Source organism: Pipistrellus hanaki, assembly GCF_964339955.1.
Source record: "Pipistrellus hanaki genome assembly, chromosome: 3".
Lineage (NCBI taxonomy): Eukaryota > Metazoa > Chordata > Mammalia > Chiroptera > Vespertilionidae > Pipistrellus > Pipistrellus hanaki.
Genome location: NC_140505.1, coordinates 165,004,501 through 165,148,679, shown reverse-complemented (window position 1 = coordinate 165,148,679; position 144,179 = coordinate 165,004,501). Strand labels below are relative to the sequence as shown.

Genomic DNA, 144,179 nt, shown 5'->3' with positions numbered 1-144,179 from the left:
TACACTATTGTCTGTGTCCATGGGTTATGCATCTATGCATATAAATTCTTTGGTTAATCTCTTCCTCCCCCTTCTCCCCATTTCCTCCGAGATTCATCAGTCTGTTCCATGCTTCTATGACTCTGAAGCTACTTTGTTCATCAGCTTATTTTGTCATTAGATACCACATATAAGTGAGATCATGTCATACTTGTCTTTCTATGACTGGCTTATTTCACTTAGCATAATACTCTTCAGGTCCATCCATCCTGTCTTAAGGGTAATGTTAGGGCCGCTGAAGGAGGAACCCATGAGGCCAAAAGGGGTGAAACATGAATTTATTAGGCCTACCTGGTGATCAGGGCCGATCAGGGCCTTCTAGCTGCCAGCTGGGGCCTTCCTTTGCTCCACACCTCACCTGGTGGTCAGTGCACGTCATAGTGAGTGATCAAACTCCTGCAGGGACACTTTGCATATTATATATATATATATATATATATATATATATATATATATGACTTATGAAATTGATGTAAGACAGATTAACTTTTTATTAGGATAATATTTTAAACTTACAAAAACATGGCAAATTCGGTACAAGGAACTTCACATAGCACTATCCACATTCATTGATTGCTTACTAGTATATTTTCCCCACACTCTTTTTTTCTAAGCCACTTGACAATAAGTTGCAGACACCAAACCCCTTGATAAAAAATAAACGGAGGCCTTTTAAGAGTTTATTTGAACAAAAAGCAATTCAAATTGGGCAGTGAATTGATATTCATCAAATTCATGCAGTGATAATGAAGAAACAACAATATGATTGCTTTGTGGTAGCTTCGAATAACTGATATGATTGCTTCATGGTATTAAGAAGTCTCCAAAAAATGTTCCAATATACTTATTGAAAAAAATCTGCATGTAAGTGGACCCATGCAGTTCAAATTTGTGTTGTTCAAGGGTCAATTATATTTGATGAACTGTAGATTAAACATTTGCTTTATTTAAAAAAACAAGTTTAGCCTGGCTGGCATAGCTGAACAGTTGAGCATCAAACCTATGAACCAAGACATTGAATTTCGATTCGTGGTCAGGGCATATACTTTGATTGCAGGCTTGATCTCCAGTGGGGGGCATGCAGAAGGCAGCCAATCAATGATTCTCTCTCATCATTGATGTTTCTATCTCTCTCTCCCTCTCTGAAATAAATTTAAAAAATATAAAAAAAGCCTAGTTGGTTGATTGTGATTGGTTGGCCTTAGGTTTTGATTTCTTAAGGCCTTTACAGGCTTAAATTTGGTTTGCTTTTATAGGCTAATAAATAGGCAGTAGAATCATTTCAGCCCAATGGCCTCCCATTTAATTAATTTAACACTGGTAGGGTGGAAATTTTTTTTCTTCTCTTTTAGGTGTTTTAGCTGGCTTAATAATGAAATTGATGTAAGACAGATTAACAGAAGAAACCAAATTTTGTATATACAGGAGCTCCATAAAAATGTGAAGCCCAAAGGCAGTTAGGCAACTGAGGCTTATATACCATCCTGAACTAAGGAATGGGATAGAGGTCTGGGATTTAAAGGGGGAGAACAGCCATTTACAGGAAGAAGAGAAGAGAAAATGTTTGTCCTGACATGCAGGTAAGTCTTTCAGATAAAAATGTTATTTCTGGTAATAGCTCTTTCTAGACAGTTTCCCTATCTAAATCCTCAGGCAGTTAAGGGAGAAGTGAGAGTTCTTTCTGAGTCTGCTGGGTCTTGTTTGACTTCAACTCAAAATAATCCCTTTGTCAAAGTGGCACATTTGAGATTTCTTTTGGGGGAGAGGGAGGCGATGTATGCCGCTGCCCTTGATACCTTTTACTCTTCTATTCCTCAGGAATTATTTTCTAAAAACAAAGACATGTTCTTACACAACCACAATGCAATTACCAATATCAAAAGTTTAACATTTATACAATACTATGGTTTGACCCATAGTCGATATGCAAATGTCAGCAACTGTTCCTGTAATGTCCGTTATGGCTTTTTTCTGAGATCACGATTTGCATTTAGTTATCACGTATCTTTAGTCTTTTAAGTAGGAACATTTCCTCAGGAGTTATTTTGCTTTTAGACCTTGACATTTGTGGAAATTATCGACTGGTGATTTTATAGGATAGTTGGGATTTGTCTATTATTTCCTGATAATTGGATTCAGGTTGTGCAGTTTCAGCAGGGAAATCATAGAAGCGATGCTGTTCCATTCTCAGATGGGAGGCATTTTGCCTCCATTGCTTCAAGATGAAACGTGTTACCCTCCTTTCCTTTCTTTTTTTCTTAGCGCAGAGCTGTAGCACTGGGAAAGAGCTTTGCTTTCATCATCTTCCATCCTCTGGGAAACTCCTCCTCAACATTCTTGACAGAGCAACTTCTGCTGTGTGTGTTTCTGTGAGATTGTGACTTATAATAAGTATATTTTTGGTCTTGTCCATGGTTCCTTACACAAAACTAAAACTGTGTAATTTCCTGAGTGATAAAAACTATAGGAGCATTTTTTGTTCTTAGTTCCTCAAATAGCATCAGAGCCACTGTTACAGAAAACTGAAGAAGAACAAAGCAATACTTAGAGAAATGGAGTTAACATTTATTACGTGAGGGTTCAGAGGAAAATGTATCTCAAATTCTGGGCCCTAACATGCAGGAATTCTCCCTATTTATATGATTTAACCTTCGTTGTCCCCCAAATATGGAGTGTTTCATGACCCCTTTTGCAAGTTCTTAAAGAGCCAGTGTGTACTGGGGCCTTGAGACCTCAAACAAAGGCCTGGCCTGGTGCCAGCACTGACGACCTTGTCTGGGGAAGTTCAATAGCTTAGCTGAAGTGGGAGTAGTCTTAGCAAGTAAGAATTTACAGAAGCCAATTAGCAGGGTTAAAATTTCAAACAGCAGTTTTCATATAAGATGGATGCCTCACCACGAAGGTGAAATGGATGTCTTCTGTTATTTATAACAAACCTCTTTCAACCAGACCCGAGTTAATGTTAATGTGGTGACATTTGGATGCTCCTAAAGATGGTTACAGGGGAAACGAGCCAGAATTAGAAGATCGGAACTTTCAGTCCCACCACATCCAGGGAGGGTAGAGGTGCTGAAGGTTGAATCAATCACCAATGGCCAATGGTTTAATAAATCATGCCAGTGTAATGAAACCTCCATACACTCCACCAGGACAGAGTTTGGAGAGCTTCCGAGTTGGAGTACACATCCACATGTCATTACAGGAGCTCCTGCATTCAGGACCCTATGGACCTTGATCTACCTATCTCTTTGGCTGCTTACCTTTAGCTTTTATAATAAACTGGTAAATGTAAGAAAAATGCTTCTCTGAATTGTGTGAGCCACTCCAGCAAATTAATCAAACCCAAAGAAGGGGTTGTAGGAACATTTGATTTATATAGCCAGTTATTAGTTAGAGGCACAGGAAATAAATAACCTGGAGGTCTGATTGGCATCTGAAGTGGGGGGAGTCAGTCTAGTAGGACTGACTCTTACCCTGTTTGATCAGACACTGTCTCCAAGTAGAGACTTCAGGTGAATTGAGCTAAATTGTAGGACATCCCGCTTGTGTTGTGGAATTGCTTGAAGTGCAGAAAACCAGGAACCTGGTGTCAGGAGAGAAGTTGAAGCACAGTATTGAGAGTAAGAAGATGCACAAGAGGAGTGCTTTCCTTTATGGTCCCCACACAATGGTGGGCACTCAGTAAGTGCTTGTTGAATGAATAAATGAATGAATGCTTTCAAACTTTCAATAATTGGGTGTTCTCCACCACCCCAGGAAGTTAACATTTTCATTGGAAATGCAGATGAGAAGAGCTGACATTTCCAACGAACTTCTAGTCATCTGTTCAAGTTCATTTATCTCAAGGAGCATGGAAAAATAAAAAAATGAATAAATAAAAATAAATAAGAAAGGAAGAAAGAAGGAAGCAAAGAAAGAAAGGAGGAAGGAAGAAAAGTAACAGAAAAGAACAGAAACAAATGAACAAAAGATAACTTTTAAATATTTACTGAGACAATGTTTTATTAAGACATTGCTATAATCTTACCCACTTTTTTCTTTGCCAATATATGTACCTGCTTTGATTGGGACAAGAGTGTCTTTGAGAATGAAACAATGGATGGAAGACTGATGACTAGAAAACGTAGAGCAGGAAGAGAAGGCAGAAGGGGCCTGGGCTGGACAGAATTCCTAGTGGTTTAGAAGAGGATTGGAGACCCAGGCTCACATGTAAGATATAGGTCCAAGAGCTATGGTTGAGTCTGTCTGTAGTTTTGGGTACATAATAGGAAGCAGGAGATCCAACATAACTCTGGGACCATTTCAACACTTCAGTGGATCAGAATGATTGATTTATATATATAAATCAATATATATTGATTTCAGAGAGGAAGGGAGAGGGAGAGAGAGATTGAAATATTAATGATGAGAATCATTGATCGGCTGCACACCCCCTACTGGGAATTGAGCTGGAAACCCAGGCATGTGCTCTGACCAGGAATTGAAGGTAGTCCGGACAGTCCTTCTACTGTTTGGTCTAATTAGTATATTAGCTCTTTATTATATAGGATTATTATTTAGGAGGAAGTTGGCTAAATCCAAATTGATATCTTTATTGTGCTTAGCACTATAGGCTAATCATCAGATCAAGCCAGTCAAAATCATCTATATGCACAAAACTGATCAATGGATCTCAGTTTTTATTTGTATTTAATTAATTGACTGCTTAGCAAAGACCTTAAGATAGAGGCAAAAGAGATTTAAGTATCAGATAGGAGGTCCTTTAGGCTTCTTTTTAATGTTAAATGATATAATTTTTTAAAATATCCTCACTTGAAGATATGTTTTTATTGATTTTACAGAGAAAAAGGAAGAGAGAGCAGGAGAGAGGGAGGAGAGAGAAACATTGATTGGTTGACTACCATATGTGCCCTGTCTGGGGATCAAATCCACAACCTAGGTATGTGGCCTGACCAGGAATTAAACCCACAACCTTATTGATGTATGGGATGCTGTTCCAACCAACTTAGCTACCCGGCCATGTCTAAGTTATGTAATTTTTATGTTGCAACTGCTCAACATCTTATTATTGTTCACATTTCCTTTTTTTTTTTTTTTTTTTTAAAGCAATTACAAATGTTTTTAGGATTATTATTTTTCTCTTATAGAAGAAAATACCTGTACATTTTGCAAATCAATGTTTTGTAATTTCAATGTATATTTAATATGGTTATTTATAAAACTGTTAGTTGATAAACACCTCATTATTGTTTAAGTGTAGAGCATAATAAAAATATTTTAATTGAGATATAACACAGGTTTTCTGGACCTGTATATAGTTTCATTGCTTAATTCAGTGTTTCCCAACCTTCTCTCATGATGAGAATCACCTGGTGGAGTTGTTAAAACACAGATTCCTGAATCCCAACTAAGAAGTGCTAAACTAGGATTTTTGGGAACATATAGGTAAAATTGTATACTTAACTAGTGCTCTAAGACAGATGTTATATACAGAGCACTAAGTTAGGTATGCAATTTTACCTATATGTTCTCAAAAATTCTAGTTTAGCACTTCTTAGTTGGGATTCAGGAATCTGTGTTTTAACAACTCCACCAGGTGATTCTTATCATGAGAGAAGTTTGGGAAACACTGGCTTAATTAGCCGTATTTTTTCCCCTTAATTTTAAAAAATGCACCTTTAAATATTGTTTCAGGCTGGAAGATCTTAGGTAAAACCTTAATTGCTGTCAAGGAAAACATAATTTTCTGGCCAGCTTAATATAACCACACAGTCTTACATTCATGTACTAGTAAATTGTGTACTCAAACAGAACTGTACTGTAATATTGAGAAGGAAAGTTTTGGTCAAACTGGTACCTCTGGATTTTGACTGTAGTTACGTAAACATTGACATTTTGTGATTAATCACCAGGAAAACAGCTAGTCACACCAAAAGTTCAGGTTAGTGTTGTTCTCTTATTGGCCTAGTTAGAACAGCTTAGTAAGATTCTCTTAGAGCCCTAGCCAGTCTAGCTCAGCAGATAAAGTGTCGACCTGTGGACCAAAAGGGTCCCAGGTTCAATTCTGGTCAAGGGCACATACCTTGGTTGCAGGGCCCTGGTCAGGACTTGTGCAGGAGGTAGCCAATCGATGTGATTCTCTCATATTGTTGTTTCTCTCTCTGTCTTTCTCGCTCTCTTTCACTTTTCCTAAAAATTAACTGGAAAATATCCTCGGGTGAAGATTAACAAAAGATTCTCTTACAGATTTGAATTGTGAGTATCTAGAGCCAACTGGGTAGGGGAGGGAAGTGGGCAACTAAGCACATGACCTTGCTCACTTATACCTCATCTTCTTTAAGTTAAATGGTGGTTAGGCTGGCGCTATATCTGGGGATAAAAACATTGACTTTTTTTCATGGAGTAGGGTACACAGGAATGACTGCAGATTTCTTTTTAAGGGGAGATTTTGGGTTGGGGTACGGGTTGAAAAGGCTGACATAGGGTCACTCTTTGACCCAGAAGGAAGAGGTGGTGGTGGAAGGAAGGTCAAACAAAAGAGAGATGAGTAACACTGGAGAAAAACAAACTTATTTTAGGATTTTCCCTTGAGTTTGTTCTTTATATAATGAAGTGTCTTCTATTTTCAGATTTAGGTTAGAAGTATTAAGTTATAGGAAAACACAGGTGTACATAAATTATTCTTACATTTCTCTGTATACTGGTAGCTTATAGGAAGCCCCTACTTTAAAAATTATTGATAGAATTAGTTATTTACTTATTAAATTGATTGGGATGACATTGGTCAACATGAACATACAAGTTTCAGATGTGGGTTTCTATGTTACAAGATCTGTATAATGCACCCTGTGCTCGCCACCCAAAGTCAAAACTTCTCCTGTCACCTTATATTATGTTCCCCCTATAACTGTTTTTTTAAAAAGTGGTTGACTAGGGTATATTTTTACAAGTTCTATATATAGAAGTATGTAATACTGTAGATAAAAATATCTCACCTGAGTCAAAATTCTTTTTATGTATGTTTTCTCTCCTTACGTGCTAAATAAGCACTTAGCAGTTCAAAATTTCTCATTTTCCAACTTAATTCCCATAATAATCCAAAAGGTAGATAGAACAGATATTTACTTTATTTTCTAAGTGAGGGAAACTATTGGGTCGAATAGGCTAAGTGACATTGTTAAGTAACACAAAACTAGTATGTTAGGACAAGGTATAAAACCCACATCTACTGTCTACTGTTTTAAAGCCCCACATCACTTATTTATACGATATCACATGGATCATAGCAGAATAAATGAGTAATACATGCTTATATTAGTTTAATTATATTTGAGATGATAAGGCATGAACTACTTAGAGGGTAATGAAAATTTTTTATTTTCTTCCTTCCTTGTGGAGTTCTTCATTTAATTCACAACCCAGGGCTATGGTTACAATAAGAACTAAAGAATTATATCAGTTGTCCAAAAAGTTAAATCCAAGCTCCAAATATTGTCACCTTAAATATGTTATCTGTACATGTTAATGAAGAGCCAAGTTTTGAGCCTAAAATGTTTACTAAACTTAATTTTGTGACTGTTCACCAAATCTAATAGATCAGTTATAATCTGACACTTAGTTACCTATCCTGGTATGCTCATTCTATTTGTCAGTTTATTCAGCATGTTTTTTGTTTCTGTTTTTGAATTTTATACTGTACTAGAGGCCCAGTGTGAAAAATTTGTACATGAGGGAAGGTGTGGTCCCTCAGCCCAGCCTACACTCTCTCACAATCCAGGACATCCCTCTCAAAATGTAGGACCACTGGCTCTTAACCGCTGACTTGCCTGCCTGCCTGACTGCTCCTAACCACTTGCCTGCCTGATCGCCCCTAATAAGTCACCTACCTCCTGATTGTACCTAACTGTCTCTGCCTGCCTGCCTGATTGCCCCTAATTGCTCACCTGCCTTCCTGATTGCCCCTAACCTCCTCTGCCTTCATCCCCACTGCTGTGGTTTCATCCAGAAGGTTGTCCGGAATGATGTCGAGAAGGTCGTTCAACTGTCCAGTCTAATTAGCATATTATGTTTTTATTATTATAGATAATCTTCTCCCCATTCTGAATGAAAGTGGGGCTAGTAGCTGGTGTTTTGGATTTAAGTTCTGGTTTCATATATCTCCCACCTTTGAGCATAGATACAAACATAGACTATTAAGGTCTGAAGTTTCATCTGGCCTGACAATCCATTCCAGGGATCCCCTTTTCTTTGTCCCTGTCAAGCAGAGTATCCCAGGTTTAAAAAAGTCTCACGATGAAAAGTTACTCCACAGCCCTTTCCAAATTTGAACTTGTCTCTCAGATTTTGTATTCATTGAAACTGAAATTTCTCCCTGTGCTTCTTACCCTTTGCTCATAGTCCTACCCTTAGGATAACATATATGTCTTTTTCCTTACTCTCATGTTATATCATTGCATGTTCGTACCTGGATGCTACACGTACATCCCTGCTCCAAACCAAACTTCTCATTGGTTATATAGCTTCGTTTTAAGTCCCCTTCCTTATCATATTTATTCTCCTATAGGCAGAGTGCCCCTGATCTTCAGAGCCCATACATTGGCTAAAAAATAGAGCTGCAAAATGAACCAGGATAAAGATAGCCATTCTGGTTTAAGGGACACATACATCTGAGCTTTCTAAGGGGTGTGTCATGTGAGATTATGGCATGAGGAGAAGTCAAACAAATATGTTATCTGTACATATTAATGAAGAGCCAAGTTTTGAGCCTAAAATGTTTACTAAATTTAATTTTGTGACTGTTCACCAAATCTAAAAGATCAGTTATAATCTGACACTTAGTTGCCTATCCTAATTTTTGGCTGTTTGTTTCTAGATATTGGGACACAAAAAGACAGGGAGAAGGATACTGAAAATTGAGCTTAGGGAGTATAGGTGGGGAGAAGGTGATTTACATTTCATGCCCTCTCGTGAAGAAATAAGCTTTCTAACTCACCCTTCCTAAAGAGTCACCTGTCCAGTAAAACGCTGGCCAATGTTGGGTTGCAGAAACAAAGCAGTGTTGCCACTAAATGGGGAACATCCAAAAGCCTTCACGTTAGGGCATCCACCCATCTCTTGACTTATTTTGCATTTCATTTGGTAAGTTGAAGCCAGAAAAGAGGCATTTTGTCAATTCTCTTTGAAAGCCCAGATTTATGTTTACCAGTGTTAGCAAAGGTAGGAAAGTGTCTTTGGTAAATAAACTATACCACCGAGTGATCTCTCACAAAAGATCTTGGAAAACCAGTGGCTTATAAGTACAGATTCTGTAGTATACGTAAGGCTAGCTTTAGAACTTGAACATATAAATAAAAATATCTAGTTAATCTTGTCAAGATCTTATTTAGCCTCTTCAAGTCATATGTTTGTTTTTAATGTGAAGGAAATAAATCATGTTATTGTTTAAAATTGTAAGGTATGTGTACACTAAACAGGCACACAGACTTGAATTATGACTTTGAAGCTCTCTAATGGCAACATTTGCAAACCCGTTTCAGCTTGTGAAAAACCATGGACATATTTTGGTTTGGCTTGGAGCCTTCTTTTCATCTTCCAGGTCACTGAGTGCAAAGGAAAAAAAAATACCACTAAATATTTTTTGAAGCACAGGTCTATTTTTCCCTCTTGCAAAACTAAAATGGAATTATTTGACTTGGTCCAAGAGATCTAGCTTGTTCCAAGATAGCAGACCAACTCTCTTACACTTAAAAATGCTTTTTAGACTGATTTCAAACATACGGCTTTATGATTCCCAAAGAAGTCTTATCAGAAAGTGAAAGATGACTTCAAAGGAGTTTCTCATTTTCAACATTTCTTCTAGCATTAGGTTTGGGTCCTCACTCTTCTACACTGTTCAAAGTTTGGTCAGTTTGCAAAACATTCTCCAACCCTAGTTTTGCCTTTGTAGGAAGACTCCTGAACTTCTTAGCGGTAGTGGATAAGGGGATATTCAGATATTGAAAACTGAGTTCCAGGGCTGGTTTTGCCTTTATCTTACTCACGACTTTAACCTAGCTAACATCCAGCTTTCACATCTCTTGATTATGAATGATAATGTTTGCTTTACCTACAACCCATTGATCCTGTTAATATGAGTGGAAATATGTATGTATGTGAAAGCATTTAAAATAAACCCATTTATAAAAATGGAAAATTAATACCATCCACCCAGGGTTCCTAGGGCAGAAGTAAGCGCAGAGCTTCTGTGGAGAAGATCTTGAATTGGGTTTGCATTGAATTGGGTCAGAGAAGGGTTATTTGCAATGTGCTTGCCACTCCTCTTTCTCATTACACACACACACACACACACACACACACACACACACACACACACACACAGCTGACATTCTAGAGGTTAGGTCTAGCATGCTTTTTCTTCAAACCAAGCTTGACCTCTTATAGATATTGGGAACATGCAGGGCCTCCAGAAACCAGTCATTCCCAGGAGTTTGGATAAGCTTTAGCTTCCTTTTCATGTAGAGAATCTTTCTGGGATGAGGTTGGCTTGAGCCTCTTTTCCTTCACACTTGATTCACAGCTTGACAAACCTGTGGCAAAGAAGAGCCTCTTTCCTTGTTGTCAGACAAGGTTGCTACTTTATAATGTTATTTGAGAGATACTCTTGGAGCCATGCCACAAAAACATCTTGTTTCAGCAGCTTATCTTGCTTCCTGTAGGGTCACTGTTTGAGACTAATTTTTTTGGTCAACATGGTCTTCTCCAAATTCTATTTTTAAAATGCAGGCATCTCCTTGGAATGACAGGAGTGGAGAGGGAGTGGATAGAAAAAGAGAAATTGCAAGGGAAAAGTGTGGGTGCTGAAGACAATACTTACCTTCTTTGTCACAGTTCTGTCTCAGGCTGCCCTGGTCTCAGGATTTCCTATGCCAACAAGGCTCTTGTTGGTACCTGCCTAACATGGTCCAAAGCTCTGGAGTGGGGAGGAAGGTGACATGAGGATGGCCTGGCCTGGGGGATCCTCTAAATATCACTTCATCCAGGAGACTTTCATCTGATTCATTGTGAAATTTTTGATGAACTGTGTTTGCCTTCTGTCCTCTTGGCCCAGTTCACTGGGTTACACTGAATTAATTTTAGCTAATTATTATGTAGCACCTGCTAACTCAGTTAGGCATTTTGAATGATAAGGGAATAAAGCAAACAGGGCCAAGTTACTGCCCCTGGATAACTCATGTAATAAGCTTTTTGGCTCCCTAAACATGCATTGAGATCTCCAATATAGCAGGCCAGTCTAGTGGGGATGCATGCACTACAGTGGTGATACAATCAGCTTTGAAGTGAATTTAAATGCCAAGAACTCTTCTCATAGTGCTGTGCTTCTAGACCTTTCCTCACTCAGCCCCCTTTGTCTCTTTTCTCCTGATGAACCTATTTCTAATCCCTTTGGGCAACATATTTTATTCAAAGGCATAGATGAAGACATTCTCATTAAATTTCCAGATGAGTCAAATCTTCCAGAAAGAGCTAAATAAATAACAAAATTATCTGAACTATGGAATTCAACGAGAAGACATTTCAAAAGGAATAAGATATACTTACATGATAAAATGTGCTCACAAGGACAAGATGGGGGAAAATGTTGGAGTCCACAGGACAGATGTTCATGAACTAGAATATATTCAGAAAATGATGCATGGGGGAAGATGACATAAATGAGACAATGAAGTACAAAGCCCTGGCCTCTCCTTATCCCCACAAGCACATTAATTCAGCAATAATTTACAGACAAATTCCTCTCATGAGAAATCTAGAAACAAACTAAAAATTTCTTTTAAAAAATGACCCAACTCCATAGGTTCAGTTTTTCATGATTCTTAAGACAGCAAAACTATGCATTTATTTTTTCATTTAAAAATTTTTATTCTGTTAAGCACACTGAACATAAGATCTACCCTCCAAAATTTTTTAAAGTGTACAATACTGAGGGTTGTGGGCTCCTGGTCATCATGCCCTTCTCAGATCATGGCTGATATACCAGGCCCACCATGCACAAAAAGGAAAAGTTTATTTTACAAATAAATAAAATTTGTGTTTTTGTTTTCAGAGAGAGAGAGAGAGAGGGAGGGAGAAAGGAGAGAGAGAGAGAGAGAGAGAGAGAGAGAGAGAGAGAGAGAGAGAGAGAGAGAGAGAGAGAGAGAAGAGACACCTGGGTGTGTAAAGATGTCTGAGAAACATATCAAATGTGGAAGTTTTAAAAGAAGAGAAATAAGGCAATTGAGTGCATTAATTCTGTTTCTTCCCCCTCCCCAGATAAGAATTAAGGTTAGATGTTTAAACTGATTCAATATATGAAAAAATTCTATCCTAACAATTAGTTATCCAAATGAACTGAGAAATCATGTGACACAGAGAACTTCCTAACACTGGAGTATTAAGTGCAAACTGAATGATCATCTGCTACTGTGTGGCCATATTGTATGGTATAGAATAGGTACCTGATAAATATTTGTCAAATGTTAAATACATGGCAACTTTATTAAATATTGTTTTTATGAACTGTGGTATTAAACAACAGTGGATATATCCTACCTAATAAAAAAGGTAACCTCTTTTAATGTGAGTCCCCTTCTAAGATACTAAACCCTGAAAGTTTATTTTATTTTATTTTTTTGGGGGGGAAATCCACAACACTTTAAAGCTTCTATGACCTAGATTTCCATTTCTAGTTATATTTTTAACATCTGAATTCTGAGTGGGTCCATATGATTTTAAGAGCACTTTATTTATTTTTAAAATTATATTTTTATTGATTAAGGAGAGGAAGGGAGAAACATCAATGATGAGAGAGAAACATTGATTGGCTGTCTCCTGCATGCCCCCTACTGGGGACTGAGCCCACAACCTGGGCATGTGCCCTGACCAGGAATTGAACCATGAGCTCCTGGTTCCTAGGTTGATGCTCAACCAAGAATATTTCAATTCAAGGTCTTGGAAGCAAAAAAATTAGAAAATTCTAAAATAAGATTTATAACACATGCATGTATGTAATCAGAAAGCAGCAAAGAATTGAAGGTGTTTAATCTTTAACAACCATTTTGAGTTTCTGACCCTTGTTATTTTGTCACATTGATGGTTGGATTAAAAGTGAGGGATCTTGGTTACTTAATACTTAACACCACAAAAAACGTTTTAAAAGAAGATGAATGTTTTTCCTTGCCCCTGTGCTTCTATGAAACTTCGTAGGTCTAGTAACTTTTTCCTGGATATTGTGCTGTTTTATAGAAATGTATTTACAGTTTAGTGAAAATTTATCTCCTCTTTCTTAGCTCTACAATGTCTTTTTTGGAATACTTTCATGTTTGAGGTTTAATTCACTCCTAGGATTAAGTCATAGTACTTACGGTTTTCTTAGGACAATTTTATAATAAAAAAATCATTATACTTTAGGAATCTTTCCAAGACTCTGTAAAAAGAAAAATTCTCTCTCTCTAAGAATGTTTAACAGTAGGTATCCAAATGTATGCAGATTATTTTCCTACTTTATTATAGGGCTGTGGTCAAAAGCAATGGTTATTATCCTTAGATGGAATGAATAGAGACAAATTTTGTGTATTGCTCCCTCCAAAGTAAAGGAGTCAGAGTGTTTCTAGGCAAACATCATAAAAATCTCCTCTATTAACTGAGGAAAGAGTACAGTTCTTGAACAGTATTTTCAAAGCTTAACCTCATGTTTTAACAACCCCAGATGACTTATGTTCCTGGCTTTCTTTGTTGGTTAGCTTTCAATGCCTGAATTCAGAGAAATGAAACATGGAAAAAAACCCCAACAGGTCATCCAGTTCATTTCTCTAAAGAAGTGCACAGATGAATCTCATAATGTAGTTTCTAGAATTGACTTACTTGAGGATAGTTGGGGGTTGCATTTTTAAAAATATATATTTTATTGATTTTTCACAGAGAGGAAGAGAGAGGGATAGAGAGCTAGAAACATCAGTGGGAGAGTATCATCGATCAGCTGCCTCTTGCACACCCCCCACTGGGGATGTGCCTGCAACCAAGGTACATGACCTTGACCGGAATCAAACCAGGACTATTCAGTCCGCAGGGTGACGCTTTATCCACTGAGCCAAACCAGTTTCGGTGGGGGTTGTATTTTAAATGAGAAAAATTGAAACCAACTTAATTAAGCCCTAAGATAAATTTGGAGGCCACTGGCTCCCAATTCTACCTTCTACTCTGCTTCACGGGTGTGTGTGTGTGTGTGCGCGCGCGCGCGCGCATGTACATATACATATATTCACAAACTGTGCAATTAAGCCATGGCATATTCTGGCTTTTTAACTTTGTGCTACCAAGGGAAAGGGAAATAATAAAGAAGCAATCACAAGACTGACAAATGCCAGTGTCAGAAAAGAGAGCTAGGTTTTTATACATCTGCATTGACCAGTGTTCGGATGTAGGCTATTTCTGAAAAGGGATGTGATTTGGGTGCAAGTTGCTCTTTTCAGCTAAGAGCAATTTTAAGAGAGAAACTCAGCCAGTTGAAAGCTATCAGTGACCAGCATCCCAGGGAATGAGTGAAAGATGGGATCTGGACAAAGCACCACAACGTCAATTATCATGCACACTTGTACTGGGACATCCACTTACTTCATACAATATGTCAGGAGCAGCTTCTGCAGGATCGGATTGGTCTCTTTTCCAGGAAAATTGCAATATTAGATAGGTTCTGGTCACACTTTCCTGGATGTTGTGGCTGTTTTATAGAAATGTAATTTCCCAGTTTTATTGTAATGGCACTCTTTTCTTTCCTATAATCTCTCCTTTGGTATATTCTCCTGTTTGAAGTCTGCTCCTGGGGGCAGGTCCCAATAATGGTGAAAGTCAGTGGGACAAACTATAGCCCATGTTGCTGCAGCTGGTTGTGAGTCCACTACCTCATTGTCTTTTTTTCCAACAACCCATTCTAGGTTCTCTCACTCTTAGCACATCTTGGGGTCTAGGTGTCTAACTTGGTAAGTGAAATAGACTTTCATTCCTATGAGTTGTGAACTCCTTGTGACCACACCTTTCTCAGACTGTGGCCGATATGCTTGTCCATTCACTATCATGATTGGGCAGAGAAATATAAAGAGATATTCCAAATGGATAAGTGAATTTTTTCTTCCTTAGATTCAGAAATCCTACCTTCTCCTGGTTATTAGGTTTAATTTCCCCCCTTTAGGAAAGATGAGTTCTTTACTTATTAATTAGTTTCTTATGAAACTAAGTATGAAGAGCCTTGCTCTTTTGTCAACATTAAAAATTTTTGATAAAGAAGCATTAAAAGTAACTGGGCAGTATCTAGAACTTAAATGGGAGTCTTCCAATGTCCGATCGTGAAAGTGTTCTCTCTATATGAGCCAGGATTTCCAGGCCAACAGATGTTATACTTTTAGGAATGAAACCTATAAATTCTTCATGTGATTACAAACTATGATAAATAGAGGCACTCCTGCTTCCATGCCTTAGTTTTCAGACCCCTGTATTCTATTTACTGAGAATATACTACTGTATAATGCTTGATAATTTAAGGTGAGTAACACATCGTGGGTAGGTAACTATTCTTGTAGGAAAAGTAGAGTGGATTAATAGGTTTTTTTCCTAAATTAACATCAACTGCCAGGGATTCTTACTGGTAAAGGGGGCATGGCAGAAGGCATATCTGGCAATAGTCAGATGGGTAACAATGTCTGGGTTTCAGACAAGGGCCACCTAGAATATAGTAGAAACCTAATTCATGAATTAAAAAATAGAGGTAATGTAGATAAAGTTTCAGGGTTCCAAATCAAAATGAGTTCAGGATAGAGTTTACTCTCATGAGAGTTCTGTATTATGACAAAGAAGTGGGTCTAAAACATTAGGATTGAGAAATTGAGGGAAAAATTATTATCAAGTTACTAAAGAACTTGGACATAGAACAATAGATTACCTGAGATTTCCTTTATTGAAAAGGCAGAGGCAGAGCCCAGCTGGCATGGCCCAGTGGTTGAATGTTAACCTACGAACCTGGAAGATGCCTTGTAGTTTGATTCCCCATCAATGTTCATGCCCGCGTTGTGGACTAGATCTCCAGTGGGGTTTATGTGGGAGGCAGCCAAGCAATGGTTCTCTCTCATCACTGATGTTTATATCTCTCTCTCCCTCTCCCTTCCTCACTGAAATCACTAAAAATATATTAAAGAAAATGTGGGGGAGATAAGAGATCAACCAAAGGACTTGTATATATAAGCATAACCAATGAACGCATTTATTTAGTATTTACAACAATTCTAAGATCTGCACTAAGATCTAGTGAGATTAATTAACTTGTCCAAGAATGACAGTGTTCTAAGTGGTGTTACTGGGAGACCTATTTCCAAAGTCCTCAGTCTCAAACACTATGTTAAAATGCTAAATTCCTTTTATGAGAAGGGAGCAGAGCATTCTGCCTGTGAATAAACATGATTAAGTTCCTAAAATGTAATAGTCTGTGAAAGCCTTACCAAGATTATAAAATGGGAAGAAAATAAGATCTGTGACCTATCACTTCATGTGTCTTAGATTTGAAAAAAAAAAAAAAAGACAATATCACAAAATTAATAGAACTGAGCAGGTGGCTAGCCTAAAATTTTGACTAAGGTGGAAATTACATTAAACATTGTTTTATCAGATTGGAAATTATTCACAATGGTAAGTTGGTACAAATATAAAGACCATTTGTACATAACCCTTTTTAAAAGTTGGCTTAAAAATTTAGATTTAATGAGGTCAGTACAAGTGAATTTCTCAAGAGAATAAAATTATCTGCCTATAGAATAGTCATTTAGTCCCTAAACTCAAAAATTTCTAATGTAAAATGAGGGAGTTGAATTAGGTTACTGATAAACTCCTTGCCAGATCAAAACTATGAATCTATATAATAAAAGGCTAATATGCAAATCAACTGAACAGTAGAACTACCCGTAGCTATGACATGCACTGACCACCAGGGGGCAAATGCTCAACACAGGAGCTGCCCCCTGGTGGTCAATGTGCTCCCACAGGGGGAGCACCACTCAGCCAGAAGCTGGGCCCACGGCTGGTGAGTGCAGCAGCGGGTGTGGGAGCTACTCCCACCTCCATGGCAGTTGGATATCCCCTGAGGGCTCTTGAACTGAGAGAGGGTGAAGGGACTGAGCAAAAAAGAAAAAAAATGTTAAAAAACTCATGGATACGGACACCCATGTGGTGATTGTTGGAGGGCAGGGGTGTTGGAAAGATGTGAGGAGGGTATAGGGGGGATAAATGTTTTTGGAAGGAGACTTGACTTGGGGTAGTGAACACACAATATAGTATACAGGTGATATGTAGTGGAATTATGCACCTGAAACCTATATATTTTGTTAATCAGTGTAACCCCTATAAATTCATGAAAAGGAAAAGTAGGTGATACATATAAACAATGGAATATTACTCAGCTATAAAAATAATAAAATCTAACCACTCAAAACAGTATGAATGGTCCTAGAAGACATATGCTAAGCAAAATTAGAACAAAATAAGTATATAAAATAAACAGAAACAGAACCATAGATACAGAGAACAAACCCAGCGTTCTCATATGGGAGGCAGGTGGAGGAGCTGAGTAACAAAATGAAGGGATTAAGGAATATAAATTGGTAGTTACAAAATAGTTACCAGGATGTAAAGTTTAGTATAGGGAAGATAATAATATTGCAATAACCATGGATGATGCTAGGTGGGCACTTGAAGTACTGGGGGATCGCTTTGTAAATTATATAATTATCTAACTGCCATGTTTTATATCTGAGACTAATATAAGACAATATTGAATGTCAATTGTAAATAAAAAAGAAATTCTATATACAATAAAAATATTTTTCAAATATGAAATCATACTTTCAAAATGCAAGAAATCCAGTGGACCTGAACTACCAAAAATGTTCAGGGAAGTCCTTCAGGCATAAGGAAAATGACAGCAGTTGGCCATCTGGATGTACACTAAAGAATGAAGAGCTCTAGAAGTGGAAATTGCATAGGTAAATGTATGAGTTATTTTTTGTATTATCTAAACCTTCTAAAAAATAATAGAAGGTTTAAAGCAAAAATAATAAAAATGTACTGTAAAGTTTATAATATGTATAGAAGTAAAAAAAATTAAACTGTTTAGTTTATCTATGCTAATAAAAGGGTAATATGCTAATTAGACCAGAAGACCTTCCGGGAGAGCTTCCTGATGTCCTTCCAGACAAAGCCATGGTAGTGGGGCTGAAGCAGGAGCAGGTGGGCAGAGGGGGACAGCTGGGGGTGAGAAGGCTGGCAGGAAGGCAGTTGTGGGCAAGTAGGCCAGTTGGGGGCAAGCAGGCTAGCAGAGGGTGTAGTTGGGGGTGATAAGGCCATGGAGGGGGGGAGTTGGGGTAATCAGGGCAGCGGGGGTGGGGGCAGTTAGGGACGATCAGACTTGAAGGGGGGCAGTTTGGGTGATTAGGCTGGTGCGGGGGGCAGTTGGGGTTGATCAAGCTGGCAGGCAGAGTGGTTAGGGATGATCAGGCAGGCAGGAAGATGAGTGGTTAGGAGCCAGCGGTCCCAGATTGTGAGAAGGATGTCCAACTGCCTATGGGATTGGGCCTAAACCAGAAGTCGGACATTCCCCGAGGGGTCCCAGATTGGAGAGGGTGCAGGCCAGGCTGAGGAACACTCCCCATGCACAAATTTTGTGCACCAGGCCACTAGTAATAAAAAGTGTCAAAAGGGAATAAGAGTCAAGTAAGAGTCAAAACTGTGGCATCTTAGGAAATGATAACATTCAAGTGAAGGTGATGAGTCAAGAAAGAGAGTTAGAAATCACACACACAAGGAATTTAGAAGCCATTTAAAATCAGAAAGCAGGAAAATGATATGGTTAACCTCTTATGATGTTTGAACATCCTTGAAAATACCTAATAGGAAGCAATCATTCATTGACCGCCCCCCAACCCCCGTAGAGAGAGCCCAGACACATGATGGCTGAGTGAATGTCTTCCAAGGTTCATTCTTTCTTTCTTTTTTCTTTCTTTCTTTTTTTTTTTTTTAAGTATATTTTATTGATTTTTTACAGAGAGGAAGAGAGAGGGATAGAGAGTTAGAAACATCGATGAGAGAGAATCATGGATCAGCTGCCTCTTGCACACCCCCTACTGGGGATGTGCCCGCAACCAAGGTACATGCCCTTGACCGGAATCGAACCCGGGACCCTTCAGTCCCCAAGCCAACGCTCTATCCATTGAGTCAAACCGGTCTTGGCTCTTTTCTTTTTTTTTTAAAAGTATATTTTATTGATTTTTTACAGAGAGGAAGAGAGAGGGATAGAGAGTTAGAAACATCGATGAGAGAGAATCATGGATCAGCTGCCTCTTGCACACCCCCTACTGGGGATGTGCCCAGAACCAAGGTACATGCCCTTGACCAGAATCAACTTGGGACCTTTCAGTCGCAGGTAGATGCTCTACCACTGAGCCAAACCGGTTTCGGCCCAAGGTTCATTCTTTCTATGCAGTTGAGCTCATGGACGCTAGAATGTGAGGAACAGAATCGCCTATGCTGGGCTAAATGGGCCATGATTTATGTATCTCAGCATTGTCTCAGAAGAACTCAGACTCACAAAATGAAAGTATCCAACCAGAATTTTATTAATAATCATACATCACAGCTCCTCTCCCACCTTCACTACACGGTGCTTTCATTATATATCCCTGGGAGCAGGGAGGAAGGGCGCAGCCAGACAAGAACGTTTAAGAAACAAGCAATTTGTATATGTGTATATGGTTCAGTGCTGCTACTGCAAGGGAGTACAAAACCAGGCGCCAGGCACTGGAGGGAACACTGCTCTTTCTGGTCTCATTTGCGCCCTCTGAGCTGCCGGGCATAGCGGTTGTAGGCTGCATTGTATCCGTAAATCATGGCGTAGCGCTCGCAGAGCTTGTGGTCGTCACAGGCTTCCCGGTTGATCTCGTAGGCAGGCTTGGTGCGTTCTCGGACCCTAGGAAGTGGGAAGGGGTAGGGGTAAGAGTGGAAAAGAAGCCCAGATTGAGAAGTATAAAGAGAACGGAGAAATAAGAAAACGGAGAAAAGATTATCAGAAAATATTGGAGAGAGATCCCATTTATCACAACCACTTATCAAGAGACATTTGATGCTTTTGGTGTGGCTCAGTGGTTGCATGTTTGGCCCATGAACCAGGAGGTTATGATTGCTGGTCAGGGCACATGCCTGAGTTGCAGGCTTGATCCCCAGTAAGGGGCGTGCAGGAGGCAGCTGATCAATGATTCTCTCTCGTCATTGATGTTTCGATCTTTCTCCACCTTTCCCTTCCTCTCTGAATTAATAAAAATATATATTTAAAAAAAGATATTTGAATAACAGAAGGGAGAGGTGGAACAGGGGGCATTTTTCTTTTAGGGGGAATATATATTTTTTAAAGTAAAAACACAGAATTTTTCTTTCTGTCCTCTTTTTTTTATCCTCTCTTCCCCTTCTTTCTGAGTCATTCACAAAAGTCTTCTAGAAATTCAGTTGCTTTCTGCATATTGTTTTAAAATTCTTTGATTTAGGGATACAATTAAAAATATCTATTTTGTAAAGAACCTGTTTCTCACTCCATTCTGATCTGGGCTTCTACACTGGAAAAAATGACTTCCCCATCAAGTTTTGTTACCCACCTCTCTTGAGCTTTAGCTCTCCATCTCTGCTGCGAGGATATGAAGGTATTAGCATATCTCCTGTTAATGAAGGGACCTCAAAACAGAAATAAATAATTGCAGTTTTAGGAAAACAGTAGGTGAAAATATTTCCATATGTAATTGCTAACACAAATATGTTTGGGAGGTCAATAATTCATGCATTTCATGTAACTAAAGATATATAACAATCAAGTATATTTTATAAACTGCCTGAACCAAAGAAAGTAACCGCCCATACATGTGTCTTGAGACTTGTCACCTTGGCCACTGAAATTTTGCTTGTTTGTTTTGATCTTGGGCAAGAACTTGTTTTTCTTCAATGTTGATATTCCTATGTAAGTGTGTTTTTAAAATTCCTTTGAGGAGAAATTCTCCCTGTCCTGATAACTTGTAAAGCATGTCTTTAGATTACTAGTAAATGAAAGTTTAAACATGATAGGAATAGTAGACAAATTGAAAATGAGAGTGATATGTTATTTCCTCTTATACTCAGTCTTTATAAGTCTAGAAATTCAATGGCATGTAAGCAATGTTGACATTTGTGGTCTCTCAGCTGACTTGGCCTCCAATTCTGTACTTTGCCATTTGTCATTACTCCTTGTTTTCCATCTCTGTGGTTGACCTGGTGCCAATGTAAAATTTCCAAATGAGGTTTTATGGCTCCTAAGTTGGTTGAATGCAGTTTAAAGGCAATAGTACACTGCTTCAAGCTTAAAAAAAAATTGCTCATTTGGCGATTTTTACAGTGATGGGATTTAAAATGTTACTTCAGTTTTCCAAAAGAGGCTCTCTTTTCCCTCCCTGTGGTACATATTACAATTCTGTGTGACTAGGAACAGGGAGATATTCTAGAATACACGAAGTTTAAGTAAGGAAGTCAAATATTCACTTACTGATTTCATAGGATTCCATGCTTTCATGAGATTCTGGAATTAAAAAAAGAAGATTCATTTTATTATTATTTACCACACATTGAAATAGTCTAAACATAGTGAAGGAAGAAGTAGGAAGAGTCCCAAAGATGTGAGGAATATAGTTAACAGTATGGTTACTACACATTTCAGGCATTTCTGACCTGTGCATTGTTTCTCTATGTTCTTGCTGTGCATATATCTACACTTTAGTTTCTCTGATGCTGAAGAAGCTGGTGAATACAGTCTTGGCTAAAATTTCCCCCAGGATCTGAGGTTTTCATCCCAGCGAATTAAGACAATTTAAGTGCTTTTCACAAGCTCCAGAGAGCTGTCTTCTCTGATTAATCTGGGACGTGAGAGAAAGATTGAAGAGGGGACAGACGGGCTTAGGAGACAGCTAGGTTTCTCCAGGCGGGTTGGGCAGATGCTCTGTGGGGCTCTACCAAGACAGGCTTCTGGGAGGTTCCAAAGGCCTCTTAAGAACCTGTGTCCAATTGGCAGCCACAGAAACCACTGGCTCCAGCTCACAGCTCCCACTGGGCACAACGCCAGTTCTGAGAAAGAACTGAGATGATGTCAAAGCAGAAGCTCTCTTCTTTCTAACACTCACCCTTTTTCTACCTTCCCAGCAGGGAAATTTGGCAAGAAGAGTCTTAGATGTGCAAGCAAGTGAATTTGCTTGAAAATCTCAAAAAGAGACAGAGAAATCAAATCCTCTGACAACAGAGACCTTATGAATAATTTCAAGAGTCAGAAGCAAAACAAAAACCTCACACATGGTTATTAATAGAATTTAGGTTGAAGAACAGCTCAAATATCCAGATTATTGAAGCATAAGACTGAATAATCTAAATAATTTTGCTTCAGATTTCCTTTCATAAGCTTCGAACAGATATATTTAACAACATGCAGAAACCAGGCAAATTTTATCTTTTGACAATTGAAATGGTGAAATCTATTTTTTTTTCTGAGGTCTTTTAAATGTAAAACTTCGTTTTTTAGTGAATTCACCAAACCACATGTAGTAAATTCATGAGATTGCTCTGTCCCTCGAGAGGACTATACCTAACACATCAGGTGAAAATTGATGTTTTTAAAGGTAGGTGGTTCGACCAATATCCTTAACCAATTGTTACCAAAGTCTAAAGAAACATCCTTATAGGTGAGACTCTAGGACTGGGGATGTATATCTTCTTTTTAAAATAGCCAAGTTTCCACGTGTGCAGTGACTGACCATGAAAGGAATGGCCTGATACATAGCATATCGTCTGGGTATTTAGGATATAAAAAAGACTGGATGGAAGAGACATAGAGCTTGGAACTTGGGAAATGCTAAGTTAATGGCACTTGAAGATTAAGACAGAGAAAGGGGCGAGAAGAGGAGGAGGAAGAGGAAAAGTCGAAGTAACCTGAAGTCAGACACAGACAAGAGAACCCAGAGAAATGGCAGGAGAAGGATTTCTCACCATAACACAAAGCTGCCAGGGCCAAGGCAGCCAGAACGGAGAGAAGCAGCAGGCTCTTCATGGTCTCTCCGTGGTCCTGTGGCTGGCCTCACTCACTGTCCTGTGCTGCCCGGTGTGGAAGAGGCTCCTGCAGGCTGCTCCGGACAGGCTGCGTGGGGTTTTTATAAGAACTCGAGCAGCTGTAAGGGGAGGAACCAGTGGGAGGGGGCCGGAGAAGGTGGGGACTGGCTGGCACTAAAGTAGCTCTGGGACTTTTCCCAAATATTCATTCCTTCCAGATAGTATCTTCCCTGGGTGGGCAATTTTCCCTCGTTCCTGGATGTGACTGTGCTATGGCAGGAGGCTGCGCTGGGACAGAAGCTGTGGCCGCCCTAGGTTTGGGGCCAGATCTGGGCAACGGTCCACAGAGAAGGGAGTTGCCACAAACACGTGTTTGCCTTCCTAATTTCTTCTCTGATCACCCTCCTGGCCCTGACTGTGGGCCTTTCAGGTTTGGTCCCCAAACAGACCCACAGTGTTCTGCTCGTTCCCCTAGTGGGTGGCTGAGTGGTTCTGGGAAGAAAGGACTTCATTTTTACGCCGATTTAATTTAGAGTTGTGATTTTTTATTGATTTTTACAGAGAGAGGCAGGGAGAGGCAGAGAGAGATAGAAACACCAGTGAGTTATATTTCCAGTAAGGCTGAACTATCAGTCTGGACCAAACGATCGTTTGCCTGATGATGCGGACCTTTTGCTTTTTTTCATGTGCTCAGTAGGATAGTGATGTGCAAGTGACCATGTGAGTTCTGTTTCCTCAGTTGACTCCTCTATAACTTGCTCATCCAGTTTTGTGACTTGAGTCTAAACCTGTGCCCGAGTGTCCAATCAGGCTGGATATCGCTGATCTAGAGTGCAGCCAGGGTAAGAGGGTAACCATCTCTCACTTTCTGAAGGCATTGTCCTGACAATTAAATTCAGTATGCTTTTAGTGAATGACGGATGAGATGCAAAGTACTGTGCTAGGGCTTATGGGGAAATCTAGGGACAAACAAGACACGTCCCTAAGGAGGTAAGTAATAGCTACGTACTAGTCACTTTGCTCTACGGCTGTCATGTATCCTCAAAGACAGATTTTCACAAACACACATTTCTGCTGTATCTTTTCTTATAGGAAGAGGATTGTAAATTGGTTTTAAGCAATCCTCTGGACTGAGCCCTCCCTCCCTCCCTCCCTTCCTCCCTCCTTCCCTCCCTCCCTTTTTTCTCCTTCTTCTTCTTCTTCTTCTTCTTCTTCTTCTTCTTCTTCTTCTTCTTCTTCTTCTTCTTCTTCTTCTTCTCTCTCTCTCTCTCTCTCTCTCTCTCTCTCTCTCTCTCTCTCTCTCTCTCTTCTTGAAAGGTTAGTAAAACTTTTCCATCAGATGTGTCTCCATTGCCTGGGTACCCAAGTGTCTTCTTAGCCCACTCATAAGCTTGAGATACAGAGAAGCAGATTGTAGAAGAGCTAAAGCTGCAGGACCTCTGACTGGGACTGGAACAGCAAAAGGGCTGGGCTGGGGGTGGGTGGTATATTTTTCAGTGAAGATTTATTTCAAGGAGCAGCGATGAACAACTGGGTGAGACCTCGTTCTTGTCCTATTGGGATGGACTTTTCCTGCTAGCCTTCACTCTCTGAAAACTTTTAAAGACACAGAAGGATTCCCTGTTAAAAGAAATAATTCATTTGAAATCTGAAGGATTAGTGACATTGGAAGGACCAATAAAATTCAGGTATTCCTCCCAGATAATTTCATGTTGAGATGTATTCTTTGTGATACAGTCTTAAAGAAGACCTCAAAAGGAAGACAAAGTAAGTTCATTACTGATAAATTCAACTGTCACGACTTCTATTCACAAGGCTAGTGGTTGTTCCTTTCTTTAAACCACACACGTGCTTCTGTGCCCATTTTAAAGATAAATTATCAAATCACTATATCGTCAATAAATAGAGTGCAAGAGTCAGCTTACTACTTTGCATGGTTTTGGGGGATACAAGTTAGCCAAGGCTTGCTTATATAGCATTTTATATGCATTCAGTCAGTAATTCCCAATTAACATAATACAAAACAAGTTTAGTTCCAATGTTGCACCCCTAAAATGAGTAGGCTAATAACCTCCCCAACCTATCTTCACCATTAAAGGGAATTCCCTTTTCTCCAGGTACAAACACTTTGTAATGTCTATTCTAGCAGGATTACAGATGTCTCCTCCACTCCTAAGTTCAAATGAGCTCTCTCAGTCTTTTTACTCTCAGTTTATTTATACTCTGTGAATCCACACTTGGAAGTCTTACACTTCTCTTTCCGATGTAACCTTTGCCTTTTTTATAAGTCATTTTTAGTCACTGCTTCCTAAATTTTTAAGCATTTCTCTGTATCATCTTGTTCTTAGTAGGGCTAACACTTTCTGTTGAAAGGTGTCTCTCACCAGTCACTCTTCTTTTCTTTCCACTGTTTTCCATCTGTTCCTCAGTTCTTCTATGCTAAATCCCAACTTATATCTGATTCATAAAAATTATTGACATACTAGAGGCCCAGTGCACACGAAATTGTGGGCAAGTAGTTCGCTTCTGCTTGCCTCAGTGGGCCACCCCACCCATCGCTGCTTGCAGCTCGTGCCCTGCCTGCCACGAGAGCCTGTGCTCATTGGGTCATTATGGTGTCATGGCGTGATGGCCACGGGCCTTTTATAATATAGATGTGAGAATCCAGAGCCCTTGTTTTTCTCTCCTTCCTTAATATTCCCCATTTCAAAAACAATTTTGTGAGTGGCAGATCCAATTATGCCTTTATGAAGAGAGAAAAAATGGAAGTAAAAAAAGGAGGGGAAGAAATAAGAAGGACCTTGTATATTAGCTTTGCTGGATGGAGAGAATTTGGGTGGAGATTGAGTTGTAGAGAGAAAAACTTTGAGGCAGCTAGCTATAGGATGTGAGACAGATTAAAATTGAGAAATAGGAAAAGACCAATAAAGAGTTGCTTTGATTATAAGTAGGATTTTTGGAGGTAGTTAGACAGTATTTGAGCATCGACAGGAGATATTGACGTTGTTTTTAATTAATGTTTGCTGCTAGTTTGTATTTTCTTTTTTAAAAATCATTTAAACATTTTTCAATTATAGTTGACATACATTCATTATATTAGTTTTAGGTGTACATCCCAGTGATTAGACACTACATAACTTACTAAGTGATCATCCAGATAAATTCTGCACCCATATGACACCATACATAGTTATTACAATATTATCAACTATATTCCCAATGCTGTCCTTTATATCCCCATGACTATTCTGTAACAATCAATTTGTACTTCTTAATGCTTTCACCTTTTTCACCCATTTCTCCAAAGCCCCTCACATTTGGTCAAAATGTTCTCTGTATCTCTTCGTCTTTTTCTGTTCTACTTTTTTGTTTATTTTGTTTTTAGAGTCAATTATTAATAGATATGTATTTGTTACCATTTTATGGTTCATATTTTTAATCTTTTTTCTTCTTCTCAAAGAAGACTCTAAATTTCGTATAATACTGATCTGATGCTGATGAACTCCCTTACGTTTTTCTTGTCTGGGAAGATATTTATCAGGCCTTCAATTCTAAATGATAGCTTTGCTGGGTAGAGTAAGCTTGGTTGAACATCCTTGATTTTCATCACTTTGAATATTTCTTATCAATCCCTTCTGGCTGCAAAGTTTCTATTAAAAAATCAACTCACTGTCTTATGGGAGCTCCCTTGTAGGTAACTAAATACTTTTCTCTTGCTACTTTTAAGATTCTCTGTCATCAACCTTTTGCATTTTAATTACAATATGTGTTGGTATGGTTTTTTTTTTTTTTTTTTTTTTTTATTCATCTTGTTTGGGACTCTCTATGCTTCCTGGATTTGTATGCCTGCTTCCTTCACCAAGTTAGGAAACTTTTCTGTTATTTTTTCAAATAGGTTTTCAATTTTTTGCTCTCTCTTTTTATTCCAGCACCCCTATGATGCTAATGATTTGCTTGAGGTTGTCTCATAGGCTGCTTATATTATCCTCATATTTTTGGATTTTTTTCTTTTTGCTGTTTGGATTGGGTTTTTATTGTTTCCTTATATTACAAACTAGAGGCCTGGTGCACAAAATTCATGCATGAGGGGGGGGTCCCTCAGCTTAGCTGGAACTCTCTCCAATTGGGGACATCCCTCTTGGAATCTGGGACCCTGGCTCCTGACTGCTCACCTGCCTGCCTGCCTGATTGCCCCTACTGCTTCTGCCTGTTTGACTGATTACCCCTAACTACTCTCCCCTTCCATCCTTGTTGCCCTCAACTTCCCTCCCTACCAGCCTGATCCCATCCCCAACTGCCCTCCCCTGATGGCCTGATCTCACCCTCAATGTCCCTTCCCTGCCGGCCTGGTCTTGCCCCCAACTGCCCTCTTCTGCTGGCCAATTTGGTTCTGATTGTTTGGTTTCTATGCCAGTCAGCGTCAGAAGCTCTGCCTCTTAGGCAGCCATTGGCTCCCCACAGCACCCAGATTTGCTTCTGATTGGTCAGTTCCTATGCCCAATAACATCAAGAGCCCCATCTCCTGGACAGCCATTGGTTCTTTACACAGCCACATTTGGTTCTGATTGGTTGGTTCCTATGCCAGTCAGCATCTCTGGGTCTATCAACGGGGCCTGACAGAAAGGCAGGGCTGATCAGCAGCTCAAGGGGAGGCCTGGAGAGAAATGGAGGTAAGGCTGCTGGCCAGACTGGGAGAGAAAGAGAGAAGCAAGTATCTTAGTCAAGCCTTGGTCATTACTGCTCGTTATGACCCAGGATTTTTATATATTAGAATAGCTGATTTGATTCTTGGCTTCACCTACTCTACTGTCCTTCATTTCAATTAGAGTATCCTTTATTTCTGAATGTCCCTTTTTCATGCTGTTGAAGTTCTCACTAAGTTCATTGAGCATCCTTATAACTAGTGTTTTGAATTATGCATCGAATAGATTTATTGTCTCCATTTTGTTTTCTTTTCTGGAGTTTTGTTTTATTTTCTTATTTGTAACTTGTTTCTTTGTCTCCTCATTTTGGCTTCCTCCCTATATTTGTTTCTGTGTATTAGAAGACCTGTGATATCTCCCAGGCTTGGTAGAATGGCCTAATGTAGTAGAAAATTTTGTATTTCCTTAATTGGGGTATCTTGTAAAGACAAGACCACATGAAATGCTAACTTATATGTGAATTTTATATAATTATAGAAAACATTTACATAGATATCTCCACATAACTAAAGAGGAGAATATTTGAAGACCCTCCCAGAAGTGATAACAAAGGTATGAGATAATTATAGGATTGCCAATTGCTTTAAAAAAATTATACAGAATATCAGATGAGATTTATAATGTGGTATAACCTAGGCAACAGAAGCCTCAGAATAATATAAGATCACTTATTCCACCAGCCATTAATAGTAAAAGAGAAGCATAACTACTCCTTTCAGGGCCAAAAGTAGTCTCATGATTTTAGTTCTTCTTTATTCACTCATCCAATAAGTTCATTGAACATCTCTTTTGTGTCAATTATAAGTTGGGAATATAGTAAATAAAGGTATGGAACTTATTCTCATTAATCAAGTATATCTTTAGCTCACAAACTTAATTAGTGACTTCTCTTCCCCAAATGCAAGGCCATATGGACATCTTTGCCTCTTCTGCTTTAGAAGAAGGTTTGGGGGAGATCTGCTGAGTTCCCTTGTATTGATAGCAGTGTTGGGGGCTCCATAGTGGTCTGCATGATTAACCCAGTACTCTGTGTTACAGGAAACTAGTAGAAAGAAGGGTCACCACCAGCCACACTTGGCAAGATGGCCTTAACTCTTGAGTGCTAGCCATGGCGAGAAGAATAATGTGTGGAGAATAAATAGACATCATGACTCTTAAAAAATGTGTTTCAGCCCTCAATTGTTTTTAGAGAAGGCCAAATGATATGCATTCTCATTTGCCTAACTTTTTTATGGGCATTCAGTAATATCTTTGCAGAACATTGCAAAAAGCACTGAGGACAAGCTCAGATAATTTTGACTTCAGAGAGAGAGTGAAGAAGAGGAGATATTGGTAGAGCTGCCTGGAATTACCATGGGGAGAAGCTTCTCAGAAAAGCATATTTGAAGGAGCATATACCAAAAGAGTTATCCCTTTTTTATAGTATTTCTGTGACTAAAATAATAGTACTGTGGTAATAAAGTAAATATATTTCCCCACCAATTCTACATCCTCCTCTCTGGCCTTGCTTATTCTTTCTCTATTATTTTTCAGACTGATAGGCATTTTGTCTCTTTGAGGAACTTTCCTGGCTTCAGTCAGAAATTCATTGCTGTTCAATGAGATTCTTCTTTATTTACAGAATATTGATTTCATGGAGTTCATATTATTATTTTAATGGCAGCACTAAAACCCTTACTCTTACCAGTAAAGGAAAAAGGCAAAGAAGAAGAGTTAGGAAGCAGCTGCCTTGAAAATAAAAATAAAAATAAAAATAAAAATAAAAACAGAAATCACTTTCTAGGATATCAAAAGACAATAACACTCTAGCCAGTTTGGCTCAGTAGATTGAGTGTCATGTCAGCCTGCAGACTGAAGGGTCCTGGGTATGATTCCGATCGAGGGCACATATTCAAATTGTGACTTGATCCCCAGTGTGGGGTGTGCAGGAGGCAGCTGATCAATAATTCTTTCTCATCATTGATGTTTCTATATCTCTCTTGCCCTCTCCTTTCCTTTCTGAAATCAATAAAAATATATTTTAAAAAAGACAATCATATGAGAGACAGAAATCAGTCAACTTCATGGCATGGATAGACCTCTTAGTTCTGTTCTTTTAAGGAAAGCCCTTTGAATGGATTCTACATCTCATATATTTTTTTATTGACCTAGTTTCCCACACACCTAACCCCTCAGTCATTTTCTTAATTTGTCTTAGTTGAACTAAGTGAAGATAAGTGTTTATTAAATTCAAGTAAGGGAAGAGCATCTAGGGAACCATGGACAGAAACAGTTAGCTAAAATTAAGCTCAAAGAAGTTATATATTTTATCCAAGGCCTCACAGCAACAAATTTGGAAAAGCAGGATTCAAACACAGGGATGTTTTATTTCAAAGAATATAATTTTAACCATTGATATAATCATGCAATGCTTCCCAAGTTTTTGTCATCTGCTTAAATAATTCTGTAACTGTGTCTAGGGATTCTTGAGTTCTCGGTTTCAGAGCTAGAGTTAAATTATATAAAGATATACATATTTAAAATGCTAATTTCTTACATATATACATAATGGAATACTATTTACTAATAAGAAAAGATGAAATACTGACATATTCAACAACATGGATGGACCTTGAGAATATTGTGCTAAGTTAAATAAGTCAGTCAGAAAAAACCTTAGAACCATATGGTTTCATTCATATATAAGATATAAAATTGGAACTTGTGAACACAAATAGTAGTGTGGTGGTTGCCAGAGGAAGGAAGTGACAGGAGAAGATTTGACTTTGGTGGAGGGTATACGGTACAATATACAGATTTTATAACATAAAACCCACACCTAAAACTTATATGATCATATTAACCAATGTCACCCCAATGAATTTAATTAAAAAATAAAATGCTAATTTCTTCAATATCATTTAAAATAGGATAATAGGAATAAAATATTGGCATATTGTCATTTCAGCCCATGTGGTTAAATGACTTAAAAAAATCAGAAAAAGGGATGAACTTAGAGTTGGAACCCAAGTCCTCTTTTCTCTATCCAGAACTTTGCATACTAAATTACCTTTTAAACCAGGCTCCAACTCAGATAGATTGCCAAAACCTCTAAGTTTACTTCAGAACTCACCAAGTCTCATCTCAGTCTATGAGAAGTCATGTTTATTGACTGTCACTTGACACTAACTCTGGTTTGGTATAAAAATACAGGCTTGCCCTAGCTAGTTTGGTTCAGTGGATAGACAATCTGCCTGCGGACTGAGGGGTCCTGGGTTTGATTCTGGTCAAGGGCACATGCCCAGGTTGCAGGTTTATACCCCTGTAGGGGGCATGTAGGAGGCAGCAGATTAATGATTCTCTCTTATCACTGATGTTTCTCTCTATATATCCTTCTCCCTTCCTCTCTTAAATCAATCAATCAATCAATCAATCAATCAATAAAAATAAAGGCACTTCTATGTCTACAGTCAATTTCTATAGTTACTTATACCCCAAGCAAAACTGGAAATCAAGGTTCAATTTACAACATGCTCTTCAACTCAAAGCAAGTTTCTTCTCCTGACTGGCGATGAAGTGAGGAAAGGCTGGCCATTTACTCATCAGACCCTGGCTACTTATTCTGGGTGAGGTATGAAGTTAAACCCAACTCAGAACTGTTGGATGGGTTAAGTAAGACAATAAACGTAGAGTTCCTAGATTAATGGCTGACATAATTTTATGTAGTATACACAGACAAGAAATGTTATTTCAGAAAATATAATTTACCTCTATTGGTTTAGTGTTACTTACATTTTTCCTAGTAGCATAGGAATAGTAGATTGATGAGGATAATCTAAGCAGAGAGCAGAGGAAGAAAATACAAAAAGTGGGAGTGATTGGATCAACAAGATCTTGTACAATGGGAGACAATTGGAGACTTGAAAGAACTGTTTGGTTCTGACGTTGCCAGGCAATGCTTGTGTGACTTTTGAACAAATAATTTAATTCTCTTTTAAACATGAGTTTGAATAAACTTCTATAATTTTGTGCTTTTATATTATCTCATCCTTTAAATATATAAACAAGATAAGTCATTGTGTAATCCAGTGTTTGAAGGAACATTCTGTTTTTAATGCTATTTTGCAAGTGATACTTTTAGGGGTAGGGTTGTTGATTGATGTTTGGATGTCCGTCAGTGGCCCCATAGCAAGGCTCCATTCAAATAACTGCCTGATGAGTACTATCTGTTGTTTCCCAGTGTAGTCAGATAACTTCATTAAAGTTGGACGTTGATATGCTTTGAAATCCTTCGGACAATTACAGCAATCATTTTATCCAGGGTTTGGTCAGTGAGAGAACAATCTTGTGGAAGAGATCTGGAACTCCTCTCTTTGTTTCATCACCTAGTCATTGAAAACTCTGAAAATAGGAGGCCATTCAGGAAAAAAGGAAAACTTTTCAGGTTAATACTAGTATTAGGGAGAGTACAGTGCAAAATACACCTTTGCTGATCAAGCTACAAAGTGAACAGACTGTGAAATAGGTTATTTCCACATCTGATTTCTTTGGGATAGAACTGCAATGGAAAATGATACAGTGACATGTGGTTTGGAATGACCTGTGGAAATTTAACTCAGCCCTGCCTGATGGCAGTCACTTAAGCAGTCCTAACTCCAGTGCTTGTCTGAATCTTTGCGGTCTCCCCTCTGATCCTGATTCTTCCAATGTATCATTTTCTGTGTTTCTCATAATCCTAGATTATTTATTTCCTGCCACTATGGAATTTTGAAAAAGACTTTTATTTTGCTGATGGAATAAAAGGATTTTTTTTTAATTGGAGTTCTTTTGCTGACTTTTGATAGAAGATAAATGAGTGAGAGTAAGAATGGGATAAAAAGGCAGGGAGATAAACTGACTGGAATAAGATTTAATGAAAATTTTGCTTTGTTTGGAGAGAACAAGAGAAAGGCAGTTGAAATGGATGTGGGTGTGGGTATGGGGTTAGTAATGATGACATGAATGCTTGTCTATTTTATTCTTCCACCAGATAGAAGATCTTTGAGGTTAGTCTCTGGATTATATTCATTTTAAAAGCATACAATAACAACTCACTGTTTGAATTAAACCAATATACCTCTTATATGCATTCCCAATTCTCTGATGACATTACTGATAGTGAAAAAGAGCTTGAATTTTGAGTCAGCAGGACTGAATATGTACTCTGCTATGCTACTTATTGATCTATGCCATTTCCCTAATTCTCATTTTCTTTATTAAAAAAAGTGGGAGTTATGGTAGTTAAATGCAATACTTGCATCCTCCTATAACCACATCAAAATTGCAATGAAACTACAGAACAACTATCATTCAGAACTGCCCGAAATCTAGCTAGACAGAAGTCTACAAGTAAGGATATAAAGAAGGAGCCACATGGAGACTGATAGGAGGGGTGGAGACAAGGAATGGGCTGGTCCCACACCCATGAATGACTTGAAGGAATAGCTTCACTGCAGAGGTCCTCCCTGAGGACCCACAGCCCTAGGTTCCTGTGCTAGGAAGAGAAGTCTCCAGAACTTCTCTTTTAAAAACCAGCAGGGATTGTGGTGAATTAGATGGAGAGCTGCTGGAGTCCCAGGCAATTCCTCTTAAAGGGCCTACTTACAATCTTACTTGGACACATTCTCTCTGAGTCCCAGTACTGGGACAGCAACTCAAAAGGCACCAGAACTGAATTGTGTGGCATCATGGTGAGAACTGGAGTGGGGCAGCTTTCTCCCAGATAGAAGTGCTGGCAGAGGTCATTGTTGGATGTTGATATGTTTTTAAGTCCTTCTCCCACAGAGCTTGCAGGTGTGTGCCATATATATTAGTCTGCATAAACCTGGATATCACTGTTTGCCCTGAACTGGTGATTCCTTGAGAACCCACCCCACCAACTTTTGGGCCCACCCAAGTTGTTTCCAGTGGCTTTTCCACATGAATGGCCTATCTTGGCTCATGCTTCAGATTATCCTAAAATCTCTCAAACAAGCAGCATCTGGCCTAGTAGGCCTCATACCTCTCACTAAGTGGTCTCAGGCCCGAACCTAGAGGCAGTCAGCTTAGGTTCACAGTTTGGCCTCGCATTGGCACTTCCAAGCTCAGCACAAGTAGCAGCCACGTGCAGATCATTTTGTAGCTCATGCAAGGTGGCCCTAGGCAGAACACAGGTGACAGTTTACCTTGGCCTGTACATCCTGGGAAACTTCAGAGCCAGTGTTCTTATGGACAGCTTCAGAGAACATCAACACTACCCAACCACTTCCACAAGTGATGCAGTTAAGGGGCAGACTCAGTGGGCACCAGAGCCCTGCTGAAGTAACTCCTGCACTGTGGAGTAGGCCTTTGAACAACTGATATTTCAGACAGTCCCAGCAGGTCACTGCAGCTGATTAACCTGGGTGCAAATTCCTCCCATTGACATACCAAAAGCAATTAAGGCTCAATTACAAGAGGAGGGTGCACAAAGCCAACTCTAGGCATGCCCAGCTTGGGAAAATGGGGAGGCTGTGTGACTGAACCTTATACTATACCTACTACATGAGGCCACTCTACTAAGCTTTGGAGACATAGTAGCTCTACTTAATACACAGAAAGAAACACAGGGAGGCTGCCAAAATGAGGAAACAAAGAAACATGTCCTAAATGGAAGAAAAGAACAAAACTCACACCAAAACACACTATAATTAAGATGCAAAATGTTAAAAACAAGGAGAGAATATTAAAAGCAGCAAGAGAAAAGCAGTTAATTCCTTACAAAGGAGCTCCCATAAGACTGTGAGTTGATTTCTCAACAGAAACTTTGAAGGACAGAAAGGATTGGTAAGAAATAGTCAAAGTTATGAAAAGCAAGGCCTTATGACAAAGACTATTCTACCCAGCAGAGCTATCATTTAGAATCAAAGAACATAAAAGAGCTTCCCAGACTAGCCAAAGCTAGTTCATCACCATCAAACCAGTATTATGTGAAATGTCAAAAGGTCTTTTTTAAGAAGAAAAAAATTAAAAAAAAATGGTAATAAATAGGACTACATCAAAATAAAAAGCTTCTGCACAACAAAATAAGCCATTAACAAAACAATAGGAAAGACCATTGCATGAAAGAAAATATTTGCCAATGCTATTTCTGATAAGGGTTTTATCTCCAAAATTCACAGAAAACTCATATAACGTAATAAAAGGAAGATAAACAATCCAATAAAAAAATGGGCAAAGAACCTAAATAGAAACTTTTCAAAAGAGGACATATAGAAGACCAAGAGACATATGAAAACATGCTCAAAGTCCCTAATCATCCGAGAGATGCAAATCAAAAACAACAACGAGACACGATATCACACCTATCAGAATAGCTATCATCAACAAATCAATAAACTTGACAAGTGCTGGTGAGGATGTGGAGAAAAAGGAACCCTTGTGCACTGCTGATGGGAATGCAGACTGGTGCAGCCACTGTGGAAGACAGTATGGAGTTTCCTCAAAAAGTTAAAAATGGAACTCCCATTTGACCCAGTAATCCCACTTCTAGGAATATATCCCAAGAACTCAGAAATACCAATCAGAAAGAATATATGCACCTCCGTGTTCATAGCAGCACAATTTATAATAGCTAATATTTGGAAACAACCTAAGTGCCCATCAGCAGATGAGTGGATTAAAAATCTGAGGTACATCTACACAATAAAATACTATGCCACTATAAAAAAGAAGGAACTCTTACTATTTGCAATAGCATGGGTGGAACTGGATAGCATTATGCTAAGCAAAATAAGCCAGTTGGAGAAAAATAAATATCATACGATCTCACCCATATGTGGGATATACTATGATCAACATAATTTGATGAACAAAAATAGATCCAGAGACAAATGGCAGAGAGCAACCAAAGGGCTTGTATGCATGCATATTAGCATAACAAATGGACACAGACATTGTGGTGGTGGGGGCTTGCCCGAGGTGGGAATGGCTGGGAGAGGGGGGTCAATGAAGGAAAAAGGAGACATATGTAAAACTTTAGACAATAAAAAAATGGTAATAAATACACATCTATCAACAATTAACTCTAAAAAACACAAAAGAACAGCATTGAAAATATTGCAATAACTATGTATGATGTAGGATGGGTACAAGATTTATCAGGATTGAATACTTAGTAAGTTAAATAATGTCTACTCACTGGTGTGTACACCTGAAACTTACATAATATTGTAAGTCAAATGTAATAAAAAATAAAAAAAACATATGTAAAAGCAAAAAAATAATGGGGGTGATAGTGGAATGTAGCTTTTAGAGTTGTAATGAGAATTAAATGAGATAATGCATATGAACATCTAGGTGGCGCAGTGCTGGCACAGGGTAAAGGTTCCATAAAAGTAGTTACTATTATTATTTTAATAAGCTATATGACCTTGGATAAGTAATTTTCTCACTGTAGAATCTGAGTGATGACAATTGCTACATACATTGTTATAAAGATTTAATCAACTTTGAAAAATACCCAGTTTTTCTAAGATTATAGTTGCTCATTAAATGTTAGTTTCTGTCCCTATGTTCCCAGGTGTCTTTTGAATACTTTGCTGTCACTATTTTCCAGCATGTAACCAATACTTAAGCCAAACGGAGCAACTTTTCCCTACGTATTAAGCAAGTAAGCTTCCCAATGCGGTCATTTCTCAATCTTTTAAACATTCCCTTAACACTCTTAATTCTTTACTAGCACATATCTTCTTCCTTTTTGAATTACAGGCACTTCTGTTGTTCTCCATCTTGCCACACAATCTTTCCCCAGCTCTCACAATCAGTGGTATCTTCCACTTCCTTCATCCCAGACACATTTATTTACCAGAATCTGATTTATTATCTCGAAAATTGTTATGTCTAAGAAGATTGAATTGATGAAAGAAAAAAGAATTCTCTAGCTGAATTAACATATTGAATTAAATTTCTCTAGTGTGTTCTCAGAGTAACTCTAGGACATCCTTGCATAAATCTTACCTAATTTTATTACAGAATACTGAAATTGTTTACATGACTGGGTCATACACTGAATTTTAATTCAATGGAAGTCAGACTTGAATTCTATTCATAGTTGTAGCCCCAGTTCCATATAAGTTATCTTATCTGTAAACCTATTGTACTGCTTGAGAACCACAGAGATCAACGAAGTTGTCCTTTACAATGCACTCCAGCAGGGTCAAAACATGCTCAAAATATCACCAACCTTTAATTGAAGTATAAATTTAATTTCTTACAAAATTAGGAAATTATTGTAATTAGTTGAAAAACTAAATAATAAGTATGCTCAAAGAAGGGAAAAATGCTATTTCATTCAAAAAATTTTTTTCCACTTTTGGTTTATGTAGAAATCCAACTTTAAATTAACTTATTATTCTCTTAGTGAAATAGCAATATTCCCCCCAAAGTTTCTAGATAATAACATTGTAAAATTAAATTACAGTGTAAATACATGAAGAGATGTATTTTCTTTCCAAAGAAAACCACTTGAGTAGCAAGAATTCCTCTGGAATTATAAAACAAGAAATGTTCTCTTACTATGTGTGGGATGTAAATTCTCCCCCGATATAGTTGACTTTACTTCTAGAGTTTTATGCTAGTATTAGAGGCCTGGTGCATGAAAATTCATGCACTAGAGGTGGTGGTGGGGGGGATCTCTCAAGCCAGCCTGCCCCCATCACAGTCCGGGAGCCTTCATGGGTGGGAGGCAACCTGGCGATCAGGGGAAGGCAATGCCCCCATCACACCACTGCTGCTGCCACTGCCAGCAGCAGAAGCCTCAGCTGGCCCTGGTTACCTGTGCCTCGGGCAGTCCTGGGCGGCTGGGCAGCTGCCATCTGAGGCTTGCCTGCACCTCGGGCCATCCCTGGGTGGCTGGGGGGCTGCAGGGACTAGGGGACTCTGGAGGCAGGCATGTGGCAAGGCTGGGCCCACTTGGGGGCAGACCCAGTCTTGCTGTGTGCCTGTAGCCCCGGTGGGGCTGAGGGGACTGGGCAGCACCATCTTGTGTCTTGAGGACATGGCAGTCAATTAGCATATTCTCTCCTTATTGACTGTAGGCCCAGACATCTTTGCAATGATGTGAGGGTCAATTAGCATATTCCCTCTTTATTAGATAGGATACTGATCTACCAAAGTGGGCATGTGTATGCAACTGAGGTCATTTAAAGAAACTAACTCCATGTACAGCGCCAAATGTTTGAGAAAGAAACCAAGAGAATCTGAAAGGTAGCCAAAGGCCAGAACTAATTAATTATTTGTTAAATTAGGAATGAATAATTAATATTTATAATTAAGTTGTGTTCTATTTATTTATTTTCTCCACTTTTTTCCTGTTCTACCAAAAGTCATCTGTGCCAAATGGCTTTCACACAAAGCACATTTTTTTGTTTGAAAAGGCACATATGGCTGTATTACCTATAAGTAATGTACAGAAGTTAATTCATGAAAAAGAGAGAGTATGGCTATCCAAAAGCTTCTTCTTTCTCTCTACATGCAAAATTTTTACATTCATTGAACTAAAAGGAAGACAATTTTGTACCATTCTCTTTTCCCAGAAGCTGTTCTGTATTTGTTAGAATGAATTCCAGAACTTTCTTCCCATCTTCAAATAGTGAAGACATGAACTTTCTCACAAGGTCAGCAGCCAGAGCTGGGGGATTTGTGGGGATACATGTTTTAAAGCCAAATATTCTTGGGAAAGAGAAGACCTCGGATAGATATTGACTGTCTCTGTACCGTGGACACTTGAGAAATGCGGTGCTTAAATACTTAATGTTTTGGTGCCAGAAATAGATCAAATAGACAATGGTGAAAAAGCAAAAATGTTTCCGGAACAACCGGAGGTCAATTTTGACTTTAACTATTCCGGCAAGCTTAACCTGGATTTCTCAGTCCCCACATGTGGTCTTCATATTGTGTTTTGTACCTGGACTCACCCCTCCTAAGGCCAGGCTCAGGTCATCCGGCTGGGGTTTTTCCTGTGTATGCTAAAAGATAGTACAAAAGCTGACTCACTGCTCCTCTTGCCAGCGAGTCTTTCTGCTGCACAAAAGAAAGCAACAACATAGGCAGCCTTGAACAGATTTGGCAAGGCTGACTTGCAGGAATGACTTCCATATGGTGTAAGATTAGAATTAATTATTAAAACACATGGCAGTTAAAGAGCCCTGAGGCATTCTATGTCCTGACAGAAAAGAACAAGAATGAAAAAAATACTAAAAAACCTCAGTGATTTTGTAAATAACTTTATACAGTCCAGAGCATATAGCCTTATTTAAACTATTTGGGGCTTAAATAATACTTTAAGAACAATATCCCCACTGGCCATATGCACCAAAATTGAAAAAAAAAAAAAAAAAAAAAAAGGAATAAGAGAGGAAGAAAGGCACTTTTTAAAAAAATTGCTTTGCAAAGAGAACAAGGAAAAAAGATATGGAGACAGCTGAACAAATCTATAATAAAACTTACATATGTATATGAATATAAAATATGGCTTATTATATTGATATAGAGAATATACTTTATTTTTTATGAAGTTCTTACAGGCAAATGGAGGTTCAGAGCTGTCAACTCACTTATTCAAAGAGACACCAGGGGCTTACATGTTTTGGGTTTTACCTGACTTAGAACAGTTCTCTGTGTACATATTTATATGTTTGCTGCATATATATCATTTGTATTAGATTGTATATAATTTACATTAGGTTATAGATATTTAAAGAGTGAAGGTTGTGCTCAACTTCTATCTGTATTCTAATGTAACACATGGCACATTGTCTTGCAAAAAGTATTTGATAATTATTTGGTAAATAGAATTTATAAAAACAAGTTAACATTATTAATGACATGGACATTTTCAAGCACAATAATGATTCTCTCCCTCATTTATTTTATAAACACTTATAAACTGACTATTCTATTTCAGACACCATATTAAATAAAATTCATATTGGTCTTCAACAAAATTACAGCCTATAGAGTGATAGAAATATATGTAAACAAATAATTATAAATACTAAGAGAATTATTTAATTAGTTGTATTAAACATCATACTGTAGACAATAGTCCTTTATGTAGTGGTAATTCTAGGGACTATAAAAATGGGCCAAGCTCACCAATTAAATATAGACTATCAGAATATATTTTTAAAAAGAAATATAATAATTTATGATTAAAAGCACCTATCAATAGCACATTTAAGACAAAAGATATAGAAAGGTTTAAATAAAAGAATGAAAAAATTATTTCAAGCAAGTATGAGCCAAAGGAAAGCTGGAGTGTCAATTTTAATGTCCGACAAAATAGAGGTCAAGGAAAAATGCCAAAAACGACAATGGAGTACATTTCATAATGGAAAAAGCACCAATATAATAGGAAAATATAATCATTAACCATCATGAGGGGCACACTTAACATTTCAACACATGTGCATGCCACCTGCAATCTGAGAATAAATCAAGCAATAAGTTATTTGTAAAACTGGTTGTTTTAATATACCTTTATTTAAAACTCAGAAACTGCTTACCAAACAAAGAGTACTCATTTGCTACTATCATATCACAAAGGAGGGTTCAACAATTCTAAAGTATCAATGTAATACAGGCTACATTTTTAAGTCCTAATGCAACAAAATTAGAATTTACTGTGAAAAAGGTAACTAAAAGCCAAACATGTGGAAATTAAAAATATATTACCAAAGAATACCTAGGATAAAGTGAAATAACGGAAAAGAAAATAGAGGAATTCTTAGATCTGCATAATAATAAGAGCACTGCAGCCCTGGCTGGGAAGCTCAGTTGATTGGAGCCTCCTCCAGATGTGCTGAGGTTGCAGGATTTATCCTTATGGGGAGCACATGCAAGAGTAGATGAGAATGCATAAATGGGTGGAACAACTGGTCAATGTTTTTCTTCTTTAGATACCAGGGCCTCTGCTTGGGCATGGCTTGCCTGAAAATTACCACAGGCCCCTCACCCAGGTCACCCCATGTCCCAAAGGAACCCCCACCCTCATACAGGACACCCTTCAGGGCAAACCAGTTGGCCCCCACCCGTGCACCAGGCCTCTATTCTATCTAATAAAAGAGTAATATGCAAATTGACCATCACTCCAACGCACAAGATGGCTGCTCCCATGTGGACACAAGATGGCCATCACAAGATGGCCAGCAGGGAAGGGACCAGGTCTGCAAGGGAGGACAGTTGTGGGTGATCAGGCCAGCAGGGGAGGGCGGTTGGGAGGGACCAGGCCTATAAAGGAGGGCAGTTGGGGGCAATCAAGCCTACAGGGGAGGGCAGTTAGGGGTGACCAGGCCAGTAGAGGAGGGAAGTTGAGGGTGACTGAGCCGGCAGGGAAGGGCAGTTAGGGATGACCATCCTGCAAGGGAGGTCAGTTAGGGGAAAACAGGCTGGCAGGGGAGTAGTTAGGGGGTGATCAGGCTGGCAGGCAGAAGTGGTTAGGGGCAATCAGGAAAGCAGGCAAGCGAGCAGTTGTGAGCCAGCAGACCTGGATTGTGAGAGGGATGTCCAACTGCCGTTTAGGCCCGATCCTACTGGGGATCCTACTGGGGATCCCTCAACAGGTCCCAGATTGGAGATGGTACAGGCCGGGCTGAGGGACATTCCCCGCCCCGCGGCCCCCCCACCTTGCAAGAATTTTGTGCACTGGGTTTCTAGTAAATAAATCATTTTACATGAGATAGTAAATGCTAAGAGGAACCAAAAAGATTATGTGGCTCTGCACCTATTCCACATTACCTGCAGTTCATTCCTTTGGTTTAACTCATCCCCTAACACATGTTCATCCATGTGTTAAGCTATGCTAGTGAGTAAGATGGGTAGTTTATCCTTGTGGAACATGTAGTTGTGTTGGAATGAGATAATTATGAAAATGCATAATAAATTTTCATAACATGAAGAAAAATTACTGCCAGTTAAGAAAGTACATGATAAAGAATTTAGACTTTGTTTAGGGGTTTGTGAAGAAAGTGCTTGAAGAAGGTGTGATCTGAAATTTGAGGTAAAAGTTAGAGTTAAATGTATAAAGAGGGAAGTAAGAACAGGAAGAGAAAGAGTCTTACAGGCTGAAGGAAAGGTTAACTATATAAATTATAAGGTAGAATGAGGCTTTGTGTATTAAAAGGCACAATTATTGACTATGGCAATAATTTCACAATGTGTATTAAATCACCACATTGTATACCTTAAAAATTCATATTGTGCAATCTAAATATATACAACTATAGGCCCTTTGCAGGAAGATTCCTGCAATAGGGCTTCCTGCTTTGGTCTCTGACACCCTGCCTGCTTCCCTCCCTTCTTCACCTCCTTCCCTCTCTTCTCCGCAGCCCCGCTTGCTTGCTTCTTTGCACCTTTGCTCCCTTCTACAGTGCTTGGCTTCTTTCTATACTGTCTTTAGTCTTCACTCTGCCTGGATATGCAAATTAACCGCCATCTTGGTTGGGTTAATTTGCATACTTGCCCTGTTTGGCTGGTGGGCATGGCTTTTGGGCATAGCAAAGGTACAGTCAATTTGCATGTTTCTCTTTTATTAGATAGGATTATTATTTGTCAATCATACCTCAACAAAACTGGCAAGAAAAAACTTATGACAAAGTTGGGATATTGGGCAGAATCATATGGAAATGCCAATGATCTTTTTTTTTTTTTTTTTTTTTTTTTTTAATCATAAGGGTAACTGAAAACAATTGAAGAAAGAGAAGAGAGATATGTTTTTGAATAAATGACTGTGGATTCAACATAGAGAATAGATTAGAATGGGCAAGAGTTAATACAGAAAGGTCAGTTGAAGGAGCAGTAGTTCAGTGTTAGGTGGTGGTAGCTTAAACTAAGATGATGCTTAAAATGGGGAAAAGGAAGAGGAATATGAAAGTTACTTAGAAGGTAATGTTGAACCAATGAATGTAGAGGTAAAGGTGTGTTGTCAGAGATTGCACAATTGGTACCAACCTAGAGCAGTTCACAGTTTGCAAAGAGAAATAAAAATGGATATAATGAGTTGGTATGCTTTGTATTATCTAGATAGAAATATAGAGTAGGTGTTTGGATTGGGGTTCAGTGTCTGATCTAAACTGGCAATAATAAAATTTTTTCTTCTTTTTTTCCTTTTTCTTAACAGCTTTATTGATATATCATTGACATACAGTCAACTGCACAAATATAAATGTACAATTTGACAGTTTTAACATACATACATACATACATACATAAATATCCATGAAATCTCAAAATCAAGATAGTGAACACAGCAATCCACCGGAAATTGGGATTAGGGGTGTGGGGTGGATGTGTTCTCCCTGGGTTTTCACTTCTTGTTATCAGCTCACAAATTTGTACTCTGAGTCATGAGACAAAATGAATCATTCATAAAAAAAAATTGTACAAAAGTGGGAAAAAAGAAAAACAACTTCCTATCCACTTGGCAGGTAATCAGTATTTCATTAGCCTGAATCATATCACTGCACCCTTCCGTTCTCTTTCTTCATTACGCACAAGACTCAGCTGGAATGCAAAGCGCTGGGAAAGTGCCCAGCTGAGGTCTCAGGCCAGCTCCTGGCTGTCCTGTTTGGGGACTAGAGGGGATTTGGGCCCCCAGTTCCCTAACAGGCCTGCCTTCCTGAACTTCATTCCCACTGGCTACTCATTCAGCCTAGGGCTTCAAGCTTGAGTTCCTTCCCCACCTCTAACTCCTCAGTCTCCCCTGTGGTCTAAGAGAAAGAGATGATTATTTACTCTTGTTTCTAAAGCCAGCCTCTGCTAGACTTAATAATTCCTGCTCTTTTCCACTACTCAGCAATATTTTTTATATTCCTCCCAGGTGACAGATACTGTCCAAGGCTCCTGGAATGTAGCAGAAGTCAAAACAGACTGAAATCCCTTCCTTGGTTAGCTCACATCCTAGTGAGGCGGGGAAACTAAAAGCCAGACCCTAACTTCCACTGGTCTCCCTTTCTTCTCTATCGTCTTCAGTAAGTCGCCCTCTGAGTTACTTTCCTTTTGCCCTCAAAGATGCAGGCCAGCTCCTGGCTGTCCTGTATGGGGACAAGAGGGGATTTGGATTTTATCCTCATCCTCTTGCAACTTGTAGCCGCTCTATGATTTCTCTCCTTTCATTTCACTGTTGACTGTGTCAAGCAGTTTATACTTCATGGTTTTAAGTCCTCTTATCCCTCCTCTGCAGTTGAGCTCAGAAACTGAGGACCTTTCCCAGTGCTTCCTCCACTGAATGTCCTTTTCCCTCTGCACCTTTGTTTCTCACACTCTTTCTTCCTTGGGTTTCTATACCACTGCTTAGTCTATGATCTTCTCCAGCTCCAGGCCCTCCCTGTGTCCTCCATGGGCACATCTTCCCCTGTCCCTGACTGTGGACAAGGTTCTTTCTGCTGCCTTCTACATTTCTCCCTCATTCTCCTGCCACCTCCAACAGCAGACAACTCTCAAATCTCTATTTAGGCACTGGCCTCTCATTGCTGTACAAAAGGTATATTTCTAATTTTCTTTGGGACACATACAAGCCAGGTGCATTAACTTCCAGCTCTCCATCCCAACTTCCTTGTCTCAACAATAATAGCCCTCAATTCTTCAATACCAAAGGGAACTCCTTGTTTGGAATTGTGCTAGACACTCATTATCAAGAAAACCAGCCAGCTCCCTAATTAAAGGGAACATTTAATCCGTGAATCAATTTAGTTTAGGGGATAATCCCAGCCTCTGGCAAAGAAAGCTAGAAAGCAGGCTTTGTCTTCAAAGGAAGACTTACCATTGCTACCCTGTTTTCCTGAAAATAAGACAGTGTCTTATATTAATTTTTGCTCCCAAAGATGCGTTCGGTCTTATTTTCAGGGGATGTCTTATTTTTCCATGAAGAAGAATACGGTACACATTTATTGTTAAATGAAAATAAAGGAAATTTATTACCTGTATACGGTACGGTAGTACGGTAGTTGTCAACGCAAACCAGACAAACTGTATCAAGAATTTACTCATTTATTGAATGACAATCATGTCATCATCTTCTGGAACATCATCATAACAATCCAATCCCTGAATTTCCTGGTGAATTTCTTGTGACTCCATTTCTTTCAGAATCAGTGGACCAAATCTCTCATGTTTAGCCTAGGGGGGGCCTTATTTTTGGTGGGATGTCTTATATTTCACTCAGAAGGAAACCTGTAAGTAGGTCTTATTTTTGGAGGATGTCTTATTTTCTGGGAAACACGGTAGGTTGAATTCTGCAGAGCCCTGAGTGAACTGGGGGAAGAGAAGGGTGCTTGGAGCCTCAGAGAAAGGGGATTGGTGGTGGAGAGAAAGGGAGCTAGAATCAGCTATTTGCTGATTCTGTATCCTGGGCATGGCTACTTCCTTAGGGTTTTGCTCCTATCCCACAATGAACTGATGTGGAATGACAATGATAAAAAGCAGAAAACTCAACTGTCACAGATGACATTACTAATACATATTAAATGGTATTCTAGATGGGATCCTAGAACAAAAAAAGGACATAAGACTAATAATTAAGGAATTCTGAATAAAGTATGAACTTTAGTTAGTAATCAGGTATCAATATTGACTCATTAATTATGATAAATGTATACATTATGATAAGATGTTAATAATAGGAAAAACTGGATGTAGGATATATAAGAACCCTCTGTAGTTACTATCTTTGTAATTTTTCTGTAATTATGAAATTATTCCTAAATCATTCATTAAAAATAAAAGCACTAAACTCTAATGAATTTTTTTTCAAGAAAAATGATTTCAAATATAATAATGTTATATGCAATAAAAATTCATATTTCAAGAAAAAAGATTTTAAATATAATAATACTAGAGGCCAGTGCATGAAAATTCATGCACTGGAGTGGGGGACCCTCAGCCCGGCCTGCTCCCTCTCATAGTCAGGGAGCCCTCAGGGGTGGGAGGCGACTTGGTGTTCAGGGGAAGGCAATGTCCCCATCACACCTCTGCTGCTGCCACTGCGCAAGCTTTGACCGGCCCTGGTTACCTGAGCCTCGGGTGGCCCTGAGCAATAGGGCTGCCACTATCTGAGGCTTGCCTGTACTTCGGGCCAGCCCTGGGTGGCTGGGAGGCTGAGGGGACTGGGGGGCTCCAGAGGAAGGCACACGTGTGGCAGGGCCCACTTGAGGGTGGGCCTGGCTAGGCCGTGCACTTGCTGCCCCAGCAGGGCTGAGGGGACTGGGTGCTGCCATCTTGTGTCTATGGGTACCACCATCTTTGTGAGGGTGTGGTGGTCAATTAGCATATTCCCTCTTTATGACATAGGATTACCAAAACTGTACTAATATAGTACAGTATCACAAAGCTGTAGTAAATATTAAAAATCTACAAATAACAGGATTACTTCTATTATATTCTAAAATATTTTTTTCCTCTGGCTCTATTTTTGTTTGTCAGTTTAGTTGTTCATTATATTTCACAAATGAGTGGATTGTATGATATTTATCTTTCTCCAACTAACTAATTTCTCTTAGCATAATGCTCCCCAGGACCATCCATGCTGTTGAAAATTTTTTCTTTTTTACAGCAGCATAGCATTCCATTGTGTAGATGTACCAGTTTTCTGATCCAGTCATCTGCTGATGGGCACTTAGGTTGTTTCCACATCTTAGCTATTGTAAATTGTGCTACTATGAACATAGGGGTATATACATCCTTTCTGATTGGTGTTTCTGATTTCTTGAGATATATTCCTAGAAGTGAGATCACTAGGTCAAATGGGAGTTCCATTTTTAATTTTTTGAGGAAACTCTATACTGTTCTCCACAGTGGTTGCACCAGTCTGCATTCCCACCAGCAGTGCAGGAGAGTTCCTTTTTCTCCACATCCTTGCCAGCACTTGTTTGTTTTTGATTTGTTGATGATAGCCATTCTGACAGGTGTGAGGCGGTACCTCATTATCATTTTGATTTGCATCTCTTGGATGATTAGTGACTTCGAGCATGTTTTCATATGTCTCTTGGCCTTCAGTATGTCCTCTTTCAAAAAGGGTCTACCTAGGTTCTTTGGCAATAAAAATTTGAGAGTCTTCAGCCAGTGCTGAATAAAACGTTTGCATTTATTTTTCAAAATAAACAACAAGACTCATGTCCCTGTAGTACTCCATAGAATGAACTGCTTTGTACTCAGGGATGTATGAAGGAAATGAGTCCTTAGGAGTACCTGTCTGTCACTTTATTTTGCTTACTATTTTTTACTCCTTCAGGAGTAATAATAATAAAACCAAACAATATATTGCATAATCTCAACAAAATTAAGTTATATATAGGGAGGTTAAACCACATAAGTTTATTGGGATGGTTTGCTCAGAGTAGGCGATCGATACATATTTGTTGTTTCCAACTCACACTAAAAGTATTGCTAAATCACGTTTACAACTGAGTTTGTTGTAAGTAACATGACTGTTACCAAAGATACTTTTAGACTCCCCTTTACGGAGACAAGAGAAAGCCCTTCCCATTCTGGAGAGGCTGACTTTGGCTACATAGCTCAGTGACCTGGCATAACCTCACAACCAAAATTTCAGTCTGTCACTCAGCCTTTGGTGGGCCATGGGCCCTCTCAGCTAATATAATTTGGCAAACATGAAGTGTTTTATGAGACAGGCAATGTGGAAAGAACGCTGTAATTTTGAAAAAAGATTTTGCCAATGTTTTTAACCACTCACCTTCCCAAATACTCTGCCTCAGTAGAATTCATTTACAAATACCTTGTATTTTCCATGTCTTTTTCCATTCCCTCTCTAGGGACCCAGGACAGGATATGAATCTTAGCTCTTATAGCCACCTGGGATCAGGGTGAGTAATCAGCTGGAGGGATCAGGAAAGGGCCAACTTCAAATTATTATCAGGGAAAGGGAGTCAATGGCTAGAATCAGAGGAATCATGTTACATGTTGGATTCCAGGGTACAGTTTCAGATTGTACATGGGAAAATGCGGCAAGAAGACAAGGAATCAGTAATAGTTCTCTGAGCTAATGCCAGGAAGCAAGGATTAAAGAATATGGACACAGCCCTGACTGGTTTGGCTCAGTGGATAGAGCGTCTGCCTGCTGACTGAAAGGTCCCCGGTTCAATTCCGGTCAAAGGCATGTACCTTGGTTGCGGGCACATCCCCATTAGGGGCACATCTCCAGTGTGCAGGAGGCAGCTGATCAATGTTTCTCATCGATGTTTCTAACTCTCTACCCTTCTTCCTTCCTCTCTGTAAAAAATCAATAATATATATATATATATATATATATATATATATATATATATATATATATATTTTTTTTTTTTTTAAAAGAATATGGACACATTTCCAGAACATAGCACCGGATAAAGCAAGGGTGTCAGGAGTTTCTTTCAATGAGCTGGGATGGTGGGGCGTTTACAGGCTCAAGATCACCTCAGATACCTGTGTCCCTATGCCTCACATCACTCCCTTTTGGAATTCTTGCCTGTCCCTTTGTCTGTGTAAATTCTTTCTGTTTTTTGTGGACCAGCTCAAGTCCTACATCGTGTATGACCACTGATATGATATTTAATTGGTCTGGGAACAATTGGCTAAAGAGCCATTTCCTAATAAAAATGTCAAGTCATTGTAGTATGTTTGTTTTAGGAGGTAAATTTTGCAACTTTTATGTCCCTCTAAGTATACTGCTTTCTTTTCCAAGAACCTTGAGAGTTTTCTCCTCTTTTGCTTTAAAAAAATTTCTATTTACAGGAAATTTTGATGTTTTAGCCATACGTTTAAATTTAATGTATTATATACTTACTGTAGATAGGCCTGCTTGAGGTTAGGGCTCATGGTTTATTTGCATTGCTTTATATACTTGGTAATAATACATATTATTTATTAAGTATCAATTATATTTCAGACACTTCACTTATATTATTTCTAATTTTCATAAAAGTCCTTCCAGGTAAGCATGTTATCCCCATTTTGGCTTGGAAAGGTTAACTTGGTCAAAGATTTGAACCAGTTAATGCTTGAGATGGAAACTCAGGTTTGAGCTCTCTTCACTCCTCTAGGCAGCCTTGGGTAGCTGTTGATTTGATTGATGTGAATTTTTGGTTGGGTAGTTTATGTTCCTCATCTCCAAGAGATTCTGTAACCATCTCCAGAGCCAGTCTACACAGAAACCAGTGTGTGTGTGTGTGTGTGTGTGTGTGTGTATGTGTGTATGTGTGTGTGTGTGTTGGGGGAGGAGGGATGCATGTTTTTGTGCCTCCTAATTTCATATGAGAAAAGTTTCAGTATTTTTTTTCTTCCTTTTGGCTTCCATTTTTCTTCTCTTTTGCCTCCATTATTTTTTGTCCTTTTTCTTATTCTAAACTCATTTATTAAAAAAATGAGTTTTCTTATATCACACTTCAACCTTTCCTCCTGCCTCCCAGATATAATTTCCCCTCAGTAAATGCCAGGTCTAATCTATACTTGCAATTTTCCAAAGCCTCTTTAGGTAACTAGCTAAATTCCAAAAGGTTAATTGGTCCAGCAGTATAATTAGAGGGACATAAAAGTTGCAAAATTTACCTCCTAAAGCAAACATACTACAATGACTTGACATTTTTATTAGGAAATGGCTCTTTAGCCTTCAGTAGAAGGTGGGGGTGGGGGTCTTGTTACATATAGTTTCTTAGAGGAGAAAACCGTGTGGAGTTGCTTGAGCTATTTAGATCTGACCGTGAGGCTTAAGGCCCTGCTTGCTCTTCTCCAACTCTGAGCTCAAAAGCCTTCTCTGTGGTTCAGAAGGACCGGTCAGCCTTCTCTGGCTGGTCACTGCCAATGTGTTCATACATTTTCAGATCCATCAGGTGGAAAGAATCTACTAAATACAAGTGTTTTGATGCATCCCGGAGATATTTGAGTTATATGCTCTTAAAGTTATATATATGTGTATAAAATGTGATAATAGTGGCAATAAAATGTGATTAATGCTATATTAGATAAGGCCTGTATCATATGCGAGGAGAGCCCAGAGGCCTGAAGAAGGCAGAGACCCATTTCAGTGTGGTCCTTGATGGTTGACGAGGAACTGCCAGCTAGGGAAGGGAGGTGAATATTGTAGGCAGAATGAACAGCTAGTACCTTAGTGCAAAACCACGAGAAAAATAAAAACAAAGAAAGCTTGTGAAATGTGTGACATCTTGCCCACTTTGGGACACTCCTTAACTATAAGACGGATGCTTATTCTGTGCCATGTGATGCTCCAAGTCCTTAACCTGTGCCATTTCACTGAATCTTCATAACAAACCTAGCAGATTAGTTCTGTTATCCCCATTTACACAGTGAAGCAGTAGTAGAACGGGCTGTCTAACCCCAGTGCTTAGGTGCCTAACTGCTGTGGTAATTGCCTTCTATCAGGCTCTTCCACGTGTTTGCTCAAGAAACAGAAATAATTATTAATGGGGTTCCTTTTTCAGGTCACCTGCATACTTCGTTAATTAAGAAAAACCTTCAAAGGTATAAGGGAGATAATGCAACAAATTCCATCCTGGATTTAATCGTGAATCTGAAGATCCTGTTGGGACAGGAAGTGATAAAGGTCACCACCCTTAATTAAGCTTGAGGGGCAGCAAGTGCCAAAAAACATGGAATGCGGGATTCAGACAAAATCATGTTTCATTTCCTGGGATTCATGTGCCAACTTTTATAAAAGGAAAATAGAAGAACCTGTGAGGGTTCAGGTAGTTTATTTATTTATTTATTTATTTTTGTCGTGTTCAGCTTGTATTACTGTTAGCTGCCTTTAAGAACTCCTTGTATTCTTGGCTGTATCATTCACAAGGGGTCAGGTGTTCAACATGGATCTGAGGCAATAATCACATGTGGGGGCCCGGATTCCAAGGGCTTTTGGGAGCGGATTTGTGAGAAAAGAGTGGAAAGGAAGCAAGGAGGAGGATGTTTATTTTTAATAAAGAGACCCTGCCCTAAGTTCCTGAACTCAAACCAGTCTAGACTTGTTTTTTTCCATTTTACACAATGTCCGAAACAACAGAATAAATTTATTAAAACCAAACAAACTGGGGGTTGAGTTCTGGCACTGAAAGTCAGACAGAAATAGAATCAACTGCTTTTGAGTTGAGTCGAGTGGCTGATTTACAAAGCAGTGGTAGATTAAGGCTGCAATGGCCTTAACTGAACCAAAATCATTTTCACTAGGAGGAAACAATGGGGAGGCAACATGTCTGGCCTGGGGCCTAAGACATGAATTTGTCAGGTCTGCCCTCCCTTTCTTACAATTTTCAAAGTTCAAAGTGAAATGAACCCTTATAGTCATTTTTCCCATCACCTTATTTTGTGTGGAGGGGACTGAGACTCAGAGACGTTAGATGTTCCCCTCTTCCAGTCATAGCGTTAGAGCAAACACAGTATTGCTAAGTTGCCCGACAGTACCTACCAAAGGGCAGGTTCAGTTTTGGCCCTTCTGGGTTGGGAAAAATAACGTGGGAACAATTTATTTTACATACATTTGAGCATAGATTCACAGAGTCAACTCTAGTCATTGCTAGATTCTGTGTTTGAGGATTATCCAGTTTTCTTCCATTTAGGCTGCCTTGTATGGTGTTTTGGCATCTAGACAAGGGGTGCATATGTGTGTGTTTGGGGAGTGCTGGTTTATAGGAGTTTTTGAGCCTAGGCCAAAGTCAATGTGTATTTTTACATTTCAGAATGCTTTCCATCCCTCATTTCATTTTATTCCTACTATATACTTGTGAGGAGATAGAAAGTTAAAAGGAACTCTATTTCACATGTATGGAAAAACGAGACATAGTAATGTTCCCAAGACAACATGATTACTTGAATAGGGAAGTCCAGATTCAAACCCAAATATCCTCTCTTTTGTTTCAATTTTCCAAACAGCAGGCCACACTTTACCACCTCTTCTTCTATTAGTATGAATCAGAGAAGTTGTAAAATAAATGAATACTGGAAGGTAGATATGCTCCTATCTTTAAAAAATATTTTTGTTGATTTCAGAGAGGAAGAGAGAGAAACATCAATGATGAGAGAGAATCATTGATTGACCACTTCCTGCACGCCCCCTACTGGGGATCGAGTCCACAACTTGGGTATGTGCCCTTACCGAGAATCAAACCAGTGACCTCCTGGTTCATAGGTTGATGTTCAACTACTGAGCCACACTGGCCAGTTCATATCTTCATTTTTACAAAAGATGCTTCTAGTTAATTTATTTGGGTTAATTTTGAAGAGATGTATGGCATTTGGAATCATAAGAGTCGCTTCTTTTCTGGATACCATTATTTTAAAACTAGAGACCAGGTGCACAAAATTTGTGCCCTGGGGAAGGGAGGTTCCTCAGCCTGGCCTGCACCCTCTCTCAGTTCAGGACATCCCTCTTACAGCCTGAGACCCCTCTCTTCTTAATGCCCACCTGCTCACTGCTCCTTACTGCTCAACTCATTGCTCCTTAGCACTGCCACTGTGCTTGCCAGCCATGAGCTCAGTTTCTGGCTGAATGGCGCTCCCCCTGTGGTAGTGCACTGACCACCAGCTTCTGTGTTGAGCGTCTGCCCCCTGATGGTCAGTGCGATCATAGCAACTGGTCATTCTGGTCATTCCACTGTTAGGGTTGCTTAGGCTTTTATTATATAGAGTTAGTTCTCCATACCTAAAGAGACAGAACCTTTCCTGGCCTTTTTGTGATGAACAGTACTCCATGCCCGACTCTTCTAATGTTCAATCATTTTATTAGGACACTGTAAAAGACAAGATGTCTTGAACAAATGAAACTCTATGGCAGTCTTTTATGTGCTAAGCAGAGAAATAATTCTAATGGAAGGAATAGCTGCTTGGAGACGTGACTTTTTCCTTAGGAGATTCCCTAGTCCCTTCAAGTGTTTCCCTTTGTACAACTGCGACCACTTTGCTCAGATCTAAGTGGCTTGATATCTTTACAGAAAGAAAACACACAAACCTTTTATCTTGATGGATTTTTGAGTGCCTGTTTATTCAAGGGGTATGCCCCTTAGAGAAACATGGTCAAGAATTTGTGGAGGTGCATGAGAAATTAAAATTGGGTCCAAAATCAACAAAGCATTTGCTATGGTTTAGGTTCTATTTTATTTTTATTTTTTGGTGACTAATAACTGTAACTTATAAAGTTCCTCTACCAAATGCATCCCTTTTAAGGTCCTGCTTGATGGTTATCACAGCTTTCCCTCATTCATTCATTAGTTATGTGGCCACAAAGTCCTTTTTAAGTTTATTGTTAAAACTTCTCTCTCTACTTGGATCTTGAAAACCTTGTGCTTAAAACTAGACATTTCTAGAACTATATGGAAATTGTGTATTGTGACTTGGGCTGTTTGGAAATGGCTGGGCTAAGATACTAAGATGTAATTAGAATCACACAGATCGGAAAATGGTGACTTTCTCCTTGAGGAAACCCTGATAAACTTGAGTATTCTATAATTTAGCAAATTGGAAAATGAGGAGGTGGAGAGGGTCATAAGCTGATGGCAGTTCTAAAACTGCAGTCCTTAGGAACTCTCCATTTTAGTACTTGCTCTGGCTCCCATAATTATGTTCAGCCCGAAACTCACTGGCTACCATTCTTTCCCAAACAGCAGCTGGCCCCAGCTGAGCAATGATTCTCTGCCCTTTAGTCCTCACCTTACAAATCAACATCACATTATTAGCCATAACCATTCTTGCATTTCACAATCGTGTAAATACCTTACCACAAACCACATGCCTGCAGGAACACCTAACATTTCCACTTGTTGACTGACCTAGGGCTAGGCCCTTCCCGTCTCCGCCCCGGCATATCATTAGTGGCGTGGAGGGAAAAAGAGCACGTGGAGTGCCCAGGATGAGTCAGTCCCAGAGAGGCTGCAGGTGTGAGCTAAATCACAAGCAAACATTTCCCATTTTCATTCTGTGGCATGTTTGCCAACGTGTGGTGAAGTGCCCTTTGGAACTAGGAAGATTCTCATGGTCACGGAGGAAAAATTAGAGTTTGCAGGTCAAGGCCAGGACTTTCAATGTAGTGTTCAGTATGTATTCAGTTCCCTTCAGCTACTTCTTTCCCTGACCGTGTCCCTTGGTGCTCAGCCTTCATACTATAACTCAACCCGCTTCAACCTCTGCCCCAAGTAGTAACCTGGAGCAACATCCTAGGAAGAGGTGAAGATGGGGGAAGAAGCAGAGACAGAGGCCATGAGTTGGCAGGAAAGTATAAAAGATGGACCACAGGGTGGGTAATTATTAGCAGAAGGTGAATATGCCAGAAAGAGTGAAGAGCAGCAGGAAGTGGTAACAGGAAGGTAAGTCACTATTCACTCTGGATATAAAAGGAAATGATATTTAATAAGAAATATGATAGGGTCCATGAAATTTAGTCAGTATAAATAAGCATTATGGTCAGAATTTAAAGTTAAATCTAATATCTGTTTTTATTCACTCATAAATTACTGTTCAAGTCTTTGCTTTCTCTTTATTGAATATACATCATTATTATCATTAAAATACTTGACTACCTACTAAGAACATTAGAAATTCAGGCCATGTTGGAAGAGGTCACTGAGAGGACATGAACTACAAGCTGGACCTGGACAATTAGAGTCTCCTTATTCCATCCCCTGTCTTTGGAATGTACGTGCTGTCCACAATTTCCCGTTGTGGAAGTTTTTTGAAGATACACCTTTGAGAGAGTAAGAGTCTAAGGATGAATACATGATTAAACTTAGTTATAGCTTCTATATAAACTTTTAAGATTGTGGTGAATGGGTGCAAAGATCTACTCATCTTGTGACTGCCCAAGACAAGACTTGTATGTAAATTTCCTTGCTTAATAAAACTTCGACCTACCAATCTGAAGTGGTCTTCTTCTCTTTTTTTCGTCTCTTCTTGCCTTCTGCGAAAGGTGCCAATTTCAGATCTCTCCCAGGCAACTCCCAAGTTTGCATTTAATTTCTCAATATCTTAGTTAACTTCCTATTTGTCCTCTGTGGGGGAACCAGATGACTGAGGATGGGAAGGGCTGAAATTTACATTATGTTCTGTGGGGTCTGGTCTGTCTTCTGATACATCTTTATCTCATGGTAGAAGTACTCAATAAATACTTGATAAAGAAATGAATGAGTGAATGACTGTGAGAATGAGCATTTAGTACTGTCCCTGGAAACCTTATTGTGAATTAGCTTCAATTCAATAAAGGGGCTACATCTTATTATATGATAAAATGAACGTATTCTTTCTCCACTCTTTTGTATAACATTGGTGCAGTGATTATGGTCACATGAAAGAAGACACGTTTGAGTTGCTATAAAAAAGTATCACAGACTGAGTGGCTTATATGCAGCAGAAATTTATTTCTCACTGTTTCATAGGCTGCAAGTTTGAGATAAGGTTGCCAGTATGGTCAGGAGGAAGAGCCACTTTTGGGTTACAGACTCGTAATTATATCCTCACATGGTAGTCAGGGAAAGAATCTCCCTGGTTCTCTTTTTATAAAGGCACTAATCTTATTCCTGAGGATGCCACTTTCATGATATGATCACCTTCCAAAGGCCCTTCCTCCCAATACCATCGTATTGGGCATTGGGATTTAATATACAAACTTTGGGGACATACAAACACATTCAGACCAGAACACTGCCGCTGCTGGGCGTGTCAACAGATGACGGCACTTAGCTGAATCCCACTCACCAACCTCCAACCCAGCGATTGCCCTTTGCTGAGTGATCACACACTTTTCCTGTTTGCAGCCTGCATCAGACGTTCCATGGGAGGGGATAAAGCCTTAGCCGTCGTTCTCCAATTTGGGACAACTCTGCAAGGACATTTCAGCACCAAATATCCTCATGGGATAACCTGAGCCTTTGTTGTGACTGCATCAGAGCCAAACTTTTCCTTCAGCTTTATCCTACTTTCTTCATTTCCCCACAGGTCCCCAGAGGACCCCCTATTAAACTTCCTGAAAGGAAATTGAGTCTCAGAGTCTTCTTCTGGAGAAGCATAACCTCTCACATAACATGTTAGTTAATTTTAAAACTCTTAGTTCACCAGAGCTAGAATGATGTCAAATCTCATCTGGTTTTTTCTTCCTTAAGCCGAAACTAATACCACATTACCATATTTAGACCAGCGAACTTAATGTAGAAATCGAATTCTGCTATTAAGATGTAGGTGAACATTTTTTTTTTTTGACAATAGAACAATAAAGTCTGGATTCCACACAACTTTTCAAAACCTATACAAGTAGCTTAATCTCTTAACACTTCATTCTCCATTACTTCCTCTCCTAGCATGACTCGATATTCCATTGTTAAACCCACAGAAATAATGAACTCTGCTTGCAGAATGACAAGAAAAGAATAATACACTGGTTTCCCACAGAAATGGTTTGAATGAGGGTGAACCTTTATGATTTTTAAAATTCATGTTTCTTTGATTTCTAGAGTACATTTTCTTCAAAGGTTTGAAACTCAAAAGGAGTTTTTAACTTTCTCCTTTTCTAACTCTCTAGGTTTCTCCATGTAAAAGTACTGTAACTAGGAGGATAAGCCAGATACACCCTACTTCCTGTTTTATTTTTCTCTGTTTGGAAAACCACATACTTTCAGAAAGGTGAAATAAATAGGGCTAGTTTCAAACTCAATTGTGAAATAAAGTTTGTTCATGATGAACCTCTAGCCTTTTGTGGTAGACTCTTTTCCTTTGTGGTTTCTCTTTCCCAACTCTGCCAGCTTTCTCTTCCTCAGCCCACTGCCAGCTTCCTGCCCACCCCTCTCCTCAGCACCCTTCTTCTTCATCCAGCTTTCCCTGTTCTGCTGTTCTCCGTTCATGACCCAGAACCAGTCTGATGGCTCCCATGCTGCCTACTGTCACTATAACAGAAATGTCCCTGTTCTATAATATAATGTCCCTGCTTATCACCCAAGGCCTACTTTGCTCTCTTGGGAGACAATTTTGTCTGGCACTCTTATAGTTGATTAGTAAGTATCTAAATGAATTAATGAGTGTAATGAATACATAAACTGCTCTCCCAATATACCAGTTAGCATTCCTCTTACCTCCACCACCCCCAGTGTATATATTTAAGGTGACCAGACGTCCTGCTTTTGGCAGGACAGTCCCGATTTTTAACAATTTGTCCCGCATCCCGTGGCATTTTTAAAAAGTCCTGATTTTTGGAAAGAATCTTTTAAATCTTTTGGACTTTTTTTTTTTTTTTTTTAAATACTGCGGGACGCGGGACAAATTGTTAAAAATCGGGACTGTCCCGCAAAAAGTGGGACGTCTGGTCACCTTAATATATATACACTACAATAGGGGCCTGATAAAAATAGCATACCTTCCTTTGCAGCATGACCAAATTAGGTGAGTTGGGGGAGGAGTCCATGACAGGTGGTTGCTAGAGTATTCTATTAACTATGCACTTCTGATGCTTCACATCTGGGACCTTGCTGATGCTGGAAAGATTGTTCCTCCCAGAGCTAGCCAATTCCTAGAGAGAGCAAACAACTCACCTGTTAGAGCAAGCAAGTCAAACTCGCAGCGGCAGGCATGCGGCCCGCTAGCTACAAGCTTGACATGCTTCTGAGTGTCTTTCAAATGCAAACCAACCAATCCATAGCCCATGTTCCACCCACTTCTTTTACTCTCACAGGGCTCGCACACTGGTTCATCATCCACCTGCCCTAATTACCAGGGCCAGGCTCCAGCCAGCTCAGGGCAGCTCTCAGGACTCAGAGCCTGATGAAAGGACTCAAACCAGCCAATCTTGCTCACCCCACCCTGCCTATTTCCTTCTACAGAAACTACCATAAAGGCCCATATTTTCTCTCTGCTCCCTTTGTCTCCTGACCAACCATGGTGCTGTGGGGACATCACATGTCCCCCACCCCAACATCGATGAGAGAGAATCATCGATCAGCTGCCTTCTGCACACCTCCTATTGGGGATGTGCCCACAACCAACGTACATGCCTTTGACAGGAATCAAACCTGGGACCTTTCAGTCTGCAGGCTGACTCTCTATCTACTGAGTCAAACCGGTTAGGGCAATAGACTGTCTTTTCAATGGCATTTTTCCTCCTGACCTGTTGGCCTCGCTATACCTGAATAATAAGAAAACCTACATTTTAAAAGCTTACCTCAACTACTTCACTAATCTCAAGTGGGAGGTCTGATTCTTTTAAGAGCCTGATTAAAGCCTCTCCTTTCCATAAATTCTGAAATTAGAGAAATGGCTTTTCCTCAGAGAAGGCAGCATATTAAATAAAACATAAAAATAATTAAATAAAACATAAAAATAATTACAGACTTTATTTAATATACATTATCACCATGGGGTCTCAAAAAAGCCTATGAATTATTGTATTCTTCTCAATGACTGAAGTTCAAAGATACAAAATGTTTTTCTCAAGGTCACAGAGCCACATTCACAGATGAGGTGAGACTCAAACTCTCCCAACAGTCCTCTGACTCAGGCTCTGCTCCCACTCCTTCCTCTATCATACTCTTCCAAAACTTCCAATATCTTTTACAATGTTTTCTTGCATATCACTGTTTCCTTCAGACTTGAGAGAAAAAGTATGGCAGTCTTTCCAACTTGGGCCAATAAATGATTCCACAATAAAAAATATAGCTGAGCTATATCTAAATCTTTCAATAATAATACAGTCTTGGGGAGATGAATGTAGAGTTTTAAGAGGATAATACCAAAAAACAGAGATGATCTATAAATTACAGGAGTTTATGATACTAAGTCTGACCTTTAGTGAATTAATTAGAGCCTTCACAAATTTCCTTTCTGAAGAAGTTCCATTCTTTGGTTACGAGTCCCCAGAGATACAAAGAACAGGATTGGCTGAAAAAAAGACAGGAAAAAACACCTTGCAGTTTTGGAAAAACATAAAATGAAAAGAAATACTTAAATTCACTACCATAAAAATAAAAATAAGCTTACAGAAGATAATATAAAATAAAAGTGCTATTGAGTGCTATCAAGCAGCAAAATGCACATAAAGATGTTAAAACCTGCCCAGCCGGTGTGGCTCAGTGGTTGAGCATTGACCTATGGACCAGGAGGTCACAGTTCCATTCCCGGTCAGAGCACATGCCTGGGTTTGGAGCCCAGTCCTACGTATGGAGCTTGCAGGAGGCAGCCTATCAATGATTGTTTCTCATCATTGATGTTTCTCCCTCTCTCTCTCTTTCCCTTCCTCTCTGACATCAATAAAAACATTTTTTTTTTAAAAGATGTTAAAACCTACTTATGTGGTCAGTGTTAAGAAGTTAATGGGAGCAAGACGTCAAGTATAACAATTGAAAAATTAATCCCAATATTGAATAAAATATAGTTTGTGAAAATTTATTTGTTAACAGTTTGGCATTTCACCGTTTTAAACAAGAAAGAGGAAAGGGAGGGAGAGAAATAATTGAGTCAAATGATTTGGAACTTTAAAAAATGTCGCTGAAAGAGATGGATTGTGAATGAGGAGAAAAGAGAACTGGATAAGGGGGCTGAAGAGCAACCAGCAAGAGGTCGAAGTTGCTATTTGGAGATGGCGATGGGCAGCTGTTAAGAATTTCCACAGAGTGTGGCTAAGAAGAAACACGCTGGTGTGCCTGGGGGACCTCAGCTGGATATCAGGAAGAATTGCTGACTGTAAATGTCAAGAGCTCTGGTTTTCAGGATCAAAGGGAGGCTTCTGGGATGTGCCTGTCCTTGGAGTATTTTTTCAGCCTCAAGCAAGAGGCTGTTTGGGTGGTTTTCTGTAGGCCTGTGGATAGACTGGATGGCCCGCTCAGACTCCACAGGTCTCATGTTGCTGAGAGGCGTGTCGAACACAGCTGCCTTCACAGTGTCCTTGCCAGCTGCTGACTCCCAGCTCAGAGTCTGAAGGAACAACCAAGTCTTTCACTCTCCGTTCCTCCCTTGGACCAGTCCTTAGGAGTGTTCTGTGGTTTTCAGCCCTGAGCACTTAGGTACTCTCCTTCTGAGCCAAGGGCCTCCTGGGAACAATGGAGCATCTGTGTGTTGACAGTAACAGCCTGTGAGCCAGAGACACTTGGCCAAACTCTCCCTCCCACATGGCTGGATTGCACACCCCACCTGCAATAATCCGTGCTTAGTCAGCACTAGCCTGCCCCAGGGCCAAGTGCCCCCTTCTTCCCGCACCCCTTCCCCAACCTGTTACCTGATTTGAGCCTGAGCAATTTGGCCACATTTATACTAATCCTCACGCAGGATGGTCTCCACTTACCTCCTATCCCACCCACGGAGTGGCTCATAGCCTGACACTAAACAGTAGGCACCGAAGGGTGAGGTACCTACTGCTTAGTTGGGCAGCTGGGTATTTACAAAAGGTTTGCAAAGAGATGCCAGTCTTTTCCTATAACATTATTGCCTTTTATTTATTATGCAGTTGTTGATTTACATGGGGAAGTGGGAACACAAAACAAGCAAAGAGTTTTACATGGTCTGTTTCTGCTGAGTTCAGAACCTGGGGAACATCATTTGACTTCTGGCAAAAAGACAGTTCCTCAAAGGTGTGTAAAACCCTTTTGTTCTTGGGCCCAGTGTTAGAGAGGGGGACAGGCACTTATGAGGAAAGTAGAGTTTCAACCCTTAAGTAACTCTTATAGAGAAGAAACTATGCTGTGTGTAGGTCATGTGCAGTGTCCAAATTCAATATTAAATGACAAATCAAGACAATTTCCTTTGAGCCATGTCTCTTCATGCTGGTACCACAGTATGCATTTCTCTTACGGCCTCCACCCAGTGGTGTCATAGTGGTACTACAGCGTCTGGGCCTACATGGTATGAATGAATAAGAGAAAATTGTATGGGTAGTGAGAGAGAATATAGGCAAATTAAAAGAAAGGACATGGAGAATAAATGAGGTTTTGAGGAACAAAATGGAGCTGTGTGTGTGTGTGGTGGTGGTGATGGTGATGATTTTGTTGTTTAGTGTCCCTGAGGTTTGAGTTGCCCCTCTTCATTCAGCATGAAGCAGATGCTTGGTGGTATGCAGAAGTATTGGGGAGAAATCAGAGTTCCACCTTTTGAGTCTTTTCTTCTGAGTCATGACTTTCACTCTGAAAAATGCCAAGACACGATATTTAGATTTGGAGTCCACCCCCAGAACTTCTAAATCTATCTGCAATTTTTCTCTTATGAACTCTCTGAATGGAATTTGTTTACTATTGATATTGTACACAGAATGGTGAAATCCAGAATTCGGCTCTTTTGAATAGGCAAGACCTTTTCCAAAAATGCTTTTGTAGTTCTATCTCCATGACTATCTCCTAAAAAGCATCCGAGCTCTGTCTACTGTGTCCTCATATACCTCTGCTCTTAATCAAATTCAGTGGAGCCCAAAGAGTTTTTATTCAATAGGAATAATAGGGACATAGAAAGGAAGAAAATTCAACTTGCCTTCCAGGTAGTCTGTCACTTACCAGCCTTTTCCCTTTTAGGAATCCATCACAAAAGTTTTGCACGCTCTCTATTGAAACTTCTGCCACGTTCAGTGTATCCCACTCCTCATCTAGAGTCCGGTAAATTGCCAAAGCTGGCAGCTCAGACTTATTTAGTTTGAAAAAGGATATCACCTTCCCATTTTCCTTCACACCACTGTCCACCAGAATAAAAAGTATCTGCAGTTGGAGAAGTTTTAAAGAGAAAGATCTATTTGAGATCCTGAGGAGAAATAGGACCTCAAATTGTGGCAGTTTACTCTGATTGAATTTCTGGTTTGTGCATCACAATTTACATCTCAATTGAAACAGTATGGCTTTGTTCTGGCTTTGCCTTGCTTAGGTATTTTACCCCTTTGATTCAATTTTAAGAACACAGCCTTTGAAGATACTTCAGTGGTTAACCTTAGTGATTAACTAAGTAGAGCCTAAAGGTTAAAAGTGGAGAATAAATTTTAAATTTTGCTTCTGGTACTTTTTAGCTGTGTGACTCAGAGCACAGTACTCAGCCTCTTTGAGACTCAGTGCTCTCATGGGCAAAATGGGCGTTTGTTGGAGGAGATTAAATGAGAGGATGCATTTAGCATTTCCACAACATGTTGATGAAAACACCTGGGCGGCTGCTGGTGGCTGGCAGTGGCTGCAACAGCAGGGTGATGGGGCTGGTGCCTTTCCCTGATCAGCCTGGTTGCCTCCCGCAGAGGACCGTGCCTAAGCCATCAGTAGGACACCCCCTGAGGGCCCCCTGTGAGAGGGAAGGCTGAACTGAGGGACCTCTTCCCCAGTGCACAAATTTTATGCACTGGGTCCCTAGTATTAAATAACTTTGAAAACTTAAAGTCTTACAGAAACAACCACCAGCAGGTCAGCTTGTTTAATCATCAGACAGCTCTTATCTTTGAACAGATCATGTAGTTCAATATAGTAACTTTGAAGGGGTTGAAGTTTTACTTTTCAGTGATATTAAATAGAATTGCACAGAGTAGGGAAGGGAAAAAAAATATTTATTATCCATTCGGCATCAAGTACTGGACATTCATTAGGCACCAAGTATATGATAGGTATTTGATATGAGAAATAAACCCTGAGGTCTAAAAATATAAGGGATTATGGCAAGGAGAAAAATATTGTAATAAATACATGATTTTTATTTTTACTTCTCAATATAGAAAAAAAAAGCAATAGATTAGCACTAATGGAAGATATAATTATACAGGTTTTGAATAGTACAAAATATAACATCTTTAATTTTAAATCAGAGTAATGTGATTTATTATGTCCCAGTTATTATTTTGTCTCTTAACCATACTAGTTTTCCTTATTTATCTCACTTCCCTAACCACATCTGTCTTTTTCTACTGTCCTGGTGTTGAGTTTTCAAAAGAGTATCTCCCAGTGCAGACTTACCTTCCCCTGGAAGAGCTTAGCAGCCTTGTGGTATCTGTGCATGCTTTCTTCATACTCTGGGGAGGCCTTGTCCATAATCAGGAGAAGATGAATCTGAACCATGCTATTAAATAGACCAATCACAGTCTGGCAAATCGAAATGCGTTATAGTAGAATGAAAGAGAGAGGGAGAAAGAAAAAAAACCATTACTGGCCACCCAGGGACTAGGCAAACTACAACATAAATGAGAGTTGTAAATCCATAACACAAATGGTAACTAGCCTTTAAGATGCCTGTCAGTAAGATTTACCCTGTGGTTCTCATGCAACTGTGCTGATCCCTTTCCCCTACACTGTGTAAGGCTGAGTGGAGTAACTAATGGCATATTGCAGAAATGATCAAGTGTGACTTCCAATGTTGTCATAAAAGACATCATAGTTTCTCCCTCCCTCTCTCTTCTATTACTCACTCTGGGGAAAACAAGCCCCAACATTAGAGAGATTCACAGGGCAAGGGACTGAGGCCTCTTATTAACAGCCAGCACTGATTTGCCAGTCTTGTGATTGAACCATCTTGGAAGCAGATCCTCCAGCCCCAGTCATACCTTCAGATGACATTGCCTCCCTGATCAGTGACTATAACTGCACAAGACACCCAGATCAAAAGCACTTAGTCTAGCAACTCCCAAACTGCTGACCCACAGGAACTGTGTAATATATTTTTGCTGGATTAGGCTGACAAGTTTTGGGATAATCTATTATGTATCAACTAGAGGCCCAGTGCAAAAAATTTGTGCATGGGGGGTGTCCCTCAGCCAAACCTGCATCCTTTCAAATCTGGGACCCCTTGAGGGCAGTGGGACATCCCTCTCACAATCCAGAACTGTTGGCTCACAACTGCTTTCCTGCCTCTACCTGATTGCCTCTAACTGCTTTTGCCTGCCAGACTGATCCCCCTGACCACTCCCCTGCCAGCCTGATAGATGCCTAACTGCTCATTGGCTGGCCCAATTGCCCCTAACTGCCCTTCCCTGTCAGCCTGGTCACCCCTAACTGCCCTCCCCTGCCAGTTTGTTCACTCCTAACTGTCCTCTCCTGCAGGCCTGGTTACCTCCAACTGCCTCCCCTACAGGCCTGGTCCCCCCAACTGCCCTCCCCTGCAGGCCAAGGTTCCCCCCACAACTGTCCTCCCCTGCAGACCTGGTCTCCCCCAACTGCCCTCCTCTGCAGGTAGCCATCTTGTGGTGGCCATTTTGTGTCCACATGGGAGCATCCATCTTTGACCACATGGGAGTGGCCATCTTGTGTCTTGGAGTGACAGTCAATTTGCATATTACTCTTTTATCAGATAGGATAGACAACAAATATACCATGTACTATACTAGTCACTTTGACTACATAGTAGTAGTGCCTTCTTTGGAGTGCCTATTATTTGGCACTGTTTTCAGGTTTCTACATATAACATCTTATTTAATCCTCCAAGTCCCAGTTTCATAAATGAGAAAATTGAAGCAAAAACTCTCCCAAAGTTACCTAAAGTGGACTGGGATTAATACCAAGCTGCCTGACCCCAGAGTCTGTGCTCTTAACCATCAGGATGAACTGCCTTATACACAGTTGGTTACAAAACCCCAATCTGAACCAGTTCAACTCTCAGTGTGATTGAATCAGTCTACTTTGGGTCAGCAACACAATGAGCTTTTCAGGAGATCAAAGGTGTTGGCCCCTTTTGGCTGACTCAACAGGAAGCTGTCAGTGATGAAGGGGGTGAGATAGCCCTGAGCCAGAGTGAGGAGAGGAGTGGGTGAAACCAGGCCACTGCCTCCCTTCATTTCACTTTCCTAAAATAGTGCTACAGGTGTCTTTATTTTTAAATGAATCCCATTCCTTTCCACCACTTCATTTAAAATTTGGAAAGCAATGCTGTAAGATCAGCATGTACACAGGAAGGGAGAGTATGGGGGCTAATGAACCATTGGTCAGAATCCCAGGATGGTGGGAGGGGGAGCAATTAGGTAGGATCTTTCTGTAAGCTGTACATTGCTCCATAGAGATTCTCTAGCTCTCTTGGACAACATGTTGACAAAGGAGGCCCAATTAGTTCTTTGCCCCAAATTTCTCCTTATATCAATAGTTTAAAACCAGTTCTTAGATTTTAAATTGGAGAACCTTGGTGTTAAAGAATTGTCTTTTGTTTGATTAGATTCTGCTATTAAAATTTAGAACATGCATCTACCCTGCTAGAGCATACATAGAGGATGATTCTTGGGAAGGGTCAAGAAATCAAAACTAAGGAGTTAAAAGGTACCACAGTCTTAGCAGAAGGATTGGACATACCAGAAGTGATTAGTTTAATTCTAACAGACACAACCCGGTTTTCACCTTGAAGCCAAGGATTGAGTATGTGCATTAAAAGTGCATGGCTGGCCAGACACGTAGCTGTGAGTTTCTGTCCAGTTGCTACTGATGCAAACCTCTGCACTGGGAACAGCTAAGAAATAGCTATGTAGTATGGGCAGGTCTCTAAGTGAGAAAAGTACTACTTTTGGGAAATGAAGACGTTATAATAAAAGTTAAACTTGCTTCTCTAAAGAAATTCTTATTTAATATCTTCTTGATGTGGATTGCCTTCACTACTAATGTAAAAATTATTTTTTAAAAAAGGTATTATTCTCTAAGATAAGAGATGGACTGGGCATAAGAACTCAGGAAGGCTAGTCTTTGCCCCTGCTTTAGTGAGCCTGAAGAACTCCAGGACCCTAAACTCAGGGTCCATAAAATCAAATTTTCTGGTTCCACTTGCAATCTTGGAATCATTGTAGACACAATGGTCAAAGTGACGATGGTCTAGGAGAAAAATGCCCTTTTAATTATTGTTGCCAGCACTCCTTGGGTGCATGTGTTTGAAATCTTAGCAAAAGTGGAAATGGAGTCACCACTCCATGGAGACAAACATGGTGTGAGAGGGGGGCAGGAATTTAGTCAACAGGAAAAGAGGTGTTTTCCATTGAAGGCTCTGTAGGGCAATGGAAAAACCACAGGAGATCTTGAGAAAAGAAGGGGCAAGTGCAGAGGGCTGTCTCTGAAGCTCAAATTGCTAGGCATATGGCTTTGAGGAAATTAATTCACTTTTCTGAACTCCCATTTCCCATCCTGTAAAATGGAAATAGACAATGTGAACTAATGCATCATGAATTATAATTTCTGCCTTTAATTATGCCTTTTCTATTTACTATGTAATCTTGAATAGGTCAGTTGGATTTTGAATGTTTTGTTCTATAAAATGGGCATAATAATTCCCTGTCTTCTACCTCAAAATCAATGTAGGGATCAAATGAGAATGTGGTGGGAAAGGGCAGTGTTACTTCTAAAAATCATGACATGCACATAAAAAACTGTTTATTAGAGAATGCACAGCAATTCTGAGCTGATGTTGATCACTAGCAATTAGTATTCCATTACTCCATGATCTCTGTCAGGGAAAATAAAAGTCAGGTCATATAAAGTAATTCTAAAAGCTGTAGAGTGTTAGAAGGCCAGCCAGAAGATAATCAGGACAGGTTGACCAACGCCTCTACCCAGGCTATATATGGCATGTGACACTAAGAGAAAATAAGCCCAGAAAGAAAGTTGAGCCACCATGAGGTTCTGGGTCCATGCATGTGGTGCCAGACCTGGAACTGTTAATTACTGGCCCACAAGGATGAAGGCGCAAAAAATGGGAAGAAGTGCATAAAAATTTTTATAGAAATTTTGCATAACTGTGGCATCCAAATACGTGACCAGTAGACTTTATTTTAAAAGTTTTTTTTTTTTTTTTTTTTTGCCTATTAATTGATTTTATTACATTTTACAAAGGTATTGGTTCCTGATGCGGTAGAGGAAAAAATAGACCTTCAGCACAGATTGCAATCTTGTTTGGGGAGTGTGGTCTAGAGTGTTGCTGGGATCAGAGTTGCCTTCATGGAACACTCTCAGGTGGCAAAACTCAGAGATTTTTGAATCAGTCATCTTAACTTTGCATTGTGACTCTCTTCCTTCCTAATCATGTGATAGGTCATTTAACTTCTCTGCTTCTTTTTTGAAAAGGCTCTCAATCTGAAAGGTGTAGTAAGGATGACAACATGAACAACTAGGTGTTCAATGAATTGCAGCTATTACTGGTCAAAGGACAGAACTCCTGAAAGAAAATATCTCTGCTCTGAAGACAAGCCCACGCCCCTTTTTACACCCCCCCCCCTATGAAGACAAGTCCACGCCCCTTTTTACACACACCCCTGGGCGCCTCCCCCGGGCACCCCCCCCCCCCCCAGGGACCTTAGCACTATTGTTTACCACAGGGTTGTACTCTGTCACAAAACGGAGACTGTTGATCTCAATGAAACGGCTTAATCTGGTGTCATCAATGCTTTCAACGTCTTCACTCCCTAAAATCAGTTGTTCATTATCCACCTGCATAACACAGAAACAATAATTGTCACTGTTCTGTCTTTATTCGTTCATTGACAAATGTTTCTGGAATATCTACCACGTGACAGACACTGACACAGTTCCAAAACCAGAAAGATAAATAGGAAATGTTCCTTGCCCTTGCAGAACACCCTGTCCTGTGGGATACACAGTGAACAGACATGTCCCACAGAAGGTAGCAAGTGTCATCACAGGGGAATCACAGGCCCATATGTCATCTGAGGAAGAGCAGAAATGCTTTCAGGACGAGGCAGCTCCTTTAGAGGGCATCCATAAATGTTACATATAGATTATCTTATCATTCAGATAAAAATGTTTTCAAATTTCTGTTCTTATTTCTTCTCTAAACTATTGGTTATTTAGAAGTGTATTTTGTAATTTGAAAGTAAGATTTTCTGGTTACTTATTTGTTATTAATTTCTAGCTTAAGATTTACATTTATTTCTCTATAATATTATATATGTCCTTAAAATTGTGTATATTCTACAATTTTTGGGTGTACAATTCTGTATATGCACCTGTGGTCACATGGTGAATTATATAGTTATGTCTATTCTTACTGATTTTTAAAAACCAGTTTATTCTATCAGAGAAGAATGTTAAAATCATCTATGATTGTAGATTTAATTGTTTTCCTTACAATTCTGCCAGTTATTTTGTCTGTATATTCTCAGGTGATGCATTAGATTAATGCAAATTTAGAATTCTTAAATTTTCTGGATAAGTTGAAACTTTATCATTATGAAGGTCATTCTTTATCTCTAAGGATGCTTGTCTCAATGACTACTTTGCCTAATATTAATATACTTATTCCACCTTTATTTTGGAAATGTTTGCATGATATATTTCTATCTTCTTTATATTTTACTAATATTACTGTGTCATTATGTTTAAAAATAGTGTATCCCTTCTAAAAAGCACAGTTTTATTTTAAAATCCAGCCTGTATTTAATTGAATTATTTTTGTAATGTAATTACTATATTTAATTAAATATTAATTTTCCATTGGCTCTCCCAGTTCTAAATTCATTTGATTCATTTCTGGCTTATTTTTGAATTGGATGAGTGCTTTGTATTATTCCTTCTTTCCCTTTATAGATTTGGAAATTACACAGACTTTTAATTATTCTTTTAGGGATTACTAGCTTGCATTCTACGATATGCATTCTTTACTTACCCGAACCTAATATTAATTGAAAATTAATCACTTTACTAATTTTGGGAGGGGACTGTTTTTATAACTTCAGTTTATCAAATGAATGCTGAGGTGCAGAAAATGTATTTCAAAACAGAATTTTGACAAACAAACATCAAAGCCAAAAATATTTGAATTGCTTTTAAATCCATAAAGTTCTGAGTAGAAAGCTTGGGGTGGAAATATACAAGCAAGAGAAAAAGTCTTCTTAGGTGGAGTCCTTGCCCACCTTACTACCACTCTCCTCCCCAAGTCAATAAGAAATGAAATGAGTGCATAGATCTTTGCTGCTTAAGGCTGGGTTTGCCAGCTGGCATGTCTTTCCTACTTAAGTGTTTGCCAATTACAAACATCAAAATCATCATCATTATTATAATCAGGTCCTTTTTACTACTTAATATGTCTAAATACTTCCTGACTATTTTTCTAGGAACTTGGAGATCTGGTGCCTGCACTTGAGCTGACACAGGCTGTGCTCTGGGCCAGCAGCCCCTCCCTCCGGCTCTCTCTTCCAGTCAGTCCCTCACATTTCCCAGAATAGGGAAAACAGGAAGCGCCAGTTACATTAGGTATTTCTGGACATCAGGAGCACAGTATATTGGAGGTGGAAGATATTAAATGATAACATTCTCTAAGAAGCGAAGAGCTTTAATACAAACCACCCTCCTGAAGTCTATCCAGTCGGTAGCACTTCTTTTAAGGAAACATGCTTGATTATTTCATTATTTCTTAAACTAATAAACTCTGGAGCATTCATGTGTAGGGGTCTTGGAAACAACATCCAAACAGGAAATCTCCCTTCTGTAAAGGAAATTATTTGCATAATGTTCTGGAAAGAAAAATCTGACCCTGGAACTAAGAGTTGAGAGAAAAAAAGAAAAAAATACCTTTTATGTATTTTTCTAGTTTTTGGAAAGAATTTTACTGGAGATATCAAATTATTTTTTTCTCTCCAAGTAAAGAGACACCAGAAGAAAAACAGAAACAGTAAACCAGAAGGATTGCCACCTTAAAATATAATTTTGGGTTTTCCCCAAGAGTATTTGAAATGAATTATTTTATGTTTTAGATATTGCTTATACTAGTATTATACCAATAGATTTAATCATTCCTTTTCTGTTAATTAGTATTTCAGCAATATTCCCTTCAGTTGCTGTGCATTTCTCTAGTTAATAACCCAGTTTTTCATAAAATGTATTAAAGTCATCTTAGTTTATACTACAGTTATAGTATTAAATATCTTGCATTCCACTGAGAAATCAGTTGTTAAACTAATGCCCTCATGTCTCCATTTCTTTTTATAAGCTGCATAGCTTACATTATGTTGAATAAATATATTCTTGGGAAAAACATTTAATTATCTGGCATATATTACTTCTTGCATTAATTATCACTTTATTTTTATGTAGTGCTCCTTCTGATTATTTGGCAAGGTGCATTTCTTATCATAAGTATCCAACAAATAACTGTAAAGGGAATAACAGAATGCCTCTACTGTGTTTCCATTACTATCCCAACGGAGCAAAGTTCGGCTAATATGTTTTTTTAAAAATAGAAGTGATGGAGAAAATAGATAGCAGCTTGAATGTTCAAATAATATCTGAAATTCCATCTTAGTACCAAGACTCTGTCTTTGTGTGGACAATAATAAGTTCTGTGGGAGTGAAGGGGAAATTAGACATTTGGGGGGCTAGCTACTTGAATCTGTGCCAGTAACCTGCCTTCTGACATATACTGCTGCTTGTCGATAAACTCCATTCTTATCAAACTCCTTTCTTATCTGTGATGCCCATCCTGCCTTGCAGAACCCGTTTGCTGGAATACTCCCATTTTACAGAGACCATACACCATGAACCATATACAATCCCCAATCCTCTGGATATAATCTCACTTCCCCCATCCCAACTCATGGGGGAAGCCTGATCCATATTTTTGGGACAAAGGAATCCTATATAATAAAAAGGTAATATGCAAATTGACCATCATGCCCTCTCACAAGATGGCCATCCCATGTGTTCACAAGATGGCTGCCCCCATGTGGTCACAAGATGGCCGACCCCATGTGGCCACAGATGGCCGCCAAGAGATGGCCGGCAGGGGAGGGCAGTTGTGGGTGATTGGGCCAGAAGGGGAGGGCAGTTGGGGGCAATTGGGCTGGCAGGGGAGGGCAGTTTGGGCAATTGGGCCGGCAAGGGAGCAGTTAGGTGCTGATCAGGCTGGCAGGGGTGTGCTTAGGGGGTGATTAGGCTGGCAGGCAGAAGCAATTAGGGGCAATCAGGCAGGCAGGCAGGCGAGCGGTTGGGAGCCAGCAGTCCCAAATTGTGAGAGGGGTGTTCCACAGGGATCAGGCCTAAACCAGCAGTCGGACATCCCCTGAGGGATCCCAGATTGGAGAGTGTGCAGTCTGGTCTGAGGGCCACAGCCCAGTGCACAAATTTGTGCACTGGGCCTCTAGTTAAGAATATAAATGGAAAGCTTCATTATACATCCCTCAGAATTTGGAAACTAACTCCCCTGAGTCATGGCACTAATGCATTCTGCAATAAAGGCAACTTTTCTGAATATTCTCTGAGTGCCTGGCTGATTAATTCTCTTGCTCTGCCTGGTAACGTATCTGTGTGGAGGCCCTGCAGTCACACTCACACAAGGCAAGCTGCCATACATCACCACTCACAGGCTATCACACAGGACTTGTTATTGTCCCGTTTTACATATTTTTTTTCTTGATGATATTTATCTAATCAGCTGGTATTATTTCTGGAAAGTGATGCATTCCATGAATACAGATAGCATTTGCTGGTCTCTCATTTTTATGCGCCAATATTTCAAGCATCTGGTAATGTTAACCATTATAGTCTTAATCATGTTTTCATTTATCACTATTTTAATTTACCTCTATATATGTTCTTGCAGTTGAAAATAATATATGTCTAAATTCTACAATTGTATTGACAAAGTATGTAATGTCCAGATTAAATCTTAAGAAATAACCCTGGGGTTTGATAAGTAGTGCCAGTGGGACAGAGAAATTGTTTAGGAGAAAGTGGTTTAAAAAAAGCAGGCTTTTGAATGAGGTGAATCTAGGAGTAAAAACAAGGAGTAAGGTGTTTGCCCTAGCTGGTTTTGCTCAGTGGATAGAGCATCAGCCTGCAGACTGGAGGGTCCCGGGTTCAATTCCCATCTAGGGCACATGTCCAGGTTGTGGGCTCGATCTGCAGTGGGGGCTATACGGAGGCAGTTGATTCTCTCTCATCATTGATATTTCAATCTTTCTCTCCTTCACTCTTCCTCTGTGAAATCAATAAAAATAAACAAAACAAAAAAAGTTTCCTTCAGGATTAAGTGCTTTAGAAAGTCACCGTAGTATCGTACAGAAGGTGTGCTTTGAAGACAGTAGCAGACGGTATGAATCAGATGTCTGTCATGTTATAGTGAGACTTTGGACAACTGAATCAACCTCATGGAACTTTATTAATTTCCTTATTGATAATGCAAGGAGAACAGTAATTATTTCATTTAATTTTGTGAGAATTGAATGGTAGAACAATGAAAAATATCTAGCAGAGTGCCCATCATAAATTAGGCACAAGCAAACAGTAAAAATTTAAACCTAATATAAAAGTACGTACCAGAAAATTTTCAGCATTTCCCATTGTAAAGTAGATTAGTTTTGGTTGATATTCTCTCCCTCTCTCTCTCTCTCTCTCTCTCTCTCTCTTTTGGTATCTCAAACTCCTGAGTAATAATTCTACTAAAACATGGACACAACTTTGAAAGTGTAAACTAAGAAAAAAATGTTTATCTAAAAGCTGGCATGGTGCAAGTTGAACCTCTCCCAGCCTGGCAAATGGAGCAGGGTAAGGACCAGTGTGTTTGTTTTTGGTATGGCACAAAGTAATCCTGTTCCCAGAGGTCTCAAGAGTTCATTCTGAGCAGGTCTGTCACTAGTGATAAACAAAAAACATGCTAAATAAGAGGGAACAGCTCTGGGAAGTCATCATCAAGACTTTATAAGGAATGAATTGTAAGCAGAGTTAATTCACCCAGTCGGGACCGTAAAGCCTGTATAGACTTTGGAAGTAACAGCACTTGTTTTTCTCCCTCACATGTGACTTTAAAATCAGGCCTTCATAAGATCTAAAAATAGCAAACCGGCAAAGAAATACTTTATGAAGCTGTCTTTGATTAGAATTTTCCTATTGAAGGGTTACTATGAACGGTCCAATGAGAACATGAAAGGCATTAACCTAACCTTCCATCTCTTTCTTACCAAAGCTTTTCACAGAAGAGCTTGGTTCAATCTTTTTTCACGATGGTGAAAATGCAAACCTACAACTGCTGTCCAGGTGGGGATAGGGCTGCTGAAGGTACTCATGCACCCACAGACATACTTATGGAGGCGAGTTCGTTCCTCAAACACTTTGTGTCTTCTGGAGACTAGAAGACTAGAAGTCATGGTTTCTGCCCTTAAGAAACAGGGGAAAGGATGAGACAGACACAGAAATATATGACCTGCACTAGAAAGTGGTAAATGAAAATAGAGATATGCTAACATGGGGGATAGTTAGGCCAATTTGGAGATTCCAGGGAGGCTTTCTGAAGGATAAGATGCCTGACTGATTCACTGGAATGTGAGAAGGAGTTAGCTGGGTAAGCCTAAGTGAAAGGGGGTGCTTGGGGGCAGTGGCCTTCTAGGCAGAGGAATAGCCATGTGAAACGATGAACTTGGGTCATTATACTATGTACTAGTGGCCCAGTGCATAAAATTTGTGCACATTACAAGGGAATTAATTAGAGGAAATATTTTAATATTGCTATTTGCCCTTTCTCTATAATAAAAGTGTCAGAGATGAAAGAAAATTAGTAAAATGTATATGAAAATCTTTCTCCTGTCAGAGTCTGGGGTGCACCACAGGACCCAGAGTCAAGTCCCTGCTCACCTGCACACACCTCAAAATCACCTGAGATCCAGACCTGGCCGGGCCCGCCCCCATCAAGCTCTGCAGGATGAGGGATGCAGTCTCAGGTCCCCTATTAAGTCTTGCTGGGCAGGTGGCACGGCTTCAGGTCCCATGGCACAACCTCAGGTTCCCCAGCCTGGTGTGAGGGCAAAAGGGCCATTTGCATATTAGCTCTTTATTAGATAGGATAGTTGGGTGTTGAGCGGGTATAACCCAAGATGGAATGTGCTAGAAAAGGGAATAGAAAAGCAACTAGTGGCCATGTCATAGAAGACAACAGGTTTAAATATCTTGATTTTTACCTTGTAAGAAATAGAAAATATTGAAAAGTTTTAAAGGAAGGAGTGCCATGGTCAAATTTCTCTTTTAAATTTACCATGGTGATACCAATGTAGAAATTACTTATGAAGTAGTAAAGGGAGATTGATTAAGAAGCTATTGGATTGTCTCTGCCAAAGATGCTAAACGTCTAAACAGAAGAAAGAAGTGGAAATAGGGAAAAAGAATATAGGTTCAGTAAGAGAGGAGGCCCAATTTGAAAAAAAATTAGAGATCAAATGAACATAGCCATTCAATAAAAAAAAGTTTAGGAGGGAAGAACATGACTCATCAGGTGCACATGATAAATTCAGTTTTGAACATGTTGAGACTATAGTGCTTATGAGGGACTTCAACCAGCAAGCATTTGAATTACAACAGAGGTCCAGGCTAGAGATGAAACATTCCAAATCCTCAGCAAACACTTAATAGTCTAACATGAGGAAGAATTATATTATCTAAGGATTGCACATTCATTCATACACATATTTATTTACTCAATGAACACTTAATGAACACCTGATACACAGCAGACACTCTTTTAGGCTCTGTGGTTGAAGTAGTGCCCCACAATGCTTGGATTATATAACTTAGCTTGGGAAAAGCATTGTGTCAGGCAGTAGCATGGAAGAGAAGGCCTCACGGAGACTAAGATAAGAAGAGGAGGACCAGGAGAAGTAGGCTCCTAGAAGTTAAGGAAAGAGAGATTAAAGAAAAAAAAAAGTGGTCAACATGTCATACATGGAAGAGATGTTGAGGACAATAAGACCTAAAAAATGTTCATGGGATTTAGAAATATATACAGAAATGTGCTGACGAAAGCAGTTTTAATGGATGCAGGATATAAGCTAGACAGCAGTGTATTTAAGAGCTTAAAGAAAGTTGGAGATAGTGTGAATATTTTTTTAAATATATTTTTTATTGATTTTTTACAGAGAGGAAGAGAGAGGGAGTTAGAGAGTTAGAAACATCAATGAGAAAGAAACATCAATCAGCTGCCTCTTGCACACCCCCTACTGGGGATGTGTCCGGAACCAAGGTACATGCCCTTGACCAGAATCGAATCTGGGAACCCTTAAGTCTGCAGGTTGACAGTCTATCCACTGAGCCAAACCGGTTTCGGCGATAGTGTGAATATTAACTGCATGTAAGGAGAGGTTTGGATGAGAAGCGAAAGAGATAGATAGGATGGAGGTGAGAAGGGGAAGGAAATCTTGAAACTTTCTTTTGCCCAGTTTCTCATTTCCAGTGGACTCTGTCATCTCTACTTTGATACTCTGCCAATAATATAAACTCAACAACTAGCCACAACATCAGAAATCCCTCTTTCTGAATAGGCCCTCACCATTCCTAGGTACCTTGACTTTAAGCTTGGCCTCCTTTGCCTTCCATGATTTTAATATCTCATCCTTGCAAACCCTGCCTTTTCTTCACTTTCTAATGTGACTGCTCTATTACAGCCCTTTGTACATGATCTGTTTTGCCAGCCTAACTAAATTTTTCTCCACTCTTATTTTTTTTTTGCCTGGAAATCCATCCTACCCATATGCTAAAACAACATTGCTTAAATACATTTATGTTCATGTTACTCCCCTAATCTAAAGGCCTGAGTGCCTTTTCTGTGCCAACCAAATTAAGTGAAAACACGTCAAGCTAGTATTCAAATTTCTCCACAATATGATTCCAATCAAGCTTCTCTGTTTTATATTCATTTCCCCAAAACATGTACCTTGGGATTCAATCGAATTAGCCTGATTATTGTTTTCTAAGTTACATTTTTGTTACCACTCTTTCACCTTGTTTAAATTTTACCTATTTGTTAAATCCCTGTTCACTTTTCTTTTTTATAATTTTTTTTGATCAGAATATCTATACTGCTTTTAACATTTGAACCCTTATAATACTTTATATGATGCTCTTTGTATTGTAGATACTTGTGTATTATGTTTACAATCTACTATATTTTAAATTCTATGAGAGAAGAGAATACAGTTAATTTGCTTTCATTGTTAATATCTTGCAGTTTGATACATTTTTACAAATGTAAGTTAACTCCCCAAAATATAAAAGTATACATTTTAGAGCTCAACATGATCTTAGAGGTGATATGGTTGAACCATTTTATTTTATAGAGATGAAAGAATTGGGGCTAAGAAAGGTTAAGTGACCTGCCTGAGTCAGCATCAAATCTCATCTCCTGACTCTCAGTCCAGACCTCTTTCTATTTCACGACAGCATCTGTCTGGAAAGCTTGAGTTGAGCCATCATCCTTGTCACCATTGTCCCTGATGCTGGCATAGTCATTAGTGTTAAAGACATAGACTTCTTTCTAGTCTCACAAGTTTGTGAGTTTACAATCTAAGGTAAGTAAAAACCTGGAAAAGGCTTGAGCCACCCACCCAACTTACCAGACGAAAGAGAGAAATGGTGTTCTCAGTGATGTTGTAGTGGGCCAGAACCTCAGAATCAGTGCTGATTCCAAATGAGACGTCTTGGAATTTTTTCACCACACCACGGAATACGGGCACTGCTGGAATTTCTAAATCCTAAAAGCAAGGAGAAATGACAGAGGTCATTTTAGAGGAGAGAGATATGGAAACAGAACATGGAATTGAAATGAGCTTATCATACCAGAAACCAGAGACTTGACTTTGAGTCTGAGCTTAGTGGGTTAACTGATAACTATAAAATTGTGGCTATGCCTGGGACTCCTGCCTGGTCTGACCATAGAACTTGCAGTTTATTATTAATAGTAACTGAGAGGGGCCTCAAAATCACAGGGCCCTGCAAAAGTGGGCAGCATTGTCACTGATATACCAGTGAAGGCAAATGTTTTAGGAACAATTGGTGGAAGCAAAAAAGAAATACAAAAATAAGAAAATGTTGTGAAAAGGGCCCAAAATAAACCATAAATATGGAAGCTTAGAAATTTTGTTAAGAAAGATCTGTGGAAGGTGTGAAAGAATAGTCCTCTTTCTACTGTGTGCAAGCCCGAGGTATTGCTCATGAAAGATACTGTTTACGCGTTGTTCTAACTCCGGACCTCAGGCCTGCAGGAGGGGGCAGGGAAGCCACCTGTGCAGTCCAGTCTTATATAGTAAGCTGATACCGTTTTCCCTGCTGTCACAGCAACATTGCCCACAACAGCTCCAGGTAATAAACAGTGAACATATTCTTCCCTGACATCTCTCTGGTCTGAAGGAAATGGGAAAAGAGAAAAGAAGATGGCTAGCCTTGCATCCCGGGTCAAGCAGAGGCGGTGTGGAGTCCATTGAGGCTATGAACCATTGTTAATCCAGACTTCCCCTTAAAATGCAATTGCTCACAGATCAAATGACGACATCTGGTGGCTGTTTAAGTTATTGCACACTCCTCCAGTCCCACTTTCTCACCCCGCCCTGCCTTTCCGAGGGTGGCAGCTTTTGCCTGCAGCTCAGAGCTCTCATCACTGAAAAAATGTGCTCCCTTCTTGGCATCGTCCTCCCCTGCATTGCCATCCCCCGCCACCCCCTACATCTCCTCACAGCTATTTCCAGCTGTGTACACAGAATCCACGGGGTGATGATGAGTTGGAATTAATGAGTGGAAACTGACAATGAGGTCTGCAATGAGAGAGAAGGGGGCTTGATCAGCTGTGAGAATCACCAGATGTTATCTCCAGAGAAATATAAAAATACTGGAACGACGCTTTCTCATTTATGGCTGCTCTCATTAGCCAGGCAGCCAATCTCGAAGACCGAGGCTAACACCTTCAATATATAAAATGTCAACCTTCTTCAACAGTGCATATCAAACAGCGATATAGAAGAAGGAGAGACTAGCTATTTGGTAAGGAGTCAGACGGAAGTCACTATTGACTCGTACATTGCCTGGATGATAGAAGTTGGGTTGACTCTGCCCCTGACTCAGCAATCAGATACCAACTTAGGTTTCAAAGCACCCATAGATGAGGAGACCCAGAGTCTCCTCAGCAGTCTCAGAACTTTGGAGAAATACATAATTTCAGAGACTGGAAATGCCTAAAAATGGGGAGTTCCTGAATGAAAAAGCTGAAAGCTAACTCTGAGCCCATTGGCTTCTAAGGTAGTGCCGCCTGGTCTGCTCATAGCGGTCATGGCTCCCAGTATTCCTGCTGCTCTGGGGGCATAACAAGCAGGGTATCTGACAAACCTGGAAGAAGCCTATGACAGCCACCTCAGCAGCAGCAATGAATTCCATGGCAGCTGGGACACCCGTGAGCCGCACAGGCTCCTGGGGGGCACTGGAACCATCTAGACATAGGAGAGAGAGAGAGAGAGAGAGAGAAGCAGAAGGTGGGTGATGACACCCTATGAGAAGTAGCAGCTCTAAGTAATAGGGGCATCTAGACTGTTTCTCTCCACACCAAGGCAAGGAACTCAAGGGGTACAATGATTATTCCAAAGCTTCATTTATTTTTGTTTTTTTTGCCAACATATGGATGGCGACCCCACCTTGTGACCACTCTCTGAAGGATAATGACAGACTTCTCTCTTTTCCACCAGGCAACACAGCCATTTCCTGGGGGGAATATTCCAGGTTTGGAGGAAAAGTACTCAGAGCATGACCCTGTTCCCTTTCCTTCCCCTAACAACACTTCCGCCCTATGGACACCCAAGTGCCTTTTGCTTTTCTTTGTTTACCTGAGGATTCTTGAATTTCTGCAGCAACATCTGGGGACAGCATGCACGTGAAGAGAAATAATAGGAACAAGCATCTGGATGGTGTCACTTCCATTCCTCTTCTTCTGCTCCTGATCCAACCCTTGGACTTTGTGTTTTGGGACATGGACTCGGGGCAGCCTACTCTGCAGGTCATGGGCTGTGGTGCGCTTAGAGCTTTGGGAACTTTGCAGCTGGCTCTAGGGGAACCTTCAACTTCTGAGATAAAGGACCTAGTTTAGTGACAGGGCCTCAGCACAAAACCAACCAGAAAAAGTCAAGTCAATTCATTTAAATAAGTAAATAATGTTCTATGCTAGGTGTTGACCTAAGCACTAGGGATACAAGGATAACTATGATCTAATCTAGCCTCTCCCAGCTTAGATTGTTAATGTGAGAAATGCACAGATAAACAGATCACTTAAATATAAAATGAAAAGTAAAAAAAAAAAAAAAAAAGAACTCATAAAGCACTGTGAGAGGGCAGACGAAGGATATTTAGGACAGTGGTGGGGTTCGCGAAGGCTTTTTTCCCTGCAGGGGATGCCCAACCAGAGTCCTGAGTAATTTTCCAGACAAAAAAATGGAACCTGAGTTTCATGTAATGAGACAACAAAGCCCAACGATGCACAGGTAATGTGAGAGAGAATTATTAGTGATTGAGTATCCCAAAGGGAAGGAAATGATCATTAAAGGCCAAAAGGTATGTTGGGACCAGATCACAAAGGGGCTTATGAATTAAGCCTAGGACCTTCCATTTTATTTTGTAGGTGATGGGAATCCATGGAAAGATCTTAAACAGGAAAGATACAGTGTCTGATTTGGGCTAAGATGACTGTGGAATTCCAAGAGACTCCCACAGGCAGTGGGAGATACAGGTCTCAAGATCAGAAAACAACTGTCATATGATAATACCATAAAATAAAACAAACTGAGATTTTCTTCTATTCACATTTTTAAGGTTCATTGCCCTTTGCAGGAACAGGGGACCCAAACTTTTCCCAGTGATGTAAATGCCTCCTCTACTATGTCCTGCCCCACCCCCTCCAAGGAACCATCCAGTTATCATATTTGTTCAAATGAAGAAAGCAGGGAAATGAGAGTCTCAGTCAGGTCATATAATTGCTTTATTCTCACTCTCTTGTGCTGTTTAAGTGTCTCCCAGAAAAGAAGAAACCCACGTGGCAGGGAATGTGGCTAGGGACGTTCACTGAGCCAGCAGCAACCACAGAACAATCCAGGGGTGGGAATGAGTACTGGAACACAAGGCAAAAGGGTGGTTAGTGATTCCTGGCCTCTCACTCCTCAAATGGGAATAAGAGAAGAAATATTTCATGGTGGTGCATTGAGAAACAGAACTTCAAAGATCTGGCCATGATGGGGGATCAGAGTGGGCAGGATTAAAGCCTGGGCTTTAAGCGTCCAGTGTTAGGGATCACTCTAAGAGAGAGAGAGAGAGCGGGAGTAGATGCATCAACAAGAGGATATGAGGGGTCTTGGGGAAGAGGCCCAGCGGCGATGACGGGGGAGGACAGGGCAGTGAACACGATGCAGAGGGTTCTTCCAGGTGGCAGGGCAGGGACAGGGACGGGCAGATGTGCTCATTCTGTCCACTCCTTCTTAATGGACAGGTTCCACTCCCAGGTGAGGTGGTCGTGCTTGTCGTCATCGGTGAAGAAGGACTTGTTGTGGTAGGTGCCTCGGGCCAGCATGCCTTTGGGAGCCTCCTCAATCGGAGTCAGGAACTCATACTCTTCTGGCCGAGGCCCGTAGCTGCCAACCATAAATGTGGCTTTATCCACTGGGAAGAAAGGAAAGTTCATTAGGGCAAGAGTCTGAGAGAGAAAAACAAACACTACGGACTGGAGAACTTGGAGCACTGCTTAGAGGGATCAAAGCCAAGAGCAATGGTGTCCAAACCTGGCTAAACATCAGGTTTACCTGGGCACCTTTTTTGTTTTTTTTCTTTAAAAAATATTTTTTATTTGAGTGCCTTTTAATACTACAGTTTCCTTTGACCCAAAGACGATGGTCAAGCAACCTAGTGTGGATCCCTAGAATCAGTGTTTTTAAAAAATAGCTTATTCTGAGTATCAGAAAAATTGTGGAATCAGTGCCCTAAATCAATGGAGATGAAGAATATTTCTATGGAGATGTAGCAGATTATACCATTAAAAAAAAAGGCCCAGGTAGTCAAAAAGTATTAAATTCCACTTATGAGGTAAGTAAGTCCTGGGAATGTAATGTACAGCATGGTGACTATCCTATATAATAAAGAGCTAATATGCAAATGGTTGTCATGACCTCATGCTTTCATGCTCTCATGCTGGAACTGCTCAGACACTCAACACTGGGGAGAGAGAAATGGGGACCAGCCAGGCACAAATGAGCTTGCAAGACAGGAATGGGGACCAGCCAGGTTGCAGCCTGGGAGAGGGACAAGCCACCTATCCTGTGGTCCCAGGGACCTGCAGGTGTGGACTGGCAAAGCCACCCACCCACGGTCCCCTGTGGCTGTGGCCAGCCCGGGAGAAGCCGGCCTGGGTCCTGGGTGCCTGCAGCCAGCCAAAGGGAGGGAACCCTGGGTCACGGGTCTCTGAGACTGACCAGAGGAGGGGATCCTGGGTCCCGAGTATGGGGCAAGGCAGAGGCAGTTAGGGGCGATAGGCTAGCAGGGGAGCAATTGGGGTGATCAGGCCTGTAGGGGAGCAGTTAGGGGCGGTCAGGTAGGCAGGCAAGTGGTTAGGAGCCAGCAGTTCTGGATTGGAAGAGGCAGTTGGACATCCCCTGAGTTGATCCCGGATTTGGAGAGCGTGTAGGCTGGGCTAAAGGACTCTCCCAACCCCCATGCACGAATTTCGTGCACCGGGCCTCTAGTAGTTAATAATATCATACTGTATGTTTGAAAGTTGCTAAAAGGGTAGATCTTAAGAAGATCTCATCACAAGAATAAAATTATTACTTTGTGTGTTGATGGATGTTAATTATGGTAATCATTTTATAATATATACATATATCAAGTCATTATACCATACAACTAAAACTAATACAATGTTAAATGTCAATTATATCCCAACCCAAAAAAATTCAAACTAGTTGAGACCTGAGTTCTTTTCTAAGTCATAATATTTTGGGCCTCCATTTCTTTTTTATATAATGAACTTCATGGATCTTTTATCTACAGACTGTCATTTAATAAACACATCAATTACGGCAGATAAGATAACAGCTGGTGACCAGAATGAACAGATATTATGGGTAGAATAATTTGAATGCAAGGGGAAAAACAATAATTTGATTTAAAAAGTAAGAATTGGTTTTCTTGTCCATTTAGGCACCCGATGACTTGATTGAGGCATTTAACCCATTTACATTTAAAGTTATTATTGATAGGTATTTATTTATTGTCATTTTTATTTTTTATGCTTATTATAGCAGCCCCTTTAACATTTCTTGGGTGGGAGCAAATAGCAGAGGATCAATGGAGGGACATCTGTAATATCTTCAACAATAAAGATAAAGCTTTAAAAAAGTAAGAATTGGAACAAATGTTAACCAACACTGTTAAGAGGTGAATAACTGGAATGTATATTAAGAATAAGTAGGGAATTAGAAAGTGCAAATACAGGTAGGTAGGTAGGCAGGCAGGCAGGCAATGTTTAGTTAGCTGTTGAGTGTTATGAATAAGTCTGAAGGAACAGCTACAGACACATCCTAGCCCTCTCCCTTCAATGAGGCAACATAGTCCCCATGCCCAAAAGAAAATGAGAAACTGAACTCTATTATTCATGAGACTAGGTATTGGAAAGACAAATTAAAATATTTTAGCTCCACAATCTTCTGTGGGATCTGAGTAACCGAGTGGTTCTCTATGGCATGCAGATTTATCAGACCTTTCCTCTCTCTCCCTTGTTTATGGACTTGGTGGGATGGATGCATTACTGTTTCACACCTCCGTGGGAAGAGAGCCCTAAGGTAGAAAAGGACTGTCAGTGTGCTCCCATCAGGTCCCCCTACCCATACTCATGGAAGAGACCTGAGGACAGGTTCCCAAGGCATGTACAATTTAGGTACAACTTGTCAAGAATAACTGCCGATTAAGTAATGCTTATATTAGTTGTTTCGAATAGACAGCCTTCCTCAATTCCAGAAAGAAATTTTTTCTTTCTCTGTTTAGGAAATGAAGCACTTCCCTCCCTCTCCCCACACCTTACCCTTCCACCACTCCACCAACTCTCATTCCCATTAAACACAAAATGCCAGTGGATAAGTCTTTCCTGCTTTCTTGTTTTGGATTTCCCTGACACTCAGGTTTTATACCTGCGAACTGCTTTATTTATTATTTATTTACTTTTTACTTTTGAGAATACTTTTATGTACTTTATTTTATTCAATCTTATGTTGGTTACTCTTTCCATTTATGAGCAATAAAGTTGAATTCCAGAAGCTGAATGCTGAAGGTGAGTGGCTGACTCAGTCTAAACTATGTCTCCTGAACATAGGTCTTGCCATTAATATCTAGGTCAAAGGTATATGCGTGCCTTTCCCTAGGGTGAGAGTTCACAGCTTTTTATCAGATTCTTAAATGAGTTCATGCCTAAAACTTGCTAATAACCGGAACTTTAAGTATCAGTGAGAAGCAGATTTGAGGACAGTGTAAAGTGTAGTTCACTTACCTTTCACCCCAGTCCGGTAGGTGTGCTGAACATATTTCAGGCCTGACACAATATCTCTGTTCACCTGTAGGTGGGAAGGACACAAGCAATTCAGATTAAAGGGGCTCTTTCATTTTTTATCATTATCTAACCTGATCCTACCTAGCTGTCTTCTCTGAGCATAAGAAGACTGAAGATTGAGTTCAGAGTAAGTGCTACCATTATCATTTAGTGTGGTGGTGTGGCAGAGGTTGGAGAGAGGAGTTCACAAGACTCAGTGTTGCCAATCTGGTTTTAATCATTGAAGACTGTGATTTTGGGGTTTGTGAAGAGGTTTGTGTTTTAATTAAAACACCGTCTCAATATTCTTCATTACATTTCTCCTTCCTCGATGGTCCAAAGGATGGTCTTGAGCTCCCTCTCCCTGATTCTACTAGCCAGAAGAATGTCCTCATCTTAGGAAAGGCTACAATGCCACCAGTGGAAAATATTACGTAAATATCTGAAAACCCTAACCTGAGAAATGATCCACCTAGCCCACGAAAACCAAACAAGAAGGAGAAGAGCTGTAATGGAAAATCAAGTCTAGGGGGTGGTTGTCCCTGTAATGTAAGTACAATTCGCGGTCTTGAGCTGAAAAGATGGGCCACAGGAAAACATCCTCCCTATAGATAAATAATGGGTAAAAGCCACTGGTGTCTGGCAAGTATTTTGAATGTCTGTCATTTTCAGACGTTGTCTGAGGTGGTGATACTTTCCCAAGCCTTTCAAAGAAAATTCACCAAGGCAGAATGAAAATATAAACAGTCCAATTACTTTGTTTTTCCATTAGTCATTTTACCTCGGACTGAACTGGGTTGTCTGTTAATTTTATATGGTGATCATATTTATACAAACACATTAAACTGGTCATTGCGTCATTAGCTGGAAGGCTGGGTTAATTGTTCATCAATATGAAGAATTTAAGCACCTTTGAATAATTTCTCCTGAATTCTCTTGAACAATAATTATGGCTCCCTTTTTGTTTTGGGCAGGATAATTAAATCAATCTCCCAGAGCTTCATTATTTATAATGAGGTAGCATTGCAGTGAATATTGTCAGCTTAGACTCTAGACTGTCACTCAGTAAAATCTGTCGTATAACTCTATCAAAAGCAGATAAAGTGGAAACATGATGAAGAAATTGTGATATAATAAAACCCAATCTTTCTAATGACTCCAACTCCTACATATGGCTCATAGGAATAGGGAAAATGAATGGATCTTTCTAGAAGCCTCTCAGCCGGTCCCTTTGGCCTCATGGGAAATTGATCTGATGGAAATAAGACCTAAAAATGATGGTGGCATAGGAATAAGGACTTTAAAACAAAGAGTTTCATATTTTGCTACTGCTTCATAAAATGTCCATTTAATGTTTGATATGGATAAAAAAGTATAAATATTCCTGGTATTCTCTTCTTCTGCCTGGATGCCCTTCCCCATGTCTCTCCACACCGGACGAAAAAGCCTTGGGGATGCCAATGGAAGTGAGAGCTGTGGAAGTCAGACATACTACGTTTCTTAGGAGCCAGAAGAAAGAAACTAAAAGAATCATCACAGGCCAAATTTTGGAAGAGTATTGTCAAGTTTTGGGGAAGAAAGAGAAGAGCACTAAGAGCAACTAAGAGACAAAAAAAAAAAGAGGGTTTCAGGAAATGTTGCTGGTGTTATATATACACGCAAAAACTTTCTTGGACATTCTTCAAGAGACATCAGCATAGAATTAAATTGCTATTTATTTATTTATTTATTTATTTATTTATTGTTAATCCTCTCCTGAGGATAACGTTTCCATTGATTTTTAGGGAGAGGGACAGACAGAGAGAAACATTGATGTGAGAGAAACACATGGATTAGTTGACTCCTGCATGAGCCCCAACCAAGGCTGGGGCAGTGGAGAAGCCTGCAACCAAGGAACCTGCCCTTGAGCAGAATCAAACCTGGGACCCTTTGGTCTGCAGGCCAACACTCTATCCACTGAGCCAAACCAGCCATGCCTTAAAATGCTTTTCAATTATTTTTCATTTTGATCTGGTGTTCCTTCTAACTGGAGCTCCATGCTGAGATGGCCACAGGGTGGTTCAACTTCATGGGGGTTATCACTAGAGACAAGGTTACACCCCTGAGGTGGATGGGAGTTGAGACCCTCTTTTTGTGTCCTTCCGTCCATCACCTTAATGTGTAGCCCTGACTACTGAGGCCCCCACCACCGGTTTCCTCCTTGGTCTCCCCACAGAGCAGAAGCACATGCTCCACACCTTTCTTTTTTATCTCATTCACATCACCATTTACCTGTCATGAGTCATTTCATGAGATAAAAACTGGCTTACTAAATTGACAGATTAAGGCAGTAGTGTTAATGATTAAAAATTGAATTTCCCACAAGGTGTTGCTCAGTGGTTGAGTATAGACCTCTGAATCAGGAGGTCACAGTTCAATTCCAGGTCAGGGCACATCCCCCGGGTTGTGGGCTTAATCCCAATGTGGGGCATGCAGGAGGCAGCAGATCAATGATTCTCTCATCATTGATATTTCCATCTCCTTCTCCCTCTCCCTTCCTCTCTAAAATCCATTTAAAAATATGTATTTTAAATTGGACTACAGTGTAACTTATTCTAGGCACATTTAGATTCAATGCTTTACCAAACTCTCAGGTGCATTAGTAATAAATAGTACTACAGGAAATCAGGGAGTGAACCATAGCTCAGAGCCTATTATAGAGTAGGCACTGACATTTATTTTCAGAATGAAATTATTTTGGGGCATATTTGTATATGGTGGAGAGTGATTGTTCATGGGCCCTGAGTCACACCCTGCACCCAGGGGCTAGAAGGGCCTGGTGTGCAAATAAAGAAGGTGGGGCTTTCCTTGGTGGAACCCAGGCCCTGGAGAGTATGACTGACTGGGAAGGAGGGCAACCAAGGCAAATATAAGCAATTTAGAGCAAACAATGAATTTCTGACATTTGTTTTCAAAGTCAAGGTTATTTTTCTCCTTGATTTGGCTGCTCACTGGGACATGTACTTACTCATTATATGTCAGTTTATCTCCTATTCAGTTTTGTGCTTACCTGCTCCACAACTAAATTCTAATTTCCAATTACTTATCAAGACCCATACTCCCTGGCTTTATACAATTATTGAGCAATTAGAGCTGTTCTATTTTCTTTTCTTATTAATTAATTCACTCATCTATCTCTCAATAAATATTCACTAAATATCTACCATTTACAAAGTTTTGTGTGAATTGTTGGAAAGAAAGGATATGAAATCTCTCTCTATCTCAAGGTGCTTAGGCAGGATAGGGGAGAAATGGCATACATGGTACAATACAAAGAGAGGTGTGCCTTAGGGATGGGTGTGTTAGGAGTTCACAGAGAGAGGGATCCCGTTGGCTTAATTAAAGGAGGAGGTTCTGGTTGGGGAAAGGCAGGAGGAAAGGACGTGTCTCAATGGCTGGAGCTCAGAGTTGGGGAGAAGAAAATCTATCTCCAGGGGGAAAAAAGAAAACACAAAGTTTGCCAACACTATAACGTAAGAAATTTGATTCTTTTTCTTTCTTTGATTACAGAAAAGATTTAAACCTTGTCAAACACGTAGGGCAAGATACTTACTTTGAAGCAAATTTTCACTCTGTATTCAACACCTTCCTTTAGCACAAAAGTTTCTTTTTTGAGGGCTTCGAGATCCCCTGTTGAAGTGGATTTAGAAAGAGTTTATTCTCCTCAGAAGGAGGTACAAAAGCTGATGAAGTTCAAGCTCCAGAGCTATTTGCTGGGCCCATTAGAGCAACATGGTCCACATGGCCCTGAGCTCTAAGGATACTTGAGATTAGTGGCTGTGCATACGCACACTTGAAATGCCTGAAATATTACAGGCAAATATGAAAAAAATGTGTTTTAGTTTGACAACAGCCCTGAGAAGATACAAAGCATTACCAGTAATGAGTTATGCACAAAAATGTCTATTATTATTGTTCAATAATAGAAAACAAGTTTTAATCAACAACCCTAGAGGACAGACTGGACTATCTCTCTAGTCTCTCTATTGAACATGACATTGCATACACGTAAACAAACAAAAAAAATGATTAAAGAATCAAAGAATATGCCTCTACACCTCAAATAAAGAAATATAGGAGAAGTATTGTATAAGAATACGAGCTACTTATATTTATTTTAGATTTGGTTATGTTTGTGGCATTTCTAGCTTTTACAGATGCACTTGTTTTGATTCCTTTTTATCATTCCAAATACATATTTGCTTTTGTACTTAATTTTGCATTTGCAATTTCAGATTAGTTTTCTTAAGGAGAGACACTTAAGTCATAAAAGCTTCAGGCTCCATAAAACTGGAATCTTCCCTTATCCCTGCACCCAGGTCAGAAGATAATCATTGTCTGTAATTCTCCTGATATAGATCTGTATCCTTGGACACTGAGGAGTGAACGTGTGTGTGTTTTGCACTGCTCTGTGCACATGCTTCATGCACAGGCTGGTACCGGCACCCTATATTCTGCGATTCATCTCAGTAGCTTCTTGGTGACAGAAAACCAAATTTGGGTTTTCAGGTGCTGGGAAAAGGGACAGGGACCAACTCTTCCCTATAATAACATCAAGCAAGACCTTCAAAAAAGAACAAGTTTCCTTAGCACTCAATCGGGCCTTATCTTACACAATGACAGTTGTACCTGGTCACATGACACAATTGCACAGTGGAAGAGGCCCGAGTTTGAGAGAGAGAGAGAGAGAGAGAGAGAGAGAGAGAGAGAGAGAGAGAGAGAGAGAGAGAGAGAGAGAGAGAGAAAGAAAGAAAGAAAGAAAGAAAGAAAGAAAGAAAGAAAGAAAGAAAGAAAGAAAGAAAGAAAGAAAGAAAGAAAGAAAATGCGTGTGTCTCGCCAGGAGAGACGCTAGACTGTGGGGGTAGTTGAATTGGTGTGTCTGCTCTAAAGATTTCAGTTGAAGAGGAAGTATCTGCTCAGCCTCTGATTTCCTCTCTCTGACAAAAAAGCCCATATAAGGCAAAGAGTGGATATGTTCTGTGAGAGGGGAACTACTTTGCTGCTCAGTCTCCCTGTTTGAGAGCCATGCATTGGTCAGTTTCAAGGGTTCACTTTTTAAATCTGGTGATACTTTTTTCTTTTCATTAAAGACCTGTCTTTACTCCTCCAACCTCCTAGCTCTGTGGCCCTTATTTCTCTCTCAGATGCCCACTCCCCTCTAATACCCGCCTTCCTAGCCTCTCCTCAGCTCAAGTCTCAGAAAGACCTTGATTCTGGTTTACAGTAAAGTGAAAGAAAATAACATCTTAATTTGTACATATTTTTGAGGGGTTGGGGAGTTGTTTATTTAAAAGAATCAGAGCTTTAAGTTAAAATAATATATAATTGGCACTGGAATTCCTAGCATCACTCAGGAGGTCTTAGATTGCTTCTTGCTTTCATGCAAGTTATAGCTGCTATAAGATCAATATTGTCTCTGATGTTTAGATTGTGTAAATATTACAATTCCGGAAGCATACAGCTTCTTAATGTTTCCATCCTTTTAGTAATTTCCATAGGAATTCTGCTATCATGTGCAGATAAAAATCCGAAGTAAATCCGATTCAAGTAAATATATTCAGTACCTATGCCTGCACTCTCTTCAGTTAGAGACAGAGGTTGGCTGTCAAGAAGCATGGTCGATACTGTGCTCCCCGAGAGCAAGGATTTGTGAACTGGTCCCAGAACATGTATCTAAGGGGTTCACCTTACAAGTTTCCTTTTCCTTAGCTAGGGGATAAAGAGCAAGTTTTTCCAGTGATTTCATTAGCTCTCTTTGAGCAGCACAGATACGTCCACTTACCAGTGAGGTCCATGGTGATTGGTCCTGGAGCACTCTCACAAACCAGGGTAAGGCGGGTGACAGTGACATTGGGGGCTTTGGGATCTGCAAGATTCAAAAGGAAATGTAAGCATGGGGAAGAGATATGTATTCTGTGTGTATGTGTGTGTGTGTGTGTGTGTGTGTACATTTCAAGTAGGAGAGGAAGAATATAAAGAGAAAGGTGAGAACTTGATCTGAAGTAGAAATAGTAGGTTTACCATGTTTCATCACAATGGCCTTATAAATTACAGTGATATTATTCTCTGCTTTGGATACTTGTAGGTCCTAACTATAAACAGCAAATATTTTCTGAGTGATTATGGGTGAGGTACTCTGCTAGTTGGGCAATGTTCATTCATCTCTTTGGGCCATGTTTTTGTCTGCTGCAGCGTATGTAGAAGTGATGAATGGTTGGGTAAAGAGTATGAATGAGAATAAGAAGACATAGAAAATGTGTGAATGGAGAGAATACAATTCTAAATGGTAAACTGAAATTCTTTCTAAATCCTCCCCATATGTTATCTTTTCTTGTTTCAATGCTAACTTGCAATTCTTCTCCAAAGAAGACTTAATTGTGCAATCCAACACTTTATTCACCTATAGATCTCGATTCATTCATTTAACCCTGGAGGCATTTGTTACACTTTTCCTTTGCCGTGTTGCTGAGTAGCTGAAATGTATGTCTTCTCTGGGACCCTCCACCTGACCCCCATCCCCATACACACACCTACTACCACAGGGCCATCCCCCAGGAGCGTTTTCTTGTATTTAGTTAGACTTTCGTCATCTTTGTCCATCTCCTTCAGCTCTTGTAGAGACTTCTGAGGTGGGGGCTTATAATTGAGCTTCCCGTCCAGGTCATCCTCCTCCTCCTCCAGTTGTGGTTCTGGCGCCTTTTCAGTCATTTTTATCTATTTCAGAGAGAGAGAGAGAGAAAAAATAATAATTCATTAGCCAAAAGTCAGTGGATCTGAACATTTGCTGTTAGCATTATCTTTGCTCTAATGGACTTTCGTAGTTGTGATTTTCCATGAGATTTTCCCCTAATTTCACCTCATTATATTTCATGAAATAAGAATATAATGCATTACAGTCTTTTTCCTGCCAAGCCTGACTTTGTTGGTATAATGAGTACATCCTATTCACTGAATTAAACAGACAAAAGAAGAGTTTGTTTGTGAATTATATGTCACAAGTGAAGCAAAATAGCAGAAGCAGATTTGAATAATGAGCCAATAGTCTCAGTTTGAATAGTTATAAAAATTATCACAGTCCTCCAAATCCAGCCAGCCTTGCTAGTGTCGAAGTGCTCAGCATGTGCAATCCTGGATATGATGGTTTCAAGAGACAGGTAGAGAGGAAGTTGGCTTCTTTCCATTAACTGACTCTTCCCCTAATCTCCTGCAATATCGCAAAGATAACTCATGAGAAATTGTAGGCCTCCTGTGATACCTGCCTGAGATGTCTGAGTGGTTCCCACTCAACACAGCTAATAATTTCTTGAGCAGGTATTAGGCTCTATGTTTCTCTTGAATCTTCAATAACACTTGACTACTTCAGGCATTTTATAAACATTCATCAATTGTTTTATTAGGTTTTATATCATCTTCTGAAATGACACAAAATAGCAAAGGACTAAATTTTTCTAGACAAAACTGCATCTATGACTTTTGTATCCCTCCACTGATCTCCCTTTTCTGGACCCACTTCCCCTTTAGTGCCTCCCACCCCTCCCCAGATTACCAGTGACCTTATGCTCCAAGACCTCTTCTGAGCTTACCCTGGAGTCTGTCTTCTTTCATCATCATTCACATTTACTCATGTTGTGTTAAAAACAGGAGGAAAAATCTAATAAAAGTATTCATGCTTAAGTGTTAATGACTAGAGAATAGGCTTAAAATTTATTCCTCTTAAGGTATGTATAGTCAGAGCTTTTCAGAGCTGAAATGGACTGTAGAGATGACATATTCCAAACCCTCATTTAAACATTGAGGAAATTCAGTCCAAGAGGGTAAGAGAATTGCCAAAGTTCACATAGGTGGATTAGATGCAGTGTCATAAAGAGGGAAAAAGTCTACTGGAAGAATTTCAGGTCCCTTGACAGGCCCAGTGGCTGGAGCTATTTGGGCAAACAAGGGAGATTTTGGGAAAGGAGATTATTTTCTGATTTCTATCAGTTCTACCCTGAGGGTAACTCCTTCTTTGACTGTGGGTAAAGGTGTCATTGCTCCAAAATGGCACAATGTGAGACAATACCTGTCACCTCTCACCCTGAGTGACTCTGCAAACTCCTTTAAGGTGCCCTGACAGTAAAGTTACCTCTGGCCAAAATCAGTTGTGGTTTTTGGTTTCACTGTCCTTGGCAACAGGAAGAAAAATAATTTGGAAATAAAGAGCACCTCTACTCCCCAACCCCCACCAAAAAAGTAACTTTAAAAGAAAAAAAAGAAAGAAAATGGTATCTCTTGGCTCACGGATTCTCTTCCAGTAAAATAATAAGCCAAACACGACAAGCCTTGATCAACTCTGCAAAAAGTATTGCAATGCTCAGGTCCACTTCCTGTACAGGAAGGAAACCCATAGGCCTGTTCCTATGGCAACTTTTGCTTCAGCTGAAGAGCCAGCACCACTCAAAGCTGAGCTTCTAGAGAACAGCACAAAAAAACACAGTGACCAACTCAGCTCATGTTCCAAACAACACTTAGGGAAAATGAAAGGACTGATTGGAAAAACAGTGAAGGATGCAGTGGACTGAGGTTGTAGATTGTGGATAGTTTAAGGACAATCATTAAGAGGCAGATGAAGAGCAACCCAAAAGATACCAATCAGATGAGACATGTTCTCTTTTTCTGACCCAGAAGCCTGGCCATATCCTCAGGGTGGAGGTCACATAACAAACCTGTGGATGAAGCATCAAGAAGGCTATCTGCACAAGAGGGCATCTCAGCCCCCATGAGCAGGCCTTTCTGGAATTTGTTGTTTGTTTCTAACAAGTCATTTGCTTGAAGCTTTAACTATTAGACTTCTCATCTAGCCTCTAACTAGCTCAAGGCTATCTCAGTAACCTGCAGGGAATTATAATTCTATACCCTAGAATCTCAATTTTGAAATGAGAATAAGAGAGTGAGAGGAGCAGAGAGATGGAGAAAGAGAAAAATATGATTTGGGGCAGGAACTGCTAACCTCAGTTCAGTATGATGATCATTGGCAAGTCAATCTATCTGTCATCTAGATCTTGATCTTCTTATTAGTAAATATGAGACTTATCTCAGTTCTATAAAAATGAGACACCAATTTATTTAAAGACATAGAAAACAGGATAATGTGGGGGTTACTGTATGAATTTGTTGTATCAAAAGGAGGACATTCAGGACCACACAAAAATAATTTGGTTTAATTATATAGCATAGGAAAAAGAGATAATCCAAAACCAGCTCTCTCTGGTAAGCTGATTAGAAAAAGATGAAAATGTCTTACTATAGCAAATAACAAACTGGAGAAGTAGTTCTCAGGAAAAGCTCCTTTAAAGCAAAATTAAAGGCAGAAAAATGTGGTGAGCACCTCTTGTTTAAAAGACACTGTTTTAGCACATACCAATGCTGAAGTTACTCTTCAAAGTGAAGAAGACCTAGCCGGTTTTCTCAATGGTTAGAGCATTGGCCTCTGGACTAAATGGTCCCAGGTTTGATTCCAGTCAAGGGCACACTTGACCCCCAGTGGAAGGCATGCAGGAGGCAGCCAATCAATGATTGTCTTTCATTATTAATGTTTCAATATCTCTATCCATCTCCCTTCTGCTCTGAAATCAATAAAAACATGTTTAAAACAAACAAACAAACAAATAAGAAAATAAAGTAGAGAAGGGATTGGAGGATGAACAATCTAAACATACTAAAAAGAAGAACAGCTGGTTTGATTCATTTTTTGAGATTACAGATCTCTTTAAACCTATAATAAAAGGCATGGTCCTCATAAAAGGAAGGAATAAACCAATGAAATTGTGCATGCAATTCAGGGGTTCACAGACCCCTAAGGTACTTCATAGATTTCACTGGGGTCCAAGATTAGGAACATGACCTTGAAACTAACTTTTGGAAATATGAAACAAAGAGTTGAGAAAGTTTCCTTCTCTCTCAGACCTGGTAGATCAAAGACACAACTTAGCCTCAAGCTAAGGATCAAGTTCATGAACACATAACATTGGGTGTATAGAAGCAGGAGGATATATCAGGAAGCCCCTTCATCTGAAAGAACATGACTGCAAAGCCTGGACTGAAAGCAAAGGTGCCAGGGAGCAGATCTTCAGGAGAAGAGTCCTGTGGTCCATCTACTTGATTTTGGATTCTCATCTCTTCACTGAATTAAGCTGATCACGCATGGGTTTTGGTTCTGGCTTTGCTGCTAACTGGCTGTGGACTCGCGCCCCCCCCCCCCCCCCCCGCCGCCCCAAGCAAATGTTCCAACCACTATAGATCTCTCTTTCCTCATCTTGGGGGGTGAAGGGTGAGAGCAGACCATCTCTCAGCACTTTCCTTTTCTAAGGCCTCTATCTGCATGTTTCTCCTGACTTGAAGTCAGTGTCAGTGAGGTTGGCATTCAGTTACCTTATTTATGTTACTGAGTATATAAGAGACTGCATCTTGGTGTTGTATTTCAGATTTATGTGAATTCCCCAAAGGTGCTACATTTTAAATTTCACAGTTTATCTCTGTGGAATGTTGGATTCTCCCAAATCCCAGCCACAAGTGGTTTATACTGTTTGCTGATGATTTCCCAAGCTATGTATTTGTGTATATTTGGCCACAAATGTCAGTTTTCTTTCGGGTGCTTATTAAAGTTAAATCAAAATTGGATGGACATTCTATAGACCATTGTCTAATCTCATCATCTAAAGAAGAATTGAACTTATTGTTGATGATCATTATACTATTTTACAGTGCTAACTGCTTTCAGGAGGATTACCTCACACAGTCCTCGCTACAGAGCAGGAAACTCTTCTATGGACTCAGGTACATCACTTGCCCAAGAAGACATATTGTGTAAGGGGCAGAGTGTGGGTAGTCTGACCTTTAGCTACTTTGCTCTATTACTTCCGTTGCCTTAATTAAGGACTAACAATCAAATTTTAAAGCACTGTCAGTCATTTTGGGAATCCATCTGGGGTGCCCAGGCAGAGGTAAATGCTTCTTTGCACTGTTCTGCAGGGATGGCTTTAGCAACGCAAGGACGTGTCGCATACGGAAGATTTCAGTGCAACTCTGCCCCGTGTCACCTTGCGCAAGCCTCTGAACCCCTCTGAGCTTCAGGCTCATCTCTGCAAAATGAAATCTTCGCACTAGAAGGTCTCAGAGGCCCCTTCTTAGTCCAATGACTCTAACGCTACCTTATGTAAAGAAGTCTATGAAGTGAGAAAGCAAAAGAGGAAGTGGAGGTGGGGTCCGGGAGCACCCAGCCCAGCAGCAGAACATCTGGCTGGGCTTTTCACACCTTCCTGCTTGCCCACTGTTTCACAGAGAACAGGGTTTTGTTTGCTCATTTCATTGATGTTGTCTTTGACTTTGGTTTTTCTTCTTTTTTTTTTTCTTTTAATATATTTTATTGCGTTTTTACAGAGAGGAAGAGAGAGGGATAGAGAGTTAGAAACATCAATCAGCCACCTCCTGCACACCTCCTACTGGGGATGTGCCCGCAACCAAGTTACATGCCCTTAACCTGAATCGAACCTGGGACCTTTCAGTCCGCAGGCAGACGCTCTATCCACTGAGCCAAACCTGTTTCGGCTGACTTTGGTTCTTTATACAGAATGGTAAAATGGAGAATTAACAATTATATGTATTTAACGAGGTTAAAGTGGACTGTTTCACATTATGGCTTTTTAAATGTGCTTACTGTTTGAGTTATCTCTATTTTCTACATTCCATATAACTAATCCTATACAGTGGTGAGTTTTCACAGTGGAAACTTCACACTCCCAGGCCTGCTATTCAGTGAAACAATGACAAGGATTAGATGTGCTGAGGTGGAGACTTAAACATTTCCTCCGGCTCAATTAAAACACCTAATTAAATTGAGATGGTTACTCATGGCATGAGTATGATGTTACACAAATCAATGCTTTCACTTGCAGATTCAATGGAATTTCCAAAGTACTGAAAGTGAAATACACTTTTGAACTGGCAACAATCTCAGGATAGAGCACGCTGTTCATTAATGCAGTTCCAAATAATATGAGGGCAAGGAAAGGTGAAACACTCTGAGTTTAGAGGAAGCAAATCACATGGTAAATTCAGAGAAAGATACGTTCCATATCTTCTGGAGCATGGACTTTGAGTCTGATGGTCAGAGATTCAAACTGTGATTTGCTCTTGAATTATTATACAATAGAATTTAAGCAAGTTATTAATCTCCCTGAGCCCAAGTTTCACCACCAGTAAGTGGGAGTATTCCTCTTTCTTTATGGGGTTGAAGAGTAGGAGAAAACATATGAAGAGTTCTAGGACAATACTAACCAATAGTAGATGTTCAATAACTGTCCTTTCCCTGCCTCTCCTCCCTCCCCTGCAATGCTGTCTGCTTTGTTGCTCAACTCCGACAAAGAGGTAACTGACTGCCCAGGCATGAAATGCTTTCCATTCCATCTGCAGTGTTGACCATGTCCACTCCTTCCTCCTTAAAAATAGATTTTGTTTCTTTGAGGAGTGCAGAAGAGACAAGAAGTCCTGGGAATCACAAAGATTGTTTATTAACGGAATCAACCTTAACATGGGACTGTCACTATTTTATTTCTTTAAAAAAAATTCCACATGAACAATTTAATTTTAGATTCTATTTTTTTCTCCCTATCATAATTGAAGCCAGAGGTCACTCTGCAAGGATGAGAAAGCCACAGCTAATGGAGAGAATTCCTTCTGACTCTGGAGCAAAACACTGTGGGGACTTGACTCGGGTCCCAAAGTTGCCAGATCATACATCTAGAAGCACAGATCATGGATATTAGAGAAAAGAGGTAGAGATGACGGGTGGGGTGGGGGGAGCATAGAAATGTGGAAGTACCAGAAGAGGGGATTTTTATCGGAGAAGTACCTATGGAAGTAAGCATCAGCATTCTCTACACACACCCCACCTCCCATCCCCATCATCTCCACTCCCCAATGACTGATTCAGCCCTAGTTTCCTCATATCTGGGACTGCAGCCCTGCAGCAGGGTGTGGAGGGTCGGGCCACCTCTGAAGGACTGCCCACATTTCAGTCAGGGATTTGGGTCTGCTTTGCTGCCTGCTTGGTGATTGAGCTTATTCAGGGCATCCAAGTCTACCCTTGGGACCTCAGAGCTGTCTGTGTTTTGGAGTCCTCCCTGGAGTCTCTGTATTCCCTAGTGCTACGGAGCAGGAATTGGTGCTTTCTGGGTCCTCAGAGCTGCTCTCTACCACCTCAGCTCCAGGAAGAACATCTGAAACTGCAAAGCTGTGTGAAAAGAACCAACCCAGTGCCTGAGAAGATTAGGCCTGGTTAGATACAACGAACACTACAATAAATCCCGAGGAGGGTCCAAATTACTGGAAGCAGAATTTTTTAACATTTCCTTTGGTGGGAGAAATAGTACTTTATTTCTTGCCCATGCTTTCATAGTAATATATACTCTGGTGATTCAGATTCATATGCAAAAGGAGGGAGAACTGAATTCTCCTTAAACTTTTCTCAGCATCTACCTTGTGAAGTCACTGTGCTAGGCATTTTCACAAATATTTATTTTAAGTTATCTTTAAAGAAAACTGCATTGGAAGCCACTATTAGGCAAAAGACGATACTGTAGTAACTCAACACATTTACCGTTTTAAACGAAGCATGAAAAATTAGACAAAAGTAAGGCTTTTTTTTTTTTTTTTTTTTTTTTTTTTTTTTTTTTTTTTTTTTTTTAATGATCACTTGTGCTTAGAATTCATGCCTTTAAGAAAACCCACGTGAATTTTTACCAGCTCTGGCTGTGGAAACCAGAGAACTGAGCACAGCACAGAGCAATCAAGTGCTTACTGAATGAATCGATGTTGAAGTTTTAGTAGCAACAGGAGACCCATCTCTGGGTTTGCCAGTATGGACTCTATTCTAGAATCCTGGGGGGTGATACCACTGGCCCAGGTACAGGATGCTCAGAATGTGGGGTTAGAGAAAATTGCTCTCTTGGGACATTTCCTAAAATGTCCTTCGGAGGCATTGTAGCTGTGCCTCCACCCCCACCTTCACCCCCTACACATACCAGTATGTGACTTTAGTCGAATCACTTAACACTTCCAAGACTTGCTGTCTGTCCTGCCTGGGTCCAGGATTCAAATGTAAAATTTCTAACACCAAGCCCGACACATGGAAGGCACTCCACACAGGTTGGCTCTGTTTCTCAGTGGGCCTCTTTGTTCCTCCCCAGCGAGGAAGTTGGGGCACTTACTGTGCTCCTCCCACACACTAGCCTAGGCCCTCAATTTTTCTGCCACATTGACCTTGCCCATCCGGCTTCCACTGAAAGCAGAACCTTGATGTTGCTCAGAGCATGCTTCCCTAAGAGCAAACTCATGCTCTCCCAAACCCGGAAGAGACAAATTCCAGTGCCTAGAAGGTGCCAGCTGGGTTTGGTTTGGCTGTGACAGGGTCGTTCCCCAGGCATTGATCTGTGTAGCTCAGATGGAGACTGAACCATCCTCTGAGAATTTCACACATCTCACCAGAGGGTAAGATGGTCTCCTTCCTGTGCTTGTGTCATATCTGGATCGGGAGGGATATTTTCTTGTAAATCGAACAAAGCAAAGCAATGGCCAAAAAGAATGATACCTGCCTGTGACTGACCCCTCGATGTCCCTTGCGCGGTCATTCCTGCAGTGAGAACTCACAGGCTAACCCTGATTTCAGGGGCTCTTGGGCTCTCTGGGAAGGGGTGACTTTAGGAACTTCCTGTGAGAACAGCCCGCCTTTCCCCACCTTGAACAGGAGACCAGCTCAGGGTTTATCCATCCCATCCCACAAGTTACCCTGCAGCTAGAGTGTAATTACAGGCTCTGTTTAGAAAACATGCCAATGGGGACATCCTTGACAAAGTTAGCAAGTATTTCAGGTCATGCCTCAAGCCCTTCTAATGGTGGCCAAGCTCAGACCAGTTCATTTTGAAAGCCCATGGACTGGGTGTCCTCACCATGTCCACTTAGATTTTTTTCTAGAATCTAGCTTTTAATATTCAATGCTTCTCTCAGATGTAAAGATTTTTTTTTATTTTTTATTTTAATTTTTGGCAACAACAGCAATTACCTTTCTTCCCACCTCATTGCAGGAATTTAACAAGTGGTGCTTGTGAGCGGTAGAAATTCTATGCCTGTAGGACTGACGAGTAAATAACAGTGCATTCTGTCCACCATGCTTCCTCCTTATAGTTAGATCCCCTTGTGGACTCTAAGGGAGGCTTTCCCTAAGTATTTCTCTTGTCTCCCAGGACATTCTTTGGTGGAAGGCAGTTTAATGTTTGACAGCTTTGAACAACGTTTTCCCCCCCTTTTCAACCAGTTTCTTTGAGCCTACTTAAAAACAGGAAACCACACACCTCCACCCAGGCACCACCCGCCATCCTCCAGCACCAGCCGTTTCAGTTTGGTTCTATCGTGTTTGTGCCTCTGAGCCTGGCCGGATGCCTGCTCCCACCTGGTGGAACCCCCTCCGGACACTCCCCAGGAGTTGTCCACGCAGCCCATGTCCAGGACATTCAGGATTTGGTCTCCTGGGCTGCACACACACGCTCTCCTCCCTCACCGCACCGTCCCCCCTGAGTCATTGCTACCATTCCTGGCTCTGACTTCCCCTTCTCTGCAGAACCGTTCCAGCAGCCTACTTAGTACATTCTTATCATAAAGTTTGTTTTAAAGAGGAACTGCCCCTCTAAAAAAGAGAATACCCTGGAAAGGGCTGTATAGCCGGTTCTCTGTGCCCACCGGGAGCCTCCCCCAGACCCCCCAGGATTTCAACTTACATTCAATGTGGTTCACGTCTCTGTCCGGGGTGCCTCTGTCTCTCAACTCTGACTTCTGAGTGCTGGCAGTTAGAACAGGAAGGAAGTTACTGAGAGAGAAAAAAAAAATGTTTTAAACCTACTAGAAGAGGAAACCCTGGGCTGTCTCAAATCCTGTTCTGCACGGCGTATCTCTTGATCAGCGAACTCTAAGCAGCATTCTTGTCCCTTAATGGCACATGTGGGAGCATGACCGCCCATGTGAACATGGATATGCATGAATGTTCATGAAAAGGGTGTGGAGGCTGCAGCCGGGAGTGCTATGAATAATTGAGCGATGCGGCCACAAATCAAGTCGTTTCAGTGCAGGCAGGCGCTTACGGAGGCTCCTGGTCTGAAACCAGCAGCAATAATTCCCACAGGCTTCACTCTGTATCGCTAACGTCTGTTCCTGCAGGGTCTCTGCCAGCTCCTTTATCAGCCAGATTTGCTGAGAGTCTGCTGGCAGCGAATGTAGGGTGCTAAGAAATGATGAACGTTAACTGCATATATTTGGCCCTACATTTAAAAATGTGTCCTCAAGCAGATTTTTAGAGGTTTGTGGGACATAGTTTCAAGATGTAGCTCTGTATTGCCGCACAACCAAATGTCATTTGTTGTCATTTTCACTATTTTTCCCCTTTAAATGAAAAAAAAAAGCTAAAATACTGCTTTTGACTAAACCTAGGAATGCAGATGACAGAGTCAAGTGAAACTTCTTTAATTCATACTTTTCTAACCCAGAATTTGTGAGAATTTCACAAGTACTAAAATTGACTTTGTACCATATTTGAGGAAATGGTTTGTGAAGTGATTTAAATGGGGAGAAGTTGCAGGGGCCATCTTTAAACCATGGGAGGGAGGGAGCAGGTTTTAAACACCCAAACCACATTGACTCTACACATTTTCATAGTAGCCACCATTGATACATTCTTATTCATGCTAATATCTCAGTATTCAGTATTTGTGTCATTTTGATATGTTTGAAGCTGACTAGTCAAGCAGGCATATTTGGAGAGGACTGACATTTGTTTTGTTGTCATTTAAATGCCTTGCATTTTGTTCACTTTGCTTTGTAAATTGATGCCCCCGGATATACTTTATCCTTAGTCAATGGAACAGAAACAATCAAGGACTTCTCCTTGGTCATTGGGTGGGAGGAAGGTGATTAATCTATCTATACTAATAAAAGGGTAATATGCCAATTAGACTGGACATCTTCCAGACAGCCTTCCTGATGTCCTTCCAAGCAAAGCTACGGTAGTGGGGCCAAGGCAGAGGTGGTTAGGGGTGATTAGGCTGGCAGGGGAGAGCAGTTATGGGGATCAGGCTGGCAGAGGAGAGCAGTTAGGGGGATCAGCTAACAGGGGAGAGCAGTTAGGGGGATCAGGCTGGCAGGGGAGAGCAGTTAGGGGGATCAGCTAACAGGGGAGAGCAGTTAGGGGGATCAGGCTGGCAGGGGAGAGCAGTTAAGGTAATCAGGCAGGCAGGCAGAGTGGTTAGGGATGATGAGGCAGGCAGGTGAGCAGGTAAGACTCAGTAGGCCTGGATTGTGAGAGGGATGTCTGACTGTTGGTTAGTGGGACACCCACTGAATTTCCTGGATTGGAGAGGGTGCAGGCCGGGCTGAGGGAACACCCCCCTCTCCCCCATGCACGAATTTCCTGCACTGAGCCTCTAGTAAAAATATAAAAAGGAAAATAGTATGTAAATAAAATCACTAAAAGTGTTGAAAACCAAATGCAAATTTAGTAATGCATTTCAAAGTGGTATAGTTGGAAGATAGGTCTTGAAAGAAAACATTTGATTACTGTATTATAGGTCAAAGCAAATCTGAATTTACACAGAAGACAGTTAATTCTGTAGCTCAGGACTCTCAAGAGGGGACACATTTCTTCTTTTGGTAGCATTGGTTGAGCTCCTCTTTTCTCCCAGGCTCTGCTGTTCTCGGCACCAGTGGCACAGCTGTCCACGACTGACAAAATCTCTGTGCTCTTGTGGAAGGAGACAGACAATGAACAAATAGCACAGGTGGAATAAAGTATTTGAAACAAGAGGGATTTAAAAATTAGAATGAGATTTTTTTTTTTTTTTATCTATGTGCTACTTCTCATGTCATTTTTCATGCGATTAGGAAAAAGATCTCACAAAGTTAAACAGGAGTATTTCTTTTTATTTATTTATTTGTTTGTTTGTTTGTTTGTTTGTTTTTTAAGCTCAATGTGTCCTTGTAATTTTTCTTCTTTAAAAATTAATTTTAAAAATTTAATTTATTGGGGTAACACTGGTAAATAAAATTATATAGGTTTCAGGTGTACAATTCTGTAATATATCATCTGTACATTGGATTATGTGTTCCCTAACCCCAAGTCAAGTCTCCTTCCATCACCATTTATCCCCCTTTATCCTCTTCAACCTTCCCCACCTCCTTTTCCCTCAGGTAATCACCATACTCCTCACAATTTTTCTTACTGCAGTGCTTTTGGCACAAGTGTTGAAAGGTACAGAAGCACCTAAAAAATGCCCATAGAATCAGAATGTATGTGTGGAGTGTGCATGCGTTTATTGGGGGAGAAGAGAACATTCATAACTTTCACTAAGTTCTAAAAGAGGCCCACGACCTTGAAAGGATTCAGGATTGCTCATTTAGAGCCTCTTCCTGATACAGCAATGGGGGTTCAATACATTGGAGGATAACTACCATGTTATCCTAAAATATCTACCAGCATCACAGTCAAGGCAGGAATTATCTGCCATTTCTCAGGAAATCGCCGATTCTCATTTTCTTCTGTTGTGGTTCATTGTTCACATGGATTTGTCAGATGGGAAAACAGATTAAGAAACTCCTTAAAGAAGATTAAGTGGCAGACACTCCGCTTTCAGCTCATGCTGATTGAGGTTTGCTGTGGACTGGGGCTCCCTTACCCATACCCAGTTTCTGCAATATACCATGATTATGCCTGTCATGGTACTAAGAAGGGTAGGAAGGACCTTAGCCCTCTTATAATACCAAGTGCAAATAAATAGAATGTGGAAATCTGCAGAAAAATAGGAATTTCCAGAAAAACAATCAAACCTTAGATGTGTTTTTCAGCTTTTCTTTGCTGTTACAAGTAAGGTAAATTCTAGACCGATCTTTCATGGGTTGGTACCTTGACCGTGAGCCTGAAAAAGTGACATTGACTGCGAACTGCTGAGTCTTTCTCTTTCTGCATGGCTATATTTCTAGCAAGCTGCAAGTGCAGACAATAAACACTTAGAGAAGACTTTCTGCCTTGCAAGCTGTCTGTCCTGACATGTGTCCTGAGGCACAGACAGCAGCCAGGGCTGGAGGGAAGAGCTGCAGTTCAGACCGACATCCTGGCTCTGCCTTTCATTGTCAGTGTGTTAGTGGGTCAGTGCTTTCATTTCTGAGCCTCAGTTTTTACATCTGCAAAAGAGGAATAGCATGAGCCTTTAGCGTTTTTACATCTCATAAAGATGTATGAGGAAGCATCTGACAGAGTTCTGACCTCAGAGCAAATGCTTAATAAATGTTCTAGGCTAAGAACATTTTTATTATTTCATCATTATTTCATGACTAGAGGCCGGTACATGAAATTCATGCATGGGAGGGAGGCAGAGGTGAAGAGAGGTCCTTCAGCTCAGCCTGTACCCTCTTGCAATCTGGGACCTTTTGGGAGATGCCCAATTGCCGGTTTAGGCCTGATTCAGCAGGGATACTTGTGGATCGGGTCTAAACTGGCAGTAGGACATCCCTCTCACTCGTAACTGCTTGTCTGTCTGATATTGCCCCAAATCACTCGCCTGGCTACCTAGTCGCCTCTAGCCACTCACCTTCCTGCCTGATTGCACTTAACTGCTCACTGGGGTGGAGCCAGCCAGGGTGAGGGGCCATGGTTGTTCTGGTCTCTGGTCGTTCTGGTCATTCCACCATTTTGGTTGCTGGCCTTTTATTATATAGAATTTTTCTCAGCACATTTTGCTCCTTATTATTGCAGAGCAACTCTTAGCATGACTAGAAAAGAGTTGTTTTCCAAACAACAACAACAACAAAAACTCACAACAAACAAAAATCCCTCATTGATACAGATAACAGCATAGTGGTTACCATATGGAAAGGGGGCTGGGAGAGATTGAAGAAGGTAAAGGGGGTTCAATATATGGTGACAGAAGGAGACTAAACTCTAGGTGATCAGCACACAGTGCTATAATAAGTTGAAACTTATGTATTCTCATTAATCAATGTCACCCTCATAAATTTAACTTTAAAAATACATAAATAGTAAACTGAAAAAGAAGAGTTGTTTTCATCTAAGCACTCACAATCAGCCTGCATAAATATAAAATATTGCTTCCTCCTTCTTTGAAGCTTCCCTCGGCTGATTAAAAGAGTGTGTGTGTTTTTTTCTGAACTCCTAAAGTGTTCATTGTTTATACAATGTAATTTAGTACTTTGGTAAACACTCCCCTGTATTACTAGGTAATTATTATTAAGCTTATGTGTTCACACAAATATAAAGCATGAAGAAAGGGCTGTGTCTTACATACCTGGAATTCCTGGGAGTGGCTTGACTGAATCCTGCCAGAATTTGAGTAAAATTCTTCTGCCTGCATTCTTCCTTTTTCCCCTCCCCCTCCACCTTGTTCCTCTGGTGATAACATTGCCTTGGGGAAGAAGAAGTATGGTCATGTGTTTGTAGGGGTTACTGACACCAACTTTACTTTTCCTATAGATGACTTATTAAACTACATTATGCAAGTTTTCATAGCCTTACCATAAATACAGACCCCCTGTTGGGTATGTGACTTGCAAATATTTTCTTCCAGTGCATGACTTGTCATTTCATTCTCTTTTTAGAGTGTTTTAGATAGCAAAAGTTTTTAATTTTGATCAAGTCAAAAATATTCCCTTTTTCCTGTTACAAATTGTACTATCACTGGCAGATCTAAGACCTCTTTGCTTAGGTTAAGGCCTTAAAGATTTCTCTTATTTTTTTTTAAAAAGGTTATAGTTTCACATTTTCCATAAAAGTCTGATACATTTTGAGCTAGTTTTTATACAAGGTGTGAGATTTAGGTGTGGAGTTTTAGGTGCATGAGATTTAGATATTCATTCTCCAGGCTGTCACGTGTCCTGTCAATTTATTTTATACTTTTGTCGAAAATTAATCGGGCACATTTGTGTGGGTCTATACCTAGGTTCCCTATTCTGTTTCACTGCTTGCGTGTCTATCCCTCTGTCAATGCCACACTGTCCTGACTACTGTAACTATGTAGGAAGCCTTATTATTAGGAAGACTGATTCCTTCCCAATATAATTTCTTCTTTTGGATATTTCTACAGTTTCTGCTTCTATATACATTTTAGAATAGACTTATCTTTGTCTGCAAAAACTTTGGTATCTTTAGTAATGTAGAGTCTTCTAATCCATAAACATAGTATAGCTCTCCAATTATTTAGGTCTTCTTTGATCTCTTTAATCATCTCTTTGTAGTTTTTAATCATATAAATTCTATACATGTTTTGTTAGATGTACACCTAAGTATTTTATTTTATTTAGAGCAATTATAAATGGTACTACTTTTATCATTATTCTTTTTAATTTAAAAAGGACATATTAGAATTTATTTACACATAAGAACAAATGTTTCCCCTTCAAACTTGTCATATGTGGAGGCTATTTGCCCATTTAAATCATCTTTTTCTTTCATTTTTTAAAAACTGAGGTATAATTGACATAACATTATATTAATTTCAGTAATGATTCAATATTTGAATATATTGCAGAATGATCACCACAATAAATCTAGTTATCATCTGTCACTATACATACAATTTTTTTTGTTATGAAAACTTTTAAGTTCTATTCTCGTAGCAGCTTTCAAATGTACAATACGATAGAGTATTATGAGCATTATTTTAGTTTTTGTCTTGTGTCAGTGTCAAAATTTTCATGTTGATAAAACTGACCTCATGCAACGAGTTAGGAAATGCTCCCTCCTCTCTATGTTCTCAAAGAGAAGACTGTATTTTTAATTCATGTTATTTTTTTCAAGATTAACAATCTGCTCTGGAGAACCCATTACCACAGTAGCATATGAAGGGGAAGAGGGGCCAGCCTTGTGCATTCTCTCCTCACTTTACTGTCTTCCCCTCTGGAGTCCACTGTGCTTTAGTTAGAGTTGAAAGCTCAGTTTAGGAGGTTTCGAATGTGGAGGAAATGTGACTTTGATGTGTATCTCTCCCCTCACTGGTATTTTAAGCAACACTAAAGAGAGATTAGAGATTAGCACTTGGGTAAGAAGCTTATAGGACAGCTAAAATTTTAATCACTTTCTAGTTACTTAGTACCTGCCTTTTAACTCTTTTCCTGAATATAACTAATAATACTTTCCCATCTGCCAGAAGGGAAAGGATTATAGAGCTATGGAATATAGATTTCTTTCTTTTTTTTTTAAAGCATTTATATCAATATTTAGTTTCAAATTTTATAAAGAGTAGAACACACTCTCTGTGGTGTACCATTCTATGAGTTTTGACGAATGCAGAGTTGTATATCAACCAGTGCAATCAAGATATCAAATAGTTCCATCACCTTCAAAAATCCCTTGTATTTTCCCTTTATAGTCAACTCTGGCCACCACTGATCTGTTCTCTCATCCTATAGTTCTGCCTTTCCAAAGGTCATAAATGAAAACAGACAGTATGGAGACATTTGACTGGATTCTTTCACTTAATAATCTATTTAATATTCATCTATGTCATTATATCTATCAATTTATTTTTCTTCTTATTTATTTATTTATAATTTTGGCTCAGCAAGTTTTCTGAGCAAGTTTACTTTTTCATGTCTGTGAAATCTTTGTGTCCAGCACATCCAAAGTTTTACCAGAGCAGTTCCTTGGTGATTCATCACCTTGTTTCCTGCAATATGACCACCTTACTTGGTTGATGAGATTGAAGATAGACAACTGACCAAAAGCCAGCCACCTACTAGCCAGCAACAAATGAAATGGCCTGGTAGAAGAGCTCTGCCTAACAGAGGAAGTGTAAAGTGACTGCTGATTGGCCAGCCTACTCAAATCCTCTAAGTGGTGTCAGAATGAGCAGCCACTTGGAACTGGGAACAGCGGTTGCATCCCCTGAAGGTACAAGATGACCAGATCTTTAGAACTTCACAGTGGTTTGAGCAATGTTCCATTCTCCACAAAACCCTGCTAGGGTGGTTGCGTTCCTGCTTTCATACTTCCCCTTGTAACACATACTTTTGCTCTTTCCACTGTTCTTTGTTTCTAGGTGTTCAAACATTCCTTCTGTTATCATTTCCTTTCTACTTCAAGAACTTTCCGTATCATTCACTTTAGGAGAGTTTTTCAAATGAAATTCTTGGCCTTTCCATAGACTGGCTACCCCTCACTCTCCATGCTCCTGGATCTCTCTTGGAGGAACAAGAGTGGTGGCAAAGTACTGCCACCTTTCCCCCCCCCCCTCCCCCCCATTGAGAATCACAGGGCTACAAATTCTGTTACAAATAAATGTGGTTTATCTATCTCAGGAGTGTCAGGATAGCAAAAAAATTGAAAATGCTAGCATGCTAAATCATTCGTCTTACATAAGAGGAAGTGAGGCTCAGAGAGGTGGCAATGCTTTTACAGAGCAGAGATGTGGTAAAACTAAGCCTACACAAGGGTCTAGAACAGCACTTCTCAAACATCAATGTGCAAACAAATCACCTTGGTACCTTGTGAAAATGCAGATTCTGATGCAGTAAGTCTGGAGGAGGGTCTGATAGTCTGCATTTCTTACCAGTGCCCAGGTGGTGCTGATGCTATTATACTTTGAGTGTAACATTATTGTTGTTTCCGCTGTCTTTATGAATTGCAGTTCTATATTCTCAAAGGGATGAAGAATGTGTGATGATTTGACAGGTAAGAATGTAAATATCCATATGCCTGGTGTGTAGGAAGGAGCAAAGGAATATGGGAATGGGAATGGAGACACAGAGGGGGACATGGAAGGAACCACCCAGAGACAAAACACTCAGCAGACTCTGCCTTCAAAACTACTATCATTTTGGTAAGGACCACGGGGAAAGCTTATAAAAAAAAAACCTCCTAAGCTGTTTAAATGCTCATGTAATCTGCTTGGGGCTGCATGTTAAGAATATTTCCCTGCCCAGGAAGGATAAATTGACCTTCTTTCTCTGCAGTCTTCTGGAGTACAATTCTCTGACAAGTAGTAACAATTTAGAGAAGGCACACTGCAGGTCACTGGCAAGGCACCAGACTGACTGATAGCACATGCTTCTTGGCCCATGTCTGCTTTGCTGTTGTATAGTAAAAAGGTGATCCCAGACTTAGACCTTGCTTCTACCTAGCTATACTATTAACTTGATATGCAGTCTTGAATAAGTCACTTAATTTCTGTATGACAACATTTTTAGACCTTAATGATACTGGCATATGGGCTAGGTCCATTTAAAAACTGTATATATTGATGAACAAATTAATTCTAGTGGCTTACTGCTAGTGGAGGACTGAGCCAGGTGTCCACTGAACTCTGGATTATAGCCTGAGCCTCACACTCTGAAGCCTTTGGGTATGAAGATGCAGCAATTAATTCTCCAACATGTGTCAACAGTGAGTTCTCAGCGATCACTTGGGCTCTTTCTCTGTCAAGTATTACTGAGTTTTAGGTCATTTCTGCTTGGTGGCCCTGCCTCTCTGAGGAAATGCATACAATACTAATTAGGAAAAGATATTGTATATTTCTGTCACTGCTCACATGTTCAGCATCTTTACTGTAGTAGGGGACACTGTGGTTCACTTTCTTTTCAATAAAGTCTTATGAAAATTATGTCATGGTGAGTGTGTTTATGAGATAAGGGAGGGAGGGAGGGAAGGAAAAGGGAAAATTATATACAGGGTAGGGCAAAAGTAATTTACAGTTGTGATTATGCAAAACCTAGAGTTTATTCTTGTATTATTATTTATTAATTATTGTCTTATTTCCATATGAACTACCACAAACCTACTTTTGCCCCACCTTGTACATGGGTGAGCACGTGTCAGGAAAGGGAAGGCATAGAGAGGCAAGGACTAAAGGTGGGACTGGAAAAGGCCAAAATATATTGAATCACAAACTGCAAATCCACTTTTGGATAGAACACTATGTGAGTGTTTGTGAATTTGGTACCTATTTATTGATGAGAGAGAGAGAGAGAGAGAGAGCCCAAGCCAGTTTTGTAAGAGTATCCAATAACCAGAGAACTCCTAAGCCTCTCCCAGTCTCACCCCAATTCTTTGCATCTGGGCTGGGCTCTAATCTGATGAAGGTGGGATTAGATGGCATGAGGGTATTACGGACAGATAAATCAGGATGCAAAGATCTTTTCATCTGCTGTGAAGAAGGCAACTGGACGGCTTCTTGAAGCAACATTCAGTTTAACTTCTGATAAGGGTAAGCATGGTATACAATCAGAAGGCTTTGGGGGTGGGGTGGGGGTTGATACGGCTCTAAAACAAAGAATGGAAGAAGAGAACACCCTGAACTGTGGGCCTGGATTGGTGCTGGGAATGAAAACATTACCGAAACACACCCAAACTTCCTTGTAATGCCATGTGATAAGCTAATAAACGAAACTTGAGTATTAGAAGGTCATTGCAAACCTTGATTACAAAATTTATTTTTGTGTGTGTGTGGCTCCATAGAAAACAGTTTTCTGGAAAAGGAGTGATCTGAGCACTAAATAACCACAGAGCAAACAGGTCTTGACTCCCAGGATGTGCTTGAAAACTTGGCTCAGGCACCCAGAGGCTGGAGAGAGCGAGCCAGAGCCATCGTGGGAATGACTGACCACAGTGCAGTGCGGGTGGCTTACCCTGCTCCTTCTGAGGTCAAGTGTTTGTGTGTTCCAATGCGAAGCAAGTTCTTGCTGGATTTTTGTTTTTGTTTTTTCATGGCTTCAGTTGGGTTTTCCTTGGTTCTCCAAACTGTTTGATTCTCTCTGCTTCAGCGGGACCCTGGGTGGCATTTATGGGCCCAACTCCCCTGGAGGAAGCCGTAGTCTTGTTCCTACTGCTTCCCCCCCATCCCCTTACTCCATCAACAATAAAATTGCCTATCTGTCGATACCTTTGCTGAGGAAACTGGAAGTCTGAGGTGATAATAGCTGCATCAGAAGGGTTGGCCCAAGAAGCTTCTAAAACTGTTTTTCCTCAGCTGGAATTTACAGAGGAGAATCCTCTGTAGCTTCCTGCAGCTTTCTACTACCTTGGTCTAATCCCAGCTGCTTCCCTACAAAATTTTGCCTCGAAATATTACATTATTGCATTCATTTATTTTTGCAGAAGAGTAGTTTTTAAGCTTCAAAAGGGGGAGGGCTAACATTGCTTAAAAAAACAGGAATATATTCTGCTTCACAAAGGAATGGATTATTTGATACTTTTAGAGGCAAAAATATGAAATGTCCTTTCATTGTCAAAATCAAGTCTGTTACGAGATTCAGGATTGTTTAGCTCCAGGGATGCCCTTGGAATTCATAGCAAAGCATGGTTGGGATAAGTTTAGCCTTCAGTGATACCTGTGACAGACAGGAGTGACTGTCCATGTAGGAAATAGTTATATGTGTTCTGTTCCTCCCAAAGGTTCTACAGGGAGAGCTGGAGTGCAGATATCTGACAGAAACAGTCTAGGGGTTGTGATTGTCCTAGGTACTTAAAAGGAATATTATACATGAGGCACACACAATAAACATAATGGTAATTATGATCCATAGTGCAAAGCCTTAGGGCCATGAAGATCCAGGGATTAACCAGGCTACTGTGATGTAACTTTTTGTGAGAATCTATATACATATAAAAGCCTAACTAACCATTATGACCAGACAACCAGAATGGCCAGAACAACTGGTCAACCAGTTGCTATGACATACACTGACCACCAGGGGTCAGATGCTCAATGCAGGAGCTTCCCCCTGCTGTCAGTGCTCTTGCTCCCATAGCCAACCTCCCGTGGTCCTTTCCCTAACCCAGTCCTTTCTCCTGGCCGGCTGGCCCTAATCCGCCCCGATCTAGGCCAGCCAACCTCCCATGGTACCTCCTCCTGTTCTCTCCCCAGCCCCCAGCCCCTGCAGCAGGCCCTGATTGGCCTGGTCCCAATTGGCCCAGCCCTGATTAGAATTGGGTGAGACAGCCCAATATGCCCTGATCACTGGCCGGGCCTTGGGACCTCACCCATGCACAAATTTATGCATGGGGCCTCTAGTTCTTTATGTAATGCATCGTACTTTGAGTTAGACATGAACTCTGTCCAAGCTTAGAGTCAAAACTTCAAAATTATATAAATATGCAAAAGAAACTTTGAAGAAAAAATAAGTGTAATCAGGGGAAGGTAGAAGTCAAGTATGGTTTTAAAATTCTTTGACATTAACGTTAGGGGTGGAGGGGTCAAAAGTATCTAAGGAGGGCAGAATTCCTTCTAAGGCAGAAACCAGGAATAAGTTAACAGTTGGGGCATTTGAGGGACACCAAGGATCGCTCAGTAAGAGCAGATGACAATCGCCTCTCAGGTTGCATGACCAGGGCTCTTCAGCAGGTGGCCTCAGAAAAGGTGAACCTGTGTCACAACCATAGATTTATTTACACAGCTTCCTTGACTCCCAGAAGGTCTGGTATCTAGTTACTCTTTTTTGGGTACTTTTCACCAAATACTCTATTTACATTCTCTATTTAATTTTCCCCATGAACCAAAAAAGAAGGTATTATTTAATTTATGTTACAGATAGACTAAAGCTCAGAGAAGTTATGTAACTTATTCAAGGTGACTTAGCCAGTTTTGTAGAGCAGGAATTTGAAACTATGTTTATTTAATTCCAAAGCACCTACTGCTTGCACTGCATTGCCCACAAAGGGTAATTTGACTAATTCGGTTTATCTTAAGCCCTCACATTACAGGCTCTAGATCTAACATAGGAGGATCCTAGTTAGCATTGTCAGATGAAATAGAAGATTCCCAGTTAATTTCAAATTTCAGATAAACAACAAAATTTTAAGTATATCCCAAATACTTAATGGTACATAGTTATACCCCAAAAACTATTTGTTGTTTATCTGAAATTTAAATTTAACTGAGTGCCCTATATTTTCACTTGCTAAATCTGACAATCCTAATTTTAGTAGGTTTCTCTCCAAATGAGAGAAAGGAAAATTCGTGGTTTCTGACTACTGTGAAAGAATTGGGAAGTCACAAAAGCCTGATCTGCAAGAAATTCTCTAGTTTATCTCTGTGGTTTTGGCAGAACTGTGATGTGCCAGCTACTGATGGCACACTCTGATGCCCACCGGTGAGTCCCATGGCCCGAACCACACTTCAGAGAGGCACAAACATTGCCTGTTTACTGGGGGCAGGAGAGCGACCACAGCACAAGAATTGGATTCAGTGAACAGAGGAGCTGGCAGGACACTTCCCAAGCCAGTGGGGGCTTTGAAAAGTGAAGACCTGATGATGCCTTCTCTATGGTTTGATGGAGAAGGTCAGAGGGTCAGACTCTCATGTTCAGGGTATTAGTCCAATTTCTTCATTTGTTTATTTACCCATTTGACAAGTATACATGGCATACCTAGTAAAGGCCAGGTACTTTTGTTGGTTCTGGGACCACAGAAATCATCAAAAACCGGAAAAGCAGCCCATATTCCAATGGGGGATTAAGACAAAATCCTTGGCATCAGTAGATCATCCAGAGGTCTGGCCAGGTTCACCATCCCTAGTTCCAGCTCACAAATTAGTCAATGTGTTTCTTTGAACAAGTTGAAAATTGGCAGGACAGAATGAAAATAGTGAGTTGGAAAAAAAACAAGGGAAAAATATCTTGGAGGTAAAATAATAATTTAACATGATTTTGAAAGTAATAAGAAAAAGTTGAAGTTATACAACATAATATTTGAGGGATGTGTGGTAGAAAGAGGTATAAAAGGCTAGCACAAGCCAAAGATTGTCCAAGAGATTTGAAGCTAAGGATATTAGCATCATCTATAATGGGTCAAACAAAGAATTCAATGAAAACAAAGTTTCCAGGTAGTGAATAATGAAAGGGGTTGGCTCAAGGTGAGGGATTAAGGCTATTTGGGAGCTCTTTGGAACTTTTCAGAATCTTCTTTCCTAAGGTAAATATTATCAACTTTTTTGATGGAAAAGAAGAAAGAAAAAAATTCTCTGGCTTAGCACATTTGCTTTTTAAATATACATTTGATAATCATGTTCTTTGATTTGTACTTGAAGAGTGGCAATGCACATTTCTACGGCTAAAATGAAAGTCTGGGAAAACTATATAAGATAGGCCCATGATTTGGATAGGAGAAAATGTCGAAAATTTCTGAGAAATGTGTAGCTGAAGAACCTCATGTTTGGATATGAAGTTAAATCACAAACTTACTACTTAATCATCCTGCATCGATTTTCCTGTGTGTGTGTGTGTGTGTGTGTGTGTGTGTGTGTGTGTGTGTTTGTGTTGGGATGTATTGCATACTTTCATGGGTATTAGTATACCTGATTCAGAGCTATTCCTGTCCAGACAATCTAGATTCCACAATCATCACTACCTCCCCTCTCCGAACTAGAAGTCTCTGGATCATGTGAGGATTAAATAAAATGAAGACTATAAAGAGCAAGGGTCATAACAATGGGTCAGCAAACATTTAGTGTCTGATTATTTTGCAGCTGGGTGGAAAATGTGTATAGCTTAAAGAATATGTAAAGACTGTAGATATCATTTAGTCCATTCTCCTCCCTTTACATGTAATGAGACTGGTGATCACAAGGGGGAAGTAGGCCATTCTAATAAATCACATAGAAAGCTAGTGGCAGATTTACTAGAACAACATATCTACTTAGATTCTTGAAATCTATTGGTTGTCCATTTGTATAGTATTCCACTATATCTAGTGTTTCTGACAATTTATACGGTGACTTATTTAAAATCTTTTTAAAATATGATAACTTCTCCCCTATTGTGTCAACACAAAACACTTAAGCTTCTTTATCACAGTGCTTTTACTTTTCCAGTTTTCCGCAGAGGTCTGCTAAGCAACTGTCCTCATACTGCGAAGGGTCTTTTCTTCTCTCACTGTTTAAGGGGCCTGAAGGAGAACCATCAGCCACCCAAGGACCATCAGAATGAGTGACAATACTACTTTGGTTCCTCCAAGTTCAAACCAGGGTCCCACCACCTTACGCAAAGGGCCCCCAAAGTTCAAGCAGAGGCAGACTCGCCAATTCAAGAGCAAGCCTCCTAAGAAAGGTGTGAAAGGGTAAGACCAGGATGAAAAAGAAGACTTTCTATTATTTCTTTTCTCCCATAAGATTGCTTTGTTGTTGTTGTTGTTGTTTTAAATTAAATTTACTGGGGTGACTGGATAATAGGATCATTTAGGTTTCAAGTGTACATTTCTAGGATATAAGATCTGTATATTGCACTTGTGTGCTCACCACCTAAGTCAAATCTTCTTCTGTCACCCTATATTAGGCCCTCTCGTCCTCCCATCCTTCCATCCCTTCCCTCGGCAACCACCACAATGAGTCTGTGTCCACGAGTTTCAGTTTTATGAGTGAAATCATATGGTTCTTAGCTTTTTCTGCCAGATATTATTTCACTTTGCATAATATCCTCAAGGTCTATCCATGTTGTCTCAAATGGCAGGATTTCATCTTTCCTTATGGCTGAGTAGTGGTCCATGGTGTATTAGTATATGTGCCACATCTACTTTTGAGATTTAATGCTCACCATATTAAGCAAACATACAAAAATTTCCACCCCATCTTTTATTTTTCTCTCTGCCACAATCTTTGCTGAGTCATGCTTTTAGCCCTGGAATACTTTGTCTCTCAGCTCTCAGGTCTAAGGCCAAATATAACACAGCAAATGGAGCCTTTCACAATGACCTTTGACTTGACCTCCCAGGTTTTTCTTCTTGACCACTCCCTTTCACCATTATACCCCATCAGGGTTACAGAATTACTGGTCATTTCCAGAAATCACACTTTATTTTTATGGCTTCAATCTTATGTCTTAAGTTCTTTGTTTTTCTCTTTCTCTCCTTGGCAATGCCTTATTTTTCAACACACACTCATAAGTTAATTTCTTTTTGAAGCTGTTACTGACTCTCTTAGACAAATGTTATCATTAATTCCTTATTTGCCTTTTGTACATTCAGCTATCATAACGTTTACTATTTTGTTTTCATTTGTTTCTTGAGTCAGCTCACTCAGAGAAAAATATTTCTTTTTTTCCTTTCCTCCCTGAGCCTAACACAGTGTCTGGCATATAGAAGATGCCTAATATGATATTTTTGGGTAACTAAACAAATGAATGAATTAATCCATTTAATTCCTTTCATATTGCTTTTCCATTCCAATTTCTATTTTTAAAAGTGAGGTTTGTCTAAAATTGCCCCACTGATCACTCTTTTTGGCCCTTGATTGTTTTAGGTTAATTTTTTACCCAGGGGAAATTATCTCTCTATGGGACACACTGTTTAAAACCTGTTATTTTCTTTATCGTAATTCAATACAAACATAAGTGTTTCAAATATAAAAGCTTAAGCCTCTTCTTCCCCCCTGAGTCAAAAAACTTTCCACATGAGTCATTCCAGGATCCTTTTGCTCTGATCTCAGCTAATTTTTATTTTTTTCTGTAGGTTTGGAGATGACATTCCAGGCATGGAAGGGCTGGGAACAGGTGAGCCACCCAGAGACTAAAGTGAGGACATCACACTTGAAGTTTCATCTTCTTATCTGCTTCAGGCCTTAAGGGGCCATTGAAAGTGATCAGAAAAACCTAACTCAGCAGATCCTTTGAAGACTGAAAAATGTGGGGTTTTGTTTTGATCTCTTAAATACTAGTAAGAATGTGTGTGCCAAGAGGCAAACACTCTGAAAGAAATCAGGGTAGGCCCCATGTTTGTTTAATGAATTCTCTTGTCTTGTTCAACAACCACTGACAGACGATAATGGTGAACTGCAAGCTTGGTACAAAGATTCGCAGGTAGTCTAGACCAATTTCTTTATTTTTTTGGAAGAGATATCTAAGACACAGCAGAATTAAGTGACAAGCAGAGGCCACAAGTGAGGTATTGGAAACAAGGGTGGGGCTCCGAGAGCATTTCTACTCTAGCAGGCCAACCACTGCTTCCTCTTTCACACATTCTCTGGCACCCAGAACAGGGCCCCACACACTGAAAGTATCTAATGCAATATATATTTTTTTCATTGCCTAGCATTTTTATTCATTGGATAATGAATGCAAATTACTGCCTATTCTTTTTTTAAAAAATTAACAGGCTTTACTTTTTAGAGCAGTTTGAGATTTACAAAAAATTTAAATAGAAAGTACAGAGTTCCTGTATACCCCCTCTGCTCCCCTCCTTCCCCTGTACATAGTTTTCCTTATTATTATTAACTTGCATTTGTCACAATGGATGAATCAATAGTGGCACATTATTATTAACTGAAGTCCATAGCTTACATTAGGTTCATTCTCTGTGTTGCTGTCCAGTTCTTTAGGCTTTGAAAAATGCACAGGGTCATATATCCAACATGACAGGCTCATACAGAAGTTTCACTGTCCCCCAAATCCCCTGTGCTCTGTTTATCCCCACCCCCTATATACTCCTAACAACCATAATCTTTTTACTGTCTTCATAGTTTTGCCTTTTCCAGATTGTCATATATATTGTAGTTAGAGACATACAATATGTAGCTTTTGCACACTTCTGGCAGTTAGAAGTATTTTTTTCATTTAAGGTTCCTCCATGTTTTTAAATGGCTGATAGCACATTTCTTTTTATCACTGAATAATATTTCACTGCTTAGTTGTATCACAGTTTATTTATCCTATTGAATGACATCCTGGTTGCTTCTAAGATTTGACAATTATAAATAAAGCAGTTATAAACATACTTGTGCAGGTATTTGTGTAGATATGAGTTTTCAACTCATCCAATACACTTTTGTTTAATCCTCACTGGAGGACATGTTTTTTATTTATTTTTACTTATTTTTTTATTGATTTGATAGACAATGAGAGAGAGAGAGAGAGAGAGAGAGAGAGAGAGAGAGAGAGAGAGAGAGAGAAAGAGAGAGAATTAATGTGAGAGAAAAAAACATCAATTAGTTGCTTGTTGCCTCCTATATAAGCCTGGATCAGGAATCGAACCTATAACCTGGATATGTGCCTGACTGGGAATGGAACCTGCAACCTTTTGGCACATAGGATGATGCTCCAACCCATTGAGTTACACTGATCTGGGTTCATCCAATACACTATAAAATATTAGAGGCTTGATGCACAAAATTCAGCCTGCACCCTCTCACAATCCCTGACTACTAGGTTCCAACTGATTGCCTGCCTGCCTGCCTGATCACCCCCTAACCACTCCTCTGCCAACCTGATAACCCCTAACAGTCCTTCCCTGCAGGTCTGTTCCCCGCCAACTGCCCTACCCTGCTGGCCCAGTCACCCCTAACTGCCCTCCCCTACAGGCCTGATCACCCACAAATGCCCTCCCCTGCCAGCCATCTTGTGGTGGCCATCTTGTGTTCACATGAAGGTGGCCATCTTATGTGCTGGAGTGATGGTCAATTTGCATATTACCTCTTTATTATGTAAGATATGTAAGATATTACCTCTTTATTATGTAAGATATGTAAGAGGTAATATGCAAATTGACCATCACTCCAGCACATAAGATGGCCACCCCCATGTGATTAAAGATGGCCACCCCTATGTGGACACAAAGATGGCAGCCAAAAGATTGCCTGTAGGAGAGGGCAGTTGGGAGGGACCAGACCTTGTAGGAGAGGGCAGTTAGGGACAACCAGCTGGCAAGGGAGGGCAGTTAGGGTGACTGGGCCAGCAAGGGAGGGAAGTTGGGGGCAACCAGGCCTGCAGGGGAGGACAGTTTGGGGCAACAAGGTCAGCATGGGAGCAATTTGACATTGATCAGGCTGCCAGGGTAGTAGGGGGTGATCAGGCTGGTAGGCAGAAGTGGTTAGGGGCAATCAGGCAGGCAAGCAGATGAGCAGTTGGGAGTTAGTAGTCCTGGATTGTGAGAGAGATGTCTGACTGCCCATTTAGGCCAGATCCTGGTGGGTCCCAGATTGGAGAGGGTACAGGCTGGGCTGAGGGACACACACCCTTCCCCACCTTGCATTGATTTTCAGAGAGGAAGGGGGATAGAGAGAGAGATAGAAACATCAATGATGAAACATCAATTGGCTGCTTTTTGCACACCCCCTACTGGGGATAGAGCCTACAAGTGCATGTGCCCTTGACTAGAAGTGAACCTGGGACTCTTCAGTATGTAGGCTGATGCTCTATCCACTGAACCAAACCAGCCAGATCTCCAATACACTTTTGATAAATGCTGGCATTCATACCACTGAATGTCTTTACCAGGCATTTCTCAGTGTATTTGCTTTTTGCAATCAAATGTCACTTCTGGAATCGCAAATTTTATAGCCACTTTATAGAGCTCATGATTTTTTTAAATCAATTGCTTATATATTTTTGACTATATATATATATATATATATATATATATATATATTTAATATATTTGATTGATTTTGTACAGAGAGGAAGGGAGAGAGAAAGAGAGTTAGAAACATCGATGAGAGAGAGTCATCGATCAGCTGCCTCTTGCACACCCCCTACTGGGGATATGCCCGTAACCAAGATACATGCCCCTGACCGGAATCGAACCCGGGACCTTTCAGTCCCCAAGCTGACGCTCTATCCATTGAGCCAAACCGGTTTCGGCTTGACCAGATATATTTAAGACTAGTAAATCCACTCAGAAAGATATGATTAACTCTGCTAACATATTTGGAATAACAGAAAGAGGTTTACCGGTACACTAGAAGAAGGTTTGAGGGCTTTGATCTTGTTCTAGTCCCATTTCTATAACTGCAATTTTTTGCTAAATGATTACTCTTTCTGGATATCCACCAGCTTCTCTGTGACCTGGGGACAATAATAACTTATTTCTGGATTCAAGGGACTGGATTAGAGGATCCCTTAAAATCACTTCTCAATATGAGTTGGATGTAGGCATTTCAAAATGTAAAGGAGCTGAGGAACAAGTTAGAGAAGCCCAAGAAAACCACCTAGACTGGTAGGGAGTAAGGAGGCTGTGGGTTTCCAGACCATGGGGATTTAAAGCGCTCCTATTTCTCATTTTAACCCTTAACCTGACTAGAAATCTACTTCTGGTCTTTCCTTAATGGTTGTGCCTTGGGGAGGTCCTGTGTGATCATTGAGATGTATCCCTACAGTGTAGCCCCAGTCAAAAACCTTGGGTCACCTGCCCAAAAGAAGATGCAGAATAGAGCCAACGAAGATATCAGGAGGAGTGAGTGTGTTCTGGGGCCATTGGAGTCCTCAAAGGATTAATTAAGCATTTGGTTTGATCCTCTGGGTCTCAGGGCCATTTTAGATAATTTCCCAGTCACCTGGACAATGATTAGGAGAGAGGAGGATGCATCTTCTGTCTGAAGGATGTTTTTTTTTTTGAGCCCAAAAGGCTCTCCTGGGAGTGAGGCTGACTTATAAATTCTTCTTTTCTTTCTTGCAGATATCACAGTGATTTGCCCTTGGGAGGCATTCAGCCACCTGGAGTTGCATGAGCTCGCTCAGTTTGGGATCATCTGAGGCACTCTCAACAGCATTTGCTATAACTTTGATTTCTTTTTCCCTATTGAGTTTTAAAATGTGGTCTTGTTCAGAAGTGGTTTCTTTTTCCTACACAGTCATTTTCTATAAATTGCTACTAAGGGTTCTAGTGTCAGACTCTCTCACAGAGTACAGATTAGCTCAGAATAGTGAGTAAACATCAACTTTTGTTAAGGCATTTCAAACCTGGCCACCTTTTTCTATCAGCTGGTTAGAAGTCCTAAATATTTCTCTAAATTTTTTTTGTTTGTTATGTCCTTCTAGCAAAAAAAAATCTAATTTTGCTAGACATTCTTTATGATTAGTAAGTAGTAGGCTTCTAAAATAACATTTATGTCACTCACCTCCCCTTCTCATTTAATAAAGAAGATATTTACTTTGACTCTTATGATGAAGTTTATTAAATTCTATAACGAAATATCTGGTGCCCTGTCCTAAAGAAAATTAAACACAGAAGGCACAGTCATATAGGAAATAACCACAGTGCATGAAAAAGACAATAGGATTAAGAGTCAAATTCTGATTCTTCTTTGTGAGTTTGTAAAGCACATACTTTCTGGGTCTAACTGTCTTTGAACTAGGCTGTCCCTAAAGTCCTCTGCAGTTTTATATTATACAGCACTAAGTTGGTGGAAGATTGGAGATTTAAAGTCAGGACTAACTATTAACTATTTACTAGTTAAGTAAAATTGTATCCTTAGCTAGTGCTCTAAGACAGAGCATTAATTGTATACTTAACTAGTTCTCTAAGATAGAGCACTAGTTAAGTATACAATTTTACCTATATGTTCCCAAAAATTCTAGTTTAGCACTTCTTAATTCGGATTCAGGAATCTGTATTTTAACAACTCCACCAGGTGATTCTCATCATGAGAGAAGTTTGGGAAACACTGCTCCAGATAATGGCAGTTTTTCACCTAATTTTATAAATTACCATCAAAGGAGGAGATGTAAGTGGGTTAAATGAAATCCATTGGTGATAGATTAGGGAAGTAGGAGAAAGCAAAGCAGGGAAACCTCTAGGATTGGGTAAAAAGTAAATGATAAACACATGCTTCTTTTACATAAGTGGGTACAGGATAGTTGACAAGTCAACAATTAACACAACAATAACAATGAGGGAATTTGTGGTCTCTGCCCTGGTGTCCTGACCATTTGTGGTGTCCTGAGGGATCCGGAAAAAGGGAAGTTACAAGTTACCCTGACATTCCAAAGGTATGTTGCCGTAGATGCAAAAAGACAATAGACTCAGTTAAATCAAAGTTGATCTTTGTCAGAGAAGATACTGGCCTAGGACATGACAACCCACCATAGACTGCTTTTTAATTAAAATTGTTTTCATTTCAGACCATCTTTTGTGGTTTGCAAGGCTGCCATGTAAGCCTTCCAAAAGTTAGTCAGGCCCATTTTTGTCCATATGTACATTCTTTAAAGTTTAGACTAAGATGCAAAGGCTAGGTAGTTGAGCTCTCAAAATAAAATGACAGTTTGCTTCACTCCTGAAGTTGTGTCAAATATAATGTGCTCATAGCTGTCTTTCCCCAATACTTCCAAGGCAATTGTGCAATTTAAATGCCACCTCCATCAGACTTGGATGCTTGTATTCATTTCTTCATTTCGGTTTTGCAATCTGGTAAAAGAATTGGGTAAATTAACTGAAAAGAGAGATAGGATGAGACAGAGGAAAGAGAGTTGAGCTCTAATCGTGGCTCTCCCAGTAAATTTCTCTGTAATTTTGGACAAAGATTCCACCTTTTGGATCTTCTGATTTGCCTGAATTTGATAACCTAAGGTTCATGGCAGCAATACATTCTGTGACTTTGAGGTCCTCAGAGTCTGAACAACTATTACATGAAAAACTATTGAAGGAACTAATAATATTTTACATAGACGAAAAAATGATAATTCCCAGTAAATATTTGAAAATTTATAATGAATGGGAAGAAGCAGATCTATTTCATATTGGATTCTAGCATTTAGTGGTAAGTTCAAATATATATGTTAAAGCTCATTTTAATTCTATAATTATTTTATTTCTCCTCCTAAATTCTATCATTTCTCATATTTATCTATTTACTAGAGACCCAGTGCATGAAATTCATGCTCAGGGGATGTGTGTCCTTCAGCTCAGCCTGTACTCTCTCCAATGTGGGGCCTCTCAAAGGATGTCCCTCTCACAATCCAGGATTGTTGGCTCCCAACCACTCGCCTGCCTGCCTGCCTGCCTGCCTGCCTGCCTGATTGCCCCTAACCACTCTTGCCTGCCAGCCTGATCACCCTCTAACCACTCCACTGCCAGCCTGATTGATGCCTAACTGCTCCCTTGCCAGCCCGATTGCCCCCAACAGCCTTCCCCTGCAGTCCTGCCCCCCCTCCAACTACCCTCCCCTACTGACCATCTTGTGACACAAGATGTCCACATGGGGGCAGCCATCTTTGACCACATTGGGGAGGACATCTTGTGTGTTGGAATGATGGTTAATTTGCATATTACTCTTTTAGTAGATAGGATTTCAGAGAGAGGAGGGCAGAGAAAGAGAGATAGAAACACCAATGATGAGAGAGAATTATTGATCGGCTGCCTCCTGCATGCCCCCTACTGGGGATAGAGCTCCCTGATCTAGAATCAAACCATCACCTTTTGGTTCATGGGTAGATGCTCAACCACTGAACCATGCCAGCCTGATTATCTTATTTCCAATAAAGAACAAGAAAACCTTTATTCTGTAAATAGCACATATGAAAAAGATAAAGGTAAATCATTGTCTGTGACCAAGTCCTGGCAGCAGAGATGCATACTTAAAGTAATTGAGGAAGTTTTAACAAAAAAACAAAGGGACTATTTACAAAGGCTTGGGAAAGGTTAAGAAGTATCTGAAAGACACTTTAGTAACAATATTACCAAACCTCAACCCGAAGAGACCCCCAAAGGTCTACTTTAACTATAAGAAGACCCCCTAAGATGGCTATAGCTTTCAATAGAGAGACACAGGTAAGTTATAGTGATCCCATGGGTAATTAGGGAGGAGTAGAGGTCAGGATAAAAATACCCCTAATGATGTTGTTCTCCCATTCTCTCCTCTCCTCTTGAATCCTCCCACTGGATAAACCCAATTGAAAGTCAGAAGGCAAAGGAGCCCATTGAAGTGGTCAGTCAAGTTTAGCTCCAACAGCAGAGATCAGGTAGATAACAGAGGAGAGTGGATATGAAGGGGCAAATGGGAAACCCCCTGCTTAGCAATAGTATTGACAAACAGATGGTATTAATCAGCCAGTGATATTTAGTTAGAGATGAGAAATAACATGAACATGTGATTCTGATGCAAGTCCCTGAAGTAGAGGAAGGACAATGTTTAATGAGAACAATTTCAGAAGAAGAAAATTATAGAATTTAAGGATTTGGAGGATTTTTTAGAAAGTCACCTGACATATTCCAGATAATAAGAACCATTGAGGATCTCTTGTTGAAAATACAAAATTTGAGCTCCACTCCAGATTTTACAAATAAGAATCTTAAAGGGAGAGACTTTAGAATCTGTATTTCTTAAAAAGGGCCCTAGGCAATGATCATATTTATGTCAGTTTGAAAACACCAATGTGGTCCAAGCCTACATTTTAAACATCAGACAGATGAACCCTCAAATTTAAAAGCAAGATTGATAAACTGATTGTCTTCATCAGTTATACCATCTTCTTATGACAAAACATTCAGGTGGTCTGGGTTCTGCCTGACTTTGCTACATAGCATCTGCTACACAATATGCTAATTCCCTTATCATCTTTGAGAATAAAGCAAGGTCCCTTTCAGTTTAAGATTCTAAGAAACAAGTACTACATTTGCATCTGTGTAAAGCATGAACAAACTATTATGTTTATGACCAGAAGTCCCAAGGCACAGAGCATTAGAATGTGTTTAACTACTATCCTTCCACATTTTTTCCAGAGCCTCCAAAATCAAGTCATGTATGGTACTGCCACCTGCTGTAATAAATGAGCACTGCGTGAACACTTGGAAAACAGTAATTTCTGTTAGAAGACAAAATCCTTTGAGCTAATTCGGAAAATGTTCATCCTCACTGACCAGTTTAAACTGGATATACATATTTATCATGTGCATGCTTATCCATGCATAAGATAAACGTTAAAGAGTATAAAACTGAACATAGTGCAAGGTAAATCTCATTTCCACCCAATGCCATTATGGCCCACTCAATTTGCTATGAGAGTTTGCTGTTAAGAGTTTGCTATGATTACTTCCAGAGACAATCTGGGCATAAAATATTTCTGTGTATGTAACATTGTTCTTCTCTGTATTTTCAGTGTCTGGTATGGAGTCAGGCAGATAGTAAGTACTCAATAGTTATTTGTTTCATGAATGAATAAATCATGAATCAAAAGACTCTGGCCCTAGCATTCCCGTGGTAGCCTACAGGTACAGAAATAAACATGCTAAGAGATTTGGTTGACACATGCTCCAGGGATCTCAGAAATAGCTGGTGGGGTAGAGTAGTGGGCAGCTGACTGAACTTCCCACGTTGGTAGTGGAGATCCAAACCAGAGAAATATGGCTTTCTGATTGTTGTTTTGAAAATATGTTAACACTCAGGCTGCTATGACTTGTGGCCATGCAGTTCACATGCTGTTGGAGAAATATAGTAACTGTTTGAAGACTGGGGAGAGTTAAGCCTGGTCTCTGGGTGATACTTGTCCTCCAAACTTTTCTCAAAATATTTCCATTAGTTCTTTATGTTTTGTAATTTTTGCCAGCAAAACTAGGGAATTAAAAAGCCGAATCTCTATAGAATTGGACTTAGAGTGCCACCTTGTGGATATTTAGCTTCATATTCACCATTCCAGTGCTGACAAAAAAAACCAACAACAACACATAGATAAGTATACAAACATACATTCTTAAGAAATGACAAAACTGGAAGATACTTTAGATTATTCACGACATGTCCTAATTTTGCAGAAGAAAAAACTTGAGACCCAAAGGATAAAATGAATGGTTACTCGTGATATTTTCATTGGGTCAATCTGATGGGCCATTTGATACATCAGCTTCCTGCTCCTTCCAAGCTCAGTAATGGAGCAAGATGATGTAAATCACAGGTTAGTCAGGTTTGAGATTTGGGATGAGACTAAAGACAGGTTGAAGGTCAGGAATAGGATGAGGCTCAGGGATGGTTCTTAATGCATTATTTTGAGAGAGAGATAATGCATTATTTTTATTAAAAAATCAGTATTATGAAATCAATGGAAAAAACTAAAGAGCTTATAACAAAGAGCAAAGTGTCTACTATACCATTTCTGTTTTCCATTTTTTATAGGCAATTCTTTATCTGCTTCTATTTTTAATGTATCACTATTTATAACTTTAAATAATAGACTTTACCTTTATTTAGTTAATATTTATTTATAATAAATATTCATACATATAAATATTTATAGACTCCCTGTTGTAAAAAATGACATCTAGTATGCACTGCTGGGGCAGTCCCTCTTGATTCTCATGAGCTAAATTCAATATTTTTATGATCTCCTTTTGGTTATCACTATAATTTCAATTGCTCAACTGATATTTCTTTTTTCATCAGCTTTAGTCATTGTCTTATATCTTTGCTTATTTATTTAGGACTAGGCTATTAGTGTCTTTTCCTCTTGTTTCTTTTCCCCATTCTATCAGCCCTATTTTTCTTTCATATTCTCAGGGTCTTCAGTGTTAACATTTTGTTCACTAGCCCTACATGGATCGTCTATATTTTTCCTATAAAATTGATTCTAAAAGCAAAACTAACCAACAGCAGTTACATTTTATGACTACATGATTTGTTTTTCAAAGCAGAGCCAAGTTGTCTGCTTAGAAAACATTTCCTAGGCTATGCTTTCAATGTCCACATTTCTGGGCTGCTCAGTGGAACATCTTTCTAGAATCAAGGTAAAAAAAGATCTCTTTCCTTAATGCTATCGATTTCTTTAAAGTCTTGGTAAAGTTTTTGTTTTGTTAACTTGTTTATTTCTCTCTTGTTTATTTTTCCAATAGTTTTTTTTTTCTTTTTTGGAAAAAGAATAATATGCCTTTGTCAGCTCCTCAAGTTAATCTAACTTCATGATTATTTTGTCTATTGAACCTGCAACATTCTTGGGAAAAGACATGTCTGCCAGAACCACTTTGGATGGGTGTTTTTCCAAGTTTGTAGATAGCTGTGTCATCCCAGACAGTCTTTACTAGATCGCATTTGTGTTTTCATTTCTGAAAATGTTTATGAATATCTTGTATCATTGGTACTCTAACATTTACAAAGATTTTTCACCCATCTTACTCAGCAATCAGGGAACCCTTTTCTGATTGTCATTCTCAGTTTTGGGGGTATTTTATTATCTATTAGAGGCCTGATGCATAAAATTCGTGCATGGGAGGGGGGGCGTCCCTCAGCCTGGCTTGCACCCTCTCTAATCTGGGACCCCTCGGGGGATGTCTGACTGCCTCTCATAATCTGGGACTGCTGGCTCCTAACTGCTCCGCTGCTGGCCTGATTGCCCCTAACTACCTCTGCCTTGCCCCACACCCTGGACCCAGGATTCCCTCCTCCTGCCAGTTGCAGGCACCTGGGACCCAGGCTTTCCTCTCCCTAGCTGACCGCAGGCACCCAAGACCTGGGCTGGCTTCACTAGGGCCAGCTGCAGCTGCAGGGGACCTTGGGTGGGTGGTTTTGCCTGGGCTGCAGCCACAAGTGCCCAGGACTGTGGGGCAGGCGGCTTGTCCTTCTCCCAGGCCGCAGCCTGGCTAGTCCTCATTCCTCTCTTATGAGCTCATTTGCGTCTGGCTAGTCCCCATTCCTCTCTTGTGAGTTCATTTGTACCTGGCTGGTCTCCACTCCTCTCTCCCCAGTGTTAAGTGTCTGAGCAGTTCTGGCTAAAGGGCAGGAGGGCCCAAGGATGCAAAGGCATGAGGGTGTGATGACCATTTGCATGTTAGCTCTTTATTATATAGGATACTAATAAAAGGGTAATATGCTAATTATACCAGATCAATCAGATATCTTCCAGACATCTGACTTCCTTCCAGACAAAGCCACAGTGGCAGGGGCTGAAGCAGAGGTGGTTAGGGACGATCAGGCCAGCAGGGGAGCAAGCAGTTAGGGATGAGATCAGGCTGGCAAGGGAGAGCAAGCAGTTAGGGGTGTGATCAGGCTAGTGTGGGGGAGCAAGCAGTTAGGGGTAGCAATCAGGCCAGCAAGGGAGAGCAGTTAAGGGGCGACCAGGCCAGCAGGGAAGCAGTTAGGGGGTGATCAGGCCAGCAAGCAGAAGCAATTAGGAGCAATCAGGCAGGCAGACAGGCAAGTGGTTAGGAGCCAATGGTCCCAGATTGTGAGAGGGATGTCCGATTGTTTAGGATTGGGCCTACACCAGCAGTTGGACATCCCTCAAAGGTTCCCAGATTAGAGAGGGTGCAGGCTGGGCTGATGGACAACCCCCCCACCCTACACAAATTTCATGCCCAGACCTCTAGTTATTTACATAATACCCGTTCTTCCATTTTCTCTCTCCTCTCTCTGGGATTCCAAGTTAAAAAATGGGTTTTCTATTTCTCTTATATTTTCTCTCATATTGTATTTCTCTTTATCATTTTGATTACATTTTTTAATATTTATATTATATATTTTTATCAGCTTATTAATTTTTTTGCTATCCTATTTTTCAACTCTTTACTGTTCTCTGCTTTTTCCTTTGTTTTCACATTTTGTTCATGAATGTAAAACCTTTTTAAATAACAATTTTCTGTTTTCCCCTGTGGTTATTTTTTTATCTTCTTTTTTTTTTTCTTTATGTTGCGTATTCTCAAGTATCTAGTCATCTTTGGTTTGTTTCTTTATACCTAAGCATGAAGGATGAATCTGGTATAGACACCTCCCCTGCTACATTGGTTTCCAGATAAACTGCTCCACTACATGGAAATTCAGAGGGGGGTGGGGTGTGTGTGTCTGTTTATAGAACTTGGGGATTGGCCAGCTTAGCTTTACAATGAGAGATGTGGACATGGCTGAGAGGTGGGGTTTCCCTAAAAGCTGGAGCAAGGAGACTTTATTGTGGGTGCCAATAACCACTAGAATCCTTAGTTCCCCAGATGGCTTACAAATGTCAGCAGTGAAAGACGTGGAGTGAGGAGAATTTAACTGGCATACCTATTCTCTATATTTTAAGCAAATTAGTCTGTTTCTAGGCTTCAGACCAATCTCTCCCTTGGAGCCCAGAGCCCCTCTGAGAGTCTAGTTTGCAGATTGTGATCCCTCATTCCCCCACTGGCTTGAAGGTACATTATGTGTCAGGCACTGTCTTATCTATGGAAGATACAAAGACAAGAGAAACTCTCAGACCAGTAGAAGGAGATGGATAAGTGGGATAAGGGATCTGATAGAGGTTCCTGTTGCTTCAGTTCTTTCATTATTCAGGTCTTCAGTACCAGGGATCAGGCCCAGAGATTCATTGCTTTTCTTATCCATTTTAAAACATGGGCCTTTTAGATGTTTTGTAGGTCCAGCTTCTTATATGGCTCAAAGTTCAGGTTCTCAGACACAATATTCTTTCTAAACTCTACTGGATTTCCTTGGTTGTTTTTGTGTGATTTTTTGAGGAGGGGGTAGACACACACACACACACACACACACACACTTTCTTCACCTAAAGTGCACATCTGGATCTGTATGACAATCCTGGTTGTTCACATATTGATTATTGATATTTTCATAACATGTGTAATGACTGTGATGATTCCCTCTGTCCCCATGTCCCTGTACCCTGGTGTCTTCTTTACAAGTACAGAGATCAATAGGTTAATGCCTAACATTAATCCATTGGCTAAGGTCTCATTGCATGAGGATCTCTAGGTCCTCACTGTATCACCCTTGTTGGTTATTAAACACTAGAGGCCTGGTTCACAAAATTCATGTGGGGGGTGTGTCCCTCAGCCCAGCCTGCACCCCTCTACAATCTGGGACCCCTCAAGTGATGTCCAACTGCAGGTAGAATCAGGCCTAAACAGGCAGTTGGACATCCCTCTCACAATCAAGGACTGCTGGCTCCCAACTGCTCGTCTGCCTGCCTTCCTGATTACTCCTAACGCTTCTGCCTGCCAGCCTGATCACCCCCTAACCACTCCCCTGCCAGCCTGATTGATGCCTAATTGCTCCCCTGCCAGCCTGTTTGCCCCTAATTGCCCTTCCCTGAAGGCCTGGTCACCCCTAACTGCCCTCCCCTGCAGGCCTGGTCACCCCTAACTGCCCTCCCTTGCAGGTCTGATACCCCCAACTGCCTTTTCTTGCAGGCCTGGGCGTCCCCCCCCCCCCCCCAACTTCTCTTCCCTGTAGTCCCGGTTGCCCCCAACTTCCCTCCTTTGCCAGCCTGGTCACCCCTAACTTCCCACCTCTGCAGGCTTGATCACTCCCAACTGCCCTCCTTTGCAGATCTAGTCCCTTCCAACTGTCCTCCCCTGATGGCCATCTTGTGGGGGCAGTCATCTTTGACCACATGGGGGCAGTCATCTTTGACCACATGGGGGCAGCCATCTTGTGTGTTGGAGTGAGAGTCATTTGTATATTATTCTTCTATTTAATAGGATTAGATAGGATAGAGGCCTGGTGCATGGGTGGGGCCAGCTGGTTTTCCCTGAAGGGTGTCCCAGATCAGGATGGGGGTTCCCTTGGGACATGGGGTGGCCTGAATGAGGGGCCTGTGGTGGTTTGCAGGCCTGCCACACCTCCTGGTGACCCAAGTGGAGGCCTTGGTATCTGAGATTTGTTTATCTTCTATAATTGAAACTTTGTAGCCTTGAGCAGAGGCCAAGTCAGGGCAGGGCAGGCAGAAAGCTTGGCTTCCTCCATCACTGGGGGGCAACTCAAGCCTCCTGCTCTCTCTGTGGCACAGTCATCTTGGTTGGGTTAATTTTCATACTCGATCCTGATTGACTGGTGGGCGTGACTTGTGGGTGTAGCAGAGGTATGGTCAATTTGCATTTTACTCTTTTATTAGATAGGATTTTTAATATCTCTTTTGAGTTAGTCACTAGAACATAGCATCTGCAGAACTCAGATGCTTCCAGAGGCCAGCAGATGATGGGGTTGAGTGATGCTGGGTGAGTAGAGCCAGAGTTTACACTTCACTCTGGAGGACACCTGCAAGCAGCGGCCACTGGAAGCTCAAGTCTAATATTCCTAGAGCCAGAATAAGGGTTTTAGTGTTAGGTGAGAGAAGGAATACAGTAAGAATTTAAAAAATTCTTCAGAAAATAATTAGAATTTATATTCATGGCATTTGAAAAAGTTAGTATACATAATCTACAGATGTTGCTTGGAGTCTAAATTAAAGACCAGTAAGTATATATTGTAACTTTAGTTATTTTTTCCTAACACAGTTTATCATAGCACACACATATAAATTTGTTTAATATCCTCCATATTTCAATAGTCATGGTGCCTAGAAGAAGTAATACAAGTTGTAGTGAAGGCATCTATGATACTTATTTTGCCTACAGTAAAAATATGGCAGACTATTTTATGATATTCCTTTATCCAGGCCACTAATAATACAGTAAATACATGATTTGCTACTGAAGCTTTAAAACAAGAACTGGTTCCTGAAACATCTCTGGATTTTTATTTTTCCTACAAAATTTGCATCTACAGATCATAATTAAATCTCGGTGATGGGGATCAATTCAGATACGACAGGATGGTCTGCAATGTGAGAACAGCGGCAGAGTGCATGTTCTGCAGCCACTCACCTCCGTGTGTGGGTCTTGAGCTGCTGTGTCTCTTCTTGGCTCTTCCCAGGAAGCAATACCTCTTTAGTCTCGTGTTATCAGGGACACAATGTCAGCGAGGCTGTTCAGTATGAGTCATTGACAGTTGAAATGATGGCTTACAAAAAATGTAAAGTTAATGTAAAATGTCAATCCAGGTGAACTAGAGCAATTCTTTTTTTCTTTTTAAATAAAATTTCTGCATGTTTATCACATTAGGAAAAAGAAGTAGATTGACTATCTCTTTCCCCCATGGACCTAGCATGACTGGCCACTGCTTATGTATTTGTTTGTTGTCTATCTTCCTTGGAGAATATGAGCAGTACACAGGCAGGGAATTTGTCTCTCTTATTCATTGTTGTAACCATCTCAGCATCTTGGAAAATGCCTGAATATAGAACATCAATAAATGCTTCTTGGTTGAAAAAATACATGGATAAATGAATGATACAGCTATTTGTGTTTTTGCAAAGATCAATAAGGAATAAGGAGATGCTTCTCTTCTCTACATGCAGCAATGTTGGTCTTTGTTTGCAAGTGCCAGTTGAAGTGGGTGCTGTGGTTTGTGACTCTGGCTGAGCGTATTGGAAGGGGTGGCTAAGAAGATACTAATCCATGAAGCTACCGCCTCTCTACTCCAGCTCCCCTTTGTGACATTGGAGCTAGAGGCTAGGCTATGTTGCTCAGGGTCTTTGGAGGGGGAGGCTTAAAGGCAAGATGTGAGGCAGAGGGAGGGAGGGAGGAATTCTGTTTCCTGTCAGCAGCATCCCCTAGCAACAGGACCCTCTCTTGGTAGGTGTGGTTGTCCTGGTTCTATTCTACAGTCCTTTATTTGCAGCGCCCCCTACTGTCTGCAGAGATGCCAGCATGAAGCACTGCAGCGTGGGCAACCAAAGGGCTCCCCCTCCACCCCAACTCTTCTCCCTTTTTCATCTTCCTCAGGGTGGTCCCTGCTTCTGGAAATGATCTCCCTATTACCTCAGTGTCCCCCCTTTGCATTTTTAGCCCTCTCACACCTTAGTTAGCCAGTTCCTTATAACTGATTATAAATACTCCGTAATAAATTCCACCTGTTAACCTAATTAGTATGCTTTCTGAACTGGACTCTGATGGATAAAGATTCTCATCTTGTCCTTTATCGTACAGCTATTTCTGTCCCTACAAATTCTGTATTTTATAGCTCTAACAACTTGCCATAGACTTAGACATAGGACTTCTTTTAATTTAATTCTAATTGCAAGATTTTTTTTTTAACTTAAATGTGATTTTTTCTGATGGTGGGTATTTAAACACATAAAACAAAAGTAGGTGTATATGGAATATAAATCCCATAATCCCATTTATCAATCCTAACACATTTTGGTTGGATTTATGTGCTCTTACTTTTAAAATCACTCCTTTTAAAAAAATGCAGCATAAAAATCCTCAATGATCCATGAATCCTGAAGACATCCCTTTCTATACTATTTGGGGGGAGAAAAGCTTCCTAGAGGTTTGTAATCCTTCCCAGATGGGTAATTCTTTCTTTCATACGAAGCAATTTGAGTATTTGAGTTCCCTTAGAAGTAGTAATAAGTCACTTTGGTATGCTATATAGTGTATTATATATTTTTTCAGATTGTAATTGTTTTACTCTTGTTTGGTCCTCTAATGAGAGAGAGAGAGAGAGAGAGAGAGAGAGAGAGAGAGAGAGAGAGAGAGAGAGAGAGAGAGATGGAGAGAATTCAAAATAATATAATAATTATAAATGAATTCCTAATAATTATTCTTTAAACAATATAATTAATGATTCTAAATGATAGTAAGAAACAGTTATTCTTCTCTACGGTGCACCAAGTCATTCAGTTGTCTTAACTCCTTTAGTCTTCGCGATGACTGTCCATTTTACTGATGGAAATACTGACACAGCATGTCCAGCTCCATGAAGTTCTGTCTTCAGAGCGTATGCAGTTTATCATCACATAATGCTACTCTTGAAAGTGAACCTCTTGAGGTGAAGTACGCAGATGTTTGTTAACATTTAATACTCCCTAGGGCTGGAAGGCCACTGCTTATAGCTTTCTGGAGGAGCCCTCTGAGCGAAGATGGGGTCCACCATTCTACCCTTGTGACACTGTCATTATAGGTAAGACATCAGAGTAGATATTAGCTTTTTTTTGAGAAGCATTTCCATCTACCAACTTTATATAAATATTACTAGAGCTACTTCCAGGCAGTAATTATATTCTAGAGCTACTTATTATTTTTATTCTTCTATACAATTCCTTGAACTATTTGCTGAGAAGGTTAAAGACTCTTCTATCAGAATTGTTTTTATGGGGAAATCTAACTTGGCACTAACTTGAAAAATACCAGAAGAACCTCTTTGGAGGCTGAGTAATCTGTAACTGGCTTCTCCATAAGCAACTGACCTTCACATGTTGGTGTTTCTTTTGAATTTGTCATAATTCTTGGAGACTGCTCAGAAGGTTCCATTGTATTTTTAATCTCATTGCTCGCCTGGATGATCAGCTCAGTTGCTCTTATCTAAGTGGCTTTAGAGTCCAATAAGGACTTACCTCATGCTACAAGAATCAATTTATAAACTTTGTTTACTTCAAGATGCTAGTTGACACATACATTTAGCAGCTACAGCATGATAGATAACATTAGCAAAAAGCTATTTGCTATTCTCTTAGAGATAATATTTATAAAGAGAATATAATTACTGCCTGGAAGCATGCTGTTTCCAGAGCTAAAAGCAATAAAACTGAAGCAATAAAGAATTTTCTGTTCGTTCTCCTGGGAGAAGGAGGTCTCCAGAAGTATGAGAAAGAGGCTGGGGTGAGGTGTGGGGCTGGGATGGGGGAACAGAAGAAGAGAAGGGGAACAAGGGAGTGATGAAGCTCTTCCACACCGTGGGTACATCCCAGGCTGCTCCCAGAGAACAGAGGCTGACGTGTCTAGAAAGACCAAAGGTCTCCTGCCCTTACCGCGGGAAGATTTCTAAAGTATTTTCCCAACCTGATAGAAAGTTTCTCATGGGAATGCTTTGCTTACAGATGTTTTCCCCAAAGATGCTTTCCTCTTTTTCTTTCCCAGATCACTGGATTAAAAAAAAAAAAAGTTTAATGAACACAACCCGACAAACTAAATAATAGACAGCTTCTGCCCTTGAAGTACAAATTCACGCAGCACATATTTATTGAGCAACTACTGCATGCAAAACGATATTCTAGGTATTTTGAAAGGTACCAAGATGAGTCCGTGTTCCCAAGAAGCTTAAGACTTAAAAGGAGAGTGAAGACATGTCTCACTGCAATTACTAATACTAGCTACTTTGGGCCGGGCACTGTTCTCTGTGCTTTAGCTATCGTGACTCGTTTAGACCTGATAGCAAGCCTAACAGAGGATGCCATTGTTATTTAATTTAATAATGAGGAAACTGAGGTGGAGCATTATAAAATAACTTGTTCAACGTTAGACAGCAAAAGCTAAGTTGAAACTTGCAAGAGCAGGAGATGGAATATTTGCCCGAAAGTCACACAGTAAATCAGTGTCAGAGCCTGGGCTGTAATTCCGTCGGAGTCCCCGGACTCTCGGCACCAGGCTCCTTTTATTCAGCTAGGAAGGTTTTTTGTGTTCTCCTTAATAACGAACGGGACTAGGAGGGATTGCCACACTCCATCCAAGACTCTTGCTTGCTTATCCTGGAAAAGCAACCGACTTGAACTCAAACTGTGTTTTTCTAAAGAGCCTCACAAAGTATTCGCTAGGAGTTTTGTAGTAAAACTTTAGGCAAAGAACTGTTTATACAAACACCACTCTGAAAGCATTTTCTGGCTAGAACAAACATAAACGTGATTTACTGTTGACTTTTGGGATAGCCTTCATCTGATTTTGATAAAAAGCATTCATTTATCTAAAAATGAATGTTTTAGTTTAGCATATTAGAGTCAGTTCATTAAATAGTGTTTTTATTAGGGGAATTGGTTTTATTTACATAAAATATCTAAAACAAAATTTAAAAGAAATACACTAATTATTTTGCAATTTCTCTTCTTTAAATTAATTGGGGTGACATTGGTTGATATGAACGTATAGGTTTCAGGTGTGGGTTTCTATATTATAAGATCTGTGTGCCCACCACCCAAACTCAAGCTTTCTCCTGTCACCTTATATCACTGTGCTCCCTTTGAAGGCTCAAAGGCAGTGGTTCTCAACCTTTCTAATGCTTCGACCCTCTAATACAGTTCCTTATGTTGTGGTGACCCCCAACTATAAAATTATTTTCATTGCTACTTCATCACTGCAATTTTGCTACTGTTATGAATCATAATGTAAATATCTGTGTTTTCCAATGGTCTTAGGTAACCCTGCTAGTGGTTCTCAACCTGGGAGTTGCGACCCACAGGTTGAGAACCGCTGCTATAGAGCCTAAGAGCATAAGAAAACACAGATATTTACATATGTCTCCTTTATGTCCCTGTGCCTGAATCCCCTTCTCCCTTCTCTTACAAGACACCAGTATTGTAAGGCACACTCTAATATAACCCAATTTTAACCAATTATTTTTGCAAAGACCTTATTTCCAAATAAGAGCACATTCTTAGGTTCTAGATAGACATAGATTTTGTGGGATTCAACCCAGTACAATGGGTTATTGTGAGAAGGAAGATGGAATAGTTTTTCTATTCAAATATTTGTTTAATTTGAGAGAAATCATAAGGTTTTATGGCCCTGGATTACTTCTATTTTTGTCAGAGTTTAATCTCCTTTTATGGCTGATTGGAAATGCCCAATGTCCTCCTTGGGTCTGACATCATTTCAAAAAGCCTATGGTGACAAATGCCTGGGATGCTCAGGAGAAGAAAGAAGATGACCTTTGGTCAGATTAACTCATCAACTTCACTAGTTATCTTCTGAAGAGCAAACAGAATTAGGTATGTCTTGAAAGGAAAACATTGTTAAAAAGAAGGAGAGAAGGCAACTTGAGCTTAGTGAGATATTTGAGTCTTTGGTATCAGAGAAGCGATTATCTTGTATTTATTTCCAAATCATAGGCAACTTTCTCAGTAGCAAGCCCTGGGGCAATTAAATTTATGTCCAGGATTAGTTATTGTTAGGATTAAAGAAAGACATAGTAAATGTTCTAAAATAATGGCTAGTAGGCTTTCAACAACAACAACAATGATCTATACTAATAAAAGGTAATATGCTAATTAGACTGGGAGACCTTCCAAATGTCCTTCCAGACAAAGCCATGGTGGCAGGGCCAAGGCAGAGGTGGTTAGGGGCAATCAGGCCAGGAAGGGAGGGCAGTTGGAGGTGATCAGGCTGGTGATGGGGGCAGTTAGGGGTCAGCAGGCTGGCAGTGGGGGGCAGTTGGGGGTAAGCAGGCCAGCAGGGAGGGCAGTTGAGGGCAAGAAGGTTGGCAGGGGAAAGTGGAAGGAGAGCAGGCTGGTAGGCAGGTAAGTGGTTAGGAACCAGCAGTCCCGGATTGCGAGAGGGATGCCCAACTACTGGTTTAGGCTCAATTCCGCAGGGATCGGACCTAAACCAGCAGTCAGACATCCCCGAGGGGTCCCAGATTGGAGAGGCTGCAGGCAGGTCTGAAGAACACCCCTCCCCATACACAAATTTTGTGCACCAGGCCACTAGTAATAAATAATGTCAAAAGGGAATAAGGTTGCTATATAAAGAGCTGGCTTCTAAAATGCTTTTAATTCTTTATATTTTTGAGGAATTTAATCCTATATTCCATACCCAAGAAAGGGTAGGCTACCTTCGAATGCTGAAACAAAAGATTCAGTGTTTACTGGAGTGGTCAAACCTCTATGTAAGCTGTGGTTCAGTTCACCCACATCTCACCTTTGGCAGAGTACCAAGGTTGGACCCCTCTAACTCCCAGGGCTCAGACCAAAGTCTTCCCTAACATGGCACAAATTGTACTCTGTGCGCTTCCCCTTCCCACAATAGCTTTGTTGTGCAGGGAGGGTGACTCTAGAGGTTAAAAGGAGATGAGAAGATGCCCCTAATAATGAGAAGGTAATGTGTGGAAACTGGAGAATTTCTCAGCAGCCCACCGGCTCTTTCAGACAAGATCCTAATGGTATATGAACCTCAGGTTTGTTTCTGTTTGGTTTTTACCACCAGCACAGGACAACCTTGTGCTCATGTCCCTCCTATGAGTTCCTGGGATGATACACACACAATACAATATACAGATGATGTTTTATAAAATTGTATTCCTGAAACCTGTACATTTTTATAAACCAATGTCACCCCAATAAATTCAATTAAAAGATAATTACTATTGTTGTACAGTTGTGCCTCACACATCAGTTGTTAGGCTAAGAGAAGGTAACTCAAAACTTCGGAGAGCATGGGGATAGAGAGGGTCAGCTTCATTCTAGATCAAGTTACGTAGTTTGATGAAAACTCAGGTCATGATTTCAAAGCTAACTCTGGATCCTTAGCATCAAGAATAGTTATATGAAGGGCATCTGAGAGTGTCAAGTTTTCTCTGAGTAGATAGAGGAGTAAAATTCAATCATTAGCCTCTTCCATATAAAGGAATTTCTATTCATCTCAGTTTATATTTGTGGGTTGTTCTGAAAAGTAAATCTTTGTTAGAAAATCTTTGTAATAATGCCATAGTACTATCTGTACTGCTTGTGTTCTATGGTGGAAAGAAGAGTACTTCTTGCCTGACAAACACTTAGAAAGATCTTTTAGGTAACTCTGTACACAGAATAATCATGGTTTGGTGTTTTTTTTTTCCTAGTATCTTGCATGGAGAGCTGATAAAATCTTTCTGAAAGCATTTGTTTTTGATGACTAAGGTTGGCTTAAGAGACAAGAGAAGAACAAGAGAAAATATCAGGTTGAAAACCTCAGGCAACAAAACCTTTTGGAATTTGCCAAAAGGTTATGTCGAGGATCAGTTCAAGTTTTAAGGAAGTGTTTAGCGCTTATTTGCTCAATCCTAGTAAAAATAGGTAAACATGTTTGCCCTCGGGAGTCCAGACATTTGTACCTGGCCAAGGAAGAGCCACATCATCTGCAGTGAACTCAGTTTTTACTGGACAAGCTGTGTGGCAGAACTGAGAAGTGCCGGTACAAGCACAAAGACGGGATGAGCCTCATCTTCCGTCTATGTAGGAAGTGAGACCTTATCTTTTCTCACTTTCAATTTGTTGTTGACCAAACCACAAATAAAAATGTGTGGAAAGCCCTAACCGGTTTTGCTCAGTGAATAGAGCATCAGCCCGTGGACTCAAATGTCCCTGGTTTGATTCCAGTCAAGGGCATGTACCTTGGTTGTGGGCACATACTCAGTGGGGAGTGTGCAGGAGGCAGCTGATCAATGTTTCTTTCTCTTGGATGTCTTGGATGTTTTTGACTCTCTATCCATCTCCCTTCCTCTCTGAAAAAAAAATCAATAAAATATATATTCAAAATGTGTGGAAATGGGCTTCCTACCCTGTTTCCCCGAAAATAAGACAGTGTCTTATAATAATTTTTGCTCCCAAAGATGCGTTAGGTCTTATTTTCAGGGGATGTCTTATTTTTCCACGAAGAAGAATACGGTACACATTAATTGTTAAATGAAAATAAAGGAAATTTATTACCTGTATATGGTACGGTAGTACGGTAGTTGTCAACACAAACCAGACAAACTGTGAATCCTACAGTATAAAGAATTTACTCATTTATTCAATGACGATCATGTCATCATCTTCTGGAACATCATCATAACAATCCAATCCCTGAATTTCCTGGTGAATTTCTTGTGACTCCATTTCTTTCAGAATCAGTGGACCAAATCTCTCATGTTTAGCCTAGGGGGGGCCTTATTTTCGGGGGATGCCTTATCTTTCACTCAGAAGGAAACCTGTGAGTAGGTCTTATTTTCGGAGGATGTCTTATTTTCGGGGAAACATGGTATTTCTGAGATGCTGTTGGAAACTACAGTTATACTACTTGGGAATCTGGGAGCTTCATTATGGTGAACTCTGTCCTGAAGGATGTAGCCCTCAGCCGCTGAGATACCAGGCTGTTTTTCTTTGTTTCTGATCATCCGGGTTTGATTCTAACCCTTCTTCTTCTTCTTTTTTTTTTTTTTTTTAATATATTTTATTGATTTTTTGCAGAGAGGAAGGGAGAAAGACAGAGAGCTAGAAGCATCGATGAGAGAGAAACATCAACCAGCTGCCTCCTGCACACCCCCCACCGGGGATGTGCCCGCACATGCCCCTGACCTGGGACCCTTCAGTCCGCAGACCGATGCTCTACCACTGAGCCAAACCGGTTTCGGCCTAACCCTTCTTTTTTTGTGCTGCTCCTTCTTTTCATTCCCCAATCCAGAGAGCTAGTATTTGCAAAACAGTGCTACTGCAGTCATCTGGTGGTGGATAATTAATAAGTAGCTACAGTTTAATGATACAAGGAAGAGAATAGTTAGCTGCCAGAAAAACAAAGGTGACTTAAATAATGTTTTAATGTTTTAAGGAAAATCAGTGCTCTAAACTGGTATCAGGTATTTGTTTTATTTCTGTCAAATGCTAGGATTTTAAAAAATGTATTTCAGAACAGTACATAGAGTAGAGTAGTGTTAGCTTTTAATGGTGAGATTAATTGAAACATGGAGTAGGCGTCTTAAAGTCAGTGGGTTTCCTATCACTTGGTGATTTCTAAGAAGAATTATTTTTCTCCATGTTAAAGAAACCCACAAAATAGATGGGCAAAACCTTATGATTCCTAATTAATTTGAAATTGTGTTTTATATGTGTTGCTGGATTCTTTGAACTCTTATGAGAAAAAAACAAAACAAAAACGCCAGGAATATTTAAAATGAGGCACATCTTTTTATGGTGCAACCAGGATGCATTTTGAGGACAATGAGATAATCACAAAAAGATAAGTGCTGTATGATTCCATTTATAGGAGGTATCTAAAGTAGTCAAATTCAAACAGGGAGTGACATGATGGTTGCCAGAAACTGAGGGGAGGAAGAAATGGGGGGTAGTTGTCCAATGGGTATAGAGTTGCAGTTTTGCAAGATGAAGAAATTATAGAGTTCTTGTGCACAACAATGTGAATATACTTAACACTAGGAAACTGTACACTTAAAAATAATTAAGATGGTAAATTTTATGTTATTCTTTTACCACGATTAAAAAAAAAAAGCATTTAAATTTACTTTAAACTAGTTGGCAAAAAAAAAGGGCTTTTAAAAAAATCCTGGCAAGAATAATTGAATAGTGTTTGGGAGCACAAGAGACTTGGTTGGAAAGTTGGAAGGAGGGCATTCTGAGCAAAGGGAAGTGTGTGGAATTCTGACTTAGGGGAGACTTATGGGAGTGTGGAAGGCAGTGTCCCTAATTATTCCTTGACCTTTTCAAACAAGGTTGTGCATATGTAGACCCCCAGGTGTTTACTGGAATCCTTATACTTAATCCTTGGATGCCCTTGCCTAGAAGACAACATAAACACACATGTCCTCCCAAGATTACTCACCCTATTGATTGCATCTAAAGATAAAAATTCCAATAGAAAGCTAATGAGGGAGGCAACAGAGGCTGCTATGGCTGCTAGAGCCAAGAGCCCCTTAGCCCTCTCTTTCATAGTCAAAGTGTGTCTGAGTAATTTGTTCATCCATTGTTCCGGGCTGCTGGTCACCCCTGGCAAGAGAGTAGGTACACAGAATGTAGAGGATATAGCTGAACAAGTATGATTATTAGTCTATCAGACAAGCTTTCAGATAAGAGAATGAAAAATCACTGAATTTTGAGTACACTAAGAGGAAAGAACAATAATTCTGCTCATCACTGTTTGTTATGTGACTTAGAAAAAGATATATAGTGCAACCATTCAATAAATATATACTGAACAACTGGTGAGGGGAGGGAGCAATCTTTGGCTAGGTGGTGACTTTGCATCAATGAACAAGACTGGCTTCCATTTCATACCTCAGTCTATTGCAAATTCCCCCTTGCTGAGGTTGCCAACGACCTTCTAGTAACTAAATGATTAGAAGCATATTTTATACAGCCTCATTAATTATTTCCTCCTTCTTAAAACTTCCTTTTCTATTGGCTTCCTTAACATCACTGTCACCTGGTTCTTTTTTCACTAGAACTACTTCTTTCTCCTTCTCCAAAAATATTGTTATTCTTCATGTTCTGATCCTACGCCTATGCCTCCCTCCCCCGATTCCCAACCCATACTTTCTCTGAAATCTCATCAATTAGCTAATGACTCCAAATCTTATCTCCATCTTAAAAATCTTTTTCTGGGATCTAGAATGTTACATCTCACATATATCCATCTAATGGCACTACCTGAATGTTCTAAACCCATCATTTTAAAAACTCAATTTATCTTCTTTTCTGATGTCTCTTTTTTTTTTAAATCAGAAAAAAACATCATCATTAGTTTAATTACCTGTCAGAAACTGGGCATCATTGTATATATCTTCCTCTATCTTATCCTCACCTAGAATGACTCCACGTGGTTTGACAATTTCATCTTTTTAACAATTTTTAAATATGAGCTGTCACCATCCTCATTCTACTGTCACAGCTTGAATTCTCATTTGAATGTTCTCATTTGAATTATTTCAATAGCTGCATTAGTTTCCACCTACCCAGCTCTGACATTCCTTAATCCATCTGACACATTGATTTCAGAATGACCTTAACCCAAAAATTTAATTATGTTGTGTGCTCTGTGCAAAACCCTTCAGAGCCTGCCCATTAGGCTTTGGGAACCTATCTTCTTGGAACTTGGCACACCAAACATTTCTCATCCCTTTACTCCTAAAGCTTTTTCTCTTTTCCAAAGGTCTTCACCACTTTAGCCAAGAAGTGTGAGAGACCTTTGTTATTTAAAATGCAGATTATAAGAGAACTTCAATTTATCATCCCTCCATTCAGTCGAAGAAGGGGAAAGCTACATGAAAAATAAGTGCCTCATAATAATTGTTGTCTGCCGTGGGTAACATTTTCGTTTTGAAATTAAAAGAGGGGAAATAGCATATCTCCATATCTCTGTTATGAATGTGGGGAGGGAAAGATTCATAAGACACAGACACTTTTATTAAAGATTCACCCAAAACAACATAATAAATGAGACTGCTTTTTATAGAACCTAAGCTCCTTTGCTGGCTTAAGGCTGAACGTGAAATGAAGTGATTTGGGCACACAACTTGTAAAAAGAGAATTGGATATCTTGATATTTTTAACAAGATAGGACAGAACCAGACTTAACTCTGGTTACAAAAGCCACTTGGCACCGTTGGGATGCAGAGAAAGTCTTGAAGGGAGAGATTAAATGGATGACTCAGCCTCTTCCTTTCAACAGTCAGTCACACCAGGGCAGTGGGATTTCAGAGTATTTTCCCTATGAAAACAAAGGGACAAATGTTCCGACATTTTATCATGCTTCATTCTTTCCCAGTCCCAGTTTATCCTCAGGGTAAATCTGCGATGACAGCAATGCAGGCATATTATTCCTATTTATCCAAGAACCACCAGACCTGGTGAGGTTGTTTCTCTTGACAGAATTCAGGGAATTACTAAGGAGTGGAAATTGTACTAGAACCAGGAATGCTTAGGCGGCCAAAGAAAATATAAGAAAAAAATAGGACCTCAGATCTCATACTTCCAAGGTCTGAGTTAGGGTATAGGAAGTGAAGAAACAAGCGGAGGAAGAAGAGACCATTCCAGAACCATCAAAATTAACTCCTAGGTTTGTGGAGAAAGTGTCTTATTTTAGGTTTTTCAGAAATAGAGCCCAAGGTAAAGATTTCAATATGATAAATTTGATTGGGGATGGTGATTCTAGGAAAACCAGTTGAAGAGTGGAAAATTAAGCCAGGGAAGGGAAGTTAGTCAATAAGGGGTACATGATCAAGCCCATTACCCCTGTTTGTTACTGGAGCTTCATTCTATGGGGAATGCCCTAGGATCCTACATAGAAAATGCATTTCACAGTTTGCTGCAGGGGTGAGGGTTGAAGGATGCTGCAGAGATGGCTGTAAAGGGGAGCACTGGTTTCCCAGCACTTATAGCCAGGGTAATGCAGGTTCCACCCTGCAGATAAAGCCTGCAGACACTAGAAAATTGGGTGGTTTTCACTTCAATGATAAGATCATAAGACATGTGGTTGGGTACAGACAGGTCTACTTCTTCATATTTCAGCAAAGGTCAAGCGTGGGAGGGAAGGACTGAAAGAGCAGGCATAGAAAATTCTAACCCTTTGGTGTAATTAGTATTGTAATTAAGTGAGTTTTCTTACCATCAGAGGTAATATCAGAGAACCTCTTTTAAAAAATTTTATTGAACTTTTGTTGAAAGATTTGTTGAAATTAACCTCCCTCCTCCATCTTTCTTAACCCTTGGCATCCACAGATCTGTTCTCTATTTTAATAATTTTGTCATTTACAAATGTTATACAAATGTAATCATACAGTGTGAATCTTTGTGATTAGATTTTTTTTAAAAATAAGCATACTTCTCTGCAAATTCATTCAAAGGAGTTGTTTCCTTTATCGAGAGTCCATTCTTTTTTTATTGGTAAGTAGTATTCTATGGTCTGTGGGTAACACTGTTGAATCATTCAGCTATTGAAAGACATCTGGGATTTGTTGAGTTTCCAGAATTCTGCTTTTCACTAGGATCTGAGAGTTTTCGATATGTGGAACCAATGACAAACAGATTTTACTTTTTTCCTGCCAGGGCTGGTCTGTCTTACTTGTGTGAACACATTTCATGACTTTAGAGATACTGGAAAGGATCCTACTACCATCCGTGTTCTCATGCTTGCCGACGACTGAACAATTGTAAGGGGCAAATTAGTTTATTTTACGGTTGAAAATAAACAGCCTGAAATGCAAAACAACTATGGGAAAAATACACCAGCAGGTTTTAACCTTGCAGACACCTCTAAATTTTGCTTCTGTGTACAGCAACATGTGGAAATGCTGGGCATTTCACCCTCTTCTTTGCCACCCATTATCCCTGCATTTCCCATGTTCCACTCTATTAGCACATACTAGCAGTACAGGAAAACCCCATCGCCAGACCAACCTTCCAAATGTCCGAAACCACAGAAACTTGCTTTTTAAAATTTCAACATGGACATGTGATGTAAAGGAAACATAAAGATCTGAGTAGTTCTGGTAGAAGTGAGATAGCTTTGGGGAAGGCTCAAGCCAGACTCGTTTTTCCCTGCCAACAGTTTGTAAACTGTTCTAACCCATGTCCCCCTGAACAAATATGTGGAGCGATTGCCTGAGGGGAGAGGAAATACGCAAGTAAGAAGATACTCTCCTTTTTCTTAGAATTACAGAAATTTGAAAATCTGGACCTGGAGCCTATTCAACATTACTGATAATGTCACTGTCTGGTAACTTTGGAACAAAAATAAAACAGAATGCCTTGCAGGACTGGAGAAGGAGAATGTCTCTGCAGAAATTATGTTGCTCTCACTGTGATCAAAGTTGTGCTACGAATCCAAGTTTCCACAGCAAGCAGGAAATCTCGGTGGGCCTCAATCCTCTCTCTTTCCCTACCCTTGCTGCTGTGCTTCTGTACCACAATGAATCCAGTGACTTTCAGGTCACCACAATCTATTTTAGGAGGGGAGATTTTGAGGAATTGATGGAGCTGAAGTTTTAGTAATTGTTTCGATATAAATGTGTATAACACATGTAATACAAACCTAGAAGCAGTACAAAAATAGAAGTGATGTTAGGTTGGTGAAGTGGTGGCATTTTCTTTCTCTATGAGTTTTGAAAATAATATTCAAATCGTAGAGTTTAGAGTACATCTGATAGCTTTGATAAGAAAGGAAAGATGCAATTGTAATTCCAATTAGTCTAATTTACTCCTCTTCCAGAGTGAAGGGAACAGGTGCCTTAGCGTGAAAGTGGGGCCTTCAGTCTATCTCCCCACATTCCTCTCTCACCGCAGAGCAGTGAGGAAATTGTCCATCTAGACTCACTAATTGTAAAAGACAAAGAAGGAGAGGACAGTTCTGGCATGGTGGGAAGGATCTTGTACTTTAGGCTGAATGTTTATGTTCAACCCCTGGGCCTGGAATTAGGCACTAACAATGTAATTTTGAACAAATCACTGCCTATCTCTAACTAAAATTTTATCTTTTATAGATGAGAGTATTTCCCTCAAAAGGGACATGGTTAGGTGCGTCAAAATTAACCTGCATGTCTCACTTTAGAGGAGAGCAATTTCCTGCGTGAAACTGAACAGCTATTTGCTCTTCATGGAATAAATCACTGGGCATTACTGATAAAAAAAAAAAAAATTGGTTCATGAATTTGACCAAGCGTGGACGTTTTAAAAACAGAGACTTAGATCCATTCCAAACTAAGTGAATCAGAATTTCCACTGGGGCCGAAACTGGTTTGGCTCAGTGGTAGAATGTCGGTCTGCGGACTGAAAGGTCCCAGGTTCAATTCCGGTCAAGGGCATGTACATTGGTTGCGGGCACATCCCCAGTAGGGGGTGTGCAAGAGGCAGCTGGTCGATGTTTCTCTCTCATCGACGTTTCTAGCTCTCTATCTCTCTCCCTTCCTCTCTGTAAAAAAGCAATAAAATATATTAAATAAAAATAAAAAAAAAGAATTTCCACTGGGAAGATCC

At 40.0% G+C, this 144,179-nt stretch overlaps 4 protein-coding genes across 7 annotated transcripts; 1 reads left to right on the top strand and 3 right to left on the bottom strand.

The window, feature by feature from the left end:
• Positions 1-19,703: 19,703 nt before the first annotated feature.
• MGP (matrix Gla protein) lies at positions 19,704-23,678 on the bottom strand. The gene is made up of 4 exons (XM_084877926.1): positions 23,158-23,678; positions 21,671-21,703; positions 20,757-20,832; positions 19,704-20,077 (listed from the first exon to the last, which is right to left on the bottom strand). Exons 1-4 carry the CDS (start codon positions 23,216-23,218, stop codon positions 19,936-19,938), a joined length of 312 nt encoding a protein of 103 aa, XP_084734052.1. The 5' UTR covers positions 23,219-23,678; the 3' UTR covers positions 19,704-19,935.
• Positions 23,679-60,286: 36,608 nt separating this feature from the next.
• ERP27 (endoplasmic reticulum protein 27) lies at positions 60,287-78,609 on the bottom strand. 3 transcript variants are annotated; one of them, XM_084879724.1, is made up of 7 exons: positions 78,409-78,609; positions 77,918-78,018; positions 76,156-76,293; positions 67,139-67,255; positions 62,825-62,950; positions 61,400-61,597; positions 60,287-61,036 (listed from the first exon to the last, which is right to left on the bottom strand). In XM_084879724.1, exons 1-7 carry the CDS (start codon positions 78,581-78,583, stop codon positions 60,989-60,991), a joined length of 903 nt encoding a protein of 300 aa, XP_084735850.1. In that variant the 5' UTR covers positions 78,584-78,609; the 3' UTR covers positions 60,287-60,988. The 3 variants fall into 3 exon arrangements, with proteins under 3 accessions (XP_084735850.1, XP_084735851.1, XP_084735852.1); XM_084879725.1 differs by lacking the exon at positions 62,825-62,950; XM_084879726.1 differs by lacking the exon at positions 77,918-78,018 and having other exon boundaries at positions 78,409-78,573.
• A 926-nt stretch (positions 78,610-79,535) lies between these two features.
• On the bottom strand, positions 79,536-99,413 carry ARHGDIB (Rho GDP dissociation inhibitor beta). Its single transcript, XM_084877923.1, has 6 exons — positions 98,987-99,413; positions 89,711-89,894; positions 88,963-89,046; positions 86,734-86,810; positions 83,103-83,166; positions 79,536-80,227 (listed from the first exon to the last, which is right to left on the bottom strand). Exons 2-6 carry the CDS (start codon positions 89,886-89,888, stop codon positions 80,028-80,030), a joined length of 603 nt encoding a protein of 200 aa, XP_084734049.1. The 5' UTR covers positions 89,889-89,894; positions 98,987-99,413; the 3' UTR covers positions 79,536-80,027.
• On the top strand, positions 97,686-119,114 carry PDE6H (phosphodiesterase 6H). Of its 2 annotated transcripts, XM_084877928.1 has the most exons (5): positions 97,686-97,703; positions 106,892-106,935; positions 113,139-113,313; positions 114,700-114,740; positions 118,636-119,114. In XM_084877928.1, the coding sequence occupies exons 3-5, from the start codon at positions 113,180-113,182 to the stop codon at positions 118,710-118,712; spliced, it is 252 nt and encodes an 83-aa protein (XP_084734054.1). In that variant the 5' UTR covers positions 97,686-97,703; positions 106,892-106,935; positions 113,139-113,179; the 3' UTR covers positions 118,713-119,114. The 2 variants fall into 2 exon arrangements, with proteins under 2 accessions (XP_084734054.1, XP_084734053.1); XM_084877927.1 differs by lacking the exons at positions 97,686-97,703; positions 106,892-106,935 and adding an exon at positions 108,160-108,466 and having other exon boundaries at positions 113,069-113,313.
• Positions 119,115-144,179: the final 25,065 nt, after the last annotated feature.

Bases quoted from the DNA above. Each gene is read 5' to 3' on its own strand.
- MGP (XM_084877926.1), bottom strand. From the start codon at position 23,218: ATGAAGAGCCTGCTGCTTCTCTCCGTTCTGGCTGCCTTGGCCCTGGCA. The intron at 21,704-23,157 runs GTGAGAAATCCT...TTTTAATTCCAG, and splicing joins CCTGGCAGCTTTGTGTTATG to AATCTCATGAAAGCATGGAA. The intron at 20,078-20,756 runs GTGGGTAACAAA...CCCACTTCCTAG, and splicing joins AGAGCTAAAGCTCAAGAGAG to GGTCCGAGAACGCACCAAGC.
- ERP27 (XM_084879724.1), bottom strand. From the start codon at position 78,583: ATGACCTGCAGAGTAGGCTGCCCCGAGTCCATGTCCCAAAACACAAAG. The intron at 76,294-77,917 runs GTTTGTCAGATA...CCTTGCTTTTAG, and splicing joins CTGTCATAGGCTTCTTCCAG to GATTTAGAAATTCCAGCAGT. The intron at 62,951-67,138 runs GTAAACAATAGT...TCGATTTGCCAG, and splicing joins TGACAGAGTACAACCCTGTG to ACTGTGATTGGTCTATTTAA.
- ARHGDIB (XM_084877923.1), bottom strand. From the start codon at position 89,888: ATGACTGAAAAGGCGCCAGAACCACAACTGGAGGAGGAGGAGGATGAC. The intron at 89,047-89,710 runs GTGTGTGTATGG...TGAATCTTGCAG, and splicing joins GGATGGCCCTGTGGTAGTAG to ATCCCAAAGCCCCCAATGTC. The intron at 80,228-83,102 runs GTAAGTGAACTA...CTTTCTTCCCAG, and splicing joins CTACCGGACTGGGGTGAAAG to TGGATAAAGCCACATTTATG.
- PDE6H (XM_084877928.1), top strand. From the start codon at position 113,180: ATGAGTGACAATACTACTTTGGTTCCTCCAAGTTCAAACCAGGGTCCC. The intron at 113,314-114,699 runs GTAAGACCAGGA...TTTTTTCTGTAG, and splicing joins CCTAAGAAAGGTGTGAAAGG to GTTTGGAGATGACATTCCAG. The intron at 114,741-118,635 runs GTGAGCCACCCA...TCTTTCTTGCAG, and splicing joins CATGGAAGGGCTGGGAACAG to ATATCACAGTGATTTGCCCT.